Source organism: Podarcis gaigeae (genome assembly GCF_964106915.1).
Source record: "Podarcis gaigeae genome assembly, chromosome: 9".
In the NCBI taxonomy this organism is placed as follows: Eukaryota; Metazoa; Chordata; class Lepidosauria; order Squamata; family Lacertidae; genus Podarcis; species Podarcis gaigeae.
In genome coordinates this window covers 78,188,644-78,330,676 of record NC_139685.1, presented here as the reverse complement: position 1 = coordinate 78,330,676, position 142,033 = coordinate 78,188,644, and the positions used below count along the sequence as shown (strand labels likewise).

Below are 142,033 nucleotides of genomic sequence, written 5' to 3'. Positions count from 1 at the left end.
GCTTTGTGGGCCATGCAAAGCATTCCTTGCAGCTTCCTGCCTCAGCCCAGTCCTGGCAAAGGATGTCTGCCAGCCCAGAAAGGGGCTTCTCCCTGATCCCTAAAGACTCGGCTCTTTTTCTCTGCTTCTGGCTCCTTTCCCAGAATACCCACATCCGCCTTTCCCAACCCGGGGCTCAGCGGACGTCTTGGCCTCCGCATCTCATCAGCTTCTGCCAGCGCATCTCTTTTGAGTTATTTATTTCATAAAATCCAGGCACCGTTTGGTTGTGGAGCCTGTAACGAAACCTCAGAGCAGTTTGCAAAAGAAGAGGCAAACTTACTGACAAGAAGAATTAGCAACGCCAAGTTAAGACTTTTGGAAAGTTGAAATAACAAATTGAAACTTGCATCAGCTTTTCGAACATCCAGGTAGCCTTGCCTAAACAAACATGTTTTTAGCAGGCGTGGAAAGCGTTGCAGCGAAGGCCCCTGCCTGGGGCCAAGTGGCAGGGAGTTCCAAAGTGTAACAATTTTTTGTGGGTGCTCGGGCCCCCAGGGCCCCCTACAGTTGGCGCCCCTGCCAAGGGTCATCTAATCTCCACCACCTTCCCCCTGAAAGGGAGCATTTGTGACTGGTCAATCGGTCCAATCTAAGACCTTCCTGCATTTCCTCTTGACCCGTCTGGTCTGCCAAGCTTTCGGCTGAACTCCCCACCCCACCATCAAACAAAACCCCAATTTGTGTGCGCGCCTTTGTCCTCCCCTTTCTGCACCCATTCTCCCTTCCCCCCTCAAAATAAACCACACCACCCAGTTTCTTCCAACTGTAGGTTCCTCAGGGGCAGGGACACCCCCTGTCTGGGTTGGCAGGGTGCTGGGTATGCAGAAGGAAGGGACTGTGTCCCTTTAAGTCTGGGGGGCAGGGGAGTTCATTAGGTCGCTGTGGCTTTGGATTGATCCCAGAAGGTTCCTGTTTGGAGGCTCTGGCGCCATCTGCCACGCACGGCTGCTCTGCTCCGCAGGCGTGCTCCACACGAGGCCGGCTGGTGCGCTCCCTCCCTGGCGCATTCTGCCTTCGCTGAGCATCAATGGTGCCACAGAAGGCAGAGAGCAAGCGACACTAATGGAGAGAGCGCATGGCACTGTCTTCCCTTGAGCAGGGTGTGTGTGTGTGTGTGTCTTTCAGGGCACACAAAGTCCCGCCAGCAGCCGGTGCATCCCAAAGACCTGGCGCATGCAGGAGGACCCCCTCCTTTGCCACAGGCTAGGGGCACAAGCCCAATGGCCGGTGAACAATGGCGTTAGTGCCATGCGGTTAGCTAAGTAAGCAGACAGGCCTGGCATCTAGGGCTGCGGCGCCTCTTCCCCCGCAGCCCCACAGCTGATTCCTTCTTCCGCCAGAGCGCATGGCGCCACTTCTCTGTTGGTTATTTTTTAAGAAAAATACTGCTCCTTTTCCCCTTAGGGGTACCCAAGAGCCCATATAGAGTCCTTATGTAGGTTCTCTATGAGTCTGCTCATTTTGGTCTTTATCCGTTTATCTCCCCACCCACAGTCATCATCATATCCCCCCCCCCCACTGGGTTGCCCCAGCCACTCTGGGCCGCTTCCAACAAATTATAAAACCACAGTAAAGCATCAATTATGTTGGCTAATCCTATGCTCTCAGTAAGTCAAACCTGTCTTTTCCAACTTCCATCTTTGAAATAATAAATAAACAAACAAATTAGTGTACCTAATGGACACATCTTGCGAGCGATCTCCTCTAGCAGAATGCATTTTTGTACTGTCATTTTCACAAATGCACACCCGTTTCATTGGTTTATACATCCTCCTCCCCACTACATGCATGTTTGGCTGGAGAGCTGCATTGCAACATTTGGGGCAGCGGAAGAGCATAGGAAAAGCTGTCTGGATTGAGCCAATGGCCCATCAAGGTCGGTATCTGTTCTCACAGTTTCCACCCAGATGCCCTAAAGGTGCAGTAGTTTTAATCCGTTTTAGTATTTTAACTTTTGCGTGTTTTAAAGTAGGGCTGTAAATCTTTCTTGATTTTATTGCTCTATCTTTTTGCAAACTGCTCTCAGAGGTTTGGTTTTTTTAAAAAACCCAGTCAAGCAGTGCGTAAATCTTATGAAATAAATAAATGAAACCATGCACACTCTAGACACCACGGTCCCGGCTGACTTTCATTCTGAGGAAACCAAACCCTGGGGAAGTAGCCGGAACCCTTGCGATCTCTCACCGCTGGAGATTGCGGATGGGCGCATGTAACCATCTTCCATGCCAAGGCAGTTCAGGTTCTGCACACACAGAGAGATGGATTATGCAACGTGTATAAATAATGCATTTTTGCACATCTCATATGCTGCATTCAGAATGCAGTCTTCTCCTTCTGCTAATCATGGGATGGAGGAAAGGATAAGTTCTCCAGCCCATGAAAGGTGCCTTATAGTGAGTCAGACTCTCACTCCACCCAGCTCAGTACTGCATACTCTGACTGACAGCAGCCCTCCAAAATTGCAGAGCGGGGTATATGTGTGTGTGTGTCTCTCCCTGGCCTTCCCAGTGATCACGGTTGAGCCATGGACCTTCTGCATGCAACACAGATGTCCCACCCCTGAGCTGTAGGCCTTCCTCTGAAGTATGATTCTGTGGGAATGTTAAGGATAGTAGGAAAGGATATATTGAATAAGTATTATCCTTCCTTCATTCACACCAGTGAGTGATGTAGCAGAGCAAATTCCCCTCAATATAGCTGGAAGCTAGTTAGCAGATTTGTTTGAATCTCTTAAAGGTAAAGGGACCCCTGACCATTAGGTCCAGTCGTGGCTGACTCTGGGGTTGTGGCGCTCATCTCACTTTATTGTCCAAGGGAGCCGGTGTACAGCTTTTGGGTCATGTGGTCAGCATGACTAAGCCGCTTCTGGAGAACCAGAGCAGCGCACGGAAATGCCATTTACCTTCCCGCCCGAGTGGTACCTATTTATCTACTTGCACTTTGACGTGCTTTTGAACTGCTAGGTTGGCAGGAGCTGGGACCGAGCAACGGGAGCTCACCCCGTCATTGCGGGGATTCGAACCGCCAACCTTCTGATCAGCAAGTCCTAGGCTCTGTGCTTTAACCCACAGTGCCACCCGTGTCCCTACTTATTTCCTGGTGCCCCCTTTAATCCCTCATAAAAGAATAAAGACACCAGAGCCTTTCTGAGTAAAGTAACAAAAGGTTTACTCACATTTCAGTTCACGGTATGATCCCTGAAAGGCAGGCTTTACTTGGTGGTGACATAAACAAAAGTCTGAGTTTGTCTCATTTGGAGACTTAACTCACATGCTGCTGGCTGAGAGCCAGCAGACAGCAAAATTATATTAAGATAACAAAAGGGCTGCAGGAGAGCAGCATGGCAACAAAAGATAGAACAAGGGAGCAAGCAAGAATAGATGGAACTGGACTGAGAAAATGGCTGCGTGACTCGGCTCTTTGATGGAGTCAGCCAGAGCCATGCCCATCTCCCAGGTCACATGCAGGTGGAAGGATGCTCCAGACCAGTGGAACAGGAAGTTACACTGACTGGATGTCCACCTGCCTGTGCCCACGATAGGGAAATACCGTATTTTTCGCTCTATAAGACGCACCCAACCATAAGACGCAACTAGTTTTAGAGGAGAACAAGAAAAAAAAAATTCTCTCCCACTCTGCGCAGAGCCTCTCCAGCGAAGCGAAGTCAGAACAGCAAGAGGGATCGCTGCGCAGCGACCCCTCTTGCTGTTCTGGCTTCTGGGATAGCTGTGCCAAGCCTCTTCAGGGCAGGGGAAGCGTTCCTCCCGTTGCCCTGAAGAGGCTTCGCGCGGCTATCTATCGCTGAAGCCAGGAGAGCGAGAGGGATTGGTGCGCACCGTTCCCTCTCCCTCTCCTGGCTTCAGCGATAGCTGCGCAGCCTGCATTCGCTCCATAAGAGGCACACACATTTCCCCTTACTTTTTAGGAGGGGGAAAGTGCGTCTTATAGAGCGCAAAATACGGTAAGGAATGTTGCATTTGACTGCACCAATGGGTTACACCCCCTTGATTCTAGTCCTCATGGTTGCTAAGACTGTTTTGCCCAATATGTCAGGGAATACATGGTAACCGGATTGGTGCTTCATGAGGGACTCTGGCTGTATCCTTCCGGGGCGACTCACCTGCACCTGATACCTGAGCTCCATGCCTCCCGTTTCATCACTGATGGGAATCCGTGGCATATTCCCCCACCCTCCTTTGTGCCAGCTTTGCCTGGCACAAATCCTCCTCACCGCCCTTGATCTCTGTGCCACGCAAGGCCTCTCTGTCCACAAGCATTAGGGCCAGGCGAGACAGGTGCCGAAGAGACAGACCCCTTTTGAAGATCAGAGGCATGTGCAAACGTCCCTCTGCGTTAGCCTCTCTGGTGGGGTCAGATGGAGTGCCACTCGCAAGCGCGGGGCTCCTCGCCACTGCCGCCCCCCCAGCCTCCTCCCGGCCCAAGAGTGGAGTTGGTGCATGAAAGCAAGTCTGGGTGCGAGTGCCTGGAAATGGCATCAGCAGCATCAAGGCCGGGGAGCGGAAGAGAAGGTGCTCTGGGTGCAAGGGGTGTGCAAGGTGCAAGGGGAAGGTGGGTGCAAGGGAAAGGAAGGCAAGCACAGGGCAGGATTGTACCCGGGCAAGCTGAAGTAGGGTTGCCTTGTTTCAAACAGTGAAAATCAGGACAGAAAAGTTGGCAAAATTGCAAAAAATATATATGACGTTTTCAAGCTATTTTTATGGAAAATCGACACCCTATGTCTGTATTATCATGGACATTTCCCCTGTTTCCACCTGGATACTGCTGCCGACCCAGTATTCTGGATATGTCCAGGAAATTCCAGGCATATGGCAACCCTAGTTGAAGGCAGGAAGTCAGGGCATTTGTTTATTTATTGCATTTGTGCAGGTGGCGCTGTCGGTTAAACCACAGAGCCTAGTACTTGCCGATCAGAAGGTCGGCGGTTGGAATCCCCGCGATGGGGTGAGCTCCCGTTGCTCGGTCCCTCCTCCTGCCAACCTAGCAGTTCGAAAGCACGTCAAAGTGCAAGTAGATAAATAGGTACCGCTCTGGCGGGAAGGTAAATGGCATTTCCGTACGCTGCTCTGGTGCGCCAGAAGCGGCTTAGTCCTGCTGGCCACATGACCCGGAAGCTGTACGCCGGCTCCCTCGGCCAATAAAGCGAGATGAGCGCCGCAACCCCAGCGCCCGCTCCCTTTGACTTTTGATGGGGTGTTAGGGGAAGGATGGTATTTCTGGTGCGGGACATGTCCTGCTCCTTCTGGAATAGTTTGTGCCCCTATGGTCCCTGCTCTGCACTGTTATAAGAATTCTAAGGTCTCAGATATAGAATAAATGTTCATAAATGTACAGGGCAAACACATACGTTAAGTATATAAACCATGTGTCTGAAATACTACTGCTGCTCATGCAGCGTTTTGCCCCCGAGGCACGCTCCGTTTTCTCTCGAGACAGACAGATGCCGGCAGATCCCTTTTCCTCCGAGGAGGTCAAGGCGGCGTACATGGCTCCCCCATTCCTCATTTAACGTTTACAACAACCCTGCGAGGTAGATTAGGCTGCGGGGCAGTGAGTGGCCCGGGGCAAGGGTTTAAACCTCAGTTTCCCAGGGATTAATCAGATACTCACCACTATGCCACACTGGGTCTCACTGACCCATCTAGCATAGTATTGCCTGCACTGACTGCCAGAAGCTCTCCAGGGTTTATGGGAGGAGAAAGCTCTTTCCCAGTCCTGCCGGGGGATGCTGAGGCCTTCTGAAAGCAGATGCTCTGTCTCAGAACTATGGCCCAGCAAACCCTCAAGCAGCGGACATGAGCCCAAGTTCCTTCCCTTGAATAAGCCATTCTTTCAAGTAAAGGTTCTAGCCTTCATTTCAAGATGAAGTGATTGATTGGCGTTCCATCTGGCTCCGGCTTCAGCAACCTCCGACCACTTGACCTCTTTGATCTGCAGAATTGGTGCCCCATAAGCCCCCTCCGACATTTCGTAGAATTGTAGAGTTGGAAGGGACCCCGAGGGTCATCTAGTCCAACCCCCTGCAATGCAGGAATCTCAGCTCAAGAAATCTCCTGCCTCTGTTTCAAAACCTCCAAGGAAGGAGAGTCCACCACCTTCCATCCCACTGTTGAACAGCTCTTACTGTCAGAAAGTTTTTCCTGATGTTGAGTCGGAATCTCCTTTCTTGTAACTTGAAGCCATGAGTTCGAGTCCTGCCCTCCAGAGCAGGAGAAAACAAACACGCTCCATCTTCAACGTGACGGCCCTTGAGATATTTGAAGGTGGCTCTTGTATCGCCTCTCAGTCTCCTAACTCAATCTTCTAGCGTGGCAGCACCTGCACTTTGGAACTCCCTGCCTATTGACATCAGGCAGAGGTGCCTTCGCTGTACTCTTTTTGGCACCTGCTAAAAATATTTTTGTTCAGACAGGCCCAGCCAGATGTTTAGAAAACTGCTGCAGATTTGAATCTGTTTCTAAACGATTGTTGGCTTCACTTTTCCAAAGTCTTAAATTATTGTGGTTAATTTTTCTGGTGGATAATTTTCTTCTTCCACCTTTTTGGTAAACCGCTTTGAGGTTGGTTGGTTGGTTGGTTGGTTTTTGCAATCAAGAAGTGCATATGTTTTATGAAAATAAATAAAAGGCGGCCTTCCCCAACTTGGACCACTGGCAGATGTTTTTGCCTACATCTCCAAGCAGCCCCCGCCTGCGCAGCCAGCTGTGCAAATAGCTGCTGTCGGGCTTCAGGATGAGGCCAACGTGGAGCTAAGTCTGCTGCTACTGCTCCTCTCCAGCCTTCCTGATACCAGCCGTAAACCTCGGGGAAGCAGATCCGCCTCGACGTCCGTGACATTGCAATTGCCAAACGTCTCTAATTACGTGCATTTTATGTCCTTTACCTTTTCTAAAGGACTTTTCCTGGCTTGTGCTTCCAATGTTCTCCGGCTCTTCTTTCCCGAAGGGGAAATGCTGCGATGGTCGCAGGTCGGAGCAGGGAGGGAAGGAGAAGGAACGCCTGCCTCCCAGCTTCTCACTCAGAGCCTCCGTGACATTTAAGGGGCTCTGATCTGATGCAGAAGGTCATCTCCTGGGCTCCCATGTCTGCTGGAGACCCAGAAAGGAGCCGATTGGGGTGACGGCTTACGGCTGGACCAAGAAGTACGCTAAGGATCAGCCGTTCCACATGCCAGGCAGCTAGAGAGGGTTCAGCTGAAAATATCACATAAACTGGGCTTTATCCTGCTGAGGGTCAGAAATATGGGGGGCCTGGTAGGCCCAAAGACCCTCTGGATGTTCTTACATTTCCCTACCCATGATACAAATGGAGGGCCACAAGAAGGACAGAGATACCTGCGGTGTTCAAGTGTTCAATCCGTGGCAGCTCTTTCACACGTGCAGGTCATCACCCAAAGTCTCGGAAGTCAAATGTTTCAGTTTTCGAACGTCGGAAGTAACTGCTTTGGTTTTTTGAACCAAAAATGTGGTATAAACACTGGCATCTGGGAAACACTGGCCTGCGAGCGCTCCAGTTGGAGAACAGCCTTTACCAAAAGTGTCATGGGCTTTGAAGGCACTCAAACTCAGGAGGCAAGGGTGCTAAGAGGAAGGCACGCTTGGCAAATCCACACCGTGATCAACTCCTGTCCAGAAACCATTGACGCACTGTGGAAGGACGTGTGGATCCAGAATTGGCGTCCACAGTCACTTTTAAAGCCATGTTTATGGAAAACAATCTTACTTGGCTGTGAGTGATCGCCAAAGAAGAAGAAGGTGGTGGTGGTATTGTTTTTGTTTGTTACCTTGGAATGTATTTTTGTGTTTTATATTGTAAACCATCCTGTGATTCTGGGATGAAGAGTGGTTGTTGTTGTTGTTGTTGTTGAGTTATGACCCCCTGGACCAGAGCACGCCAGGCCCTCCTGTCTTCCACTGCCTCCCGCAGTTTGGTCAAACTCATGCTGGTAGCTTCGAGAACACTGTCCCACCATCTCGTCCTCCGTCGTCCCCTTCTCCTTGCGCCCTCCATCTTTCCCAACATCAGGGTCTTTTCCAGAGAGTCTTCTCTTCTCATGAGGTGGCCAAAGTCTTGGAGCCTCAGCTTCAGGATCTGTCCTTCCAGTGAGCACTCAGGGCTGATTTCCTTCAGAATGGAGAGGTTTGATCTTCTTGCAGTCCATGGGACTCTCAAGAGTCTCCTCCAGCACCAGAATTCAAAAGCATCAATTCTTTGGAGATCAGCCTTCTTGATGGTCCAGCTCTCATTTGCATACATCAGGACTGGGAAAACCATAGCTTTAACTATATGGACCTTTGTCGGCAAGGTGATGTATCTACTTTTTAAGAAGCTGTCTAGGTTTGTCATCTCTTTTCTCCCAAGAAGCAGGTCTTTTGATTTCGTGACTATTGTCACCACCTGCAGTGATCATGGAGCCCAAGAAAGTAAATTATCTCACATGAAGAGTGGTATAGAAATGTAATTAACAACAACAACAACATTTAATTCATTGTTAGCAGCACAAAGCCAACATTACTGGTGAGCCTGGTGGTCGCTACAATTGCAGAAGAATCGCGGAAGTGGAGTTGGGAGGCGCTTCCAGGGGTCATCAAGTCCGACCCCCTGGCAACGCAGAAACCGCAACCGAGTCACTGCCCCGCCCCCGCAATATATATATAGATTGCCTGCCTATACTGTGTATGTGTATATATATCTAGGCAGGCGTCGCTCGCTTTTGCTTTGCTGGCTATGGGGAATCGGGAAGCTCCCCCTGCAGTGCGTCCTCCGAGCCGCCAGAGGCCCCCGCGGCGGTGTCTCTCGACCGCCGCTCCTCTTCGCCGCGCCTCCCTCCGTGACGCGCCGCCTCCGCCCCCTTCCTCCTGGGCCGGAAGTGGCGGGGCGGAGCCTCGGCTGCCGATCCGCCGGGTGAGGCGAGGCGACGACGGCGACGATGTGGTTCATGTACGCGCTGAGCTGGCTCGCGCTGCTCATCCAGGCCGCCTTCGTCACGCTCGGCATCGGTGAGGAGGCCCCTCGGGACCAGGCGGAGGGGGAGGCCGCCACCCCCCTCCCTCCCTCACGGCCACTCCCCCCCCGCATCCCCACAAGTGGTCTCTCCCTCCTCCGCGGCCCGGCCGACCTCTCTCCTCCCCCCCCTTTCGAGTACGGCAATGGTACGGCCCGACTCCGGCCGGCCAATAGGCGGTCGCGGCCTCCCTTCCCTCGCGAGCAAGAAAGAGGAGAGGGGGCGTGGCCGAGGAGCTGCGCCTGCGTGGAGCCTCCCCGTGCAGGGGCAGTCTACCCCGGAGAAGCAGCTGGGCGGGGGGGGGGGAAACGGGGCCCGGCCGGCTCTCAGGCCAGGGGCTCATCCAGTTCAGCCTGCTGCGCTCACTGCCAAGTGCCTATTGGGGGAAACCCGCAAGAGCCCCGTCTCTCCTCCTGCGATTTCCAACAGCCGCTGTGCAGAAGCATTTCTGCCCCCGGCCGTGTAGGAGAAACCCAGCCAGATGGGCAGGGTGTAAATAAATTATTATTATTATTATTATTATTATTACAGTGGTACCTCAGGTTACATACGCTTCAGGTTACAGACGCTTCAGCTTACAGACTCTGCTAACCCAGAAATAGTACCTCGGGTTAAGAACTTCAGGATGAGAACAGAAATTGTGCTCAGGCGGCGTGGCAGCAGCAGGAGGCCCCATTAGCTAAAGTGGTGCTTCAGGTTAAGAACAGTTTCAGGTTAAGAACGGACCTCCAGAACGAATTCAGTACGTAACTAGAGGTACCACTGTATTATTATTATTATTATTATTATTATTATTATTATTATTATTAGATAGCCCTACCTTCCCTCCATAAGGGATGCGGGTGGCGCTGTGGGTTAAACCAGAGAGCCTAGGACTTGCCGATCAGAAGGTCGGCAGTTTGAATCCCCACGACGGGGTGACCTCTCGTTGCTCAGTCCCTGCTCCTGCCAACCTAGCAGTTCGAAAGCACGTCAAAGTGCAAGTAGATAAGTAGGTACCGCTCTGGCGGGAAGGTAAATGGTGTTTCCGTGCGCTGCTCTGGTTCGCCAGAAGCGGCTTAGTCCTGCTGGCCACATGACCTGGAAGCTGTACGCCGGCTCCCTCGGCCAGGAAAGCGAGATGAGCGCCGCAACCCCAGAGTCGGTCACGACTGGACCTAATGGTCAGGGGTACCTTTACCTTTTATTTACCTTCCCTCCATGCTAATCCTCTTCGTTTCTTGGGATCTCCCTCTAAGGCCCGTTCCTCCCTTCCAGATTAATTCCTCTTTGAATGTGGCTCGGTCTGTTGCTGCAAATAGGTGGCCTAGTAGGGACTGGCCAACTGGGTTTAGATGCCTTCGAAAGGAGATTAGAGCAATTAATGGAGGATCAATCCCTGGCTCTTAGGCAAGGGAGAAGCTGATCTCTCTCTGATTATTGGTTGCTGGGGGCAACACGGGGCAAGGCCTTCATTCCTTGCTTGCCGGATTTCGTGAAGAAGCCTCTTAGTTTGCACCTCTGCAGGAGGGGCATGAATTTAGGATGAAGTGAGGATCTCACTTTCGCTCAGTGGCCGCAGTTGCTCCACCTTGGTAGTTTCACTCATTCTGTCCTGTTGTCTCCAAAGACTTTGTCCAAAGCTGACACTGAGCAACCCCTCTGGTGGGATGCTGCATTGACTGAGGATAGAAAGAGCTTGGCAAAGGAAATTTAAGCACCATAAGGAAAACTTGCAGAATAAAGCATTGTTTTGCTTGCTGTTTAACCGTTGGAAGTGATGGAATCCTTGTGCTAAGACGAGGGATCTTGTGGGAAGACATGGACTTCTTTTTAAAAAGAGTAACAATCGCATATTTATTGTGCTGCAAGCTGGTTTTCCGGAAAAGCTCAGAGATTTGAAATCTGAGGTGACAATGATTGCAAACTGAGTATCAGTGCTTAATGTGAGCTGGGCATGTGAAACCCAAAGCTCCACTTCCCATGGACCCACCAAAGCCACAAGACCTGGAGTTTCTTACTGCATTTGGAGTTCATAAATCAGAGACTATGTGGCCAGAAGTTGTAGGAATTGTTGGTCTCAATGAACAGCTGTGTTTGTGTCTCAACCTAGCTCCTTTTCTTCTCTCTTCCAGCGGCTGGCTTGTACTACTTGGCCGAGTTGATAGAAGAGTACACAGTGGCAACCAGCAGGATCATTAAGTACATGATCTGGGTAAGTCTTTGGCTGCCTTTGGAACAAGTTCCCTCCCTTATCTTATCAATGCCATCCAGTGGTGCAAGCCTCGCTGGCACAGTGTGAGACTAGGAAGGCCAAAATAAGTTCCAGGCGGAGGAGTTCCTCAGGCAGCTTATTGGGGACAGAGAGAGAGAGTTGTTTGGCAAGAAGCTTGTTCCAAACAAAAGCTGAACTTGAAAAATAGTTCTTGCGAGAAGCCTAACAGCTTCTATGATCTTGCTGTCTTTCCTGCTGGCTGCTCACAGCTGCTTTGTTCCTTTCACATTATTACCATTTATATTTATTCAATGCATTCAGCTGCAATCCTAACCCCACTTACCTGAGAGCAAGCCCCACTGAATTCAGTAGACTTTTGCATTGACGTGGTTCAGATAGCGCTCATGGTCACTTTCCCCAAGAAGTCTCAAAGCAACTTACAAAAATAAATGGCTGGTTTACTTTTGCTTGGGAGAAATGTCTTCGCCTGCTGCTGAAAAGAAGTCTGTGTCCGTGCCAGGCAAGCCTCCTTGGGGAGAGCATTCCATAGGCCACTACTGAAAAGGCCCTTCCTCTTTTTGGTACCCTCTTATGCCAGTGGTTCTCAAAGGGGGATTACCTTGGGGCTAAGAGGCAAGGGCAGGCAGAGGGCGATGGAGGTGTAAATGATTCTCAGGCTTTGAAAAACTGGTATCACTCAATCAAATTTATCCATTTTCTTGAATTAATGAAACTAAATTGTTTTGATTGGATTTTGAAGGAATGTGCAATTAATTGTTGCTATTTTGAATTTTATTGCGTTGTCACATTCCTTCATGGGTTGTGCAAACCGCTATTGTGAATACAGTAATGCTTTTTATAGGGCGGGGTGGGTTGCACTGGGGATGAGTTTATGGAAGCAAGGGGTGGTGGCCCAATAAAGTTTGGGTATGCCTGCTCTGAACTAAGATTGTATATATTTGTGTAAGTCCCCCAAAGGGGATTAGTTTTCCATGTGCATCTAAACGGATATAGAGCGAGCAGAATGGCACAGACCACAGAGAAACCAGACAGGCTGTTGGGTGAGATGGGAATCTTCCTTTTGTCTGCGGCCTGTTGGCATTTTCCCCTGCAGCAACAGCTTTCACTGACAATGGTGTCTCTTAGTTCTCCACAGCTGTGCTGGTTGGGCTGTACCTCTTTGAGCACTTCCCGGGCCTCATGGTGGGAGTGGGCCTCTTCACCAACCTGGTCTATTTTGGATTGCTGCAGACCTTCCCTTTCATCATGCTCACCTCTCCAAACTTCATCCTGTCCTGCGGTGAGTGCCTTTCAGATGCTGGGCACCAGATACGACAACCTCTAGTGTCAAAACAGCCTGTGCTGAATCTCCTCTGAGTCTGGAGGGTCTCAGCTCTTGCTTGAATCAATCTTGTGGCCAAGGAGCAAAGTGCTCTGTCCTTGTCACTGTGTTCTTGCTCTCCCCGGTGGAAGATAGTCACTGTTTTTCCCCAGTGGATGAAGTGGGAGTCTTTGAGAAGGAGGCTTGTACCTTCAGGGGGGATCCCAATATGGAAGTTGGTACAATGGATTGACCTGGAAAATTGTGCTGGCGTGTTACGCCTGTAGACAGGCAAGGCTCCATAGGCTGAGACCGGCTGCTTGAATGCTGCCTGGAAGGCTGGACAGCCCAAATAGGTGCCAGGGTATAGTGCAGCAACTGGCCACTTCCTTGGCGTTGGATCTGTTCTGGAGGTTTAGGCAGCTGCAGGAGGAGACCGGAGGAGGCTGTTGGCCTCATATAATGAGTGAATGAAGCTGGGGTTGCTTCATTTATCTTATCTGGACTGTTCTTCTGTGCTAAGGACAATGTTCGGTCCTTTTGGTCTGAGCTCCACCCTTCACTGAAGCAAAGGTTAAATGTGCACATTCTTCCTGTTACCATCCCCACCCATCAGCATTCAGAATGCAAACTTGCCTTCTTGCTTTTTTTACTCTGTAAAACACCTCGAACTCTGAAGGTGCCATAGAAATAATAACACTCATTCAGCTGCATCAACAAAACTAGGGTGTTTTCCTCCCCTCCTTTTTGCATAGTTACTCAATTCAGTTGCTTCTGTTTGAACCCAGGATTCAGAGGTTTTACAGATTTCTGGGGTTGGAGTTTTGATCACAGGAACTAGCAATGGATTAGTGGTGATGGGCAGGAGGGAGGCATGGCTGCTGGAGGTGCTGCTGCTGCTCATCTTGTAATTTGCTTTTTCCCCCCAATTGGCAGTGTTGGTTGTGCTGAACCACTACTTAGCGTTCCAGTATTTTGCAGAAGAGTATTACCCGTTCTCAGAGGTAAGAGATGCCACTGGCTGTCCCATGGAGCTTGGGCATTGGGGAGGAGGGCAGAGGTGAGCTGCCATGGTAAATAATAATTTTAATAATTATTATTATATTATTTATACGCCACTGGGTTTCCCCTGTTGGGTCTGCAGCACTTTTTCTAGTTTCTCTAGACCTAGCCAAAAGACAGCTGAAAGGTTTGAGAGTCTCATGGCAAAGCGTTTTTATGCTGGCTCTGGGTTGCTGCTGGTTTTGATGTTGATCTTAAAGGGCTCTTACTGCAATCTAAAGGGTGCCACCGTCTCAGCAGGCAGAGGCAGCTCTGTTCTGTCACTGTCAGTCCAGTATACCTGAAGGAGTGTCTCCACCCTCATCGTTCTGCCCGAACACTGAGGTCCAGCTCCGAGGTCCTTCTGGCAGTTCCCTCACTGCGAGAAGCCAAGTTACAGGGAACCAGGCAGAGGGCCTTCTCGGTAATGGCACCCGCCCTGTGGAAAACCCTCCCACCAGATGTCAAAGAGAAAACCAGACTTTTAGAAGCCATCTGAAGGGAAGCTTTTAAAGTTTAATAGGTTCTTGTATTTTAGTGTTCTGTTGGAAGCCTCCCAGAGTGGCTGGGGAAACCCAGGAAGATGGACGGGGTATTAATAATAATAATAATAATAATAATAATAATAATTACCAAAATGCTCCCATTTCGTGTTGCATGTGTAGCACCTCTGCTAAAAAGAGAAGTGGACCAGTCTCCCATCTGATCTCACACTTGCACTGCTAGCTATTGAAACTGCCTCTGATTGATAATAACCTTTAAAGCCCTATACGGCCTAGGACCCTCGTACCTACGGGACCGCCTCTCCTGGTATGCCCCACAGAGAAACTCACGGTCTTCAAATAAAAACATCTTGAAGGTCCCAGGCCACAGAGAAGTTAGGCTGGCCTCAACTAGAGCCAGGGCTTTTTCGGCTGTGGCTCCGATCTGGTGGAACACTCTGTCACAAGAGACTAGGGCCCTGCGGGACTTGACATCTTTCCGCAGGGCCTGCAAGACAGAGCTGTTCCACCAGGCCTTTGGCCAGGGCACAGCCTGACTCCCTCCCTCGGCAATCTTCGTGGAGCTCTGGCACAATGGTTGCCAGTGGCTTGATTTGAATCAATTTTATAATGAATGAATGATTTTAGAGTGTTGTTTGTGCTATACTCTTGTACTGTTTATTGTTGTTAGCCGCCCTGAGCCCGGCTTCGGCTGGGGAGGGCGGGATATAAATATAATTTATTATTATTATTATTATTATTATTATTATTGATGGAGGAGAGGGCTTTTGATGGCTGCTATGCAGGATGGCTCTGCTCTGCCTTGCAGGTAGCAGTGCATCTGGATACAAGGTGCTGGAAACCAAAGGAGGGGAGAGGAGAGAATCCTGCTTGCTGGTTTCCCACAGGCATCTGTCTGGCCACTGAGGACAGGGCCACTCTTGTTCCTGCGGACTAAGACTCTATCTCTCATGTGGCTTTCTGGGACCCTGTGGGTTTTATTTTATTTGCAGAGCAGGGTTGGTTGTGGCTCTTCTTGATGCTCTCTCCATGTTTCGCCCCCAGGTGCTTGCCTACTTCACCTTCTGCCTGTGGCTAATCCCCTTTGCCTTCTTTGTTTCCTTGTCAGCTGGGGAGAATGTGCTGCCTTCCACGGTGCAACCAGGAGGTGAGTTCCGCAGGCCTGGCCTTTACAGCCCCTGCCTTCCCCTGGCCTGGTGGCCTACAGGTGTTTGGGAATTTCTGGGGAGGGGACGTCTTCAGCTCAGCGGCAGAAGCACAGGCTTTCTGTGCTAAAGGTCCCAGGTTCAGCTCCTGGTGCCTCCAAGTGAGGCTGGGGATGCCCCCTGCCTGAAATCCCAAGCCAGTGTTTCTGGACCAAATGGTATGCCTTGGTGGACGGCAGCCGCTGGGATGATGGGAGTTGTGGTCCAAAACATATTTCAGACACCAGGTTGAGAGGCCTGCTAACCAGAATGGTGGGAACTCTGTAGCAGATTCTGCGGCTGAAATAAATGACTTGTATTATTATTTTACATTCCCTAGATGTATAGCAGAATTTGCTGGAAAGAACAGGGGATGGAGGAGGCGGCAGCTGTGCAAGTCAGGGCTGGTGGTGACTGAAGTGGTTGGGCTGGTGGCTTTAGATTTTAGGAAATTTTAAGCTTACCAATGCCACCTTAAGGACAAGAAAGTTGACTTTCTGGATATGTGGATGCACAGAATGCCAAGAGAGTGCCCTGTCTTACCTTCAGCCCAGCCAACTGATCAAATCTCCTAGGCAAAGGGGCACACTCCCAATCTGAGCTATTGAGCAATGCCTCCTAGGAACTACAAGTCTCATAGTGCTGTGCTTAAAGGCAACGGCTACAGCAGGACTCTCTCTCTCTCTCTCTCTCTCTCTCTCTCCCCCCCCCCCCCCCAATTGATGATGTGATGACTCCCTGGGTTTTCTTTCTCTCCTCAGACGATGTGGTATCGAACTACTTCACGAAAGGGAAGAGAGGGAAGCGGTCTGGCATCTTGGTCATCTTCTCGTTCATTAAGGAAGCCATCTTGCCCAGCCGCCAGAAGATGTATTGAGCCCTCCTCCCCCCAGCCGCCCCTCAGTGTCTTCTGTTCACGAGGGAACACACTCACCTCAAGTGAAGCGAGAAGTCCTTGGGCCACGGCCTTCCCCCCACCCTTTCGCCTGTCCATGGGACACGTTTGGGACGAACAGACCGTAAATTGCCGGGCAAGCAGCTGCAGGCCTGGGCGGCCCACTCTCCGGGGTGGTTGTTCTTTCTTGACAGCCTGCTTGTGAGGCGTGTGTGGCCAAGGAAGGCAGTAGCCCTGTCCAAATCTGGATCCTGCGTCTCTTAAACTGGATGGAGCCCCGCAATGAGCTGATCCCGTCTTCTTCACGTTTAAAAGCCAAAAACATTTCGCAAAAGGTGCTTTTGTCCATGGACTCACCTCTTTCCTGGTGTGAAGGTGTTCCAAGGTTTGACCGGGGATCGAATGGACTTAATGATCGACACACCCAAGCCCTTCCCACTGCCAACATTCTTCCAAAGAGTTTTATTTGTCGAAATCCATGGAGAAGCAATGGAGAGACTGGCTTTTCATAGCCACTACTTGTTCAGAACATATCGTGACTTTGTAGGGGAGAGGTGGGCAGGAGCCCAGAATCCTACATGTCTCTTTCTTGTTTTTTGGAGGCAAATCTGTGATCAGCATTTGTGCAAATGGATCTTGTCTCAGTGACTAGGAAGCGGGAACCCCCTCTTGCCCCATTTTGACTGGGGAGTCCTTTCAAGGATGCCTCGGGGGGGGGGGGCAGTATGTGTGGAGGCTGTAGACATAACTTCATTTGGCAATCTAGGGATGATCATTTGCACAGATTTCCTAGAGCTGCACTGTTCTTGCAGCACTCGAGATAATAAATTGAAAGCCCCGTTTTTTAAAAAAAGATTGCTGGCATATCTCCTCTCCCCCCCCTCCCATTCAACAGTTTTAATAACCTGGAAGAACGCCTTCTTGAGTGAAAATCAAGCTTCACAAATACCTGAGAACATTGGGAGAAGAGGACAATGAAAGTGCAAATAAGAAACCTGGAGTGCAAAGGGCTTTTTGTTTTCATCCAGGCGTGGAATCCGGTTCCTCCGGTTTCCATTTGGTTTCTTAAGCTGTGGGCAGGCACCTCCTCAAGTATTCTAGGATGGTTTCTGAGGAAAGAGGGCTGTGCTGCTGCTGCTGCTGCCCGCTGTGTTGTGGATGCTGACACTACCACGTTATTCTCTCTTAAATTAATGGACGTTTTGGTTTCTGTCTGAGCACACCGTCTGTGTTAATAAAGGTGTTAGGTGAAATTTGCCTTAAAAGCGAAGAAGGGCGAGCTGCTCTCTCCTCTCACGGGTGCCTGGCGGGAGCTGGAGTGGACAGTCCTCTGGAATGGCGAGGTGTTCCTCTCTGGGCTGTTGCTTTGGCCCAAGGACTTGGAGGCAAGGCAAGCATTTGCCTGACCTCTTGGAAGGGGCTACCTGGGGTCTGGGCAGGAGCCAAAGCTTCTGGTCTGGGCTGAAGCATCTCCAGAGTGGGCCCAACGCTTGCCGCTTTCAGGTGTGATGTGGGCCAACCCAGAGGTGCTGTTTTTGCTTTCCACCTCCTTGCCAAGGAACCCTGTGAGCTGGTTTGTTTTTTAGAAAAAGAAAATACTTTCCCTTTATCAGGTACTTCCTTCTGCATTGGCAGCAGAGGAGGGGAAGTTAAAGCCTTTGCCAGCATGTCAGCCTCTTGGCTGTAGGGGGAGGACAAGTCTAGCCTATCCGAACTCCCCTGTCTGGCAGTTTGACGTACAGTGGTACCTCGGGTTACATACGCTTCAGGTTACAGACTCCGCTAACCCAGAAATAGTACCTCAGGTTAAGAACTTTGCTTCAGGATGAGAACAGAAATCGTGCTCCGGCGGTGCAGCGGCAGCGGGAGGCCCATTAGCTAAAGTGGTGCTTCAGGTTAAGAACAGACCTCCGGAACGAATTAAGTACGTAACCAGAGGTACCGCTGTACAGGGGTTTCATTCATTCCTGGAGCTGGTTCTGTTCCTATGTAAAGTCCCAGTTGAGGTCCCTAGTGTGTTCACCTAAAGAGCCTGCAATAACTGGCTTAGGAAAGTGCTTGGGAGCCCCTTTCAAACAGAGCGGTCCATTCTGGGGTGAGGTAGACCCTTTGGCCTGACTTGGCAGAAGGCGTGGGCAGGGACACACAGAGGCACTTGTGCCCGCCTGCATGCACATATATGAGCCATCAGCCATGCTTTCTGTCACACACAATCCAGCACTCTTAACCTTAATCAGGCGATGGGGGAGAACTTATTGCAGTATTACTGTGCTCCCCCCAAGCCTATTTGCAATGCAGGGATGCTGCAGCACAGAAGTTGGGGAGGTTGGGAGCCAGCGTGGTGTAGTGGCTAAGAGTGGTAGACTTGTAATCTGGTGAACCGGGTTCGCTTCCCCGCTCCTCCACCTGCAGCTGCTGGGTGACCTTGGGCCAGTCACACTTCTCTGAAGTCTCTCAGCCTCATTCACCTCACAGAGTGTTTGTTGTGGGGGAGGAAGGGAAAGGAGAATGTTAGCCGCTTGGAGACTTTCGGGTAGTGATAAAGCAGGATTCAAATCCAAGCTCTTCTTCCCCATGTGTTGCAAGCAAGGTCCTATGCCAAAAACAGCCGCCCATGCCGCATTTAGGCTTGACAAACAGTGCTGCTGGAGCTGAGGCTGTTTTCTAATTAGGGCAAGGGGGTGGCGGTTCTGGCACGGCACATGGAGTTACTTAACGGCACATTTGGGCTTGACAAAATAGCTGTTGCAGCGCTAGCAGGGAGTAGAGGCGGCTGGCTGAAGAGATCCCTCAGCCCCAGGGGCAGCCTGCCCCGTTTCACCCAGAGGGAAACCTGGAATATGCTGCTGTACCCCTCACCCCAACCCGTCCTCCTTCTGCACTACCCCAGCCCTTTTGCTGCTACTGGAACGCCCCTCTCGCCAAGCGTCGGCAAGAGTGGAGCGTTCTGGCGGTGGCAGAAGCAGTGAGGCAGGGATGCCATCTCCGGCACCTGCTTCACCCTGCCTCATGAGTGGGCCGGCACTATTCATTCTCCATCCCTTCTGTTGGTGCTGAGATGGGACCAGCTGCCTGACTTAATACAAGACACATTCCTACATTCCTAGGTGAGACTTTGCACACATCCTGGTGCATCTGCTGAACGCCTGGCAAGCCTAGACGTTTGTGTCTGCGTGCCTGCACCCGAATCCTTTGCAGGATCTGGTCTTGCTGAGTGGCTAAGAGTTACAAGATCCCTCCATGATCATTCATCTCTTGCCAGAACCTCCCAAGCCTTGTGTGGGAGTTTCTATTTGCTGATGGGTGGGCTCTTGGGCGATTCAAGCAAGATCGGGGGTCAGCAAACTTTCTTGGGAGGGGGCCGGTTCACCGTCCCCCAGACCTTGTGGCAGGCCGGACCACGCATGCAGCGGAGGGGGCTTCTCTCTCCCCAGCCCCTCCCCTCCCCCTGCCTACCTATGCTGCTGCTGCTCTCGGCGCTGTGCTCTCCCAGCCGTGGCTCCTGTGGCTGCCCTTGTGAGAGCTGCTTTTGGGCCGCTCATCCTGCCACCACCTACAATGGCATCTGCCGCTCGCCAGCGCAGGCACTGGTACAGCGGTTGGGAGAGTGCAGCTGTCAGCGGCTGCGGAAGGACAAGCGACCCAAAAGGGCCGGCTGGCTCTGGAGAGGTGCAGTCCAGCCCAGCCCCCTTCCTCCACCATTGGCAGGGCAGGGAGAAGCCAGGAGGGAGGGAGGAGACGCCATGGTGGGTGGGGGGAATGGCGCTGAAAAAAATGGTAGCACCGAAAAAAAATAAACGGAAAAAAGCAGAATCGCCAATCCACGAAACGACCGTCTTCAGGCCGGATCCTGAGGGCAATTGGGCCGGATCTGGCCTGCGGCCCATAGTTTGCTGACCCCCGAGCTAGATTGTGTTATGCCCCATGTGGACAGCCCACTCCCAGCCTTAATGTTGGCTGTTGTGCTTAAGAGGCGGTGATGCCATGCAAGAGCGGTGGGCGGACTTTGTCCAGCCTGCGGACTCTGCTGTAGCAGTGGCTCTCCCCCCTTGGCTGTGCGGACTTTCCTATGCATGGGACAAGGGCACACTTTGCTTGTAAGTTCCTCCAAAGACATATCTGAGTGAGGTGGTGGAAGAAACTGTGGAACTCCCTTCTGCAGGAGGCAATGATGGTCCCCAAACTGGGTGGCTTTGAAAGAGGATTAGAGAAATCCATGGGGGAGAGGGCTATTGAAGGCTGCTGGCCATGACAGCCATAGGTGGGGCAGCTGTACACTAGACTGTGCCCCATAAGAGGCCAGTACTCTGAGCCAAACAGACTCTGTAGGCTTTAATCCCTATGCTATACAACCCTGACTACAGAATGTCTTCGAACTAAAAAGAACCAGCCCCACAACTCTTCCCTAGTGGAGTTTGATGCTGCGTATTTAGTTCATCGTGCCTGACCCTTGCAGTACTGAATAATTCACTTTACAGCTGCAAAATGTTTTGAAAGCCAGCTTCCTCAAGGCTTTTGTGTTCTGCACACTCCTGGCCTCTAGAGGGTGCAAGCAACACACACTACAAACTCGAACTGCTAGGTTGGCAGGAGCAGGGACCAAGCAACGGAAGTTCACCCCGTTGCGGGGATTCGAACCGCCAACCTTCTGATCGGCGAGCCCAAGAGGCTCGGTGGTTTAGCCCACAGCGCCACAAAAATGAGCATTAAATAAGCTGGTTTAATTCCCACCCACCCACCTCCCCTGTGCAAATGTTCTCATAGCAAACTGTTTCAATCCAGACCCAAATGATTATTTCCAGCCCTGCTGGGCTCTGCTACAGAACTGGGACAGGCACATATTTTTGTGCTGGGCTAGCGAACTACCCCACGGGTGAATCTTGGTGGCTCCTGCCTTTGCTCTGGGTAGAGGAGGAAGAGGAGATGTCTTTGCCGCTGGCGCTGCCCGATTCCAGCCTTGGCAAGAGCACTTGGGGGTCGCTGTAGGTGGCAAGGTGGGCCTTCAGCGTGCCCAGAAGGGCCGGGTCCACCGTCTGCCTCAAGCTCAGCGCCATCTGATCTGTCCAGCGATGCTCAGGGCCGGGGCGGCGCCTGTGCTGCAATCCGAAGATGTGCTGGGGCCTGAGATCCCCCGGGACATCCAAACGGGTCGCCCGGGTGTCGGGATAGAGGCTCTTCTTGAGGACCTCGAAGGGCAGGTCGGGCATGTCCAGGATCTTGCCGATGCCGTCGACCTGGATCTCGGGGTCGCCGTAGCCGTTCTTGTAGAGGAAGAGGTAGGAGGTGAAGTCGTGCTCCGCGGGCGGGTCAGGATGGATGCCCAGCCGCACAGTCTCCGGCCGGCTGATGCAGGTGGCCGGCAGGGAGGCTAAGTTGGTGCTGATGTTCCACGGCCGGCACCGCCGGTCAATCCGCACCTGGTAAGTGTCGTCCACTCTCAGCGGGGCTATTTCTTCGAAGGAGAGGATCGGGCTGGTCTTCTTCCGCGTTCCTCTGCGAGGGAGCACAGGCTTCCGCTTCGTGTCCAGGCAGCGCACGATTCTGGCCGGAGGTGGAGGCAAATGCTTTTTGGCCAGCCACTCATTGAAGGCCAGTTTGTTGCTGAGATTTATCTCCATCTGTAATGAAAGGACAAACAAGGCAGTGGGCGAAGTTCTGCGCGGACACTGAGGTCCAGCTCTGAGGGCCTTCTGGCAGTCCCCTCCCTGCAAGAAGCCAAGTTACAGGGAACCAGGCAGAGGGTCTTCTCGGTAGTGGCACCTGCCCTGTGGAATGCTCTCCCACCAGATGTCAAAGAGAAAAATAACTACCAAACTTTTAGAAGACATCTGAAGGCAGCCCTGTTTAGGGAAGCTTTTCATGTTTAATAGGTTATTGTATTTTAGTGTTTTGTTGGAAGCTACCCAGAGCGGCTGGGGAAACTCACCCAGATGGGCGGGGTATAAATAATAATAATAATAATAATAATAATAATAATAATAATAATAATAATAATTACATCAATGGAGAAGGGAAACGCTGTGGTGCTTCTGCAGCAGCAAAACTGGAGACACCTTCATTTGCCCCAGCTGCAACAAAACCTGTCTCTCCCCTATTGGTCTCTACAGCCAGAGACAGCGCTGTAACTCCCCTATGGTTTGCCCTCTCTTAAACAGCCCAGCCATGTGGTGTAAGGAGCACCGGTAACCGAAACGACCTTGAAGGGGGCTTGCCTGTGCCCATCCGTGCTGCTGCTTACCTGCTCTCTTTTAAGGAATTCGATTTTCTGCACCTCACATGCCTCCTTGATCTTGTTCAGTTTGGCGACCTGCTGGACAAAGTGCGCTTTGTCTGCTTTCCACATGGCGCTGGCGAGACACCTGCAGAGGCAGAGCACCACCCTGGATGTGTGCAGCAGGAGGAGGAGGAGGATCTGCCTCAGATGACAGGCAGAGAAAGACCTGCATCATCGTCCTATATCGCAAAGCTCCCCTGCTGGTATCCGTATCGTTTCCTGCACAGATGTTTCTCTAGCAGGGGTCCCCAAACTAAGGCTGACTCGTTTATCCAGCCCGTGGCGACCCCTGCTGCCCGCTGCCGCCGCCCACTCTTATCGGCACTGTGCTGTGCGGCTGCCTACTTCTGGGTCGGAGGAGCACCGGAAATAGCTTGTGTGCATGTGCAAGCGTTACTTCTGGTGCACATCCGGGTCAGAGGAGGCCCGTGCACATGCACACAAGCTATTTCCGGTGCTCCTCTGACCCAGAAGTGTGCCGTGAATAGTGTGTTTGCACGTGTATGGACACGCATTCTCCAGCCCGCTGTGCGATTGGTGCGGGAAAACCAGCCCGAGGTGCGGTAGGTTTGCTGACCCCTGTTCAAGAGCACTGAGAGCCTATAGAAAGACTTGGGACGCATAAGGTCACTTGGCTAAGCAAAGGAGGGACTCTGTTGCTGGAAAGCACAGGAAGGGAGAGCGAGCGTCTGTTGGGCGCAGGCCCTGCTTCTGGACTTCCCCTTGAACAGGACCAGAGGGACCACTGACCTGATCCAGACTCAGACTCTTCTTATTCTCCTATGATGCTCTGAGGATCATATGCAGGAGCTCCAGATTCCCAGGGGCTTCTTGCTTGTGCCAGGAATCTCATGTATACCAAAGTGGAAAATATAGACGCAGGGATGTAGCAGATGCTTTATTCTGAATCGGATCATTGCCCCATCTAATTCAGCATTGCACTGACTGGCAGCAGTGGCCGTGCAGGATTCCAGGCAGGGAGTCATTCCCAGACCTACCTGCAGGTGCCAGGGATGGAACCTGGGGGCTCCCCGGCCAAGGAATGCAGAAGGCAGAGGGTCAACCCTTCATTGTCCAAGGTAACAGTCACATCTACAGCTCTAGAGAAGCACGCACACCAACGTTCCGTCTAGGCAGCTGTTCCTGAGTCTGCGCTCTATAGAGCAGTTGCAGAATCTGGGTACCACTTCCCTTCCACCAGTTTATATAATTCCGCCCGTCGGGCTGCATGCATGTAGCCGGAGACTGAGCCAGGGTGGAAACTGCCTCTGCTCTTCTCCTTTCAGTCCCCTCCTGGTTCTGGGAGACAGTGGTGCAGGAGAAGGTGGAGAAGCACCCGGCCCTTCACTTGCCAGCCCTGCCTCTGATCCTTCCTTCCTAAATCAGGCTCCCTGCCTGGGTGCGCACTCACCAGCAAGTGCTCTGCTGAGCTCTGCTCCTTCCCCAAAGCAGAACTAGGATTCCTTCTCACAACCCGCAAGCAACATTAAAAAAAATAAAAATTCAAAGGCAATATAGCTTTTTGCAGCCTAGGACCCACATACCTACGGGACCGCCTCTCCTGGTATGCCCCTCGGAGGACCTTAAGGTCCACAAATGACAACACTTGGGAGGTCCCGAGCCTCAAGGAGGTTGGATTAGTCTCAACTAGGGCCAGGGCCTTTTCAGCACTGGCCCCAACTTGGTGGAACGCTCTGTCACAAGAGACCAGGACCCTGCGGGACTTGACATCTTTCCGCAGGGCCTGCAAGACAGAGCTGTTCCGCTTGGCCTTTGGTTCAGACTCGGTCTGACCCTTATGTTTCCCTCCCCTTATGGTCTTGATTTATCAGCTACTTTAAAATGAGGCTGCATTTTAAATTGCATTTTAACCTGTACAGTGGTACCTCAGGTTAAGTACTTAATTTGTTCTGGAGGTCCGTACTTAACCTGAAACTGTTCTTAACCTGAAGCACCACTTTAGCTATTGGGGCCTCCTGCTGCCGCCGCGCCGCCAGAGCCCGATTTCTGTTCTTATCCTGAAGCAAAGTTCTTAACCTGAAGCACTATTTCTGGCTTAGTGGAGTCTGTAACCTGAAGTGTATGTAACCTGAAGCGAATGTAACCCAAGGTACCACTGTATTTTAATTCCCCCCCTTTTCCTCCCCCCCTTTACTCCCTGTTATGTTTTTACTGTGATTTTATTGGTGTTAGCCGCCCTGAGCCTGGCTCTGGCCGGGGAGGGCGGGCTATAAATAAAAAATGTTATTATTATTATTGTTATTAATAATAATTAAGGGCAGGACTGGGTGCACTTGACTTGCAGCACACAGGTGGGTACCTGGCATATGCCCACAATGCCCCCTGGCATCGCCACCTCTGGCCCATTCCGTCTTGATGCAAAATACTCACTTGGCACAGGACCTGTGGCCCCACATCCTGCACAGGTCAATGGGCTTCTGGCCCTCATAGTCCCGGATATGGACATCGGCCCCGGCCTTGATCAGTTCCCAGATGCAGTTCTCACGCCCCTCGCTGGCCGCCTTGTGAAGCGGAGACACCCCGCTTTGGTTCTGCCTGAAAAACAAGAATGCAGGGTTTCATTGCTCTTTGCGGAGTCAGCTGCAGAATGTTTTCAGAAGTCCGAATCAGTTTGCCCAAGATGAATCGCAAAACGGTTATGAAGGGCAGAAAATAATAATAATAATAACAACAACAACAACAACAACAACAACAATAATAATAATAATAATAATAATTTATTATTTATACCCCACCCATCTGGCTGAGTTTCCCCAGCCACTCTGGGCGGCTCCCAATCAGTGTTAAAAACAGTACAGCATTACATATTAAAAACTTCCCTGAACAGGGCTGCCTTAAGATGTCTTCTGAATTTCAGGTAATTCTTTATCTCTTTGACATCTGATGGGAGGGCGTTCCACAGGGCGGGCGCCACTACCGAGAAGGCCCTCTGTCTGGTTCCCTGTAGCCTCACTTCTCGCAATGAGGGAACTGCCAGAAGGCCCTCGGCGCTGGATCTCAGTGTCCGGGCTGAACGATGGGGGTGGAGACGCTCCTTCAGGTATACAGGACCGAGGCCGTTTAGGGCTTTAAAGGTCAGCACCAACACTTTGAATCGTGCTCGGAAACGTACTGGGAGCCAGTGCAGATCTCTCAGAACCGGTGTTATGTGGTCCCGGCGGCCGCTCCCAGTCACCAGTCTAGCTGCCGCATTCTGGATTAATTGCAGTTTCCGGGTCACCTTCAAAGGTAGCCCCACGTAGAGCGTGTTGCAGTAGTCCAAGCGTGAGATAACCAGAGCATGCACCACTCTGGCGAGACAGTCCGCGGGGAGGTAGGGTCTTAGCCTGCGTACCAGGTGGAGCTGGTAGACAGCTGCCCTGGACACAGAGTTAACCTGCGCCTCCATGGACAGCTGTGAGTCCAAAATGACTCCCAGGCTGCGCACCTGGTCCTTCAGGGGCAGTTACCCCATTCAGGACCAGGGAATCCTCCACACCTGCCCGCCTCCTATCCCCCAAAAACAGTACTTCTGTCTTGTCAGGATTCAACCTCAATCTGTTAGCCGCCATCCAACCTCCAACCGCCTCCAGGCACTCACACAGGACCTTCACCGCCTTCACTGGTTCTGATTTAAAGGAGAGGTAGAGCTGGGTGTCATCTGCATACTGATGAACACCCAGTCCAAACCCCCTGATGATCTCTCCCAGCGGCTTCATATAGATATTAAAAAGCATGGGGGAGAGGACAGAACCCTGAGGCACCCCACAAGTGAGAGCCCAGGGGTCTGAACACTCACCCCCCCCCCACTTTCTGGACACGGCCCAGGAGGAAGGAGCGGAACCACTGTATGGCAGTGCCCCCAGCTCCCAGCCCCTCCAGACGGTCCAGAAGGATGTTATGGTCGATGGTGTCAAAGGCCACTGAGAGATCCAGCAGAACTAGGAAACAGCTCTCACCTTTGTCCCTAGCCCGCCGGAGATCATCAACCAGCGCGACCAAGGCAGTTTCAGTCCCATGGTGAGGCCTGAATCCCGATTGGAAGGGATCCAAATGGTCCGTTTCCTCCAGGCGTGCTTGGAGTTGTTCAGCAACCACCCGCTCAATCACCTTGCCCAAGAATGGCAGATTTGAGACTGGGCGATAGTTGGCCAAATTGGCCGGGTCTAAAGATGTTTTTTTAAGAAGCGGTTTAATGACCGCCTCTTTCAGCGGGTCTGGGAAGGCTCCCTCACAGAGGGAAGCATTCACCACCCCGCAAAGCCCATCGCCCAGCCCTTCCCGGCTCGCTTTTATCAGCCAGGATGGGCAAGGATCAAGGAGACAGGTGGTCGGTTTCACTCGTCCAAGCAGCCTGTCCACATCCTCGGAGATAACAGATTGGAATTGATCCCATATAACAGGACCAGACAGAACTCTAGCACTCTCCCGCCCTGGCCCTGCTCCCACGGTGGAGTCTACTTCTTCCCGAATCTGAGCGATTTTATCTGCAAAAAACTTTGCAAAATCATTGCAGGAGAACACGTGGCCCTTACTGGGCCCCGATGTTGCAGGTGGTTCCGCTAAATTGTGAACCACCTGAAAAAGTCTCCTGCTGCTGTTTTCTGCAGATGCAATAGAAGCGGTGAAGAAATTCTTCTTCGCCGTCGCTATCGCCACTTGGTAGGCTCGACGTTGAGCTCTAACCTGTGTCCGGTCAGATTCGGAATTTAGTTATCCACCACTGGCACTCTAGCTGTCTCAACGATTGTTTCATTGACCTCAGATCTGTGGAAAACCATGGGGCTGTCCGGGCTCCATGCAATCGGAGAGGGCGCTTCGGAGCCAAACAATCAATAGCCCTGGTTAACTCCACATTCCAGCGAGCCACCAGGGAATTAGCTGAAAGGCCATCAACTTGGGATAAAGCATCCCCTACCACTCCCTGGAAACCATTTGGATCCATTAAGTGGCAGGGGCGGACCATCAGAATCGGTCCCACCTCCCTGCAGAGGGGATGGGTCGCAGAGAAGTCCAGTTGCACCAGGAAGTGATCTGACCATGGCACTTCTTTTGTTTCGCTTTTAGTTAATGTCAGATCACCAACATCCGTAGAGGTAAACACCAAGTCTAAGGCATGTCCGTGGCTATGAGTTGGGCCAGACTTATTCAGGGACAGCCCCATGGAGGCCATGCTTTCCACGAAGTCCCGAGCGGCCCCTTGTAAGGTCGTGTCGGCATGGATGTTAAAATCCCCCAGGACAACCAAGCTAGGTGTCTCCAGGAGCATATCCACCACGACCTGAAGCAGCTCGGACAGGGAATCCTTGGTGCAGCGGGGAGGTCGGTACACCAAAAGGAATCCTGTACTGCCCCTATTGCCCAACTTCCAGAACATGCACTCAGAGAACTGGATCTTCCCAGTAGCACGCCTGGTGCAAGCTAGTGACTTCCTAAAAATCACTGCAACCCCCCCTCCCCGCCCACATGACCTGGGTTGCTGTGCGTACGAGAAACCTGGTGGGCAAGCAGCGGCAAGGACAGGCCCACCTGCTTCATCCAACCAGGTCTCTGTCACACATGCCAGGTCAAATCCTCCATCCACAATCAGGTCGTGGATGGCAGTGGTTTTATTCATCATTGACCTGGCATTGCACAGCAACACTTTCAGGTCATGTGGGTTTCCCTTGCTGATTACTGTATCCTTCCGGTCAGGACCAGACCTGGAGGCAGGGATAGTCCTCAAACAACGACTAAACCTGCCTCCTCGGTAATGACATGGTCTGGTCTTAGCATAACTCCTCCTCCTGCCCGTGATCACTGAGATCGGGTGTCCCAATACATCTCCCCCGGTGGAACCTGCCCCACCCAATCTATTGGCTGAGGCCCACTCCCAGGAAGCCATGACCCTTCCCCTTAAAAGGCAAAATACAAACTATATAATAATTTAACAGAATAATAATAATAATAAAACAGAACAGAACAAAACAAAACAAAGCAAGGAACAATAGTGCTGACTCAGTGCTTATCCCACCCCAAGCAAAAATAAAATAATGAAATAATATAATATTATAAAAAACAACAACCAACAAACACAATCCAGAGCAAAAAGGCCATTGTCCCAGAGGACTAAGGGCTCTCTGCTCCTCCAGTTTTAAACGCCTTAGAACCGTGAGTGCTCATCATGATATAAAGCAAATGAAACAAAATCAAAACTTTTGACAAGTTCATGGAGGAGGAATCATAGAATCATAGAGTTGGAAGAGACCACAAGGGCCATCGAGTCCAACCCCCTGCCAAGCAGGAAACACCATTAGAGCACTCCTGACATCTTATGATAATTTTCTCCCCTAAAAGTCTTATTCAACAAGGCTGTTCTTATAGTTCGAGAGTGGCTGAGCCGTGGATGCTGCCAGCCAGAGTAGGATTCTGATGACAGCGGCTTGCCAGCTGATAAGGTGAAATATGGTGGTTTCAACTGGACTGGGTCGTCTGCTTCTCTTCCTTGTATGACGGTGCAGCAAAGGATGGCGAGGCAGATGGTGGGGAAGGCACTTCCGCAATTGAAGGGACTCGCCATGGCTGCACGCATCGAGCTGGAACCCACAAAGGCTTGTCCTCTAGGTGGTGCATGCGGAACGGTTTCAATGCTTCACCCACAAAATGTTGACAAAGTGTAGGGGAGTTCCACATGCCTTGTGGCAGAACAACCCACTGATATCGCAGGGTGGGCTGCGAATTGTTATATACTGGCAATGTAAAAGCAAACTTTTCCCTGTCTGCTGGATCCAGTGGGATAGAGAAGAAACAGTCCTTTAAATCAATCACTGCCAACTGATATTCTCGTGGGAGCATATTTGGATTTGCCATGCCAGGTTGTAAAGTTCCCATTTGCTGTATTTGTTCCTTGACTTTTACTGACTGCTGCAGCTCTTTCAAGATTTTAAAATCAAAAGGTTGGTGCTCGGCTTGAGTTCCTGCTGGGGGACCAGCAGGGGGCACAATAACAGGGAATGCCATGGTATCCTGAGATAAGGAGCAGGCAAGGACTGCACGTTGAAAAGGGGTAGCTGATTCTGCTGCTGAAAGAGCAGGGTCATTTCCAGCCAGACCACTGTATTTTTGCAGGATTGGGTCCTCTGGTGAGGAACTGTAGTCTGGAGGTTTGGGGTCTGGGGCTGCTGGCAAAGCAAGTGCTGGAACACATGGCAGAACAGCATGCTGAATTAAAGAATTATCTCCAGCCATGGAGATATTTTTTGGTGATAAAGAGCCCATAGCATAACGAATCTTACACCAAGCATTTAAAATTCGAACACTGAAATTGGGATGTCCATGAAAATGAGTTCCAATCTTATCCCATTGTTTTAGTTCCCAAGTCCCTTTTGCAGCAAGCCAGGGGTAATGCTCATCGATGGCCTGAATGAGCTGTATCAAATCGCCATCAGGGACTTCCAATTTGTTGGAGGAGAGGAGAAATTTTAAGTCCTTTAAAAATTTCTGTTGCGGAAATGACAGGGAACTGCCCATATTTCTAAAATCAATATATAAGGGATCGACTCACCGGGATCTTTTTTTAAAGATGTATAAGCGCTTTGAAATCCTTTCCAGACGTGGTGAGCCGATGATATCCACTGCTTGGATCGAAGTCCTCTCACAGTGTCTTTTAAAATCCTCTTAGTCTGCCTCAGACTGTTTCCTTTAAGTTGCTTCTCACGGTTCTCTTTGAAGTCTGTCTCACACTGCTTTCTTTTAAGTTTTCCTCTTCTTTTAATTGAGCCTCAGAGAGGGCACCACTTGTTGGAGCCTGCCATTACAAGTGGCACTTCTTTAGGGTAAAATAAAGACGCAGAAAGCCAGTAATATTTCCATGATATGAGAGAGCAGCCCCTCTGTCTGCCCTTCTCCGATTTATTCTCCTTTGTTCTGACCAGCCGCATGGCCGTTTGCCAATCTCATCTTACCTACATCCGGCCAAGCTTTTATTGCACCCCATCGCCATATAGGGTCATTACATTCCAATACATTGTAAAGCTCAGAGTGCTGGTCACGAGGTCCAGAGGTACCCTGCAGCATTTACAAACCTCTGCCTCTGGCTTTATGACTCCCACAGTTGTCAAGCCTCTGCTTAAAGACCTCCAAAGAAGGAGACTCCACCACACTCCTTGGCAGTAAATTCCACTGTCGAACAGCTCTTACTGTCAGGAAGTTCTTCCTAATGTTTAGGTGGAATCTTCTTTCTTGTAGTTTGGATCCATTGCTCCGTGTCCGCTTCTCTGGAGCAGCAGAAAACAACCTTTCTCCCTCCTCTATGTGACATCCTTTTATATATTTGAACATGGCTATCATATCACCCCTTAACCTCCTCTTCTCCAGGCTAAACATGCCCAGCTCCCTTAGCTGTTCCTCATAAGGCATCGTTTCCAGGCCTTTGACCATTTTGGGTGCCCTCCTCTGGACACGTTCCAGTTTGTCAGTGTCCTTCTTGAACTGTGGTGCCCAGAACTGGACACAGTACTCCAGGTGAGGTCTGACCAGAGCAGAATACAGTGGCACTATTACTTCCCTTGATCTAGATGCTATACTCCTATTGATGCAGCCCATAATTGCATCAATAGGAGTATAGCAATAGGAGAGGGCAAGGTTGACTGGTCTGCCTCCACAATTGAAGGCAGCAATGCTTCTGTGGTCCCAGTTGCTGGACACCACAAAAGGGGATATTTGCTCTTGTGCTCAGATCCTGCTCGCAGGTTTCCTAGAGGCAACCGTCATTATTATTTATTAAATTTTTATACTGCCCTATGCCTGTAGATCTCAGGGCGGTTCATGGCATAAATGAGTGGCAACCCAGTCAGATGGGTGGGGTACAAAAAAATTATTCCTATTATTAAAATTATTAAATTACAATATAAAAAGCACAAAATACATAATAAAAATAAGAAGAAAATCAAACCAATAATCCCCCTCCTGCAACACATTTAAAAGGGCATGGGATGTCAATCAGCCAAAGGCCTGGTCAAAGAGGAAAGTTTTCGCCTGGCACCTAAAGGTGTACAATGAAGGTGTCAGGCAAGCCTCCCTGGGAAGAGCATCCCACAAAAGGGGAGCCACCATGGAAAAGGCCCCGTTCTCGTGCTGCCCCTCTCTGGACCTCTCAAGGGCCTCAGAGGATGATCTCAGGGTCTGGGTAGGTTCCTACAGCAAGAGGCAGTCCTTGAGGTATGTGGTCCTGAATCATTTACAGATTTATAGGTCAAAACCAGCACTTTGAATTGGGCACAGAAACTAATTGGCAGGCAATGCAGTCACTTTCCAGCCCCCGCAAGAACAGGATGCTGGACTGGGTGGGCTACTGGCCTAATCCTGTTCAAAGCAGAGATGAAATGCTCCCCATCATCAGTAGGGCTGGCTGTGAACGAGGGAGATTGGGGCTTGTCCATCACTTAGCCCAGGCTTCCTCAGCCTCGCCCCTCCAGATGTTTTGAGACTACAATTCCCATCATCCCTGACCACTGGTTCTGCTAGCGAGGGATCATGGGAGTTGTAGGCAAAAACATCTGCAGGGCTCTGCTTTCCCTGCACTTGCCCCTCCTGCGCATAGCCAGGTGTGCACACCGGAACGACAGGAAGAGGAGGGGAGGGCCGCCCAGCTCACACGTTGACGTCGGCCTGTTTCTTGATGAGGTACTGCAGGCACTCCAGCGCCGCATTCCGGCTCTCCTTGCTAAGCACCAGGTGGATGGGCCTCCAGCCCGTCAGGCTGGCCAGGTTCACGTCGACCTTGAATTTCTCCACCAGCATCTGAATGCAGTCCAGGCGCCCATACAAAGCTGCCGTGTGCAGCGCAGAGAAGCCCTGGCAGGAAGAGAAGACCTTTTAAGGTGACCCGGAAACTGCAACTAATCTAGAACGCGGCAGCTAGACTGGTGACTGGGAGCGGCCGCCGAGACCATATAATACCGGTCTTGAAAGACCTACATTGGCTCCCAGTACGTTTCTGGGCACAATTCAAAGTGTTGTGCTGATATTTAAAGCCCTAAACGGCCTCGGTCCAGTATCCCTGAAGGAGCATCTCCAACCCCATCGTTCTGCCCAGAAACTGAGATCCAGCACCGAGGGCCTTCTGGAGGTTCCCTTGCTGTGAGAAGCCAAGTTACAGGGAACCAGGCAGAGGGCCTTCTCGGTGGTGGCACCCACCCTGTGGAACGCCCTCCCACCAGATGTCAAAGAGAAAAACAACTACCATACTTTTAGAAGACATCTGTCAGGGCTGTGATTCCCCCATTGCAGGGGGTTGGACTAGATTACTTTTGGGGGTACCTTCCGACTCTACAATCCCAGATTCTAAGCCAAGCCCTCCCGCCCTGTGGAACCCCCTCCCATCAGATGTCAAAGAGATAAACAACTACCTGACATTCAGAAGACATCTGAAGGCAGCCCTGTTCATGGAAGTTTTTAATGTATGACATTTTAATGTATTTTTAATATTTGTTGGAAGCCGCCCAGAGTGGCTGGGGAGACCCAGCCAGATGGGCGGGGAACAAATAAATTATTATTATAGGTTTAGCAAAATCCTCTGAGTATAACCCTCAGTTTTCCACTCTGCTTTCCGGAAAGGATTTCTTCCATTCATGGGGGACCCCCTGGGGTGGGACAGAGAGCAAGTCCTTACAGTATTCACATGTTCAAGCGCAGTGAAGTCGTTGTTTGTAGGGCCGTTTCACAAATCTCCCCTTGCCCAGCTGTTCACAACAGATCAAAACCCAACACTGGAAACACAGTGAGTGTTAACCTAGCCTTACTCTCTGGCAACACTGACAGAAAAGTCTGAGTTCGGATCTGCCCCTTTATCTATTCTTGCCTGGTCCCTATGCCATCCTTTGGCAAGTTGGTGAATGCTGATCTGCTCTCTCCCACTGGAATTGCAACCAGAATGGCTTATAAAGCAACCTCAAATTTACACACTTAACACCCATATATGCACTGAGGATCTTGAGGAGGCAATATATTTATTTTCATAAATTTTATACACTGCTTGATTGGGGTGTGTGTGCACCAAACCTCAAAGGGGTTTACAAAAGGACATACCAATGAAATCAAGGAAGTTTTAGAACAATAGTATAAAACACTTTTAAAAAGTTAAAACACTAAAACAGGTTAAAATGCACACCGCTTTCTGAGCGTCTGGCTAGCCTTGCCTAAGCAAGAATGTTTTTAGCAGGCGCCGAAAATAATACCGCGAAGGCACCTCCTGGAACAGGCAGGGAGTTCCGAAGTGTGGATCAGACTGTATGTGCCCCCAATCGCACCCCAAATCCGTGCAAACAAAGGTGATATTTACATTAATGTCGGCCTGAGTCGGGCTTTCGGCTTTTTGGATACAGATCTTGAGCCAGTGAACTTGTCCGCTGCTGGCTGCGTACTGTGAGTCTTTCGACAGGACCCTTGGTGGAGCCTGCTTAGAGAACTTGCTAGGGAGAAGACTGAAGAAGAAGATGGAAAAGGCATGGCTATGTCAATCACCCCTTTTGGACACATTTGCAAAATCCAAGGACCTGGGAGACAGAGCTCACTCCATCATTGGTTCTGCTGCATCAGGAATCCTCTCCCCTCGGCTGTCCTCTGTGGGAATTGGGCCGATACAGGGGCATCTGAATACTCCAATTACTTTCCCTTGGTGTAACAGGGCCCATGTTTTGTAGCCTTGTCGTACTTAACCTTTATGTCTGTGCCTTAAAATAGCTCAAGTAGCCACCTCCCACAAATTCACTTCCTTGCGGTTTATTTTATGTCTGTATATGGACCATCAGATCCTGTTTGATGACACTACATTTTGCAGAATCTCTTGCACAGTGGTACCTTGGTTCTCAAATGGCTTGATACTCAAACAGCTTGGAACCCAAACACTGCAAAACCAGAAGTAAGTGTTCCGGTTTAGGAACTATTTTCAGAAGCCGAACATGCTCTGTTTTGAGCGCGACACTTCCATTTTGAGTGTTACGCTGAAGTCTGTTCTGTCTGATTTTGCTATTTATTTTGCGTTTCTGTTTTTGTGGCTGGGTGGAACCCAGTTCAGCTACTGATTGATTGATTGATTGATTGATGGATTGATTGTGTGACTGCAGTACATTGTTTATTGCTTTCATTTTATGGCTCAAGGGTCTCGTTAGATAGTAAAATTCATGTTAAATTGCTGCTGTATGGGTTGTTTTTAAAAGTCTGGGACGGATGAATCCATTTTGCATTCCTTTCTATGGGAATCCCAAAGGACAGCCTCTGTGGGAGGGAGATGGGCACCAACGGCCTCTAAAATGGGCCAGCTGGCCAGTATAGCTAGAGATTGGTGCTGAAGCTTTGATCTTCCTCTTCCCTCCCTGTACCTTTGCCCTCTTGTGCTGTGTCTTTCCTTGAGGTTAGAATTGCAGAAGTTGACCGTGCGCAAGCCTTTAAGGCTGGAGAGCAGGAGGCAAACAAACAAAACAAAACAAACAAACAAATAAAGGCAAGTGTGGCTAAAACGATGATTGGCAGAATTCCCCTACCTTGATGCAGCCCATGCAAGAAGGAGGCACTACGAGGGTGTTTCTTTGTTTACAATTGTTTACACCTCTACACAATTGTAAATATGAGAAGAGGTAAAATGTTTTCTAATTTACTCTCGGTTACATGTATTTTCTTCCTTTTGTATATTTGTACTTTTTTAAAAAAATTTCTAATTTGTACTCAATAAAATTATTTTTCTTTTTAAAGGGGGTGTTTCTTTGGAGGGGGTGGAGGTCCCCTATGTTTGCCCCAAAGGATCTATTTTGGGGGTGGGAGGGAGATAAAGCAGAGACACCCTGCCCAATTTCCCAGCGAGGACACAACATGCTCAGCGACTGCTGCCCCCCCTTGCGGCGCGAAATGGTACAGCCCCGCTCCGCCTGCACCCGCTCAGGACCGCACCACCTGCTCTGGCCGAGGGGGGTGGCTGGAGAGAGAGAGAGAGAGAGAGAGAGAGAGGGGGAGACGCGTGTCAGGGGAGGCCGAGACGCGTGTCCCGCCAGAGCGGCGTTCGCCACGCCCCCTCCCGCCTGGCCCCGCCCCCACCCCTCCTGCCCCGCCCCCACCGGCCTTGGGGAAGCGCCGAGGCGGCCGTGCGCTTCCGAGCCGCTCTTGGGCGTCGCCATCCCGCCGGCGGCGGCGCCGTTGCCAGGGCAACCCGCGCAGGCCGGAAGAGGCGCGCTGACGTCGGCGGGGAGGGGCGGGCACAGTTCGGAAGCGCCGCCCCCTGGCGCCCCCGGGAGACGCGGGTTCGAGGCCCCGCCGCGGAAGGAGAGAGACCAGGCGGCCCCTCAAAAATACCCCCAAACTTATTTCCTTTTCTTTATTTGAGATTTTGCAAAAAAAAAACCTTTGCCCCCACCTCCCAAAATTAGTTAATTAATTAAAATTAATTTATAATTAATGAATTGTGGCAACCCAAAATGATAAGAATGGATATCACCCGCCTCCTGAGAATCATGGGGATGGAAGAATGTAATTTGCTACCCTGGTTTGCTGTTTTTCATTCAGCAACTCTTGCATTGCTCTCTCTCTCTGTCTACATGTTATTGTATAAATACATCTATTGTATGTGTGTATTATTATTATTATTATTATTTTTCATATACTGCCCTATGCCCTCAGGTCTCAGGGTGGTTCACAGGATAAAATGAAAATATAAAACCACAAAGTACAGAATCAAAATAAAAACCAACCACCACCCAATAATACACCCCCTTCCCCACATGTAATAAATATATGTGTGTGTGTGTGTGTGTGTGTGTGCTCCACGGCAATCCGGAAGTAACAGAGCGCCGGGTTTCGTTGCTTGCGCATGCGCAGACGCTCAAAATGACGTCACACGCATGCGCAGAAGCGGCAAAAAGCGATGTGCGCGTGCGCAGACGTGCCATTGCTGGTTACGTTTGCTTCTAGATGCGAATGGGGCTCTGGAACGGATCCAGTTCGCACCTAGAGGTACCACTGTACACACACACACACACACAAACACACATTGGACGCTCGGGTTGCGAACATGATCTGTGCAGGAGGCACGTCCGCAACCCGCAGCGCCATGTCTGCGCATGTGCAGGTTGCAATTCGGCACTTCTGCGCATGTGCAAAGCATGACCCATTCCAGTACTTCCGGGTTTTGGCGCATCTGTAACCCGAAAACGCGCGACCTGAAGTGTCTGTAACCCAGGTATGACTGTATATACATGCACATGCATGAATTCATTTGGTTATTTTGCATGCATGGCCTGAGCACCCGCTTATGGGTCCAGGGGGGACATCTCTTTATCCACAGGACCGGAGAGTTGGAAGGGAGACTCCTTTGAGTCTCAGTGTTGCGGGTTCAAGCCCAACATTGGGCCTAAGATTCCTGCCTTGCAAGATGATTGGACTAGAATATACTTTAAAAAATACTTGATAAAAGAATTGTGCAGATATGATGCACACCCAGAGAAACATAAAAGCGTTTAGCGACTGAGACATTTTGCACCACAAACAAGGATAACAAATATCAAAGGTATTTTTTTATATAAAAAATGAATTAGAATGAGCAGACTAACTCCATATACACAATTCATAACTGATAGTAACTTTAAAGGAAGGCATTTATAATTGATGAGTAATCTCAGAATATCCTCAGCCCCTAGGTTCATTCGTAGTTCGTGCCAACTACCAGACAAAAGAGGGGTTAGAACGACAAGAGAAAAGTTAAAAGGCTAGTTTTATAGCATCCTTCCACCCCATTGTGGCCTTTGAAACAATCTATGTACATTTTTCTAAAAAAAATCCAAAAAAAAATCAGGCTTTTTAAAAATTCAAGATTTGCCGATGCTGCAAATACTTTGGAAATAATTTCACCCCTTAGCTACTCGAAAGTCAATCGTTACTGAGAGTCAGTCATTAGACATCAGCAGCATGATGCTGTTCAAATACTCTTCCAAATACGCTTTCAGGGATTTAGTGCAGTTAAAAATAAGAGCCTACTTACTAGTCCGAAAGGAGATCTAGGATTACGTGTCACTGACACGTTTACTTTAGTGGCATTGACCTAGTGCTTCAATCCCAGGATCATAGTAAGACTTGTACAACAGCCTTTGAGAAAATCTTGTCTCTGTGTGGCCCCCCCCCCCCTTTCCTGGCTGGAGGCTCAAATTTGCCCCAGTCTTGAAATCCTGAAGATAAGCAAGGTTGAAATAAATAAATAAAATCAAATTGTCTAGTAGCACCTTAGAGACCAACTAAGTTTGTTCTGGGTATAAGCTTTCGTGTGCATGCACACTTCTTCAGATAACAGAGTGACTAAGGTCTGGGTATAACCTTAAGGCATGCACACAGAAGCTTATACGTAGAGCAAACTTGGTATCTAAAGTGCTACTGGACAATTTTTATTTTTTATTTCTTTATTTTGACTGCGTCAGACCAACACGGCTACCTACCTGAATCTACAAGCAAGGTTATCAGCAACCTTTGCACTATGTGAGGCTGCTATGAGCCGAAAGCTCCACCTGTTGAACTTCTTACAGACCCGTGTCCCAGTTCAGAGCAGCTCCACATGATGCAAAGATCTGAGCACCCCAAAATCAGGCGAGGGAGGAAGACTCCTGGACAAATGAATTCAGGCTCTGCTGCAACGGAACAATTTGCTTTGCGTTTATCTTGTGGTTGTCTTCATCACTTTGCCATTGGCAAGAGGCTGGGGAAATGGCTCCCGGAGATGGGGCGACTTGCAGGCTGTTTCGGGGGGGGGGACCCCGACTCCCTGAGGTGAGCGTGATCATCTTGCTCATCTGAAGGGGTGCTACTCTGAGCAACATATTGTACCTCTATATTGTCCTCTATAATTTCTCTTTGAAAACTAGATAGAGTGTAATTAAATCCTTTCTTATTATCTTCTTTAAATACTTCATTCAATTGAAGGTACAGTGAAACCTTGGGTTGCGAACGTGATCCGTGCGGGAGGCATGTTCGCAACCTGCAGCTTTCGCAACTTGCAGTGCCGCGTCTGCACATGTGCTAGTTGCAATTTAGTGCTTCTGCGCATGCGCGAGCGCCAAACCCCGGAAGTAACCTATTTCAGGCACAACCTGAAAACGCATAACCTGAAGAGTCTGTAACCCGAGGTACCACTGTACTGCAACCAATCATTAACGTTTTCACGAATCTCTTCAAAATCTTTCAGTTTTAATGTCCCTTCCTTTTCTATTAAAATATCTCTATATGTAAACCATTTTCTTTTATTATTATTATTTTTTATTGATATTGCTTCTATTGGCGACAACCACTACAGAGTTTTCTGTTCTCGTTAATCTTTATATCTTTCCCAGACTGTTAGAAATGATCTCCTAATTATATGGTTATCCTTTGTGCACTTTCCCTTTGTCATACCACAAGTACGCATGCCATCCCAATCTATTATCATGTCCTTCAAGGTTTAGCAAATCTGCATTTTCTAATTTAATCCAGTCCCGAATCAAAGCAATACAGGCAGCCTCATAATATAGTTTCAGGCTGCTTCTGCTCATCTGTGGGGCGCTACTCTGAGCTGCGACTGAGTGAGGGCAGGCTCTTCCTCTGAACATGGTGGGATTGTAGCTTCCAGGTTGCCAGGGTCACCTTAGAGAACAAAGAGATGTTGGTCATTGTGAGAGATTAAAAAACCCAGGATCCTTTAAATAAAATGATCTGGACAAAATTGGTGAAATAGTAAAATTTTATTGATACACACTTGCAAAGAGCAAGCAGAGTTTACAGCTTATCTCATGGGTAGGCAAACTAAGGCCTGGGGGCGGGGGCGGATCCGGCCCAATCGCCTTCTCAATCCTGCCTGTGGACTGTCCAGGAATCAGTGTGTTTTTACATGAGTAGAATGTGTCCTTTTATTTAAAATGCATCTCTGGGTTATTTGTGGAGCATAGGGATTTGTTCACCCCCCCCCCAGATATAGTCCTGCCCCCCACAAGGTCTGAGGGACAGCGGACTGGCCCCCTGCCGAAAAAGTTTGCTGACCCCTAGCATATCGCATTTACCTTAATAACATATTATCATTCCACTTCCTATGTTACTCATTGTGCAAATATGGCCAAAAGCTGCCCCCCATATAAATTTATTGATGTATAAGCACTATATTTTTATTGCAAGATTGTCCTAATTACATCCATGTTGACCGCAGGCTGTCTTACTTATCACATGTTAACCATTTGTTCCTAATGTGCTGGATTGAACCCTGTGGAGGCCCCTAGGCAGTCAAAATCTCAGTTGCCCCTTTGCAAATTATCTCCTAATACGTTTCTGTAATTTTCTTGCAAGCTCAAATCCATATCATTTTAATCTGTTGCCGCGTGCCTATAGACCAATACCTATTTGGTAATCTGGCACTGCCAAGTCCCTCAGGCGACTCACAGCATCTTGACACTTTTCACCAACAACTGGCAAAAGTAAGGAGGAGCCAGGGACAGCAATTTTGCCGGGGACCGGGCTCCTTGTTCCTTCCTGGCTGACGAGGGCAGCTGGGGCTCAGCTCTACAGCTGCAAATAAAACATTTTAAATGTGTTGTTAAGTGCATTATACAAATGCAACACTAGAGGGCGATGCTGAGTCATGGGAAATTCGATATATTTTTCAAAACGTTTTTTAAAAAAGTATTTTCACGTTTTTTAAATATGTGTCTAGATTCCACCCCGGTTTCAGCAAGAAACTTGCCCACCTGTTGGACTTTTGCCAAGATCCCCAGAGCTCTTTGTGGAAGGATGTGGGTCTGTAGCAGAGAGCACACCTGCCCTGGCCTCCCAAACTCCAACGGACGTGATGTGTTTTGTGGTCACGACAGGTTGCAGTTGTGGGACTTGGCTCTGCGCTGGGCAGTCAACCATCCGGCGACGTCTCTGCAGGATGGACTCCAGCTGGTTGTCTGTGAGCTTCCTCTGGCTGCCTTGACGTCGGCTTGATCTCCGCACCGGTCTCCTGGTGCCGCTCTGAGCCTGAGAAGGTCGGAATTAATTAAGAAAATGGGCGCAGGATCAAGGAACAACATCAACTCCTGATAGCTGGAACATGGGAAGTTATCCAAAAATGTTTAATTTGGAACTGTTTAATTGGCTCTTTTGATTGTATTGTGATTTGGCATTGTATTAGTGTGACCTCCATTGGATTGCTATTAATGAAAAATTAGGTAAAGGTAAAGGGACCCCTGACCATTAGGTCCAGTTGCGGACGACTCTGGGGTTGTGGCGCTCATCTTGCTTTATTGGCCGAGGGAGCCAGTGTACAGCTTCCGGGTCATGTGGCCAGCAGGACTAAGCCGCTTCTTGCGAACCAGAGCAGCGCACAGAAACGCCGTTTACCTTCCCGCTGGAGCGGTACCTATTTATCTACTTGCACTTTGATGTGCTTTCAAACTGCTAGGTTGGCAGGAGCAGGGACAGAGCAATGTTAGCTCACCCCGTCACGGGGATTCAAATCACTGACCTAGGCTCTGTGGTTTAACCCACAGCGCCACCCGCGTCCCTTATTTAAGAATATATATAGCCCTTATTCTCAACAATAATGGAACTTACAGGAGCAATTACTTCTATTATTTTTTTTATATCCTTATGATTAGGGAATCCTTGAATTAGTAAATACTTGATGAACTGCCTTCTGAGTAGTTGTGCCCACCCTGTGGAACGCCTTCCTGTCAGATGTCAAGGAAATTAACCACTATTTGTATGGTGAAGTTTTTAATGTGTGATGTTTTATAATTTGTTGGAAGCTGCCCAGAGTGACTGGGGGTACAATTATTATTATTATTATTATTATTATTATTATTTGTCCTTCCAGCCTTTGATGCTTTATGGTTTGAATTCTTTGTCTCTGTCTCTCTCCCTTTTCTATGTTTGCTCTTTGTTGTTGTTAATAAATAGCAAATCAATGGCCAAATGTATTTGGTTAATTATTAAATGACCCAAGGCACGCCTCCCGCCAGCATTGCTGTTGTGGTGCTGGACCCCACCCATTATTATTATTATTATTATTATTATTATTATTATTATTATTCACACACAGAGGCAATTCTTACCAGGAGACCCTGCAGCTCCATCGTGGTGCTTCGGCGCTTGCTCACGGCGGCTGCCTGCAGGTGGAGAAGACATGGATGAGGAGCCCGTTAGGAAATAACTTGCTCCCATCTCCTCCTCCAAGGAGAGAGGCAGTGTGGAGTAGCAGTTAGAGCGTCCCTTGAGGACAGGGGAGACCAGGGTTCAGATCTTCACTCCACAAGGAAGCTGATGGAGTGGACTTGGGCCAGCCACTGTCTCCTCTCATACTTAGGTGAGAAACCATATGATTATATGCTGCCTCAGAGTATTTAATTTGATTCAACACATGTAATCATTATTAATATTCATTATTTTCAGTTGTTATCTCTGAGAAATGTAGAAAATAACAGGATATATTTATACGAATTCTTCAAACTTACACGACCCCTTAAGAATTAGGTAAGGAAACAAATGTTGTATAATACTGTCTTATGATTTATGACTGTTTTATAATTTATGATAATTCGGAATTTAAATGTATTTTCATGTAATATTTTATACTTCCAGCTGATGAAGGTGAATACATCGAAACAGGGCCTTGTCCTGGTTTCTGATCCATAATTGACTTCTGACTTCTGCTCAAGGATTGAAACTCAGATCTTCACGTAGATTCTGACTATGGACTAATATGAACTTATCTCTACTCATAAACTCTTATCTTTAATTCTGTAACAAATTATTGTGTTATACATATCCTTATGAGTTTGAGTTTGTAATCTCTGTTTGTGTTTGTAATCCTTGTCAGAGTACATACTTTTGATTGGATTAGTTTTTGTTGTAGTTTTTGTTTTGACTATTGATTTGCAAGTAGGGACCACTCCCACTACTGAAACTTATATTGGTCTCAGTGCTTGGTGTGCTTTTTTTTGGTATATTAATAACAAGAACTCCGACTTATTTAACGCTGTCTCCTCTCAGCCTAGCCTACCTGGCAGGGCTGTTGTGAGGCGAAAGAGGAGAAGAACCACGGGCTGTGGGATGTGATCCATGAGAGGTGGTCAAGTACAACATTCCTTGTAATGTTAGAGAAGACATGCGAGGGAATGTTTGGTCCAGCCATTCGAAACTTCCTGTTCCTCCTGGCTGGAGCATCCTTCCTTTTGCATGTGATAGAAGGTGGGCTTGACCTTACCTGTCCAGGTAACAAAAAGGACGAGTCATGCAGCACACCTCTCTCTTTTTGACCTCCTTTGTTTGACTAGCTTTTAGCTATGAATGCTCTGCTAGCTCTCAACTTGCAGAAGCACTGGGATTATTCCCCCATATGGGGTAGATCCACATGTACATATTTGTAACTAAGTCTGCCTTCAGGAATCCAACTGTGAACTGATGTAAGTAAACTTCTTTTATTGGCTTTGAATAAGATTGTGGAGTCTTTATTCTTTTAAGAGGGATTCAAGGGAACTTACAAGGAACATACAATTCAATCTGAAGACAGATTGAATTGTATAATAGTCAGAGGCTCACACGAAAAACCTGGGATTGCTGCTGCCAATATGGGTAGACAGCATTGAGTTAGATGCGCCAATGACTCTGATTAAGGCAGATTTTTATGTTCTGCGCTCCCACTCTGCTTCTTTACCTTGGAGAAGTCCCCAGTGTCCTTTCTGGCTGGCCTCAGGACCACACCGCTTTTGATCCTGGCCATCATTTCTTCCACCGCTTTCGATTTCACATCATCGGTGCAGGAATTTGCTACTGCCCAGAGGGAAAAGGCATATTTGTAGGGATATTTATTTTTCATGGGGTGAAAGGTAAAAACCCAGCAATTAAGTCTTTTCCCCATCCCAGGGAGCCTGGATGCATCCGAAAGGGCCTCCTTCAAAGGGCCTCCTTCCCCATCACCAGTTTGAGACTTGTACCGCAAGCAGGGGGTGGTGCTGTGGGTTAAACGACAGAGCCTAGGACTTGCCAATTAGAAGGTCAGCGGTTCGAATCCCCGCGATGGGGTGAGCTCCCGTTGCTCGGTCCCTGCTCCTGCCAACCTAGCAGTTCAAAAGCAGGTCAAAGTGCAAGTAGATAAATAGGTACCACTCTGGCGGGAAGGTAAATGGTGTTTCTGTGTGCGGCTCTGGTTTGCCAGAAGCGACTTAGCCATGCTGGCCACATGACCCGGAATCTGTACGCTGGCTCCCTCGGCCAGTAAAGCGAGATGAGCGAAGCAACCCCAGAGTCGGTCACGACTGGACCTAATGGTCAGGGGTCCCTTTACCTTTACCTCAAGCAGGAGGGCTTGGCTTAGAATTTGGGATTGTAGAGTCGGAAGGGACCCTCAAAAGTAATCTAGTCCAACCCCCTGCAATGGGGGAATCACAGCCGTGACAGATGTCTTCTAAAAGTCTGGTAGTTGTTTTTCACTTTGACATCTGGTGGGAGGGCGTTCTACAGGGTGGGCGCCACCACCGAGAAGGCCCTCTGCCTGGTTCCCTGTAACTTGACTTCTCGCAGTGAGGGAACCTCCAGAAGGCCCTCGGCGCTGGATCTCAGTTTCCGGGCAGAACTATGGGGGTGGAGATGCTCCTTCAGGGATACTGGACTGAGGCCGTTTAGGGCTTTAAATATCAGCACAACACTTTGAATTGTGCTCGGAAATGTACTGGGAGCCAGTGTAGGTCTTTCAAGAGCGGTGTCATGTGGTCTTGGCGGCCACTCCTGGTCACCAGTCTAGCTGCCGCATTCTGGATTAGTTGTAGTTTCCGGGTCACCTTCAAAGGTAGCCCCATGTAGAGCGCATTGCAGTAGTCCAAGCGGGAGATAACCAGAGCATGCACCACTCTGGCGAGGCAGTCCGCATGCAGATAGGGTCTCAGCCTGCATACCAGATGGAGCTAGGAGACAGCTGCCCTGGACAAAGAATTGACCTGTGCCTCCATGGACAGCTGTGAGTCCAAAATGACTCCCAGGCTGCGCACCTGGTCTTTCAGGGGTACAGTGACCCCATTCAGGACCAGGGAGTTCTCCACACCCGCCCGCCCCCTGTCCCCCTAAAACAGTACTTCTGTCTTGTCAGGATTCAACCTCAGTCCGTTTCCTTGGTCGCATCCAGACACCTTCTGGCTACGGGGTCACTGCCCTGCAGCTGAGCTCAGCACAGGTAAGTGCTTGAGGGGGACGCATCCCAAAACCTCCCTCCCTCCCTGATCCGCTTACTGCGTTTTGCTTGCTGCCTTCCCTTCCTCTGCCTGAGGGCCATCAGGGGGCTGAAGAGATGGAAGAACGGAAGAAGAAAAGTTAAGACCGGTCCAGGTACATCAGAAGAGCCCTGCAGGATCAGGCCCATAGTCCGTGTCGCCCAGCATCCTGGTCTTACCGTGGCCAATGTGATAGGAATTTTGAGGTCTTAGATATATGTTAAATGTTCATAAGTGTACCAACCAAGCACATACATAGATCAGCACAGGAAGACCGACCTGAAACCATTTTTGATTCCCAAACTGGCCTCAATTAACCTCCCCATTGTCTCTTTCCTCACAAATCTTGTCTTAAGGGCACATTTAAGATATGAATAGGGTGTGAGCCTGACCTGGCCCAGGAACTAAGTATTAATCATTACAAAAGCCTGGCCAGGCTTCCCAGGCAATCCAATCAAGTGACCATTAAACAGGTAACCTGGCAGACAGGAGGTGAACAAGGCACTCAGATTTCTGCTGTAGACCGCCCTTTCTGTGATGTAGGTATGATGTGTCTGGGGGGTGGTCTTGATCTACAGGATGGCAATTTCAAAAGTCTATATAAGGGCTTGCACACCTTGGTTCTGGGTTCCTCCTGCGTGTGAGGGGAGCTCCCTGTTGCAACAGATCAATAAAGATCAGGCTTACTAGCTGCTTTGCTTCTCAGTATTCTCTGGTTGGCCTCTGTTATTTTCTCCTACCAATGGGGAACCCATGTAAGGACTCTATATGGGCTCTTGGATACCCCATAAGGGAAAAGGGCAGACTTTGTTTACAACACCAACCAGGTGCCCACCATGGGAAACCAGAACATGAGCACGTAGTTTCCAGCAACTGGGATTCAGAAGAATCGCTGCTTCCAACTGTGGAATCATAGAATTGCATGATTGGAGAGTTGAAAGGGACACCCAGGGGCCATCTAGTCCAACCCCCATAACAGGTAGAACAATGATGCTGTTGGTCTCTCCACTCCGCCATCTGCTGGCCACCTGCCATGGAGAAGGTTGCCATATTCCCCAAAGTGAAAATCCAGACACAAAGTTGTTGAACTTTTCTTTTGGGGAGTTTTATTTTTGGGGAATATCTCCACCCCCCAAAAAAAAATTCATTTGGGGATTTTCTTTGATTTTTAAAATGATTTTTTAAAGACATCCATGTTTTCCAGGACATTTTGCCAATTCACCAAAAATCCTCCTTTTCTGAGCGATTCCCGGACATGTCCAGGAAAACCCAGACATATGGCAGCCCTAGTCATGGATGCTTAAGCTGAGATTCCTGCCTTGCAGGGGGTTGGACTAGATGACCCTCGGGTCGCCTCATTGTTGAGATGAGCCTGTCCAGACATGCAGAATTTTATCTGTGCTTTAATTGTTTTCAATTAAAGCACAGATCGAAATTCTGCATGTCTGGACAGGCTCATCTCATCAGCCAGGATTGGAATGGAGCCACAGGAAGCTGCGCTGGCAAAAAGACAGTTGAGAAAAGATATATATACAAATAAAGCTGTACTCGATGGATGCGAGGATATATGATGTCCGACATGATTGAGAACCGGAGAACATGACTGAAACGACACGGAGAGGTAGGATTGAGATTTGGAGCTACGCTTCAAGGTCCAGACTATGGGAATCCCCCCAAAATTAATGATTATAATTTGGATGATAATTTGGTCTTTGTTATTTTAGTTTTTTATTTTAATTGGATTAAGATTTGATATATTAATTGGATGTTTTTTATTGGAAAATTACCGGTAATAAAAACAATTTAAGAAAAAAACATTGTTTTCAAGTGTTTAGAACAGTTGCTTTTATCTGTGTTTATTGATAAGCTTATGGTTTCGCTCTCCATTTCAACCGCTTTGATGGTTTTTATTATATTCAAGTAGCATATAAAGTTTATTATTATTATTATTATTAATAATAATAATGATAATAATATTTTTATTTATTTATATCCTGCCCTCCTCAGCCGAAGCCGGGCTCAGAGTGGCTAACAACAGTAAAATGATACAACATTCTAAAATCATTTCAATAATAATAATAATAATAATAATAATAATAATATATGGCAAATGATACTTACTCCACTGGGACATGACATGCTGGAGGGAGAGGAGGAGGAGGGGGAGGGGGAGGAGGAGGAGGAAGAGGAAGGGGAGCCTCAGGACATGTTTTGGGAGACGGGGTCCCAGTCGCCTTCGCCTCTTCTTCCAGGGATTTCACTGCAAGGAGAAAGGCAGGGTCTCAGGCCCCCACAAAGAAGGTGGCCTTTGTTTTGTTTTTCTGCAGGGTGGCAGCCCTTGAAAAGGCTGTGTGTGGCTGTGCATGGCACTGATTGGCCAATCCTTGTGATGTCACCCACCCACCGCAATCCTCGTAACGGTTTTGCACTTTTGCAGCAGTTTGAAGAACTGGAAAGGGAAAATAAAATGGGGTCAACTCCCTCCAGAAAGACACACTGAGAGAGGCTGGCTGCACGGCAGAATGACTCAGTACAGCAATGCAGGGAAAGTGGCTTTGGAAGTTCTTTAAGCAAAATGACATCTTCATCACTTTATTGTACATTGCATTGGTATTCTTTAGGAGCTGATGCTTTATAAATACTCCTTTTAAAAAATGGATGTGACTGTACCTGTTATTTCCTGATACTGAGGTGAGAGTAAAGATTAATGTTATTTTTTTTCTTTATTATTGGAATGGCTTAAACACTTTGTCTATTTTATTTTGTGGAAAATGAGTTTTAAGTAATATGTTGATCTTTTTTGGATCGCGAGGTTCTGAAGTCGTAGAATCACAGAATGACAGAAGAGTAAATTTGGAGGGCACCTCCGAAGGTCATCCAGCCTGACCCCTGCCATGCCATCATTGCAGCGAAAGAATCTCTGACAGGCTGTATCTATACCATAGCCTATCCTGTGTTTCTAATCCATGCAACCGAAAATGCCGTACCTCTCTCTTCCAGAGCCGTGTTCCTCTCCTCTGCTCGGCGAAGCCTCTCCTCCAGGCGGACCTTCTCTTCCTCTGCTGCCGCCAGGGCAGCCAGGTGCCTGTGGAGTTCTTCCGCCTGCGGCCGTCCCAGCAGCTGGGCCTCCAGGTCCTTCACCTGGAGAGCAAGGAGCAACGTGAGCAGACTGGGAGCCCAAAGCCAAGCCCCTTTCCCCAGGACATCAGAGGGATGTGGGCCAGGAAAGAGGCTTTCCTCCTGGCGACACTTGAACTCAGGACTCACTCCCCACCCCCTTTAGGCAAGGTGAGGTAAGCTGAGATGCTGAGAGGGGCAACAGGGATAGAGACCCTCTAAGGATGTTGCCCCATCACCACTTCTGAAAAAGCATTCCTTGCCTTACAGGGGGTTGGACTAGATGACTTTGGGGTTCCCTTCCAACTCTACAATTCTATGATTGTTGGGTTGGGTTTTGCCCAGGCAGCGAAATGTCCTGGGCCAGCTGTGGTTCACCAGATACCTCTGCAGATGGGCAGGAGATTCAGGAAAGACAAGACACAGTCCTTCCTTCAGATGCTGCAGAGTTGGCCTCTGGAACTCCCTGCCACATTCCAGTCTAAACCGATAAGGCTGAGGAAGGGAGTCTGCCTCTCTCAATATTCACATTAAGCTGTAATTTTAAAACATTTCCTGTTCAGTCATTTGATGGCTGAAAGATTCTGTTCCCGGCAACCTTCATATGATTATCTGTGAGGCTGTGTGTCTGTTTTTAAACAGTTTTAGGCAGTGATTCCCCCCCCCCTAAAAACCCCCACACCATTTAGGGGTACTCTCCTTTTGACTCAAGCAAATCACCATTTTGTAGTTCAAATCAGGAAAAATAAATACAGTAAATGGAGCAAAGTACAAAGATTCACAAAATGTTTAGGGGTATGCGTACCCCTGCGTACCACCCCAGAAAAAAGCACTGGTTTTAAGGGTTCTTAAGGGTTTTACACGTTTTAGATTTTCTTAATTGTTTTAAAGAATGTTTTAATTTTAATTATATTTGTGTGGGGTTTTTTTAAAAGTGTAATGGTTTTTAATTGTTTTAATATGTGCAACTATTTTAACGGTTTTTACATATACAACTGATCTATGCACTTTTAAAGATGCATTATGAGATTGCTTTGAGATGTGTTATATTCATATGATTATGATTTCTTAAATTTCTACACCACCCTTCATCCGAGGATCACAGGGTGGTTTGCAATATAAAAACACAAAAATGTACACCATGGTAACCAACGAAAACATTGCCCGCCCCCCAGTTTAAAATGCCATAGATTGCTTAACTAGCCCAAAGCCTGGGAGAAGTGGAATGTTTTTCCTGGAGCCTAAAGATATATGTGCTGGAGGAGACTCTTGAGAGTCCCATGGACTGCAAGAAGATCCAACCTCTCCATTCTGAAGGAAATCAGCCCTGAGTGCTCACTGGAAGGACGGATCCTGAAGCTGAGGCTCCAAGACTTTGGCCACCTCATGAGAAGAGAAGACTCCCTGGAAAAGACCCTGATGTTGGGAAAGATGGAGGGCACAAGGAGAAGGGGACGACAGAGGACGAGATGGTGGGACAGTGTTCTCGAAGCTACCAGCATGAGTTTGACCAAACTGCGGGAGGCAGTGGAAGACAGGAGGGCCTGGCGTGCTCTGGTCCAGGGGGTCACCAAGAGTCGGGCACGACTAAACGACTAAACAACAACAACAACAACAAAGATATATAATGAAGAAGTCAGACGAGCCTTCCTGGGCATTCTTCAAGCCATTACAGGAAGCGATCCATAAATGAGATCAATTAATTCATTAATATTTTTTAATTGCAATGTTTTTGCAGCTCTGGTGTTTGATGTCCTGGGCTTCTTTGCGAAACAGGCAGGCTGGACAGAAAATGAATGGATGCTGGAAATGTAAGGAAAAAGAAGGCACCTTTTATCATATGTGGTGGAAATGTAAGGTAGTAAAAGAATTTTGGGAAATGATATATAATGAGTTGAAAAAAAATGTTTAAAACAACCTTTGTTAAAAAGCCTGAAGCCTTCCTTTTAGGAATTCTAGGTGCCGAAATCCAAAAGGAACAGAAAAGACTATTTATGTATGCAACCACGGCTGCATGGATGTTACTGGCCCAGAGATGGAAAGAAGATCAGGTCCCTACCAGAGAAGAATGGAAGATCAAGTTGATGGACTATGCTGAAATGGCTAAAATGACTGGAAGAATCAGAAATCAGGAAGACCAGAATTTTAATAAGGAATGGGGGAAATTTATAACTTATCTTAAAGAACATTGCAAACAGTTAAAATCGTTAGTAGGATTGGAATAGCACTTGTAGTTTAAGGTTGAATTCTGGACATAATGGAAGAGGTGAAGGATTTGGAGTATCATAAAAGATGCGGAAGGAAAGGATTAATTAATTAATTAATATGACCCACAAAGGGGAGGATGGAAATCCAGGAGATTCCTTGGAATCTCATTTTTATGATTTATGTTTGGTATATCTCTGTAAAAATTTAAACTGGAAAACCAAATGAATAAATTTGTAAACAAAGAAAGTGGATGGATGGATGGATTGAAAGGGCAGGAACCAGTCTCTGCTGAGGTCCTTGGGCAGGTGGAGGCCCAAACCCACCTTAGCCTGGTGCTCTTGCTGGGCTTCTTCCAGTTCCCGGGTCATCTTGGCCACCTCCTCCATGGCTTGGAGAAGCTGGGTCTCTGGCCCAATATTCTGCATCAAGATCATGCTCTGCCGGTTGGCTTCCTTCTGCTTCACCAGCATCTGTGACATGAGAAAAGGGGGTGGGAGTTAAGTGGTTAGAGCAGGAGCTGCAATTTAGAACCAGTCACTTCTAGAGTTGAGCCCTTATCTCAAATAAGCCATGAGGAACATTGAGTGACTGCCGGTCAGCTTCCTGGGGTCCAGAGTAGCAAATCGTAGAATAGGAGTGATGGAAGGGACCCACAAGGGACATCTAGTCCAACCCCCTGTAATGCAAGAATCTCAGCTAAAGTACCCATGGCAGATGGCCACCCAACCTCTGCTTCCAAACCTCCAAGGAAGGAGAGTCTATCACCTTCTGAGGGAGTCCATTCCACTGTTGAACATCTTCCTGATGTTTCACTGGAATCTCCTTCCTTGTAACTTGAAGCCATGGGTTCGAGTCCTACCCTCCAGAGCAGGAGAAAACAAACATGCTCCATCTTCAACGTGACAGCCCTTCAGATATTTGAAGATGGCTCTCCTATCTCCTCTCAGTCTCTTCTTTTCCAGGCTAAACGTACCCAGCTCCTTCAACCATTCCTCAACAGGCTTGGTTTCCAGACCCTTGATCATCTTGGTCTCCCTCCTCTGAACACCTTCCAGCTTGTCAACATCCTTCTTAAATTGTGGTGTCCAGAACTGGACACAGTATTCCAGGTGTGGTTTGACCAAGGCAGAATAGAGTGGTACTATGACTTCCCTTGATCAGGACACTAGCCTTCTATTGATGCAGCCTGGAATAGCACCAGCTTTTTTTGCTGCTGTATCACGTGGTTGGCTCTGTAAGGAGCTCAGCCTACACTCGAGTAGGACCTTGGCAGAGACACATGCCCGACTGGCATGTTCTCTCCTTCCTGGTCAATCGTTCGGGAGCTTCAAAAACTTTCTTCAGCCCGAACATCACAGCGACCAATACCAACCGACACCGGCACACTTAGGGATCCACAGAGTTTGTGCAACTTGCGTGTGACAGACCTCAGCAACTCAGCATTTTGGCTAATCTACTTTATTTACACATAAACACACATGGAACACTGCAACATGCCTTCCTCTCTCTCTAGCATCAGACAGCAAAGAGAAAAAGAACAAAGGACAATAGTCCCACTTCACGGAACACAGCAACACAAACATCCTGTCTCCATCACATCCCACTCTGTGGAGTCAAAACATACACCATCATGTGAAAGACAATAATCCCATGACTGCAATCACGGAGCAGGAATTCTAACAGGCTCATGGTTGCCAGAGGAAAATGAAGCATGGTATTGTGGAGAAATGCTTGCCCCTTGAATTCCTACCTGGCGGGCAAAGGTCTCTGCTTGCTGCCTCAGTTCCTCCTCCAGATCCAGCTGTTGGGACACCTTGCCATACTCCTCAGTGAGTAGCCGGGACACTGGGAGAGTGAGGGCAGAAGAAACATCAATCACCTGCGAATCAAATGAAGGTTGGGGAGGGAAAGGCGTGTGTGTCCCTGGAACGAGCAGAGGCTGAGATGCCCTCTGTGTCGACTCTGCTGCTCCTTCCTAGCTCCCACTTTACTTCGGCTTGAGTGACATTTGCTTGGGTGCAACTTCCTCTATCCTCCCCACAAACAAATGGGAATGAATGCAAGTTCAAAGAGCCAACGTCGTTTAATCTCCCTGCGAAGAGATCAGGATGGAAATGCGTAGCTCATCTGGAAGCTCTGACTCCACAGTTGGGGGCAGTTCTGAATACCAGGAAACCACAGGAGGGGAGAGTAGCTTTCGCACTTGGATCCTGCTCACGGGTTTCCCATAATGGGCATCTGGCTGGCTGCTGCGAGAAGAGGGTGCTGGACCAGGTGGGGAAAAGGAAGTAAATGCCAGCTCAGGAAGGGAGGCAGCTCTGGGTGCAAGAATAGGCTCTTCCTGTGACCTTTCCCCACAACTCACCTCGTTTGACCCTCTTCAAAGCCCTCTGGCGTTCCACCACCAGAGCCTGCAGAGATTGCTTCTCAAACTGCTCTTCTTCCACCTTTGCACAAAGGAGATATTGCTTCTGTTTCATTTCTGTTTCATTTTTATTTATGATTTTCAGTTATATACATTTCAATAGTTCTACAACCATTCTAACATTTCGAAACTTGACTTCGAGTTGACTGGGGGGTCAAAAGAAAGCAACTTAAAACAGCTGCTCTTGAGGCATTTCGTTCCGGATCTGCTAGACAGAGTCAGACAGAGGACGCTGACAGGTGGTTGTCTTGTCCCTGCTAACATAAATCCTGGCTGTGCCCATGGAGTAACCCACAATACCTGTTCCTGGAGCTGCTGGACCCGACCCTGGAGCCCCATCACTTGCACGGCCAGTTCCTTCTTTTCATCCAGCAGCAGGGAAACCTTCGCTTGAAGGTCTGGATAAAAAAGAAGGAGAAAGGGAAAGGTGAATTTGAGGGAAGCTGGCTCCTTAGAGGAGAGACTGTCGCCAATGAAATATACTCGGAGTCGAGAGCGGATTTCATGCTCTTTATTCAGCTCATAGTGGTGAGGAGGAATGGAAGTTCCCCCAGAATGTCTGCTTTATATACATTATTTACACAATGGGCTGCACGTGATTGGCTAATTCCGGGATTCTCCTGTAGGCCAATCTGGTTGCAGATTCATTTCCACCTGGAGTTGGATTGGGTGGCTCCTGTGGACCAATCAGACTGCTGCATTCTGGACCCTATTGTTCTAGGACCAATCAGACTGCTGCCTTTTGGATCCTATTCAACTCAGTACATAACAGCCAACTTAGCAGCCAGACCACAGGACAGACTCTTGGGACTCAGCCATACAGCTGAAAATAAAACATTTTAAGTGCATTATACAAATGTGACACTAGATGGTGATGGTGAGCTTATGGCAAATTCAATATATTTTTCAAAAAGCGTTTTTATATGTGTCTAGAGTCCACCTCGACTTCACCTCCTGGCAGCTGAAAGTTGGAAAAGTCGGGACAGGTAAAAGAAAGTTCTTCTTCACACATTGCATGGTTAAACAGGGGAACTCCCTGACATAGGAGGCAGCAAGGGCCACCAACGTGGATGGCTTTGAAAGTCCAACCCCCTGCAGTGCAGGAATAAACACACACACACAGTTGCATGTGCAGAACAGAAGGCAAGAGGTAGGGGGCACCAAATTTGCTGAAATTTGAAAGACCTGAGTTCTGCCCTGTAGGTGTCAGGAGTTCAGCCTACACTTGAGTAGGACCCTGGCAGAGACACATGCATGACTAACATTTTCTCTCCCTCCTGGTCAATCGTTTGGGAGCTTCAAAAGCTTTCTTCAGCCCGAACACCACAGCAACTGATGCCAACAGATATCGGCACACTTAGGGATCCACAGAGTCTTCGCAGTTCACGTGACAGACCTCAGCATTTTGGCTAATCTACTTTTATTTACATATAAACACACACGGAGCACTGCAATATGGCTCCCTCTCTCTGTAGCATCAGACAGCAAAGAGAAAAAGAACAAAGGACAACAGAACCACTTCACGGAACACAGGAACACAAACATCCTGTCTCCGTCAATTCCCACTCTGTGGAGTCAAAACATACATGGTCATGTGAAAGACAACAGTCCCATGACTGCAATCATGGAGCAGGAATTCTAACAGTAGATCCCCTCCCATCCGGCAATGCTAGAGCAAGTGGGAGGGGAGTGGCAGCAACTATCAGAACCTCGGACAGCACTGCAGGGCTGTTGTGTTGCAGCTGGGCACCGAAGGGGTTGTGAGATCTAGTACAGTGGTACCTCAGGTTACATACGCTTCATGTTACATACGCTTCAGGTTACACACTCTGCTAACCCAGAAATAGTGCTTCAGGTTAAGAACTTTGCTTCAGGATAAGAACAGAAATTGGGCTCCGGCGGCGCGGCAGCAGCAGGAGGCCCCATTAGCTAAAGTGGTGCTTCAGGTTAAGAACAGTTTCAGGTTAAGTACGGACCTCCAGAACAAATTAAGCACTTAACCTGAGGTACCACTGTATACCTGAAGGTCCTGTAAACCTAAAGGAGCGTCTCCACCCCCATCATTCTACCCGGACACTGAGGTCCAGCACCGAGGGCCTTCTGGCGGTTCCCTCACTGCAAGAAGTCAAGTTACAGGGAACCAGGCAGAGAGCCTTCTCGATGGTGGCGCCCGCCCTGTGGAACACCTTCCCACCAGATGTCAAAGAGAACACAACTACCAGACTTTTAGAAGACATCTGAAGGCAGCCCTGTTTAGAAAAGCTTTTAATGTTTAATAGACTATTGCATTCTAATATTCTGTTGGAAGCCTCCCAGAGTGGCTGGGGAAGCCCAGCCAGATGGGCTTGGTAAAAATAATAAATTATTATTATAAATTATTATGAGAGGCATCTCTTGAACGCCGCCTCTCCATCCTTAAGGAAGCTGCCTCTCTCCCTCCAAGGTTGGTCTTCTCCACTGCTGCAGGATCAGTGCATTTTGTACAGTCCCTGCCCAGATCTCTCCCCGCAGCAGCAGCTCCCCTTGGTTGCCTTTGAGCCAGAGGGGAAGTGACAACCCGACTCACCTTTGATTTGTTGCAGGTATTGGCTCACTGGATCCAGGACTTGCTCAGTGGGGATCTCCTCCTCGTTGCCCGGGTCGATGAGGTCCGCCGGGAGGTGGGTGAGCATGGGCAGCAAAGCCGCGCTGATGCGCTTCAGCTTCTTGTTCTCTCTGCTCACCTGCAGGAGTCGAGATGCAATGGCAAAGGTAAGCCCAGGATGATCTTGGAAGCCGTGGTGGAAGGGTGGCTCAGAGACTGGGCTGCAAACCGAGGTGTCTTGCGGGACAGATAAAAGGAAGAGTTCAACTATGGAACTCAATCCTGCAGGAGACACAGGGCCAGATTTAGGTTTGATGAGGCCCTCAGCTACTGAAGGTAATGGGACCCTTTCTATGTCCAGCTGTGCTTTGTCAACAACAAATTGTCTCTGCTTTTTGTGTTGAATATATGCTATATGGGCTGGATGAATCCCAAGCTAGAATTACCATAAGATTGCCGGAAGAAATATTAACAACCTCAGATATGCAGATGACACAACCTTGATGGCAGAAAGTGAGGAGGAATTAAAGAACCTTTTAATGAGGGTGAAAGAGGAGAGCGCAAAATATGGTCTGAAGTTCAACATCAAAAAAACGAAGATCATGGCCACTGGTCCCATCACCTCCTGGCAAATAGAAGGGGAAGAAATGGAGGCAGTGAGAGATTTTACTTTCTTGGGCTCCATGATCACTGCAGATGGTGACGGCAGTCATGAAATTAAAAGACGCCTGCTCCTTGGGAGAAAAGCGATGGCAAACCTAGACAGCATCTTAAAAAGCAGAGACATCACCTTGCCAACAAAGGTCTGTATAGTTAAAACTATGGTTTTCCCAATAGTGATGTATGGAAGTGAGAGCTGGACCATAAAGAAGGTTGATCGCCAAAGAATTGATGCTTTTGAATTCTGGTGCTGGAGGAGACTCTGGAGAGTCCCATGGACTGCAAGAAGATCAAACCTCTCCATTCTGAAGGAAATCAGCCCTGAGTGCTCACTGGAAGGACAGATCCTGAAGCTGAGGCTCCAAGACTGTGGCTTCCTCATGAGAAGACTCCCTGGAAAAGACCCTGATATTGGGAAAGATGGAGGGCGCAAAGAGAAGAGGATGACAGAGGACGAGATGGTTGGATAGTGTTTTCGAGGTTACCAGCATGAGTTTGACCAAACTGCGGGAGGCAGTGGAAGACAGGAGTGCCTGTCGTGCTCTGGTCCAGGGGGTCACGAAGAGGAGGACACGACTAAACGACTAAACAACAACAACAACAACAACAACAACAAAATAGGTATCTAAAGCCATTTGCTGTATGTGAGATTGGAGCAGGGATTCTTTGCATGCAAAACAAGGGCTAGACTCCTGAGTTACAGCTGTTCCCCAGGTTAGATGCCTTGCCATGTCCACCAGCTCGCCTGTCTCACCTGGGCTGCGTAGGCTTCTGCCTGCTCTCGGCACGACTTCTCGATTTCATACTCTGCTTCCAGGGTGGACAGCTCAGCGAGCAAAGCCTGTGAAGCTGGGAATGAAAGGAGGGGAAAGGCTGAAGATCATCTCTAGAGCTGTTTCCCCAGACTTTCCCCACTTGGTGACATAAATTGATCCTCAATGCCCCTGAGCCTACCCTGGAAAAAGCATCCTTCAGAATGGCAGTTTGTACGACCCACTAAGGAAGATAACTGAAGTGTAGGTGGGTTCCCACCAGGCAAGAACCATTATTGAACTACATAACTGGGAAGCGGGCAAAGCAACTGCTTATATACATTCCTGAAAGCCTGGGCCGCTCCCACTCCCAACGTGATTGGCTGTCTAAACTTCCAAGCTGCGAATCACGACTCAGAGTTCAAGGGCCAATGGCAGAGGCCCAAATCCGGAAATGTTCTGTGATTGGACATCATGTATTGATAATCAGAACACAGGAGCTCAGAATCCTTAGTGGAGACTCAAGCTCAGGCCAACACAGGCCATTGAATACATAACAATAATAATACACAATCAAATTCAAAACAGAAACCATTAATTGCACATTTATTTAAACTATTCAGGTGTTGTGAACCACCCTGAGATCTGCGGATGAAAGGCGGTATACAAATTCAATTAACAACAACAACAACCAAGCAAACAAATAAACCATATTAATTTACACATTAAAACTATTCTGTTTAATCCATTGGATAAAACTGGTGAACTTGATCCAATGATACCAGCTTTCCAAAGTTTGATAGTCTTGCCTCTTATTGCCCCACTAATAATAATAAAAATAAAAATAAAATAATTTTATTTATACCCCACTCTCCCCGGCCAGAGCTGGGCTCAGGGCGGCTAACACCAGTAAAATTACAGTAAAAGCATACCAGTAACGGGGGGGGGGGGGGCAATTTAAAACACCGGTTAAAATGCAATTTAAAATGCAGCCTCATTTTAAAAGTAGCCCATAGATCAAAACCATAAGGGGAGGGAAACATAAGGGTCAGACGGAGTCCAAACCAAAGGCCAGGCGGAACAGCTCTGTCTTGCAGGCCCTGCGGGACTTGACATCTTTCCGCAGGGAAAGACGTCAAGTCCCACAGGGCCCTAGTCTCTTGTGACCGAGCGTTCCACCAAATCGGGGCCAGTACTGAAAAGGCCCTGGTCCTAGTTGAGAGCAATTTAACCACCTTGCGACCTGGGACCTCCAAAATGTTGTCATGAGTCATGTTGTTGTGAGTCCCAGGCTGCATAGGGAATCCTATGCCCACTGTCCACTGCCAACAACGGAAGTGTCCTGAGCACATCCACAAATCCCATATGCCTGGGACTTGGTTCTGCACCCGGTTCCCAAAACGCCCGATCAGAGTCCTGTGAGATGCCCACAAGCCGGACACGGGTGCAATCGCCCCCTCTCATCCCCGAGGTTCACCACTGTGAATAGTTGGGAGCGGGAAATGCAGGACACAGCTAGGCGCCCCCCCCAATCTCCGAGCAGCGAGAGGCTCCAGGCCAGGGGTCAGCAAACTTACCGCACCTTGGGCTGGTGTCTCCAGTGCTGATCACGCGGCGGGCCGGAGGGCCTGGGAGCGCGTGCCCATACGCGTGCACACACGCTATTTCCGGCATGCTTTTGGGTCGGAGGAGCACCGGAAATAGCTTGTGTGCATGTGCACGGGCCTCCTCTGACCCGGATGTGCACCAGAAATAACACTTGCGAATGCGCAAATAATGCTTGTGCATGTGCACAAGTTATTTCCGGTGCTCCTCCGACTCAGAAGTAGGCAGCTGCACTGTGCAGCGCCGGTAAGAGCGGGCGGCAGGGGTTGCCGCGGGCAGGATAAACAAGTCCCTCGGGCCTTATCCTGCCCACGGGCCTTAGTTTGGGGTCCCCTGCTCCGAGCGTTCAGCAGGTTTTGTTTCCTTGGAATGAGAATCAGCAGAGACTGTGGCATCTTCGGGATTTAGAGTTTGATTTCTACATCTATGCAATCTGAGCATAAGGGGCTCGGAGCATTAACACCCCAACAGATCATGCTTACCATACTCAAATTCGGCTAGCTTTTTCTTGGCTTCATCCCTTTCCTGACAAGCAGCCGCTTCCTGGAAGATGGAAGGGAACAAATGTTTCTGGGTCACTGATGTTTCCGATTCCAATCCTGCCAGCAGAGTTGCTTTTGCTAAGCAATCATTCCCACCACCTCCATCCTCAGCACATCTGCTCATGCAGACTTCAAAATTGTTGTCCCCCCCCCTGAATTTAGAATAATAGAATTCTGCAAGGGACCCCTAAAGGTCATCCAGTCCAACCCCCTGCAATGAAGGAATCACAACTAAAGCAACCCTGACAGAGGGTCGCCCAACCTCGGCTTAAAAACCTCCAAGGAAGGAGGTGGTCTATTCCATTGTTGGACAGCTCTTACTGTCAAAAAGTTCTCCTTTCTAATCATCTGAATGCACGGGTTCAAGTGCTGCCCTCTGAAGCAAAACAGTGGGAGTGATTAGAAAGCCACAGTGAATGGTTGTGAGAACAGGACTTTCTTTGAGTCACGATTTGCTGGGGCTTCACTCCAGAACCAGACCCTGACACCTATTTCCCATTCTTTCCCCATGAGGACCAGAAGCTTATTTTTTTATTTTCAAAAAAAACCTTTTGTGTGCTTTTTATTGTATGGTTTTAAGTTTTCATGCTTGAAACTGTATCAAATATACAAATATTTTAAAAATGAATTTTAAAAAAATGAAAGGACCCACATACCTCGGCGTCTTCATCTTTCTCCGAATCGGAGTCACTGTCAGATTCCAAAATGGCTGCAAAAGAAGAGAAAGAGAACGTCGCCACGAAATGCCCAGGGGCAGCACTGAGGCTCTGCTAGACTCCCCCAACCTGGCACCCTCCAGATGTTCTGGACTACAACTCCCATCAGCCCATCAATCCATCTGTCCTTGATCGTCATATCGCTAGTTAGAAATCTCCTTCTGAAACATTCAGTTCTTGCAGCTCTCTCCCTCTCCACGTTGTCCTCACAACAACCCTGTGAGGGAGGTCACCGGCCCAAAGTCATACAGTGGATTTCCTTCAGTTGCGATGCTTAAGACCACATAAACACTTGGGGCCAAGTGGCGTCCGATGAAGGGACCCTTCAAAGTGGAGTCCGCAGGTGGATAAATTGCTCGGGCTCCTACAGAGGCATTCCCCCACCTTAGCTTTGCACATGTGTGGAAATTAAGTCTTGCAACAAGCAGAATTGTAACCAGGCCTTCCTTATTGCACAAAGCAAAAGGCAACATCCCAGACAGGGAGTGAGCGAGACCAAGGCCACGGGTTCATTTATTGGTGCCTGCAAATTCCTTCACACATCTTCACGGCCATCTCGACTTTATACCTTTACAACCTCCTTTCGGCAACATTATTTTCATTCTTTCCTTCACTGCCTTAGCATCTTAGGTTATCCATCAAGGCACAAATCATAACTTGCCCACTGCAGTTAGGGCTACCATACACCTGGAATTTCCCAGACACAGATGGGATTCGACCCTTGTAAACATTGCCCAGGCGGAAATAGCTTAGATGCCTGGGAAAATAGCTCAAAACTTCTTCTCTTTTTTTGAGATTTTGCAGAATAAACTCAACAACTCTGCCAACGGCCTCTGCCCAGTAGACCTGATGGAGCGTCTCCACCCCCATTGTTCTGCCCGGACACTGAGGTCCAGCACCGAGGGCCTTCTGGAGGTTCCCTCACTGTGAGAAGCCAAGTTACAGGGAACCAGGCAGAGGGCCTTCTCGGTGGTGGCACCTGCCCTGTGGAAAGCCCTCCCATCAGATGTCAAGGAAATAGACAACTGTCTGACTAGAAGACATCTGAAGGCAGCCCTGTATAGGGAAGCTTTTAAGGTTTAATGTTTTACTATGTTTTTATATATGCTGGAAGCTGCCCAGAGTGGCTGGGGAAACGCAGTCAGATGGGTGGGGTATAACAACAACAACAACAACGATGATTATTTTATTTTATGTGTCTGGATTGTCACATGAAATATGGCAACCCTAAGAACTTTGAGGCCGCGGGAGGATTTGAATCCGTGTCTGCCAGGACCCAGCCTGACACTCTAACCCAGGGGTCAGCAACCTTTTTCAGCTGTGGGCCAGTCCACTGTCCCTCAGACCTTGTGGGGGGGCTGGACTATATTTTGAAAAAAAAATATGAACGAATTCCTATGCCCCCAAATAACCCAGAGATGCATTTAAAATAAAAGGACACATTCTACTCATGTAAAAACACGCTGATTCCCAGACCATCCGCAGGCAGGATTGAGAAGGCAATTGGGCTGCATCTGGCCCACAGGCCTTAGGTTGCCTACCCCTGCTCTAACCACTATGCCACAGCATTTTCCGTGCTTCCCCTCTCAACCTGCTTTTGGGGCAGGCAGATTTCCCATCCTTACCTGCCAGCTGGCTGAGATCCTCCACCACAGGCTCCATTCAGGTCCGGACTGTCTGTGCTCAGCCAAGATCTGCCCAGCCTGCTCTGCCGCTTCTCTCCACAGTTGCATGAAAGGGATGAGGCTTCCCCAGAGAATTGAGAAGTGAAACCTCTCCTCCTCCTCCTCCTCCAGCATGAGACGAGTCACAAGAAGCCACAGGGCTTTTTATTTTTATTTTAAATCTGCTAGGTTTTTCTTTTTACTGACCTGGTAATTGCATTTGCAACAGCAGCCGGGAGCTCTCTTTTGCAGAAGCTAGCAAGAGGCCAACAGATTTCAGCGCTCATCAAAACTCTGGTGAGAAGATATACGATTTACCGCCTCATATGCAATCAAATTAAAAGGTGCCTGCTTCTTGGGAGAAAAGCAATGACAAACCTAGACAGCATCTTAAAAAGCAGAGACATCACCTTGCCAACAAAGGTCCGTATAGTTAAAGCTCTGGTTTTCCCAGTAGTGATGTATGGAAGTGAGAGCTGGACCATCAAGAAGGCTGATCGCAGAAGAATGGATGCTTTTGAACTCTGGTGCTGGAGGAGACTCTTGAGAGTCCCATAGACTGCAAGAAGATCAAACCTCTCAAACCTATCCATTCTGAAGAAAATCAGCCCTGAGTGGAAGGACAGATCCTGAAGCTGAGGCTCCAAGACTTTGGCCACCTCATGAGAAGAGAAGACTCCCTGGAAAAGACCCTGATGCTGGGAAACATGGAGGGCACAAGGAGAAGGGGACGACAGAGGACGAGATGGTGGGACAGTGTTCTCGAAGCTACCAGCATGAGTTTGACCAAACTGCGGGGGGCAGTGGAAGACAGGAGGGCCTAGTGTGCTCTGGTCCAGGGGGTCACGAATATTAGGAGGCTATTGTGGATATTAGGAGTACCCAATATTAGGAGTCTGGCACTGCTATCCAGCAGCGTCTGCCAATGGCTTCTGCCTCAGAGTTGCAACTTCGGTCTTTCAGGAAAACCAGGAACTGGGTGCTTTTCTTTATGACTTCTGTCATGGGCACACCCGCCCCCCAACGCCTCCCCGTTATCTCCCTGCAAAGTCTCATTTCCTCCAAGGAGACTCCATTTCCTCTTTAGACTTCCCCTAAGAGGTCAGCCTTAAGGATTTCTGAGATTTAGCCCTCTCTCCCACTCTCTCATTTTATTACATTTATCGCCCACCATTCTCCCAAGAAGCTGAAGGTGGAAATGCTTTTCTTTCCTGTCCTGTCCTCACAACAACCCTGTGAGGTAGGTTGGGCTGAGAGGGAGTGGTTGGCCCCAGGTCACTCCCAGCCGGGTCTTGGCTGAGTGTGGATTCGAACCCTCCTCTCTCCCAGGTCCTAGTCTGACGCTCTAACCACTACACCACACTGCAGTTTTGATTTTGAGGAAGCATCCTGAGAAAGGCTTCTAAAAATAATAATTTCAAGATTTGGGTAGACACTTTTATTTTGAATCAGGACAGCAATGACAACTGATTATTTCATGGCAATAAAAGGGTGTGAGTACACCCAGGCTCATATTCCATTTTCTGGAGGTGATGTGTGAATGTCCCCAAAGCCTTGGACCAGCCACCCCGCCCGCTGCCAAGTCAGTTAAGTGGGTTGCCTCTGAGGCTCAGAGGGCCGTGTTGGAGGAGCCATCGGCCCCTCTGGCCTCCCGGGGGTAGTACTCTGCCAGGATATTCTCCGGGATCCGTTTCAGCAGCTCTTTGGGGAAGATCCGCAGCAGCTGCCAGCCGATGTCGAGCGACTCAAATACGGTCCTGTTTTCGTAGGCGCCTGGGAGAAAACCAGCATCGCCGGTGGGTTAAGGACAGGAGCCAGCCAGCAGTAAATCGCCAGCAAGCAAGCTGGAATTAACTCTTGATGAGCACAGGAGAGTCAGGCCTAATGAGCACAGCAACTCATCTCCCACAGGTTTTGCCTCCATGAGACTAAAGGTCCCTGACTTCCTACAGTCATCTAAGTCTCCTCCTTTCCAGGGTTTCCCCCAGGCAATCAGAGACTGTGCCTGCCTGCAGCTAACCTCTCCTCCACCCTTTTCATGCCTCTTCTGGTCCTGGGAGACCAGCAGGGATGGGAGCTGGTCTCAGCAGGAGGGGGAGACACCTGTGAGTCTTCCTCAGCCAGACTCCTCTCTGCCTCTCGGTCTCCCTCCTCTCCTGCTTCAGCTTCTGCCTCTGAGTCTGGACTGTTCTCTGCCATCGACTGTCCCTGCTCACAGAGCGCTGTTACCTCTCCAGCTTTTGACACCTCCTCTTCCCAATCTTCTACCTCTTCTCCCTCTGACCACTCACTGTTGTCCCACCACCAATCCCCGGACTCTGAGCCTTCTTCCCTTGGTCAGGGGCAAAACTAGGCTTTATTTCACCTGGGTCAAAGACCCAGTTTGGCACGCAAACCCATGTGCATTTGCATCCACACACAAAGGATGGGGGCCTCAATGGACCCCTTGGGGGGCTTCATCCAGGGTTCCTCAGCTGGGGCCTCCTACGTTCTTCTGCATCCAGCCAGTCCAAGACAGTTAATATTGCACATTCAAAACAAGGAAAAGAAAAAGGTGATGGTTTAGAGGCAACCCAAACATTTAAGACCTTGCCGTTGCCTCCGAATGAGGCAGAGAAGGGCTCCAGGTCCATTTACTGTACAGGATGTACGTGACCTGGTTATGCCCTGTCCTCTTGATCATCCCATAAGGTCCAGATAAGCCACATTTCCTTCTGAGTAGCCTCCCGGGGCTGCATGCCAGTGGTGGTCGGGACCAGAGGAAAAAGTGGGAGGAGCAACAGATGTTTAGGGAAGTTTTTAATGTTTAAGTTCTATTCTGTTTTTAATGTTCTGTTCAAAGCCGCCCAGAGTGGCTGGGGAATCAATCAATCAATCAATCAATCAATCAATCAATCAATCATGCTACTTTTTGCACAGTAAGGTAGCTTAAACACCTGGGACTCAGCTATACAGCTGCAAATATAACGTTTTAAGTGTGTTTTAAGCATGTTATACAAATGTGACAGGGACGCGGGTGGCGCTGTGGGTTAAACCACTGAGCCTAGGACTTGCCGATCAGAAGGTCAGCAGTTCAAATCACTGCGACGGGGTGAGCTCCCATTGCTCTGTTCCAGCTCCTCTCAACCTAGCAGTTCGAAAGCACGTCAAAGTGCAAGTTGATAAATAGGTACCATTCCGGCGGGAAGGTAAACGGTGTTTCCATGCGCTGCTCTAGTTTGCCAGAAGCGGCTTAGTCATGCTGACCTCATGACCTGGAAAAAACTGTCTGCGGACAAACGCCGGCTCCCTTGGCCTATAGAGCGAGATGTGTGTGCAACCCCAGAGTCATTTGCGACTGGACCTAACGGCCAGGGGTACCTTTCCCTTTACAAATGTGACACTAGATGGCGATGGTGAGCTTATGACAAATTCAATATATTTTTCAAAACGCTTTTTAAGAAAAGCAGTTTCACAACATTTTTTATATGTGTCTAGATTCCAACACACACACACACACACACACACACACACGAGAGAGAGAGAGAGAGAGAGAGAGAGAGAGAGAGAGAGAGAGAACCTTCTTTCTCCACCCAGACAAGCAAGAGGCATTAACCAAGTCCAGAGGCACATTCCAGCCCTGCAGAAACCCTCAAGAGGATGCAAAGCAGGGGCAGCACAAGCTTCATCCTGGGGGAAGGGATGTGGCCTGGGGCCGGCTGGAGATCCCTGGAGGGCCGCATTTGTCCTGAGTTCCCCTCTCCCTGCTCCAAGGCCACGCTTCTCCTTCCTGCCTCCCTGCCGAGCGAGGAGGGCAAACGTCTCTCCCAGGTCAGCGTTTCCCGGCCGCCTTCGTCCCCCGCCTACCTTGTGCAATGAACTGCTTCTCGAACTTCTGCAGAAACTCCAAGAAGAGGAGGTCGTCAGCTGACAGGGCTTCCTCCCCGACCACGGCCTTCATGGCTTGCACGTCCTTCCCAATGGCGTAGCAGGCGTACTGAGCGGGAAACCACAGGGAGGGCATGAGTCAGGGTCCTGCCCGAGACAAGCGCCCTGACCCCGAGGCAGCCAGGAAAACCCCAGAACCACCCTCAAAAAGAAGCTCTGAAGTGTTAGCTATAAAGGTGTCTGGTTTTTTAAAACATGGGCATCGTAAATGCACAAAATCTACCCTCTGCATCAAGGCATCTTGTGAATTTAGTCACAGGGTTCTTATTTGTGGGGTTTGCTACAAGTTTGTGGGGTGCCTGGACTGCCCTTCTAATGCCTGGGTGCCAAACACTGGATTTAGCATGTTAAAATCAACCAAGTCTGGATTTCTGTGTTCAGGAGATCACCTGGGGTGGACTATTAAGGAGAACGACCAGCCATTAGGAATCTCACCAGGGAGATGGACCTTTCCTTCAGCTCAGAGTTAGATTAGGTCAGAGTTTCAGATATAGTTTAGGACTGGATTTCTGCAGAAAGGTTCCCGTCTGTAAAAGTCAGCAAGTTGGAGAAAAGCTCGGAGGTTTTGTAGCCTGTTTTGAATCCTGGGCTGTGGCGATGGGAAAAGCAAGACTCTTTGGGGGTGTCAATGATGTGAACCCCTCCATCAGGTTGTATATATACATAAATATGGATATGGATATGTGTATATCATAAAGACATTTTATACATAAATGTTACCAGCATGAGTTTGACCAAACTGCGGGAGGCAGTGGAGGACAGAGGTGCCTGGCGTTCTCTGGTCCAGGGGGTCACGAATAGTTGGACAGGACTAAACGACTAACAACAACATATCATAAAGACTCCACAGTCTCTGCTGTGCCTTGTGATAAGACTTTTAAGGTCTTAAATATATAATAAATGTTCATAAATGTACCAAGCAAACACGTACATAAATATATAACCCACATCTCTGAATCAGCACAGGAAAACAGCCATGAAGCCATTTTTGCTCCCAAACTGACCAAATGTTTTCTCGGCAAAGTCAAAGGAAAATGGAAAAGCCTCCCCATTGTCTTTTCCTTCACAAATCCTGTCTTAAGGGTATGTCTGTGTATGAATAGGGTGAGCCTGTGACCTGGCTCAGGAACTGGGTATTTGTCATGACAAAAGACTGGCCAGGTTCCCCAGGGTATCCAATCAAGTAAGCATTAATAGGTAACCTGCCAGACAGGAGGTAAACAACGCACTCAGATTTCTGTTGTAGACCACCCCTTTCTGTGATGTATGTATGATGTATGGAGGGGTGGTCTTGAGCTTCAGAGCAGGGAATTTAAAATGTCTATATAAGGGGAGGCACACCTTGGTTTGGGGTCCTCCTCCTTTCCTGCGTGTGAGGGGAGCACCCTGTTGCGACAGATCAATAAAGATCAGGCTTCCTAGCTGCTTTGCTGCTCAATATTCTCTGGTTGGCCTCTGTTATTTTCTCCTACCAATAGGGAACCCACTTAAGGACTCTATATGGGCTCTTGGATACCCCATAAGGGGAAAAGGGTAGATTTTTGTTTACAACAGCCTCATTTCTGAAAGAAAACACGGACTCCAGGTAAGAGCCTGGAACCTCGGGTGGCAACAATATTTGTCGCTCTCGGTGGCTATGCGCTACCACACTCTGCCGTTTGAGGCAGGAATGCTTCTGAATCCCAGTTGCTGGAAATCACAGGAGGGGAGAGGTGGTTCTGTGTTCGAATCCTGCTTGTATCTTTCCAGCAGGCATAGAATCATAGAAGTTTAGCGCTGGGATCCCACGGGTCACCTAACCCCAAACCCTGGCAGTTCAGGGGTCCAAAAGACTCCTGAAATGGAAGACCCTTTTCCGCGGAGGCTCAAACACTCACCAGCTGATTGGAGACGTCTCCGTGGTCCTTCCTGGTCATGCCTTCCCCGATGGCCGACTTCATCAGACGGGAGAGGGACGGGAGGACATTGATGGGAGGGTAGATCTGTGGCAAGAGAAAGCAGGCGGGCATCTCTGGTTTTTGGAAATACACTTGTGTGTGTGTGTGTGTGTGTGTTTAGCCTAAGGTCCCATCCATTTCTTGGCTTACGGTAGATCCCAGGACCCCCTGTGCCTCCTTGAATTCCTCCTTGCCTGTGCGGCATACTTCTCCAGCTCTTCTGCCCCACACATTCTCCTCCTTAAATCTGGAAATTCTCTATTTATTTGCATTTATGCCCCACCTTTGCTGCAAGGGGTTCAAATTGGTGTACGTGGTCGTCCTCCTGATTAATCCCCACCAGGGCCGTCTTACCCATAGGTGCTAGGGGTGCAGGGCACCCGGGCACCAGGCTCTCAGGGGCGCCAGGCTGAGAGTCTAGGGCCCGAGAGTTGAGTCCGGGGAAGAGCCCGTCTGTCGGTCAGAGTGACACAGCGGGGTCTTCTGCTGCAGGCGGCTCTGCGCCGCGAGTTTGGGGGACGACTGAGCCAGCAAGATGCTGAGGTGGCTGGCCGGCTCTGCCCTCCTGCATGCCTGGGAGTGGGCAACCTGGGGGGGGGCACCAGGCGGATCTTTGCACCCCAGCGCCGCATGTGCTTAAGACAGCCCTGATCTCCATCACAACCCTGTGAGATAAGCCAACTTTGCTGCCACGTACACCTGGACAACACCATTACTGGCCCCAACAACATCAAACATACCATCTCAGGACTATTTAATTGCTTATCTTCTAACATTGTGTATGCCATCAAATGCCAACAATGCCCTTCAGCTCTCTATATTGGACAAACAGGCCAAACCATATGCCAAAGGATAGGTAAAGGTAAAGGGAACCCTGACCATTAGGTCCAGTCGTGACCGACTCTGGGGTTGTGGCGCTCATCTTGCTTTATTGTCCGAGGGAGCCAGCCTACAGCTTCCGGGTCATGTGGCCAGCAGGACTAAGCCGCTTCTGGCGAACCAGAGCAGTGCACGGAAACACCATTTACCTTCCCGCCAGAGCGGTACCTATTTATCTACTTGCACTTTGACGTGCTTTCGAACTGCTAGGCAAGTCCCCGGCTCTGTGGTTTAACCCACAGTGCCACCCACATCAGCAAGAAGTAGTCCAGACCAAAGTTTGAAAAGCTCAAGCCCTCACAGCAGCCCAGTTACAGTCTCACCCCTAGACTAGTCAAGAGCACAGAGAACCTTCTCCTTCTCCTTACTTGAATGGACTCTATATCTCAGAAGGATTAGGAGCATATTCTGGGTCTGCACCTTCAAGCCATCTCCCACAAGCCTTTCCCTACCACAAATTTTTGTTGCCACCATATGGCATGAGCATCAACAATGTCAACCTCTTTCCAAGGATGTGTCCTTTCTACAGCAGCCGACTCAGTGGAGGATTCATCCCCAATATGCCCACTTCCTTTTCCTTTGCAAGGATGGAACCACGGGCAGAGGTGAGGATCAAAGGGGAGAGGGAAGCCCCAGGTAAACCTACCTGTCTATTGTGGAGCTGCCTGTCCACATAAATCTGCCCTTCGGTGATGAATCCGGTCAAGTCAGGAATGGGGTGAGTGATATCTGTAAGGGGGGGAAGCAGGTAGATTAGCCGCTGGCCCTGCTAACATTGCAAGTGACATCTCCATTCCCCGTGCTAATCTGGTTTCTCACTAGGGGTCCCTTCAGGCATGTGTGATGCTGTTTTTTTGCAAGTGCAACTGATGCAACATATAACATGCAACGTGGAACTGGTGCAACAGCAGCGCATAGGCATTGGGTTTTGCACCGAACCATCCACACACCCTTCTGCTTTGTCAGTTCTGCAAGGCTCCCCCAGGGATCGCTGCATGATTGCCATCTGGAAGGGGCACTCAGAATCACAGAATAGCAGAGTTTGAAGGGAACCTCGAGGGTCATCTAATCCAACCCGCTGCTGTGCAGGAATCTCAGCTAAAGCATACAGGAGAGATGGCCGTCCAACCTCTGCTTAGAAACCTCCAAGGAAGGAGAGACCTTATGAGTGTGGGATGCGTAACACAAGAGCTGTCAAGTACAACATTCCTAGAGCGAACATGTTTACACATGGGGAGGAATGTTTGTCCAGCCAGCAGGTCAACTTCCTGTTTCCTTCTGAGCTGGGACAGACTTCCTCTGCATGTGACTAGAGGTGGGCGTGGCCTCACCTGTGCAGGTAACAAAAGCATAGGACTGGCCGCCATCTCGCTCTTTTTTTTGACTACATGAGTCGAATAAGCAACATCTGCTTAGCTGAAGATGCTCTCTTGGCCTCCAGCCAAGAGAAGACAAAGGGACTGTCTCCTTATGAGATAGTTTCCAGGTGTATGTTACTTTTCTAAGCTAAGTCTGCCTTCTGGGATCCGATTGTGAACAGAATGTGAGTAAACTCTTTTTATACTTTTATAGAAGACTGTGTCGTGTCTTATCTTTTATGAGGGAATAAGGGGAAAATACCAGAACAGTTATTATAGAGGCTTTAGCGAGCCTGAGCAAATGCGTCTGCTGTGAGCTTAAAAGGGGGAATGTTACTCTGTTAAATTGTGAACTTGTTAACACAAGTTGGAAAGGCTATAATCGAACAATATATCCTCTCCTCCATCCCTGAACATTCCCACAATGAGGTCATCTGTTCCAGTTTCAAACGGCTCTGACTGTTTTACTTGTGCGTTCTGGCACAACCAAAGTGGAACAAAAAACGTGGCATTTGTGGTAGAAAAAGGTATGGGATCTTCGTATCGGATTCCTGCATTGCAGGGGGTTGGACTAGATGACCCCTGGGGAACCCCTCCAAATTCTATGATTTTATGAAACCACCATGAATGCACAATTAAAAAAAGACACCTGGAGGGTCTCTATGCCATTTTCCCCTTCCCAGTGCCCCCAAAATAAATCCCCATCTTGCATATCCACCTGAATTAGGAAACCTCCCCACCACTGACAGGTCCAAGGATAACTCTGTATTCCTCAAGGATACCTGAGCCTTAACTAACCTCTGTTTGCAAATACTTACCTCATATCTTAAGACTCTTAACATCATCCCCAGCATTCAGAAACACCTCCCCCCCGCTATATTTTACAAGGGTGTGTGTGACTTTTAGAAACACTCATCTCTATCTTATCCTCCCACATCTTCCCCATTATTTCAAATGCCCCTCCCTGTCTTGCTTCTTCCCCTGCAGAAATAAATACCTACAGATTTCATCCTAAGGTATGTTTCAACCCCGATAATGACTGATTTCACCAAAGGAACCGAGAGAACATGTGGAAGACCGTATGAGGAACTAAAATTTGCTTTTTATCGCTTGCTTCTCTTTGATCCCTGCTCAAATTGAAACAGTTCCCTTTCCTTTAAAAAGCTAAGGCAGCTGCTGAGCTGCGGCCAGGAAGGTGGTCTAAACTTGAATGGGCTGAGACAGTTGAAGTGTTTGGCGAGTCTGTGGTTTCTCAGCCAGCAGTACCTTGAACTGGGAAGTTTGTCTGCAGGAGGCTTTCAAGCAACGCTTCACAATCCAACCGACCCTACTGGACCACTTGAAAAATGCTGAGGGTCTCAGCAAACCACCAAATGATTTTCACCCTGCAGTGGCAACTGTAATCAACTGTAATCCTGTTTCTGCTGCTTCTTGTGTCCCATACATCACATTTCATCCCACTGCAATTTGCATCCCAGAGACTTCAGGTTGCAATGCAATAAAATTCCATGCAAGGAATACAGGAAGCAATGAGGAAGGCCTTTGAGAATCAGCGTTGACTTTTGATGCAGAGATGTCATGGGCCACCTCCTGAGCGAAGCTCACAGGAAACTTTCTAAAAGTTTAAACAACAATAGGCTAAAAACGGATTTAAACTTGTACCAGCTTTCTAAACATCTAAAGCCCCCAAAAAGCTTTTTATTGTTGTTGTTGTTTAGTTGTTTAGTGGTGTCCGCCTCTTCATGACCCCCTGGACCAGAGCACGCCAGGCACTTCTGTCTTCTACTGCCTCCCGCAGTTTGGTCAGACTCATGCTGGTAGCTTCGAGAACACTGTCCCACCATCTTGTCCTCTGTCGTCCCCTTCTCCTTGCGCCCTCCATCTTTCCCAACATCAGGGTCTTTTCCAGGGAGTCTTCTCTTCTCCTGAGGTGGCCAAAGTATTGGAGCCTCAGCTTCAGGATCTGTCCTTCCAGTGAGCACTCAGGGCTGATTTCCTTAAGAATGGAGAGGTTGGATCTTCTTGCAGTCCATGGGACTCTCAAGAGCCTCCTCCAGCACCAGAATTCTAAAGCATCAAAAAAGCTTTTAGCGAGCGCCAAAAAAAGTACATGATGTCTGATGTCAATCGGCAGGGAGTTCCAAAGTGCAGATGCTGCCAAACTAAAAGGTTGGTTTCTTACCAATGCGGAACAGGTGTTATGTGGCACCTTTAACATTTCCAGTTCTGCCAATCGAAGCAGACCAGTGGGCATATATGGGATTGGGCAATCTTGCAGATCAACCGATCTCAAGTTGGAGTGTATGTGGGATGTGAAACACAGAGCAGTCAAATACAACATTCCTAGAGTGGACATAAAAAGGGGGTGTCTGAACCAGCCAGTCAGAACTTCCTGTTTCTTCCTGGGCTGGGACAGACTTCCTCTGCATGTGACCAGAGGTGGGCGTTACCTTACCTGTGCAGGTAACAAAATACCTTAGGGAAGGCAGCCATTTATCTCTCTGACTCCATCTTCTTATATTTTGTAACTTAAGTCTGCCTTCTGGGATCCATTTGTGAACAGAATGTGAGTAAACTATTTCATATACTTTTATACAAGACTGTGTCGTGTCTATCTTTTTATGAGTGAATAAAGGGGTATTTCCATGGAAACTTATTTTAGAGGCTTATGAAAGCCTGGCAAAGACACTATTCACTGTACAAGTTTAAAAGGGGAATGTTACTCTGCTAAATTGTAGAACTTGTTAACACAAGTTGGGAAGGATATAATTAAGCAATATATCCTCTCCTACTTCCCTGAACATTCCCACAGTGTGTGTGTGCTTTTTTTGGGGGGGGGCATAGACTCCCAGTAAAATTTGCCTTCCTCCCTTCCCCCTTGTCAGCCACCCCTCACTCCCAGTTGCTGTTGCTGCCGGACATTTCCCCCAAATCACTTTCCCCATAGAAGACAGCGGCCCTGGCCTTCCCTGAGCCTTTTCCCAACGCCCCCTCCCCGCTCACCGTCATTGGGCATGGTCAGGATGGGAATCTGAGTGATGGAGCCGTTCCTGCCCTCCACGCGCCCGGCTCTCTCGTAGATGGTCGCCAGGTCAGTATACATGTATCCTGGGAAGCCTCTGCGCCCGGGGACTTCCTCCCTGGCGGCCGAGACCTGGTGGGGAAAGAGGGGTGAGTTATGGGGCACAGAGAGGGGGTCCATTCCCTGCCATGTTAGGTGCCCTGGCCCACACCCTCTCTGAGCTGCGGGGTGCCTCTCTGACCTCACGCAGTGCCTCAGCATAGGAGCTCATGTCTGTCAAGATCACGAGGACGTGCTTCTCGCACTGGTAGGCGAGGAACTCGGCGGTGGTCAGGGCCAGGCGTGGGGTGATGATGCGCTCAATCCTGTGGGAAGGAGGGAGGTGTCAGCACGGGGTCTGGAGTGCTGAGCCTTGCAAGCCGAGCATCCAGTCTTGCCCAAGTCTTCTCCTTACTACATACCCTCCGACAGTTCTCTGATGAAAATAGGGCATCCCAACATTTCTCCAATGAAAATGAGGATGTCCTATTCCATACCCTCCTACATTTATCCGATGAAGGAATACATGAAAAAATATGGCTCCAGAACTGGAATATCAATAGATAATGTGTAAAACGTGCAGGGGTAAGCAAGGAAATAATAAAAGAATCAATTGAAGTAATGGAAGAAGTAAAAAATAATAATTGAGATCACACATGAGTGAAGGGGAGTGGGGGGAATTTATAAAAATTTCTAATATAATATTTCTAATTGCGTTGCATTTATATATAGCAAAGGGAAGTCTATGGCAATTAGGTATATTTTAATCTAGTCAACTATGTTACAAAATGACTTATGTTACAAAATGGCTTATGTTACAAAATGAATATGGATTTTGAATTTGATGTTTGTAATTCTTTTTCGGTTTTGGAATAAAGTTTTTTTTTAAAAAAAAGGGAATAAAAGAAAAAGAAAATATGGCCATCCCAACATTTCTCCAATGAAAATAAAGAGGTTCTATTCCATACCATCCTACATTTATCCAATGAAAATAGGGCCACCCTAAAGGAAAGCGGGACGTTATGGGATCAGATCAGAAACCAGGACAGCTTCTGTAAATCTGACTGTTCCTGGAAAATAGGGACACTAGAAGGGTCTTCATTGCAGGGCTCTGTAGCCATTATCTGCACACACCACCACAATAAGGTGCGGGTTTTTGCATGCAAAAATTACTCCTTACCAGACATGTCCTGTGCCACAAAAGCCCACGAGGCCCCTGTGCGCTGCTGCATGGATGGGCGGAGAAGTGGTATCAGCTGATGCACAGGTGCCGCTTGCAGGTGGGAGAAGCACACCTGAGCTCTGGGAAGAGGCGCCTTCATTCCCACAAGCTGCTGGTCAGATCGTCTTCCATTGAACTCACAGAAACCCCCAGGCTGGACCGTGATTTGATCAGGGGTGAAGCCAGGCTGTTCCGATTCGTGTATTTATTTCATTAAGTTTATACAAGGCTTGATTGTAAGAAAACCCCAAAGCAGTTTACAACAAACTCACGTGGGGTCATTGGCAAGGTTCAGAAAGAGGCAGACGTTCTCCATGGAGCCGTTCTCTTCAAAGTCCGACTTGAAGAAGCGGGCAGTCTCCATGTTTACCTGCCAGCAACGGAACAGAGACTGAGTTGTAGTTTGCAGCACAAACCAGATTGGTGAAGAAACAAAATAATAAAATAAAATAAAATCCTTCCAGTAGCACCTTAGAGACCAACTAAGTTTGTTATTGGTATGAGCTTTTGTGTGCATGCCCACTTCTTCAGATACATGCACACGAAAGCTCATACCAATAACAAACTTAGTTGGTCTCTAAGGTGCTACTGGAAGGAATTTTTATTTTTATTTTATTTTGTTTCGACTATGGCAGACCAACCCGGCTACCTACCTGTAACCAGAGTGGTGAAGTTTTTAGTCAAAGACAGCTAGAGCCAGTTCAGGCATTTAAAGACCCATTTCAAAAACCTACAAACCAACAAATTTCTAAGGATTTCCGACTGCCCAACCAGCCAACATTCCGGAACAGCACTGCAAATATAAATTGACATCCAAGATCAGTCAGAATAGCAGAGGACTGTGACCAAGACATTATCTGTCTTTGGATGGCAACAGCCCTTATATATATAATTTTGTTTCCAGGTCTTAGCAAAATTACAAACCCTTTTAGCCAGTCAGCAAATGTACGCTGGGTTGGCACAAATAAGTACGGTACTTCTGTGTTTAGCCAGAAAATAGGCTAGCTTTGTTTTCTTCCTTTAATATTGTCAAACAGCATTTTCAAATGGAAAGTTAAATGGAGAGTTGCTCTGGTCAGTCATTGTGAGAACAGGGTGCTGGACTAGATGGGCCAGGGGCCTGATTCAGCAGGCAAATCTGAGGTCCTTAACAGCTGTATATAGCTTTCTCCAGGTGTGAAGTGTTCTTCTTGTGGGAAGTGAAACACAAAAGCAGTCAAGTACAACATTTCTAGAGTCAACATGTTTACACATGGGGAGGAATGTTTGTCCAGCCAGCAGGTCAACTTCCTGTTTCCTTCTGAGCTGGGACAGACTTCCTCTGCATGTGACTAGAGGTAGGCGTGGCCTCACCTGTGCAGGTAATGACAAAAGCACAGGGCAGGGCAGCCATCTCTCTCTCTTTGACTACATGCATCAAAGAAGCAACATCTGCTTAGCCAAAGATGCTCTCTTGGCCTCCAGCCAAAAGAGGACAAAGGGACTGTCTCCTTATGAGATAGTTTCCAGGTGTATGTTATTTTTCTCAGCTAAGTCTGCCTTCTGGGATCCGATTGTGAGCAGAATGCGAGTAAACCTTTTTATACTTTTATAGAAAACTGTGTCGTGTTATCTTTTATGAGGGAATAAGGGGGAAATACCAGAACAGCCAGCCTGAGCAAATGTATCCGCTGTGAGTTTAAAAGGGGGAATGTTACTCTGCTAAATTGGGGAACTTGTTAACACAAGTTGGAAAGGCTATAATCAGACAATATATCCTCTCCTGCATCCCTGAACATTCCCACACTTCTGAGTCTTATAAAATCACATCCACAAGAGCAGTTGAGGAAAACCTCCCTCCATCAAGATGCGGCTAAATATCAATATCAATAATAATAATAATAATAATTCTGTTTTGCCGCAGGTGGAGGGCAGAGCGTAGTCATCACAATTAGCAGCCATCAATAGTCCTCTCTTCCTCCATGAATTTGCCTTGTCCTCTTTCAAAGCCATCCAAGTTGCTGGCCATCCCTGCCTCCGGTGGCAGTGAGTTCCATAGTTTAAACTATGCGCTGTGGGAGGAAGGACTTTCTTTTATCCCACCTGCTGATAAAGATGACCTGGGGACCAGCATCAAAGGTGGGCTGCCAAAAGGAAGCCCTTGCAAGGACGTGGCTGTCCACTAGGGGGAGCAAGATGCTGCCAATTAGCTCACCTGGCTGCCTGAGAGATGCTCAAAGCCTGAGGATGTGGCAGGGAAGAATGTCTTTTCCCAGAGGGAGGCCTCTTGCGCCACCAGCCCTGCCGCCTCCGCTGAGCATCCCTCCAGGAAGGTTCCTACATCACTGGCTAGAGCATGATATTTGACATTGTCTCCGCTTATGGCTTTGATCTATAGGCTACCACTAAAACGAGACTGCATTTTAAGCTGCATTTTAAACTGTATTCTAACTTATATTTTAACCAACTGTTCGTTTTGTTTTTAATGTTTTTACTGTATTTATATTGGGTGTTAGCCGCCGGCCGAGGAGGGCGGGGTATAAATATATTATTATTATTATTATTATTATTATTATTATTATTATTATTATTATTATTATACCAATAATGACAAGGTTGCAGGTTTGATCCCCAGACGGGACAACTTCTTTTTCCTGCATTGCAGAGGGTTGGACTAGATGATCCTTAGGGTCTCTTCCAACGCTGTGATTCTATGATTCTATGAGATCCCAATGGCTCCTCATGTGTAAATGCAAGGAGCACGGCCTACTCTGGTGCAACGTGAATGGAGAGAAAGCCGACCACCAGCTAAACGATGCTCAAATGGGAACAAAACTCACCCCCATGGCAGCAAAGACGATGGCAAAGTTGTCCTCGTGGTAATCCATGACATCTTTGGATTTCTTCACCAGCCCTGCTTGCCTGCAGATCTGGGCCGCGATCTGAGGGGGGAGGCAAAAGGAAGACAAGGCAACTGTTTCAAGGACAGAACAGAGGAGATGGCGCACCCTCCAACATTCCTCAGATGAAAATAAGGATGTCTCTCACACACACCCCTGACCTTCCTCGACTCCTTTCCCATTTCTTGCACACACCCCTCAATCAGCTGGTGAGTTTTTAACCCTCTGTCCCAGTTTCTGGGGTGTTTTGGACAAAACTTTATGACCACTGCTCCATAGATAATTATTTCATACTGAATTGTCATTATTGTTCATGCGTATATGTAAAGGTAAAGGGACCCCTGACCATTAGGTCCAGTCGTGACCGACTCTGGGGTTGCGTGCTCATCTCACTTTATTGGCCGAGGGAGCCGGTGTACAGCTTCCGGGTCATGTGGCCAGCATGACTAAGCCGCTTCTGGTGAACCAGAGCTGCGCACAGAAATGCCCTTTACCTTCCCGCCAGAGTGGTACCTATTTATCTACTTGCACTTCATGCTTTTGAACTGCTAGGTTGGCAGGAGCAGGGACCGAGCAATGGGAGCTCACCCTGTCGTGGAGATTCGAACCGCCGACCTTCTGATTGGCAAGTCCTAGGCTCGGTGGTTTAACCCACGGTGCCACCTGTGTCCCAGTTCATGCATATAGTTTGTAATAATTTGAGTTATTGTAAGTTACCATGTATATGCAGGTCATTGTTTCAATAATTCATTTGCAATTTATGAAGTGTTTATGTATCCTTCTGCTGAGCTATATTCGGAATCACTGTTCACTACGTTTGTTTGTGGACCACTTCGGCAGCGTTGGACGTCATAAAACAAAGCTTTGCAGCTTGTTTTCGTCAGATAATAATCTGACAAATTGCTTCTTTCAGAGACTTGCATAGTCTACAAAGACTTTCAGAGACTTATAAGACTTATGTTTATTTGGTTCTATGTTTTCAAGAGAATCCGTCAAGAGTGGGCACATTTTGTGACTTTCAGAGATTTATAAGATCTCTGTTTATTTGGTTTTTCATATTGTTCAATGTTCCGCATAGATTATATAAAGAGTTCATATTGATATTGCATTGTTGGACTTGGTCAATGTGTTGCCTTGGATATTGCTGTGTTTTGGACAAAGACATATGCATTCCTGCCGCAGGAGAATGAGGAGAGAGAGAACATATTTTTTTGTGCCATCTTGAGGTCCTTGGAGGAAAAAAGTAGGCTGTGTGCCAAAAACTGTGATTCTTACATTGCAGCGGGGGGGGGGGGGTTTGGACCCTTTGCACAACTCTGCAAATCTCCTTCCCACAACTCTGCAACTCTACGAAATCAATAAATGAAGGGCCTTTGCTGGCCTCTCAATCCACCTCCCTCCGTTACTCTCCTGTCAGGCGGCGGAGCGTCCAACACTCCAGGTCTTGAGTTTATCATATTCACTCTCGCCTGTCACTCCCGATTAGCCAGAGCTGAGTTTCCACCTGACTTCCTCCCTGGGTGTGTATCTGTGGCAAGGAAACTGGTCTGCTTATTCGTTTATCTATTGGATATATACCCCGCCTTTTCCTCCATGGGGCTGAAGATGGCATCATGGTTCCCCCTCTTACTCATTCAGTCCTCACAACAATCCTGTGAGGTAGGCTGGGCTGAGAGATACAGAGACCCAGTGAGCTGTGTGGCCAAGGATTCGAACCCTGGTCTCTCTCACGGGCTGCACATTCTGCCCCCAGGTGCATTCACACGGAGATGAGCCTCAATGTTTCAACTAGGGCCAGGGCCTTTTCAGTACTGGCCCCGACTTGGTGGAACGCTCTGTCCCAAGAGACTAGGGCCCTGAGGGACTTGACTTGCAGGGCCTGCAAGACAGAGCTGTTCCACTGGCCTTTGGCTTGGACTCAGTCTGACCCTTTACGTTTCCCTCCCCTTATGGTTTTGACCTATGGGCTACTTTTAAAATGAGTCTGCATTTTAAATTGCATTTTAACCTGTATTTTAAATTGGTTCCCCCCCCCCTTATGTTTTTACTGTAATTTTATTGGTGTTAGCTGCCCTGAGCCTGGCTCCGGCCGGGGAGGGCGGGGTATAAATAAAATTTATTATTATTATTATTATTATTATTAAGTCCGTCAAAGGGCACCGTGGGGCAAGGCAGGCTGGCAGGTCAGCAGAGGTCCAGATTTCCAGCCCGGAAAGGGACAGGAGTGTCTGTGTGAACCAGGTCCAAGGTCCTTAAATTGATTTACAAAAAGCCCAGAGCAACATCTGTTAAGGATGCCTCAGGGTCCGTCTGAGCCCTTGTTTCCCAGATGAGATCACCTGCGGGCTGGTTGCCAAACAAGGAGAAGCTGAACCTTGAGTGTCATGGGCCCAGTCCTGTGGAACTCTCTGCCACTGGAAATTCAGCAGGCAACTTCCATGCCAACTTTTAATTGCCTGCTGAGATATTGGTCCCAGAGAGCGTTAATTCTCTAGCGTGTGGCTCTTCGGTTTTAAAAACGAACGCGATAATCCAGACAGAACAAATTCCGGATGGAGCAAAACGGGGTGTGTGTGTGTGTGTTAGGATCCGGACCTCAGATGCATATGCTTACCTCATTGTGGGGGAGACCTGCGGCAGAGAAGATGGGGATCTTCTGACCCCTGGCAATGCTGTTCATGACATCGATGGGGGAGATCCCAGTCTGGATCATCTCTTCTGGGTAGATGCGCCCGTGCGGGTTGATGGGCTGGCCTGGGGAAAACGAGGCAGGAGGAGGGAGGGGGTCATAGAATCGTAGAGTTGAAAGGGACCCCTGAGGGTCATCTAGTCCAACCCCCGCTATGTAGGAATCACAGCTGGCCAGTCAGGGATGGGCAAGTCACTAAGCAGAGAGCAATGGTCATATCGAAGCAGAGACTATAAGGATTTGCTGCCTCGCTGATGTTGGTAGAACAGCGGTTGCCAACCTGGTGCCCTCCAGATGTTTTGAACTACGTGTCGGGATGGGGCTGATGGGAGTCTCACCAGTTCAAAGCTTGGTGAAAGATGTAGCAGGACCCACAAAACAGTCACCATTCCTGTCTTGTTAAAAGCAGCAAACACAGATTTAAAGCTCTGTGTCTGAGAACCCCAATCTTTTTTCTGTCCTGGAGCTTTCTTTGTGAAAACCTGCTCTTTATCACTCAATCAGAGCAAATGGAAGAATGGGTGTTTGTTCTGATTAAATGCTAAAGAGCGGGTTTTCGTGGGGAAAGATTCAGGCCCCCCCAAAACCCCACAACAAAACCAAAAAAGCTCAGACACGGAGCTTTTAAGTGCAGACTTCGCTGGAAAGACCAATGCCGAAGGTAAATGTGGGGAAGCTCTTAGTCTCAGCCTAATCTACGTCACGGGGTGTTGCGGGGATTAAATAAGGGGTGGGAGACAACCATGTAGACCATCTTGAGAAGAAGAAGAAGAAGAGTTTGGATTTGATATCCCGCCTTTCACTCCCTTTAAGGAGTCTCAAAGCAGCTAACATTCTCCTTTCCCTTCCTCCCCCACAACAAGCACTCTGTGAGGTGAGTGGGGCTGAGAGACTTCAGAGAAGTGTGACTGGCCCAAGGTCACCCAGCAGCTGCATGTGGAGGAGCGGAGATGCGAACCCGGTTCCCCAGATTACGTGACTACCGCTCTTAACCACTACACCACACTGGCATAAATGCAAAAAATAAATAAAGGCTCCCTATACCAGGGACCTTGCCAACAAAGGTCCGTATAGTGAAAGCTATGGTTTTCCCAGTAGTGATGTATGGAAGTGAGAGCTCGACCATAAAGAAGGCTGATTGCCGAAGAATTGATGCTTTTGAATTATGGTGCTGGAGGAGACTCTTGAGAGTCCCATGGACTGCAAGAAGATCAAACGCATCCATTCTTAAGGAAATCAGACCTGAGTGGTCACTGGAAGGACAGATCGTGAAGCTAAGGCTCCAATACTTTGGCCACCTCATGAGAAGAGAAGACTCCCTGGAAAAGACCCTGATGCTGGGAAAGATGGAGGGCACAAGGAGAAGGGGATGACAGAGGACGAGATGGTTGGATGGTGTTCTCGAAGCCACAGACATGAGTCTGACCAAACTGCGGGAGGCAGTGGAAGACAGGAGTGCCTGGCATGCTCTGGTCCATGGGGTCACGAAGAGTCGGACACGACTAAACGACTAAACAACAACATACCAGGGATGTGGGCAGCACTGTGGTCTAAATCACAGAGCCTAGGGCTTGCCGATCAGAAGGTCGGCGGTTTGCATCCCTGCGACGGGGTGAGCTCCCATTGCTCGGTCCCTGCTCCTGCCAACCTAGCAGTTCAAAAGCACATCGAAGTGCAAGTAGATAAATAGGTACCGCTCCGGTGGGAAGGTAAATGGCGTTTCTGTGTGCTGCTCTGGTTCGCCAGAAGCGGCTTAGTCATGCTGGCCACATGACCTGGAAGCTGTATGCTGGCTCCCTCGGCCAATAAAGCGAGATGAGCACCACAACCCCAGAGTCAACCACGACTGGACCTAATGCTCAGGGGTCCCTTTAGCTTTTACCTATACCAGGGGTACTGAAACCCGCTTTCATTGCCTGAACTGGGTCCCTCCCTAAGATCCTACTGATTTCGGCAGTGTTGGCAAAAAAGGAGAGGGGGGGAGACCCCAGCAGCCTGATATAAAGGAAGTACTGGTAGATAAATAAATGTGGGGGAACAGAGAAAAAACCATGGGGTTTTCTCTGCCTGGAAAAATTGAGTTCCTTACTTATGACCGTGACACTATGGGAGACCTGTTTAAGAGCAGAGGGAGGTCAGGGCTTTCACCGGTTCCCTTTGACAGTGTCTTTTTCGGAAGGGATGGGTCCAGCTGAATCCCTCCCCACCTGCACAGATCAGACTCAGGTCTCACCGTTAATGTCCAGGAAATCTTCTGCCATAACGGTTGGTCCTTTGTCGATGGGTTTGGCAGAACCGTTGAAGACTCGGCCTATGGAGAGACACAGGTGTGAGAAGGAGGGCCTGGTGTGAGACACAACCACAGGTATGCACGGGAATCATCTTTGGACATCAATCACCCTAAGAGCACGTGGAGAGGCTGCTGGATCCAGCCAATGGCCCATCTAGTCCAGCCTCCTGTTCTCACAGGGGCCAACCGGGTACCTGCGATAAGACTGTAAGCACAAGAGCATATTTTTCCTTCTGTGGTTTCCAGTAACCAGCATTCAGAAGCAATTACTGCCTCCAGCCATAGCTGTCAATGTTTCCCTTTTTTAAAGGGAAATTCTCTTATTCCGAATAGGATTCCTCGCAAGAAAAGGGAAAAGTTGACAGCTATGCCTCCAGCTGTGGGCAGCAGAGCAGAGCCATTCCATAGCCCCAACGGGCTTTGGGGAATTGCCTCTTTTTGAGGTTGCAGAGTTTGGAGAAACTAAAGGGGAAAGTGCGAGATTGGTTACACTATGCTCAGATTAAAGAAGTTTTTAAGTCAGATAAAAAGTTAGGATTCCAGGTGGAAAAATCAAAGTTAGAAACAGAACTGTTAGAACCCAGCTCTAAGATACTTTCAAGAATGTATAACTTGCTGCTAAAATGGAATACACAGGATGAAACGGTCAAATCAGCTATGATAAAATGGGCACAGGACATAGGGTATAACATTATGTTTGCTGACTGGGAAAAGTTATGGACCACAGGTCTGAGATTTACGGCATGTAATGCCTTGAAAGAAAACATTATGAAAATGATATATAGGTGGTACATGACTCCAGTCAAGCTTGCAAAGATATACCATGTGTCTGACAATAAATGTTGGAAGTGGAAAGAAGCAGAAGGAACATTATTTCACCTCTGGTGGACTTGCCCTAGAGTGAAGGCTTTCTGGGAAATGATATATAATGAGTTGAAAAAGGTATTTAAGTATACCCTCCCTAAGAAACCAGAGGCCTTTCTTTTAGGCATTGTCGGCCAGAGTGTGCAAAAGAAGGATTGAACTTTTTTTATGTATGCTACAACAGCAGCAAGGATACTCATCGCTAAATGCTGGAAAACTCAAGATTTGCCCACACTGGAAGAATGGCAGATGCAACTGATGGACTATATGGAACTGGCGGAGATGACTGGTAGAATCCGAGACCTGGGAGAAGAACTGGTGGAGGAGGATTGGAAGAAATTTAAGGACTATCTACAAAAACATTGTAAATTGTATGAATGTTAAGAAAGATGTAAGATTGGTAATAAGATGGCTCCAACAAATTAGTTATAAGGAATATAAGTATAAATGCAACGGAAAGATAAGACAAATTTTGGATAAATAATATTCTAGAATTAAGATTTAAAGAATAAGAGTGATTTAAATTCTAAAATTTGAGACCTAATATTGGACAATTACATAATATAAATCGAAATAAGTAAATAATTTGCTAGAAAAATTTATGTGTTCAGAGTGCAGGAACAAGAGTTGTGAGGAAGTCCAAAGATGAGAATGAAATGTGGTTATTGAAAAAGAATATGTATTTATGTACGTTGTTTATTGTTTAAAAATTTAATAAAAATTATTTTTTTAAAAAAAGGAATTGCCTCTTTTTAAGGGAAGGGCTGGTGATGTGATGTTTTTGCTGCAATGATCGTCAGCTGTTGGTTAGAGGGTGGTGCTGACAAGGTTGCAGGTTTGATCCATATTCCTGCATTGCAGTGGGAATTGGGGTTGCTCGTGTGTAAGTTGCTGCTACCCTTGGCAAACTGCCTGGTTAAACCTTTCCCTGGCTGCACAGCCCTTACTCCGCGGCTGTGTCAGTCACTGGCAGAATCCGTCAGTGGGCGTTTCTTGAACTTCTTCCAGCAAAGAAGTTCTTTGACGCCCAGTCTCCGCCTACTCTCCCTGCGCAGAAGTCTTCTGCGCAGGGTGGGTGTGGCCAGCGGAGGACCTGTGCTCTCCCTGCTGGTCTCTGTGGAAGAGTCCTGGAGCCATCTCTCCGAAGCCCTCCCCTGCTCCCCTTTCTTCCTGGTGTCGCGCTGATCTCCTTCCCCAGTGGATGAGTTCCCCTCTCCCTGCTGGGCCCTTCTCCGGCATCGCTGGAGGGCCTTACCTCCACTCCTGGCTCCGATGGCAGTTCCCTGACATCATCCTTCCAACTCTACGATTCTATGCTTTAATAGATATTTCATACGATCTTTCAATAGATCTTTCATATATGAGAACAGTCAACATGATTTTCTCACTGCACCAGGAGAAATGTCGAAAGCAGAGACATCCCTTGTGCATCGCCTTCATATATATATATGAAGAATGGTCTATGCTACAATTCAACCCTAAACTGAAGACCCATATTGTTAGATCTGCACTTCTGAAGCCAAGCCCATATAGCTCTGTTAACCAATCTTTTAATTTTTCTTATAAACTTTTACGCACCCATTATCTATGCTTAATTAAATATTTTATGTACAGTGGTACCTCAGGTTACATACGCTTTAGGTTACATACCCTTCAGGTTACAGACTCCGCTACCAGAAATAGTGCTTCAGGTTAAGAACTTTGCTTCAGGATGAGAACAGAAATCGTGCTCCAGCGGCGCAGCGGCAGCAGGAGGCCCCATTAGCTAAAGTGGTGCTTCAGGTTAAGAACAGTTTCAGGTTAAGAACAGACCTCCAGAACGAATTAAGTACTTAACCCGAGGTACCACTGTATATGTTTAAATCTATGTTTGGTTCTTGCTCCTATTTATTTAATAATTATTCATTTAGATTCATTCTGTTATGCTACTTAATTAGGTGCTTGTGTATGCTGGTCTATGACCATAATAAAGTACTTGACTATCTGTCTGTCTATCTGTCTCTCTATCTATCTATCATCTATCTATCTATCTATCTATCTATCTATCTATCTATCTATCATCTATCTATCTATATCTCTATCTATCTATATCTCTATCTATCTATATCTCTATCTATATCTATCTATCTATCTATATCTATCTATATATATCTATCTATCATCTATCTATCTATCTATCTATCTATCTATCTATCTATCTATCATCTATCTATCTATCTATCTATCTATCTATCTATCTATCTATCTATCTATATCTCTATCTATCTATATCTCTATCTATATCTATCTATCTATATATATCTATCTATATCTATCTATCTATCTATCATCTATCTATCTATCTATCTATCTATCTATCTATCTATCTATCTATCATCTATCTATCTATCTATCTATCTATCTATCTATCTATCTATCTATATCTATCTATCATCTATCTATCTATCTATCTATCTATCTATCTATCTATCTATCTATCTATCATCTATCTATTTATCTATCTATCATCTATCTATCTATCTATCTATCTATCTATCTATCTATCTATCTATATCTCTATCTATCTATATCTCTATCTATCTATATCTCTATCTATCTATATCTATCTATCTATCTATCTATCTATCTATCTATCATCTATCTATCTATCTATCTATCTATCTATCTATCTATCATCTATCTATCTATCTATCTATCTATCTATCTATCTATCTATCTATCATCTATCATCATCTATCATCTATCTATCTATCATCATCTATCCATCTATCTTTAATTCTATTAATCTTAAATTGTTTTTAATGTGCTTTTTCTCCTATGTTTTTGGTTGTTTCTATTTTATCTGCAGGATGCCTTCAGTAAAGGGGAAAAGGGGGGGACATAAATAAATAAATATAAACAGCTAAAAGAGGCTCCTGGGAGGCCAGAGGGACCTCGCTGGAACAACTCTTGGGTTGGGGCAACTGGCTAAAATGTTTTACAATGTATTAAAAGGTTCTAATTTTGATTCCTCTCTTTTGTATTTGTCAGATTGGGGTTGGTTAAATGTTTAGCTGGGGTTGGCGGTTATTATAATTTGGGTATAACTGTAAATGGTTTATTATTGTTGTTTTTGTTGTTATTGTTATTACTGGTTTCTATTGATTGATTGATTGGTTGGTTGGTTTGTTGCCTGTATAGGATATTCTGTTTTTTAATGTTTGATGTTTTGTTGTGTTTTTATATATGTTGTAAGCCACCCAGAGTGGCTGGGGCAACACAGCCTGATGAACAGGATCAATAATAATCAATCAATCAATCAATCAATCAATCAGTGTGTGAGCTGATAGTCCTGTACAGGATTGTGCAGAAAGCAGCCAAGTTCTACCCCACCAGCAGAGGGTGCTGACTGCGTTTCAGAAGTGCCATGCTGGGGGTGGCACATCCTGGTCAGGATTGGCGGTGTGTGTGTGTGTGTGTGTGTGTGTGTGTGGCTTGTGCTTTTGCTCTCACCTAATCCTCAGGTGCTGGAGGAGACTCTTGAGAGTCCCATGGACTTTAAGAAGATCCAACTTCTCCATTTTGAAGTAAATCAGCCCTGAATGCTCACTGGAAGGACAGATCCTGAAGCTGAGGCTCCAAGACTTTGGCCACCTCCTGAGAATAGAAGACTCCCTGATGTTGGGAAAGATGGAGGGCACAAGGAGAAGGGGACGATAGAGGATGAGATGCTTGGACAGTGTTCTCGAAGCTACCAGCATGAGTTTGACCAAACTGCAGGAGGCAGTGGAAGACTGGAGTGCCTGGCGTGCTCTGGTCCATGGAGTCATGAAGAGTCGGACACGACTAAATGACTCAACAACAACAAACCTCAGGAGCAGAGCGTTCAAAGGAGACTGGGAGGTATATGTGTGGAAGGAGTGTCAACTTGGCCCCACAACTGTGGGTGCCCGGGACCATGGTGCCATGCAGCGTGCATGGCCCTGGCACCAAAATTTGTGGCCGGCCCCTCCATGGGGAATTTTGCGGATGCTGGGGCACCCAGGGCCCCAAGGATTTGGCACCTATGGTGTGTGTCACTCTGAGCGGCTAAGCTGCAGATCTTGCAAGCGCAACACACCAGCCTTGTTTTCCATCTGCAGGTGCTTCGATTGAGCAAAGGTTTCCCTCTGCTCTTTCTCTCCTCCCTTATGCCCCCCCTCTCCTTTTCTTTTTTGTGCTTCAGTGATGTGTGTCTAAGACAAATAGAATGCGTCGTGGTGAATACCAAACTTACTGGCCTTTCATGGTCCTCTGATCTCCTTCCTCCCGTTTCCATCTTGGCATTGATCTTCATTTGCTGTGACAAGGACAGTGCTTTTCTACCGTCCCTCTTAAAGGACCGGAAGAAAGTTGTTGCGTGTTGGGGGGGGGGACTCGCTGGTGAGGGGGAGGCAGGGAGGGAGAATGCAGCTGTATTGATTCCTCCCCTGCGGTGGCCGATAGCCAATCTATAAAGAGGAGGTGGTCTGGCGGATGTTCAAGACAGATCTTTGGGCAAAAAGGTTAATTTGGCCACCTAAGGAAATGAGTCGGTGGGGGGCAGAGGAAGATGATGGATGGTGACTAACAGATTGAGGTTGAATCCTGACAAGACAGAAGTACTGTTTTTGGGGGGACAGGGGGCGGGCGGGTGTGTGGGACTCCCTGGTCCTGAATGGGGTAACTGTGCCCCTGAAGGACCAGGTGTGAAGCCTGGGAGTCATTTTGGGGTCACAGCTGTCCATGGAGACACATGTCAATTCTGTGTCCAGGGCGGCTGTCTACCAACCCTATCTGGTATGCAGGATGAGGCCATACCTGCCCGCTGACTGTCTCACCAGAGTGGTGCATGATCTGGTTATCTCCTGCTTGGACTACTGCCATGTGCTCTCCATGGGGCTACCTTTGAAGGTGACCCGGAAACTGTAACTAATCCGGAATGCGGCAGCTAGAGTGGTGACTGGGAGTGGTCGCCAAGACCATATGACACTGGTCCTGAAATACCGGCATTGGCTCCCAGTATGTTTCTGAGCAGAAGAAGAAGAAGAAGAGTTTGGATTTGATATCCCGCCTTTCACTCCCTTTAAGGAGTCTCAAAGCGGCTAACATTCTCCTTTCCCTTCCTCCCCCACAATAAACACTCTGTGAGGCGAGTGAGGCTGAGAGACCTCAAAGAAGTGTGACTGGCCCAAGGTCACCCAGCAGCTGCAGGTGGAGGAGCGGAGACGCGAACCCGGATTCCCCAGATTACGAGACTACCGCTCTTAACCACTACACCACACTGGCTCCATTCAAAGTGTTGGTGCTGACCTTGAAAGCCCAGAATGGCTTTGGCCCAGTATACCTGAAGGAGCATCTCCGCCCCCATCATTCAGCTCAGACACTGAGGTTCAGCAGCGAGGGCCTTCTGGCGGTTCCCTCCCTGCGAGAAGTGAGGTTACAGGGAACAAGGCAGAGGGCCTTCTCGGTGGTGGCGCCCGTCCTGTGGAACACCTTCCCATCAGATGTCAAGGAAATAAACAACTATCTGACTTTTAGAAGAGATCTGAAGGCAGCCCAGTTGTTACTGTTTGAGGTCCTATTGTGCTTTTAATTCTGTTGTGAGCTGCCCAGAGTGGCTGGAGAGGCCCAGCCAGATGGGCAGGGTATAACTAATGAATTATTATCATTATTATTATTATAGGTGCAGGAGATGCGGCCGTGTGCTGAAGCTCACCTTGACTCGGGTGCTCAGACCAGCCCCTGCTCTGCCCACCTGGACCAGGCGGCCTTTGCAGAAGACCCACCTGGTCCAGGTGGGCTTGACCACCCAAGATCCTGCCCCCTCCTACCAAAAGGTATGTCCGGACAACCGTTGTTGGAGGGAGGTGGCAGCTTGGGAGTGGGACAGCCATGGCCCATTTTTGGCCCAGTAGCCTCTGGTCTCCTCCTGTTTTTAGCCATAAGGGCGGATAATACCCACTGGGTGACCCTCCTCCATGGTACAATGCTAAGAGCATTGGCTTTGCATGCAGAAGGTGTCAGGTTCGAATGCTGGCGTCTCCATGCTGGGTTGGGGACAGCTGCCCCACACCCTGGAGACCTTCGCTGCAGAAAACACGCTGGCGATGTAGAACCCCGCAGCCAGCTGCAGTGAACCCTGGTGAGCCGTGGGTTCAATCCTGCTGGGTGCTTTTTCTCAGGCTCTTCTTCCGCTCCTCATTTATTTATTTAGAGCTTTTGAACCCAGCTCTTGAGCCAAAAAGGCTCTCAGAGCATCCATACAATCTGAACACAGCAGTCCTTACCCTGCAGGCTTACAATCTGTTTTTAAAAATAGAATGGCACGCCATGCCACGACACACAAGGAAAGGGGCACTGGGATGGCAGAGGAAAACCAAAAGTCAGGCTCCAGTTGTTCCGATAATTGGCAGCTGGCACAGTCCAGAGGCAAGGAGGTGCTCGATGCAGCTGGGCCTCCAGCAAAGGTGATGAAATTAGAAGAGAAACTGATGGGATGGCTGTGCCTGAGGCCTGATGGAGCTAGCCTTTTCACAGTTCATTCCTTCATTATATTTCTATGCCAATTTTCACTGACATAAGTCAGAATACAATATGGCTTACATACAATAAATTGCATTATTATTATTAATTTTAATTTTAATAATAATAATAATAATAATAATAATAATAATAATATTTATACCCCACCCTCCCCAACCAGAGCCAGGCTCAGGGCGGCTAACACCAATAAAATCACAGTTAAAACATAATTAGGGGGGAGACGGGGGGGGGGGGAGAGAAAAAAACAAGCAAACGCCAATTTAAAATACAGGTTAAAATGCAATTTAAAATGCAGCCTCATTTTAAAGTAGCTGATAAATCAAGACCATAAGGGGAGGGAAACATAAGGGTCAGACCGAGTCCAAACCAAAGGCCAGATATAACAGAACATCACAACTGCAACATGAACCGTGTAAAACAATTACGAACCATCAGTAAAACTAACGCCTTCTATAAAACACTTTGCAAAATGGCTTAAAAAATAGGCTGAACCGCACAACCGCAAGAAAAGTCCTATTACCAACTTCACAAACCGTTACAGCACTCATAATCCACAAAGCAGCATTGACAACGTTAGCAAGACCCACAGGAACCCAGCCCTGCTGAATTCACCCTCCCTCTCTCTCCCTGCCGCCATGCCTCATAATCTTCCACTCGGTGCATCAAAAGACAGATCCATAGCACAGCAGAGCTTAGGATGGAGGGACTCAGCTTCCCAGTTCTCCCACTACTTGAATCCTCAGCACCACCCCAAGGGAGGAGACAGACCAGCCTAATCCCAGGGTCAGTGCCTAGGCCAGCATTTGCCAACCTGGTGCCCTCTTCATGTTTGGGACGACAACTCTAGGGTTGCCATACGTCCGAAATTTCCCAGACATTACCGGGATTCGGCTGTTGGAAACAGTGTCTGGGTGGAAATCGCTGAAATGTTCAGAAAAATCTGGGTGTAGGCCAACCCATGTCGGAAGTGTAGATTTTGGCGAATTTACTTAAAAATAGATCCAAAAGTTCTTTTTATTTTTTTTAGATTTTGCAAAAGTTCTGGGCAAAACTTTAAAAAGCTCCACAGCTTTGGCAACCCCAAACAACTTTTGGGTCTGGATTTTCACTTTTTGAAATATGGCAATCCTAGACAACTCCCAAGCCATCAATGCTTATCTGAAATTCCTGCATTGCAGGGGGTTGGACTAGATGACCGCCAGGGTCCCTTGCAGTTCTACAGTTATATGATTCTAACTCCCTTCAGCACCCCCCAACAAGCATTGCTGGAGTGAACCCCCAGATGACTCCTGGGGGGGCAGGGAGGGGCAGCTGTCTCCCAAATTAATAAAAATCAATAAAAACACATTGCAGGCTTGATTATTGTAACTCGCTCTATGCGGGGCTGCCCTTGAAGCTGACCCAGAAACTCCAGCGGGTGCAGAATGCCGCGGCGAGACTCCTTACGGGGTCCTCGCCACGGGATCACATTCATCCAGTGCTTTACCAACTGCACTGGCTCCCGGTGGAGTACAGGGTCAGGTTCAAGGTGCTGGTTTTGCCCTTTAAAGCCCTATATGGCCTAGGACCCAGGTACCTACGGGACCGTCTCTCCTGGTATGCCCCGCGGAGGACTTTAAGGTCCACAAATAACAAAACTTTGGAGGTCCCAAGTTGCAAGGTGCTTAGCTTGGTCTTCGCTAGGGCCAGGGCTTTTTCAGTATTGGCCCCAACACTCTGTCACAAGAGACCAGGGCCCTGCAGGACTTGACATCTTTCCGCAGGGCCTGCAAGACAGAGCTGTTCCCCCTGGCCTTTGGTTTGGACTCAGTCTGACCCTTCTGTTTCCCTCCCCTTATGGTCTTGATCTATGGGCTACTTTTAAAATGCGGCTGCATTTTAAATTGCATGTTAACCTGTACAGTGGTACCTCGGGTTAAGTACTTAATTCGTTCCGGACGTCCGTTCTTAATCTGAAACTGTTCTTAACCTGAAGCACCACTTTAGCTAATGGGACCTCCTGCTGCCGCTGCGCCACCGGAGCCCGATTTCTGCTCTTATCCTGAAGCAAAGTTCTTAACCTGAAGCACTATTTCTGGGTTAGCGGAGTGTGTAACCTGAAGCGTCTGTAACCTGAAGCATATGTAACCTGAAGTGTATGTAACCCGAGGTACCACTGTATTTTAAATTGGTTTCTCCCACCCTATTATGTTTTTACTGTAATTTTACTGGTGTTAGCCACCCTGAGCCCGGCTCTGGGCGGGGTATAAATAAAATTTATTATTATTATTATTATTATTATTATTATTATTATTATTATTAAACTGAGGTTCTGCCCCCCCCCCAACAAAAATTCTGGCTATGCCCATGGCTCCTGTGGCTCAGAGCCAGTTCCTGTCTCCCACTCCAGCACCTGAAAGCCTCTCCCTGCTTCAACTCCTTCGATGGCAGCCAGGGCCATCTCCCGCTGCCCTTTGGCCTTTCCCTTCTCTTTCCTTTGTTCCTGCAGCCTCTGGCGGCCTTTTCGCTCCCCCGACGGGATTAGCTCACACTTCACTTTGCAGCTGTAACAACGCATTACCCGAGACGGATTCCTCCTCCTCCCCGATTCCCCCGTTTTTTACGTACCAAGCATGTCCTCGGAAACAGGTGTGCGGAGAATGTCCCCCGTGAACTCGCAGGACGTCTTCCTCGCATCGATCCCAGATGTTCCTTCGAACACCTGCAAGGCAAGGGCCCCAGAGGGCAAGGACCCAATTACGGGCAATTAGGGAGGATTAACGGCAAATGAGGCCAGGCAGGTCCAGATGGGAAGGGAGCAGGGAGAGGGGGCTGCGGTTTGCGCTGGGCGATCTGCGTTTGGAGGAATTTTCGCCAGCAAGATTAAAAGGAAGCATCTCTCTTATTGCCTCTTTGGCTCCTCCCCAGAGACTTTGGCTCTCTGGGTCTCAGTCTCCCATTTAAGCCAAAGAACATAAAAACAGCCAGTGGCTTTGTCAAGTCCAGCAGCCCGTTTTCACAGTGCCCAAACTCTAGGGTTGCTATATTTTGAAGAGCAAAAGAGGACACATTTGCTGACTTTTACTTATAACTATGGGAGGCTGGTGGCGCTGTGGGTTAAACCACAGAGCCTAGGACTGGCCGATCAGAAGGTCAGCGGTTCGAATCCCCCCAACGGGGTGAGCTCCCGTTGCTCAGGCCCTGCTCCTGTCCACCTAGCAGTTTGAAAGCATGTCAAAGTGCAAGTAGATAAATAGGTACCTCTCCGGCGGGAAGCTAAAGGGCATTTCCGTGCGCTGCTCTGGTTCGCCAGAAGCGGGTTAGTCATGCTGGCCACATGACCTGGAAGCTATACGCCGGCTCCCTCGGCCAGTAAAGCGAGATGAGCGCCACAACCCCGGAGTTGGAAATGACTGGACCTAATGGTCACGGGTCCCTTTACCTTTACTTATAACTATGGACTCTCCATACGAAAAGGAGGGTGTGTCCTGGAAAAGGAGGACATATGGCAACCCTACCAAACTCCCCATAGAACCTAGGAATCTCATTATTGGCACAAAAATGGAAGCAAGAAGAATTACCGACAAAAGAAGAATGGTGGATGAAATTGATGGACTATGCAGAACTAGGTAAATTAACAGGAAGGGATTGAAACCTGCGGGATCAAAGATTCTTAGAAGATGAGTAAATATACGAACTATTTGAAAAGTAATTATAATGAATAGATTACGCTAGTAGGACTGTAAGAAGTTTTGTAAGGAGGATTATTTGAAATATTGCAAGAAAGATTATGAGGAGAATTATTAGTTAATGATAATTAAGAGTAATAGAGAAATTAAGAAACGCAGAATAAGTGATAAGAGCGAAAAATCATCAGAGGTATTGATGGAAGTCTAAAACATTGTATAAGAAAATAAGGTACGTTATACAGTGGTACCTCAGGTTAAGTACTTAATTCGTTCCGGAGGTCTGTACTTAACCTGAAACTGTTCTTAACCTGAAGCACCACTTTAGCTAATAGGGCCTCCTGCTGCTGCCGCGCCTCCGGAGCACAATTTCTGTTCTCATTCTGAAGAAAGTTCTTAACCTGAAGCACTATTTCTGAGTTAGCGGAGTCTGTAATCTGAAGCGTATGTAACCTGAAGGTACCACTGTATGATTGTTGGAAATGATATGTAAAAAAACACACAATAAAAATGTGTGTGTGTGTGTATATTCTCACTGTGGTCAACTCCACTCCTTGATGTCTTGAAAGACAATGGAGTTTGCCTCCAGGGGTGAAGTGAAATCGCTGTGCTAGCAGCACCAAAATGGCTTCATGAACACAAGGGTAAATAATATCAGGGCTGCAGCAATGTCTAAGTATTTTACCTCCAAGACTGGACAAAGGACCCCGGTCCTGAATGGGGTAACTGTGCCCCTGAAGGACCAGGTGTGCAGCCTGGGAGTTATTCTGGACTCACAGCTGTCCATGGACGTGCTGGTCAATTCTGTGTCCAGGGCAGCTGTCACCCAGCTCCATCTGGTATGCAGGATGAGACCCTACCTACCCGCAGACTGTCTTGCCAGAGTGGTGCATGCTCTACTTATCTCCTGCTTGGACTACTGCCATGAGGTCTACCTTTGAAGGTGACCTGGAAACTGCAACTAATCCGGAATGTGCCCAGCTAGACTGGTGACTGGAAGTGACCACAGAGACCACATAACACCGGTCCTGAAAGACCTACATTGGCTCCCAGTACGTTTCCGAGCACAATTCAAAGTATTGGTGTTGACCTTTAAAGCCCTAAATGGCCTCGGTCCAGTATACTTGAAGGACCGTCTCCAGCCCCATTGTTCTACCTGCATTACTGTATTTTAATATTTTGTTGAAAGCCACCCAGAGTGGCTGGGGAAACCCAGCCAGATGGGCAGGGTACAAATATATTATTATTATTATTATTATTATTATTATTATTATTATTATTATTATTATTTCCTCTCAAGTCTCCTCTTTCCCAGGCTAAACACGCCCAGCTCCTTCAACCATTCCTCATCAGGCTTGGTTTCCAGACCCTTAATCATCCTGGTTTCCCCCCACCCTTTTTGCCTCCACAGCCCCCACCCAGTTGGTTGCGTAAAGAGGGAAACTGAGGTGTGCAGACCCCATTGGGTGGCCCAAGGCGCCCTCCTCTCTCTCCCCCACATGATGCGCTATGTTTGGAGCAACTGGCCTCAGTTGCTTGGTGCCGCCTGGATCCTTCCCGGCATCCTTGGCGGAGGGGGGGGGACCCGCGTCACCAGCATCCCTTCTGACTTGGCATTTTTGGAAAACCACTGCAAGGGAAGGAGGTCCCCAGCGCTGTTGTCATGGCCATTGCAGGCCTCGGTTAGCCGGAGGGAAAAGCACCTTCTTCTAATTCATAGCTGCCCACTTTTCCCTTTTCTTGCGAGGAATCCTATTCAGAATAAGGGTTTTTGTTGTTTAGTCATTTAGTTGTGTCCGACTCTTCATGACCCCATGGACCAGAGCATGCCAGGCCCTCCTGTCTTCCACTGCCTCACATAGTTTGGTCAAACTCATGCTGGGCTCTTCGAGAACACTGTCCAGCCATCTCGTCCTCTGTCGTCCCCTTCTCCTTATGCCCTCCATCTTTCCCAGCATCAGGGTCTTTTCCAGGGAGTCTTCTCTTCTCATGAGGTGGAGCCTCAGCTTCATGATCTGTCCTTCCACTCAGGGCTGATTTCCTTCCGAATGGAGAGGTTGGATCTTCTTGCAGTCCATGGGACTCTCCAGAGTCTCCTCCAGCACCAGAATCCAAAAGCATCAATTCTTCAGCGACCAGCCTTCTTTATGGTCCAGTTCTCACTTCCATACACCACTACTGGGAAAACCATAGCTTTTACTATACGGACCTTTGTCGGCAAGGTGATGTCTCTGCTTTTTCAGATGCTGTCTAGGTTTGTCATCTCTTTTCTCCCAAGAAGCAGGCGTCTTTTAAGGGAATTTCCTTAAAAAAGGGAAAACGTTGACAGCTATGTTCTAATTGGGTCCAGCATGCCTTCCCCTCCCCTATCCATTCTGAAGGGACCCCCGAAAGGCTCCCTTTGATCGGAATAATATTTGACATCGTTTGAAGGCAGTGACCTCCGGACCACTGCTTTAATTAGATCTGTGTGGCCCCTTGTGAAAGAATGTTCACACGTCGGCCAGCTGTTGCGGCAGGGCGGGCTGGGGGGCTGGGAAGGGTGGAATAAGCCCCCCACCCCAGCTCCGTGTATATCAGGCTTTCCCTAAGCGGCTTCTGCCAAAGGCTGGGCAGGGGGTGCCGGCGAGGCTGACTCCCTAATAGGATTAGAAGGGCCCTGCAGAGGTCTCCGTGGCATTAGAGGGCTGAAGTCTGGCCGCTCGCCAGCAGAGGTCCCCCGCAGGTCAACCCCATGGGTCCCTCGCCTCCACAGGGCTACTGGGCTCAAGGCGTTGGTCATCAGAGCAGGACAGGCGGCAAAGGGCATTCTGCGCAATCCCAGAGGGCGAGAAAAGGTCAGGGGGTTTAGAGAGGCGAGCATCCCCGGGGAGGCACCTGCTTCTCCGCACGGAGGGGCAAACTGGGCAGCCCCCTCCCAGCAGAGAGAAGAAGACCCTCTGCCTTGCTGGGCCTAAGTCCTGTGCTTAGAGAGGGTCCCCTCCTTTCATGATCTGGTCCTCTGGATAGAGCTGCTGTGAGGTCACGGAATGCGGACAAACATTCTGGGTGCTGGTGAGGGAAAGGTCCGTCCTTGTACATTGACACTGTGGAAGGACAATTTGGCTGGAAGAAAACCTGCAGGGTTGAGATTGCCAACTTCTTTCTTTCTTTCTTTCTTTCTTTCTTTCTTTCTTTCTTTCTTTCTTTCTTTCTTCCTTCCTTCCTTCCTTCCTTCCTTCCTTCCTTCCTTCCTTCCTTCCTTCCTTTCTTTCACGGGCGCCACTGCCTTTAACAACAGCCAGATGGTGGAGGGAATTTAGCAAGGAGAGCTGTTGTCTCCAAGTGAGGTCTAGCTAGCTTCATCAGCCAAGTCTCCACAGGTCGGGCTTCTGTTAGAGGCATGGCAGCACTGCTGGCGAAATAGTTGGCAACCCTCTCAGGAATAGGAGGGGATGTGCTTGTGAGGGACGGGCACAGGCTGGAAGATTGGGGTAAGAAAGGGAAAGACGGGTGGAGCTGAGGCAGCCGAATGAGAGGTACAAATGACTAGGAGAAAAGCAACCTATAATAATAATAATAATAATAATAATAATAATAATAATAATAATAATAATTTATACCCCGCCCATCTAACTGAGTTTCCCCAGCCACTCTGGGCAGGTCCCAATCGAGTGTTAAAAACAATACAGCAATAAATATTAAAAACTTCCCTAAAGAGGGCTGCCTTCAGATGTCTTCTAAAAGTCAGATAATTGTTTATTTGCTTGACATCTGATGGGAGGGTGTTCCACAGGGCAGGTGCCACCACCGAGAAGGCCCTCTGCCTGGTTCCCTGTAACCTCACTTCTCACAATGAGGGAACCGGCAGAAGACGAGAAACTACTTTTTTTTAAAAAAAAAAAATGGTTGCTGTTTTTTGAAATCTCCCCAGTGCCCCAGTTCAAAAGTCGCCCCACACACCCTGGGCCATGTCCCGCTGTCCTGTGTGTGCGCCTCTGTGGAGAAACTTGGCTTCCCTTACAAAGGGCCTGCCCACTGTTCCCTCTGGCCCCACACACAATGGCTATGTGGCCCCCGGAAGGCTACCCTGAAAGGGATGTGGCCCGAAATCTTCCCCACCCACCAACATCCTTTCTGGCTTCCTGGTTTCTCTATCTGCGCTAGAGCTTTCGATTTGACTCCCGGAAATCTCAGCCTTTGATTTGCTTCTCTGAGTCTCAAGTCAGTTTCCCTCTAGCGCATTATGTATTTATGGCCCTTGTACTTCCAGGTCTTCCTCACCTGCCCAGGTGTCTCAGCCTTGACTTTTGGCTTGCACTTCAAGAACAACATGAAGCATCAGCTTCTCTTTCCTGCAGAGACGTCTTAAGCAGAGAACGAACCGCATCCTGAAAAGGCAAAGGGCCAAGGCTGCTGCCCTGTCTGCTTTTACTAGGGAGTAAGGAAGGGGAAGAATTCTGTCCCAAAGGAAAACAGAAAACTGCCGCCATTTGGATGGATAGCATTCAAAACTCCGGCAAATTGCGCTTTTTGAGAAGGTATCCCACAGACTAAAAAGTATATGTTATTTCTTATACGAATATTGCGTGTGGCTCATTTAAATCTTATTGTCAATAATGGAGCTCATGGGGGAAATACTTTTATTTTCATTCATCTTTTATTATTTGTAAAGGGGATCTTTGTATGAACTGATACTTCTACTATCTCTTTGGAGCTGTGCTGGATCTTTGTATTTTTGTCCTCCCCCCAAAATGGTTTAAATCTGCCACAATCTGCATCCTCCTAAAAGAAGCTTTCGCTGCCATGATTTTCTTTGGAGCCTTCAAACGTTCTGTAAATAATTACGTTATTTTCTGCATTGTTGTTGACGTATCCCTGCCACTCAAATGTGTTGAAATGACATAATTAATTATGTTGGCTCGGCCGTAGCAGATAGGGAGAAAACAGCATTGGTTTTGGCAGAAGGAAAGTTGTAAATAAAAATATAAGAGCATTGGTCAATCAGGCCAAAGGGACCCATCAGGTCCAGACTCCTGTCCTCACAGTGGCCAAGCAGATTCCTGTGCTTTGTAACCATGTTTTTGCACCATTGCAGCCCCACGCAACAGTAGATGCATGATTTTTTTGGTGCAGGCTGTAGCCATGGACATGCTATGTGATCTGATGGTGAATTTGGGGTGACCCAATGCAAAAATCCTGAGGATCCATGGGCTTTTACGTCCCCCACCCAGACAGCCTCCTTTATCACTAGAGTCCCTTATCTCCCTCCCAATCGCTTGCCGATCAGCTGTTTCCTTTCAACACCCCCTTCCCTCTTGTTTGCCTTAGTGTCTTTTCATTAGCTGGAGCAATTTTTCGCTCCTCCTTTTCTTCTAATTTCTCTCCTCATTCCTTTAGTCTTCCTCTCTCCTCTCCTTGCAAGTTTGCTGTCTTTACCTCCCCCCTCCCAGGCAGCCTCCTTTATCTCTAGCATCCCTTATCTCCCTCCTGATCGGCAAACGATCAGCGGCTTTGTTTCAACACCCCCTTCCTTCTTTCTAAAAAAAAAAAAAAAAAAAGCATGATCTGCTTTTCTCCCCTGGGTAATTTGGCTCCAGGGACCACACATTCACTCCATAAGATGCACAGACATTTCCCCTTACTTTTTAGGAAGAAAAAAGTGCGTCTTATGGAGTGAAAAAATACAGTAAATGAGGATGTGGGAGAATTCAACTCTCCTTCCTTGGATATTTTTAAGCAGAGGTTGGGTGGCCCTCTATCATGGATGCTGTAGCTGAGATTCCTGCATTGCAGGGGGTTGGACTAGATGTCCCTCAGGGTCCCTTCCAACTCTCCAGTTCTATGGTCCTCTGATTCTGTGTACAGCACCTTGCGCTTCTTAAAGGTGGGGTACAAATGCAAAGCAATGGCTGTGCTCTGTCGAAATGTCCCAAAGGTGAGCAATGAAAGCAGGGGACAGGCTTATACCCTCCAACCTTTCTCTGATGAAAACAGGGAAGCCCTATTCCGCCATGATCATTTTCCTATTTATACCCCACACAGCTGACTGGGTCGCCCCAGCCACTCTGGGTAGCTTCCGACATATATAGGTAAAGGTAAAGGGACCTCTGACCATTCGGTAGAGTCGTGGCCGACTCTGGGGTTGCAGCGCTCATCTCGCTTTATTGGCCGAGGGAGCCAGCGTACAGCTTCCGGGTCATGTGGCCAGCATGACTAAGCCGCTTCTGGTGAACCAGAGCAGCACACGGAAACGCCGTTTACCTTCCCGCTGGAGCGGTACCTATTTATCTACTTGCACTTTGACATGCTTTCGAACTGCTAGGTTGGCAGGAGCAGGGACCGAGCAACGGGAGCTCACCCTGTTGTGGGGATCCGAACCGCTGAGCTTCCGATCGGCAAGTCCTAGGCTCTGTGGTTTAACCCACAGTGCCACCCGCGTCCCTCAGACATATATAGAAACACAATAAAACATTAAACATTTAAAAAACCTTCCCTCTACAGGATTGCCTTCAGATGGCTCGGGGGGTTGGATAACTCCATCCCCTGCAATGAAAATAAGGGCGTCCTAAGGAAAAGTGGGACATTCCGGGATCAAATCAGAAACTGGGACGGCTTCTCTAAATCAGGGACATCCCTGGCAAATAGGGACACTTGGAGGCTCTGGTTCAAATCGAGTCCCACTGAGACACGGGGTCAACAGAGTCGGTCTCACCCACCTGGATAATGGCTTTGGAGCCGGACACTTCCAGCACTTGGCCGCTTCGCTGCGTGCCGTTCGGGAGGGTGAAGTTGACAATCTCTGCATACTGGGCAAACTGCAAGGAGAGAGAAGGAAGGCAAAGGTTAGAGCAGGGGTCTGGTGGGATTGTAATGTAATCAAAAAAATTTGGGAAATGATATATAATGAATTGAAGAAAATGTTCCACTTAACATTTGTTAAAAGACCTGAAGCATTTTTGTTAGGGATTGTAGGGAAAGACCTGCCAAAAAAGCTGGAAAACATCTTCATGTATGCGACAACGGCCGCGAGAGTCCTAACAGCACAAGGATGGAAGACGGAAGAAATTCCAATCAAAGAATCATGGCAAGAGAAACTGATGGACTATGCAGAGCTGGCAAAATTGACACATAAGCTACGGGACAAGGATAACTGTGACTTCAAAGATGAATGGGAACCCTTTACAAAGTATTTGAAGACGCAACAAAGTGAATTGGACTCCTTGGCAGGTTTTGAAAAAACACTCACAAACTCTTCATTGACAATAATCAGTTAGATTACTTTTTATACAATTTTGTAACATGCAGAGAACAGCATTTACAGAGAAACCAAAGATTGGAACTGAGGGAAGTTGGGGGGTGGGGTTTGTATGGGAGGGTGGGGGGAGGGAGGAAAATGGGGGACACACACCAAAGATGACATGTTTTTGGAACAGTTACAGATAGGTAGCCGTGTTGGTCTGTCAACATGGCAGAAGTGTGCATGCACACGAAAGCTCATACCAAGAACTGACTTAGTTGGTCTTTAAGGTGCTACTGGAAGGAATTTTTTATGTTTTTGGAAAATACCTTTTGTTTAAATTGTTAATAAAACAATATTTTTTTTGAAAAAACAGGTTAGCGCAGGGGTGAGCAAACTTATTGCGCCTTGGGCCAGTGTCTCCAGCGCCGATCGCGTGGCAGGCCGGAGGGCGGGGGAACGCATGCCCATACGCGTGCGCACACGCTATTTCCGGCGCACTTCCGGGTCAGAAGAGCACCGGAAATCGCTTGTGCGCATGTGCACGGGAAGTAACCCAGATGTGCACCAGAAATAACGCTTGTGCATGCGCAAATAATGCTTGCACATGCACACAAGCTGTTTCCAGTACTCCTCTGACCCGCATGTGGTCAGCCGTGCAGCGCAGCCCCAGTAAGAGTGGGCGGTGGCAGCGGGCGGTGGGGGTTGCCGCAGGCTGGATAAACAAGTCCCGTGGGCCTTATCTGGCCTCTGGGCCTTAGTTTGGGGACCCCTGGGTTAGAGGAACGGCAGGAGCAACGAGGCTGCCAGAAAGAGCCAAAGATGGTAGCAGGAGGGTCATACTAGTGCAGGCATAGGCAAACTCGGCCCTCCAGGTGGGCCTGATCCTGCAGGCTCCTCCTATGGAAGCGTCATTTCGCTAGGACAGGCATAGGCAAACTAGGCCCTCCAGATGTTTCGGGACTACAACTCCCATCATCCCTAGCTAACAGGACCAGTGGTCAGGGATGATGGGACTTGTAGTCCCAAAACATCTGGAGGGCCTAGTTTGCCTATGCCTGTCCTAGCGAAATGACGCTTCCATAGGAGGAGCCTGCAGGATCAGGCCCACCTAGTCCAGCCTCCTGTTCTCACAGTGGCCAGACAGATGCCTGTAGGAAACCTGCAAGCAGGATTCAAATGCAAGAGCAGGACTCTCCCCTCCTGCGGTTTCCAGCTACTGGGATTCAGAAGCATTGCTTCTTCCAACCGTGGAAGCAGAGCAGAGCCATCCTGACTCTTAGCCCATCGATAGCCCTCTCCTCTTCCTTGAATTTGTCTGGTCCTCTTTTAAAGCCACCCAAGTTACTGGTCATCACTGCCTCATGTGGGAGGAGGTTCCGTAGGTTAACTATGCATAGACTGACTGCCGAGGCAGGATGAAGGAAATAAGGACGAAGATGTGAAGCAGCGGCTCCTCTAGTGATTTTAAGGCACAAACAAGCTCAGGAGCTCTTTTTCATAGACTTGGAAGGGACCAAGAGGATCATCTAGTCCAACCCCGTGCAAAGCAGTGATCTTTTGCCAAACGTGAGACTCGAACCCACGACCTTGATATTACGAGTCCCATGCTCTCCCAACTGAGCTGTCCCATGCTCCAGATCAATGTTTTAACGGAGACTGACTTTAATCACGTTACGGATTTTGTTGTTGTTGTTGCAAGCCTTTCGGAATGATAGGAGGGCTGCATACTTTGAACAAAAACGTTGCAATATTTTAAAGAAATGCACTGACGCCCTCAAGGAGTAGTCAGGGCTCCTCACCCCATGGCTCTCACAAGCCAGCCATGAAGGTGGAAACCATCCCGTTGGCCCAGGCTATCTGAAGGACCACATTCGCGTCATCCGCCTCAACCTGCCTGGGCTCTAAGCTCTTCAGGGGAGGCCTTGCTCTCGGTCCCGCCCCCCTCACAGGCACACCTGGTGAGGAAGCCGGACAGGGCCTTATTGGTGGTGGCTCCCAGACATTGGACTTCCTTCCCTAGAGAAGCCAGCCAGACTCCTACTTTGCTGTCCTTCCTCCGGCAGGTGAAGACCATTTTATTCCAACAGGCCTTGGGGAACTGACAATTTCCTTGTTTGTATTTAAAAAAGAAAAGGGCTTTTTAATAGTGCTGTGCTGTTTTTTAACAGATAATTTTTTATACTGTTTTCATTCTACATAGTTTAATTACTCTTTCACTATTATCTTTCGTAAGTTTTTCGATACCATGCTGTTTCAGTTTGCGTAAGGTGCCTTGAGTCCCTGTCATGAGAAAAGGCAAGGTATAAATAAATAAACTAGACAGCATCTTAAAAAGCAGAGACATCACCTGGCTGACAAAGGTCCATATAACAAAAGCCATGGTTTTCCCAGTAGTGATGTATGGAAGTGAGAGCTGGACCGTAAAGAAGGCTGACCGTTGAAGAATCAATGCTTTTGAATTCTGGTGCTGGAGGAGACTCTTGAGAGTCCCATGGACTGCAAGAAGATCCAACCTCTCCATTCTTAAGGAAATCAGCCCTGAGTGCTCACTGGAAGGACAGATCCTGAAGCTGAGGCTCCAAGACTTTGGCCACCTCATGATAAGAGAAGACTCCCTGGAAAAGACCCTGATGTTGGGAAAGATGGAGGGCACAAGGAGAAGGGGACGACAGAGGACGAGATGGTGGGACAGTGTTCTCGAAGCTACCAGCATGAATTTGACCAAACTGCGGGAGGCAGTGGAAGACAGGAGGGCCCCCCAGGGGGTCACGAAGAGTCGGACACGACTAAACAACAGCAGCAAAATAAATATAATATTGATGATAGTTAGTGACACTTTGCCCCTAAAACCAGTTACTCAGTGGTATAGTGCACTGGGGTTTGGAGGCTTTTTTGGGCTTTAGCCACCCACAGACTGCGCCTTAACTCTTGGCATCTACTCACACCCCCAAGTTTAGCCTCGTTCTGCCCTCCTCCATCCTCCCAAACATGCCCCTTTTCTGCTGAGCCTGTACTTTGGACTTTAAGCCTTGCCAACCACTACAACGGAGGGGGAAAACCTCTGTGATCCGGCTCTTTAATTGATCTTATTAATCCCCCTTCCTGCACCTATCAGGACGACAGGGCCGCATAGAAACGGTGTATTGTGCTGGGCACGGCCCCACAAAGCTTCAATTCATCCCAGAGCACATTCCCTGCTTGAATTTGGAATGTGGGTTTTTTAATTGGCCATATCATAGCTCACTTGGAGACCTGTCAACTGGGCAGGGAGTGCCAGAAATTAGGTCCTTTCTACATTCCTACTGTTCCTCACTCGGGGACTAACCAGATTTGTTGGGATGTAAGCCCCTTTGATTTTAATGGAACTTGTTTCCAAGTAAGCCTGCTCACCTGCCACCCACTACGACCCTTGGCGGCTGCCAGTGGATAATAATAATAATAATAATAATAATAATAATAATAATAATAATAATAATTTATTTATACCCCGCTCATCTAGTTGAGTTTCCCCAGCCACTCTGGGCGGCTCCCAATCAAGTGTTAAAAACAATACAGTATTAAATATTAAAAACCTCCCTAAACAGGGCTGCCTTCAGGTGTCTTTTAAAGATAGGATAGCTGCTTATTTCCTTGACATCTGATGGGAGGGTGTTCCACAGGGCAGGCGCCACTATCGAGAAGGCCCTCTGTCTGGTTCCCTGTAACCTCACTTCTCACAATAAGGGAACCGCCAGAAGCCCTCAGCGCTGGATCTCAGTGTCCAGGCTGAACGGATAGAAGTTATGATGGCTCAGTGGAACCTCCATAGCCAGGGGAAATCTATCTTTGCACCCCAGGCACTGCGGACAAAGGAAAGGAGCAATTCATGCCCGGCTTTGCAGAAGCAGCTGGCTTGCTGTGGAAGGGAAATGCTTGACCATTTGGAACCCTCTGGCTGGGCTCTTTTGACCAAAGAGATTTTTAGCCGATAATGTAACTACGGTTGACAATAATTGTTCTGCCTGGCTTTTGGCTTGGAATCGATCCCCTTCCCCTCTTTCCTTTCTCCTTCTGTGATGGAACTCCTATTTGGGGACTTCTCTGGCTTTTTTCTGGCTCATGTAGGACCAGTCTGGATAGTTAGCCTTGGTGAAGATTTGACGTTTTCATCCCCAAAAAGTTTTTGATTTGAGTTTCCATTGAAATGAGGCTGCATTTTAATGTTGTATTTTAATCTTGTTTTTAAGTTGTATTTTAATCAATTGTTTTTATACTTGGTGTTGGCTGCCCTGAGCCCAGTCTTGGCTGGGGAGGGTGGGGTATAAATAAAACAACTTCTTCTTTCTCCTCCTCCTCCTCCTCCTCCTCCTCCTCCTTCTTCTTCATGACCACCTGGACATGAATGCCCCTTTCTTGGGTCAAGGTGGTGGAGAGAGTGGTGGGCAGAGCAGTGGTAGGAGTTTCTGGAGGATAGGGGCCATCTGGATACATTTCGAAGTGGGTTCAGGCAGGGTTTGTATGTAACCCGAGGTACCACTGTAGTGATGTATGGAAGTGAGAGCTGGACCATAAAGAAGGCTGATCGCCGAAGAATCAATGCTTTTGAATTCTGGTGCTGGAGGAGACTCTTGAGAGTCCCATGGACTGCAAGAAGATCAAACCTCTCCATTCGGAAGGAAATCAGCCCTGAGTGCTCACTGGAAGGACGGATCCTGAAGCTGAGGCTCCAAGACTTTGGCCACCTCGTGAGAAGAGAAGACTCCCTGGAAAAGACCCTGATGTTGGAAAGATGGAGGGCACAAGGAGAAGGGGACGACAGAGGACAAGATGGTGGGACAGTGTTCTCGAAGCTACCAACATGAGTTTGACCAAACTGTGGGAGGCAGTGGAAGATAGGAGTGCCTGGCGTGCTCTGGTCCAGGGGGTCACGAAGAGGCGGACACGACTAAACGACTAAACAACAACAACAGTTAAGCCTGGGTTGGAGGGGAGGGGAGCTATGTCTGAATTAGAAAACAAAAAGATTGAAATGAAAGCGAGGTCAGCATTGGACAGAGAAATCCCAAATTTGAATTAAAGTCAGAAAAATAGGCAACTGGGAGGACTTCTGTTATTTTTATCAGACTGCTGTGATTGCTATTCTTGTTAGGTGTGATTTTTTGCAGTTGAATTTTTTTGTACTTGTAAGCTTTTAGAATTGTTTTCAATGTTGTATTTTCAATTGCTCGGGTGAAGAGTGGGTTATTAATAAAATAAAAACTAAAAACAATGCACTGCTTATTATGGAATGTATTTATAGAACGGTTTCAATTCTCCTGTGTTTTATGGGTGTCATTTTATGGGTGTTTTATGGGTGTCTATTTATTAATGTATTTCTGGTCCACACTTCATTCCAAATGATCCCAGGGCGAGGCACAGCAACTCAGCTTAAAATTAGTTTAATGCACCTGCTTTAAGTTAAATTGAATACACCTGCTTGCATGGTGTTTCTCTTATTATGTCACTATGTAGTAAACTGCCCTGTGGCATTTCAGTGAAGGGACGTGAATTAATTATTTAAGTAATTATGAAGAAATAAATCAGGACTCTGCATGTGCTCATTTACTTGTTTACACAGCTCATTGTTAAACTATGGAAATGGCTCCCATGATAGATAAAGGTGGTTTAATTATATTGATTTTGATTTATCTCAGTTTCTTCCCCATTTCTACGTTCGGCTCTTCGCATAGCTCACTCGGTAGAGCAGAAGTCTCTTAATAAGTCTCAGGGTTGGGAGTTTGAGCCCCACTTTGGGCCAAAGATTCCTGCATTGCAGGGGGTTGGGCTAGCTGGCCCTTGGGGTCCCTTCTAACTCTACTATTCTCTGATTCTATGGTTTCCACATTCGTCCGCGAATTTTTGTTTAAACAAATCCTCGTGAAAATTCAGCAGCATTTTGGTGCAAATTTCTCGTAACATACACATCTTTGCATAAAATCACCCCAATACGCACATTTCTGCAGCGCAATTGACCCTAAAATAATGCACCTCTGCATGTTATTTCTGGAAATATGTGTGTGTTGATATGCACACTTTACCACTGCAGAGACATTATGGTACATGTTGCTTAGCTGAAGAAACGCACTGCAAAAAACTGGAGAGGTGAGAATTCTGAAGGATGGCTCTGCTTCGATTCAAACATTGCTTAAATAGCTTTAAACAGCAGGCTAATGAAAACATCCTGTATGAATAACTATAAAATAACATTAAGCAGTCTATGGATAAATCATAATAAGGCTTAAGAATAAGATGACAAAAATAAAGGCAAAAATAGTGCATCTCCCAAACTAAGTCTGGATTCCAGCAACCACCCCATATAATTGAAGGTTTCCATTTGCCTGCTGTTTATGACAAATTATTTAATTATTAGCCATTTGATGACATTTATGTGCTGCTTGATTGTAGAAAACCTCAAAGCGGTTTGCAAAAAAATTAAAATTTCTTATGTCTTGTAACCGTTTGCGAATTATATGCAAGTTTTTCAAACCGCTTTGAGCGTGGAAAAGCAATATACAAATTGATGGTGATGATGATCAATATGCAACATTCCCCCATTTTTTACTCCCCCCCCCAAATAATTAAGCTTTATCGAATAGCCAGTTGGTCCATTAAAATGCAACTTTTCCTTCCCTTGATGAGGCATGGCTGTCTTTGGTCACTAGAGGTCAGTCTTTCAAACCAATGTGGGGTTTTTTGCCTTCTTAAAATACAGGTAAAGCCCAGATTGTGTCCAACAGACCTGGCTGAGATCACTACAGAAACCAGGCTTCCTTTTTTGGTGGGGAGGGGGACAAGAGTGCTAGATTCCCACTTTATCCCAGTGGAAAATTATTCTGCTCTGAGGGAAGCCCCTGCAGCTATACACCCAGAGCTTAGCACCAGTAGGGTTTTAAACAATGAGGGGTTGGTGGTGTTGACCTTTAAAGCCCTAAACGGCCTCGGTCCAGTATACCTGAAGGAGCATCTCCACCTCCATCGTTCTGCCCGGACGCTGAGGTCCAGTGCCGAGGGCCTTCTGGCTGTTCCCTCATTGCGAGAAGCAAAGCTACAGGGAACCAGGCAGAGGGCCTTCTCGGTAGTGGCGCCTGCCCTGTGGAACGCACTCCCACCAGATGTCAAAGAGATAAACAACTACCTGACATTCAGAAGACATCTTAAGGCAGCCCTGTTCAGGGAAGTTTTTAATCTGTGATATTTTAGTGTATTTTTGGTTTTTATGGAAGCCGCCCAGAGTGGCTGGGGAAACCCAGCCAGATGGGCGGGGTACAAATAATATATTATTATTATTATTATTATTATTATTATTATTATTATTATTATCATCATTATCATCATTATTATTATTATTTGTGTGTGTGGGGGGGGGTTATACTGCACTGTCCACACACAATTCCGCTTTGTTAGTTGTGTTGCGAGGCTTTCTCGGTGTTATGACATTATTGCCCTCTGGAGGGGAAACCTGTGATCCATAGCTGGACAAAGATTAAATCTGAACACTTGCGGTTTAAAAGGATGCCGGATTTCAGTAGTAACTTAGGGGCCACGCAGGGCTGGATTTAGGTTTGATGAGGATGGGGCCCTTTCTATGTCCAGCTGTCCTTTGTCAATAACAAATTGTCGCTGGTATTTGTTGTTGAATATATGCCGATCAGAAGGTCAGTGGTTCGAATCCCCACGACGGGGTGAGCTCCCGTTGCTTGGTCCCTGCTCCTGCCAACCTAGCAGTTTGAAAGCACGTCAAAGTGCAAGTAGATAAATAGGTACCTCTCCAGCGGGAAGGTAAACGGCGTTTCTGTGCACTGCTCTGGTTTGCCTAGCAGTTCAACCTTTCGAACTGCTAGGTTGGCAGGAGCAGGGACCGAGCAATGGGAGCTCACCCCGTCGTGGGGATTTGAACCACCAACCTTCTGATCGGCAAGTCCTAGGCTCTGTGGTTTAACCCACAGCGCCACCCGCGTTCCAATCCATCATTAGGAATGTGCAATAAAGAGGATGTCTGGATACAAACAAGTATTTTTAAAACGACAAGAAAAATAAATAAAAAATGAATATACATAAAATTATTATGATGAAAACTCAGACAGAAATCAATAGAATTTTTTAAAGGAATATAAGTAACTCAATGTGACTGGGCAGGCTTGCTGAAGTAATAATTTAAAAGTTATCAGCAGGTGTCTAAAACGATATAGAGAGGACAACAGCATTGCAGGGGTTAGACTAGACGAATCTTGAGATCCCTTTAACTCTACAATTCTATGGTTTGTAAGTATTTGCAACCCTCTTGAGGGTGAGCTCTGTAGGACTTTCCTTTTGTTGGTATAGGTGCATGTGTGTGTGTTGTTGCTGCTGCAAGTTCCCCCCATGCATTAATCAATAAGTTTTTATTGATGGTGCTTATCGTAATTGGTTTTAGCAATGGCAAGTTGCACTGAGTCATTGTGTAAAGCGGTTAATAAATATGAATCACACACCCCCCTCTCTCATCATATCCATAAAGGTAAAAGGTAAAGGACCCCTGGACGGTTACATCCAGTCAAAGGCGACTATGGGGTTGCGGCACTCATTTCGCTTTTTGGGCCAGGGGAGCCGGCGTTTGTCCACAGACAGCTTTCTGGGTCATGTGGCCAACATGACTAAACTGCTTCTGGTGCTACGGGATACCGTGACAAGTGCCAGAGCGCACGGAAACGCTGTTTAGCTTCTCGCAACGGCGGTACCTAATTATCTACTTGCACTGGTGTGCTTTTGAACTGCTAGGTTGGCAGGAGCTGGGACAGAGCAACCGGAGCTCACCCTGTTTCGGGGATTCGAACCGCCGACCTTCAGATCGGCAAGCCCAAGAGGCTCAGTGGTTTAGACGACAGCGCCACCTGTGTCCCTACCATATCCATTTATTTATCTCAAATGGCATTTGAAAGGCAAGGGTCTCGTACCTTAACATTGTCCAGGACAACCAGCGGTCCATTCACGCCACTCACGGTCCAGTAGGCTGTGGAGAGAATGTGGAGGAAGAGAGAATTATGGGGACGTCCGGAGAGGAAGGAAAACATGCACAGATTGGGGGGGGGGGGAGTAGCTGTGTCAGGCAGCGGCAGAGCAAGCCAATTGGGCACCTGGGGCGGGGCACCTGCTCTGAGCCAGCTGTGGGTGGGGCCAGTGTGGGGATGTTCAGGGATGCAGGAGAGGATATATTGTCTGATTATAGCCTTTCCAACTTGTGTTAACAAGTTCACAATTTAGCAGAGTAACATTCCCCTTTTTAAACTTGCAGCGGATGCGTTTGCTCAGGCTCGCTAAAGCCTCTATAATAACCGTTCTGGTATTTTCCCCTCATAAAAGATAAGACAAGACACAGTTTTCTATAAAAGTATAAAAAGGTTTACTCACACATCATTCTGTTCACAATCGGATCCCAGAAGGCAGACTTAGCTTAGAAAAGTAACATACACCTGGAAACTATCTCATAAGGAGACAGTCCCTTTGTCCTCTCTTGGCTGGAAGAGAGCATCTTTGGCTAAGCAGATGTTGCTTCTTTGATGCATGTAGTCACAGAGAGAGAGATGGCTGCCCTGCCCTGTGCTTTTGTCGTTACCTGCACAGGTGAGGCCACGCCCACCTCTAGTCACATGCAGAGGAAGTCTGTGCCAGCCCAGAAGGAAACAGGAAGTTTACCTGCTGGCTGGACAAACATTCCTCCCCACGTGTAAACATGTTCACTCTAGAAATGTTGTACTTGACTGCTCTTGTGTTTCACATCCCACAGCCAGCTGCGGCAGAACGCACCGTGGGGCCTCTGAGGAATCTGCCTGCCTCCTCCCACTCGGCCACCCTACAACTTGTGGGGAGGTGGTGGGTGAATCTTTTGGGGCATTGCGGAGCCTACGGGTGCCCAAGCCACCGCATCACTCCCAGGAGAGATGCGTAACTCGGGTGCACTGCAGGCCCCGCGGTGAGTGCCGTCCAGCATTTTGTCACCCCCCTCAGTGGTGACACCTGTGGCGGCTCGCCCCCACCGCACCCCCCTTCCTCCGCCCCTGGTGTCAGGCACCATAGATGTGATTTCAGGAGGACTAGAATAAGGAAAATAAGGAGGCATTATATGAGAAGAAAAAGAAGTAAGCATTAGGGAGCACTACAGAGGTCCAGCTCCAAGGGCCTTCTGGTGGTTCCCTCCCTGCGAGCAGTGAGGTTACAGGGAACCAGGCAGAGGGCCTTCTCTGTGGTGGCACCCGCCCTGTGGAACGCCCTCCCACCAGATGTCAAAGAGAAAAATAACTACCAGTCTTTTAGAAGACATATTTTAATGTTATTATAGCCCTGTTTAGGGAAGCTTTTAATGTTTGAAGGTTTATTCTGTTTAATATTCTGTTGGGAGCTGCGCGGATGGGTGGGGTATTATTATTATTATTATTATTATTATTATTATTATTATTATTATAGCAGAACTGAATAGGTAAGTTCAGAGGACAGAGGAGCTTTGCATTTTGCATGAATGTACATGGCACTTTCTGGGAAATGAGTTGAAGAAAAATGATTAAGATGACTTTTACGAAAAGAAGCAGAAGCTTTTCTTTTAGGTATAATCCTTGGAGAAGTACTCAGCGAGTAGAAAAAAATTCTTTAAGTCTGCTACCACTGCTGCTCAAAGGATTTACGCCCAAAGATGGAAGGAAGGAACAAAGGAAGATTGGCAACTAAAATCCATGGAGTACGAAGAAATGGCGAGACTCACCGGAAGAATAAGAAATCAAGCAGAGAAGCTTTTAAAAATTGAATGGGGGAAATGTATTGATTATTTGAAGATACATTGTAAACAAATCCAAACATTAGTGGGATTGATATAAACACATGCAGTAAGAGATACGTAAGGGGAAGATAAGGGGAAATTGGCTAATAGGTTTGAATTGGATACGCTGGAATAAAAAGATATTAAATGAATAACTACAGAAAGGAGGGGAGGGAAGACGAGGGGAAGGTATATATATTGTTCCATCATTGCATCCATCAAAACTTATTTACGCTGCAGAATTGATCTTAATGCTGCCAGCGTTTTCAAGCGTACTCAATTCCCCCCCCCCATATATTCAATAAACGTTTCCGTTCTTCTCTAAACACACGTTCTTCTTCTTCTCTTGTTCTATATGTTAAGTCTGCAAGCTGCGCATATGTGCAGCTGTATGATATATGATTTATTCCCCCCCACACACATCCTGAGGGGTTCACAGCATTGACACCCCAAGAGGGTTTTGCTTCTCCCGCCACCATGGCCTTGGATGTGAGCAGAAATCAGGCATGTCTCTCCCTCACAGCCTCCAGCCTGCTTCTTCCTCCAGCCTGTGGCCCACGGAGGCTGTTTAACCGGCCCCCAAGCCGCCCCCGAACAGAGCTGCCCACTTGGCGAGTCCCCAGCGCAGCACGGGGACTCTCTTCCGTGGCTCCGGAAATCACGTCTGCGCATGCCCAGATGCCGGAAATCGCTTCTGCGCATGCCCAGATGCCAGAAATTGCTTCTGCGCATGCCCAGATGCCGGAAATCGCTTCTGCACATGCCCAGACACCAGAACTCACTTCTGCGCATGCCCAGACACCAGAAATCGCTTCTGCGCATGCCCAGACATCAGAAATCACTTCTGCGCATGCCCAGACACCAGAAATCACTTCTGCACATGCCCAGACACCAGAAATCGCTTCTGCGCATGCCCAGACGCCAGAAATCACAACTGCACATGCCTAGACACCAAAAATCACTTCTGCACATGCCCAGATGCCGGAAATCATTTCTGTGCATGTCCAGACACCGGAAATTGCTTCTGCACATGCCCAGACGCCGGAAATCACTGCTGTGCATGCGTGATTTTCGGCATCTGGGCATGTGCAGAAGCTATTTCCGGCGTCGCACTGCGCTGGCCCGGCCCACGTTGGATCTCCGTGGGAGTGATCCGGCCCATGCCTGGCAAGTCTTGCTGACCCCTGCCCTAGATGACACACAGGCACAGCTGCTGCCAGCAAACCCGTTTTGATCGAGCTTTGCCTGCCTTCCAGTTCCCGGAAGGAAACCCCCACAAAAGAAGACAAGCTCCCTTGCTTATTTATTGATGCCGTTTGCTTCCTATCCAGTGACTTTCCAAGCTCAACAGCGATGGGGCTCTTGCGACCGAAGGCCGCTACTCTCGATTTGCCGCAGCAGAAGGCGCACGGTGACATTTTGAAGCGTGCGCAGCTAATCTCTCACCCAGTCACTCCACTGTCACTGCAAATGATGTCACCAGAATCCTCAGCGCAGAGAGGAATTTGTGTGTGTTGGGAGGGGGGGGACGTTGAGGAGTGCTAATCCCACGTTAATTACACATTAGGCAATTTGGCCAATGGCGGGGGTTGTGGGGGGCATCTGTGGTGGTGGAATGTGGGCGCAGGATGGGGCACATGGTGCTGTGGCCCTTTAAGGAGAGGGCCGGTGCTGAGGCTGTTTATTTACAGTCATACCTCGGGTTGAAGTAGCTTCGGGATAAGTATTTTCGGGTTGTGTGCTGCGGCGACCCGGCAGTAAGTAACGGAGCACGTTACCTCCGGGTTTCACCGCTTGTGCATGTGCAGACGGTCAAAATGACATCATGTGCATATGCAGAAGCAGCAAATCGCGATCCGTGCATGCGCAGACGCGGGTTGTGTTCGCTTCTGGATGCAAACAGAGCTCCAGAATGAATCCCGTTCGCATCCAGAGGTACCACTGTATTACCCTATTAAATTTGTTAGTTGCTTTGGTTCGATGTTTCACTGTGTTTTTAATTTGTCAGGGCAACCCATATAAATAATAACTTACTATTAATATTATTATTACCCAAGGCATCCCAATGTGACTTACAAACAAGCAAGCCAAGCCAGCCAACCAAAACAAAACAAACTGGTTATAGATTGATAGCAAGATAGATAGATAGATAGATAGATAGATAGATAGATAGATAGATAGATAGATTCTATTAATGCTTAATTGGTTTTTAATGTTGACTTCCCTGCTGCCTCTCTGCTTTTAGTTGTTTCTGTTTTAGCAGTAAGCCCTCCCTACCATGAGGGGATGGGGGAAATGGGATATATATATATCCCATTATATACCATGTTTTTTGCTCTATAAGACTCACTTTTTCCCTCCTAAAAAGTATGGGGAAATGTGTGTGCGTCTTATGGAGTGAATGCAGGCTGCGCAGCTATCCCAGAAGCCAGAACAGCAAGAGGGATTGCTGCTTTCACTGCGCAGCGATCCCTCTTGCTGTTCCAGCTTCTGAGATTCAGAATATTTTTTTCTTGTTTTCCTCCTCCAAAAACTAGGTGCGTCTTGTGGTCTGGTGCGTCTTATAGAGCGAAAAATACTGTATATCGTGCTCCAGCGGAGCGACAGCAGTGGGAGGCCCCCTTAGCTAAAGTGGTACTTCAGGTTAAGAACAGTTTCAGGTTAAGAACGGACCTCCGGAACAAATTACGTTCTTAACCAGAGGTACCACAGTACATAAAATCGAAACAAAAACAAGACCCCAATAACCCCCCCCCCCCAAAAAAGAGCCAGCATTTTAAAAAGGGTATAGGATGTAGATAAAGTCAGGCAAGGTAAAGGTAAAGGCCTGGTTAAAAAGGAATTTTTTTGCCTGGTGCCTAAAGGTGTATAGTGAAGGCACCCAGCAAACTTTCCTGGGGAGAACATTCCGCAAACGGAAATAATAGAAATAGAAATAGAAATAGAAATAGAAATAGAAATAGAAATAGAAATAGAAATAGAAATAGAAATAATAGAAATAATAGAAATAATAGAAATAATAGAAATAACAGAAATAGAAGAAATAATAGAAAAAATAGAAAAAATAGAAAAAATAGAAATAGAAATAGAAATATGGATAATAATCCAGAGAGGCCACACTCTCCGTTTATTTATGGGAGGGAGAGAAGCAAAGCCCTTCCTCCAGAAGCGCCAGGGAAAATGTGTCACCCCAAAAGTGCATGTGGGATCCTCCCGGGCCCTCCGTCCTCCTGGCCTCTGGCCTCCTCTCCGCGGGGCAGTCTAGGCTCCAGCGCGCAGATGTGTGAGCTCAAGGAACCTGGCCTTGCTGAGCCCCACTGAGCAGGTTACGACCTTTACAGAAATGGTGGCTGTACGTGTCAGGCCTAATGGGGCTGAGGCTGCGAGACGCGGGCGGACGGAAGGGGGGGAAGCTGCCCAAGAAAACACGCCTCCCCGGAAAGTCCCCAGAGGCCAGAGGAATTTCTGGGACACAGGGCTATTATCGTTATCGTTATCATTATCATCATTAACCCCTGAGATGAAAGAGGGGATGGATCCACCCAACTCTTTTTTTCCATTTCTATCTGGCACCAGAACAGCTCTCCATTTGGAGAGCTCCTCTTGGAGACCTTTGTAATCTCTTTGGATTTTAGCAGCCCTGAGCAATCTGGGAGCATCTGCAAAATTTGCCACTTCCCTGCTCACACCCAACTCAGTGGAACGGTCTCCCTTGGGGGGTGGGGGGTGGACTCTCCTTCCTTGAAGGTTTTTAAGCAGAGGTTGGATGGCCATCTGATGCCTGAGTTGAGATTCCTGCATTCTTCTTCTTCTTCGGCGATCCCTTGTAGCTGAGTAAGATTGTCTTCCATAAACACGGTTTTAACAATGAGTCTGTAAGTGACTGTGGAGGCCAATTCTGGATCCACACGTCCTTCCACAGTGGGGACATTGGTTTCCGGGCAGGAGTTGATCACGGTGTGGATTTGCCAAGCGTGCCTTCCTCTTAGCACGTTTCTCCCTTGCGTCCTGAGTTTGAGCATCTTCAAAGACCTTCTTGGTGGTGGCACCGGCCCTGTGGAATACTCTCCCATCAGATGTCAAGGAGATGGGGTTGCCATATGTCCGGGAAAACCCAGACATGTCCTCTTTTGGGAGGGCCAACATACCCATTTTTACATTTTAAAGGAAATGTCAAGGTTTTTTGGAGGGCGGGGGGTTGGGCTTGGGCTGCTCTGCACATTGCAGCCACTGCCAGCCTAAGCTGGGGGGGAAAGGCACACCTCTGTCCCTGTCTCAGGCAGGCAGCAGCCCAGACTGCCCTCTTTTTTGCTCTTCAAGGTAGGGCAACCCTAAAAATAACTATAAAACTTTTAGAAGACATGTGAGGGCAGGCCTGTATAGTTTTTAATATAATGATGATTTATTGTGTTCTTGTATCTTCTTGAAGCCATCCAGAATGGCTGGGGAAACCCAGGCAGATGGGTGGGGTACAAACAATAAAATTGTTGTTGTTGTTGTTGTGCTGTTTTAGACACCGGCTGAAAGTTTTCCTGTTCCAGAAATCCTATCCAGACAGGATGATTTAATTAAAGCTTCTTTTAAATGATTTACTGATATTTTTAACAATGCAAATTTTGTTTTTTGTTTTTTAAAAAATTGGTTTGTGCGTTTCAGTCATGTTTTATATATAATTGAATATTTGTATATAATTGAATCTCCTTGTTGTCTTTCCACCAGCAGGAGAAGACAATTTCCTTTGGGAACTGATAACGATTTAAAGGAAAAGGTTGATCTACAGATGAAGGGCCGTATACAAATTCAATTAATTACATTAATGCTATTCATATTAATAATAATAATAATAGTGCTGTGCTGTTTTTATTATCTGTATTTTAATAGATTTGGTTTTTTAAAATCTTGTTTTAACTATTCAAATTTAATTACTTTTTAATTACTACCTTCAATAAGTTTTTAAACTTCTTGCATTTTATTTTATTTAGCTGTTTTTAACTTGCGTGAGCCGCCTTGAGTCTGGGGAAAAGGCAGGCTATAAATAAATATAATCATGATATGAATGACAGGCAGCTTGGAGGATATTATTTTCCCTCCCTCTCTTTGGAGCAAGCGGTTTATAAGTGTTGACCAAATAAACCCAAAGCAGATAAGCCGTAGCAACGGGACTTCACGGCCCAATTCAAATCCCCGCCCAGCAAATGTTCAGAGGGAGAACCGCTCTTCTCCACGGAAATGCCCACCGGGCTGGATTTTGCAGAAGGAAGATTTTCCATTTTAAAGCAGGAAAATGAGGCGGGGAGAAGCCCCCCCCCCCCACAGCCCCACCGGAAAGCACCAATTCAGATCATTAAGGGCTTGAGCCGCTGCGAAAAAGAAAAAGAGGATTTGAGGCTTCCTGGGGGATGCAGAGTGGGTGGGCCGTGGGCTTCCTTGGCAGAGGTGAAGGGAGTCAGGGGGAGAGGGGAAAAGGTGTATCCAAAGCTGTTGGGCCCAATTGTGGATGCCATAAAAAAAAATTAAAAAAGGAAAATGTGTGTGTGTGCGTGGGGTGTTTTTTCTCCCCCCCCCCCGAGGCTGCCCTCTGCCCGCCCTCCTCCTCCCTGAAATTCACAGCTCCCATCCTTGACAATCTGAATTAACCCTGACCATTGTGTCCGATTAACTCCCATGGGGCGGGAGGGAGAGGCGAGGGGGGCAGAGCAGGGAGCAAAGGAAATTGACCGTGCTGACAAAGGGGGCAACCAGCCCAATGACACCAAGTCGCTAATTGCTTCCACTCCGCCAGCCCCCCCTCTCCTTCCCCGGCATCTGTTGGGTCGGTCCCCCCTTCTCAAACAAGCCTAAGGGGTCCTCTGCAAAGTTCAGGCTTCCCACTAGGCCAGAGAACATCTCCTTGTGCTTTCAGCAGTGGCACCCGGACTCTTCGTCTCCTTTTTTTTCCTGGAGAAGGCCACATAATTCAGGCCACTTGGCGATTTTAACCTGCTGTTACTTGATTCGTTGCCTGGTTTTTGAACCAGCTGTATATTGTCTCCCTGCTTATTTAACTTATATGCAGAATTCATCATGCGAAAGGCTGGGCTGGATGAATCCCAAGCCGGAATTAAGATTGCTGGAAGAAATATCAATAACCTCAGGTATGCAGATGACACAACCTTGATGGCAGAAAGTGAGGAGGAATTAAAGATCCTTTTAATGAGGGTGAAAGAGGAGAGCGCAAAATACGGTCTAAAGCTCAACATCAAAAAAATGAAGATCATGGCCTGTGGTCCTATCGCCTCCTGGCAAATAGAAAGGGAAGAAATGGAGGCAGTGAGAGATTTTACTTTCTTGGGCTCCATGATCACTGCAGATGGTGACAGCAGTCACGAAATTAAAAGACGCCTGCTTCTTGGGAGAAAAGCAATGACAAACCTAGACAGCATCTTCAAAAGCAGAGATCACCTTGCCAACAAAGGTCCATATAGTTAAAGCTATGGTTTTCCCAGTAGTGATGTATGGAAGTGAGAGCTGGACCATAAAGAAGACTTATCGCTGAAGAATGGATGCTTTTGAATTCTGGTGCTGGAGGAGACTCTGGAGAGTCCCATGGACTGCAAGAAGATCAAACCTATCCATTCTGAAGGAAATTAGCCCTGAGTGCTCACTGGAAGGACAGATCCTGAAGCTGAGGCTCCAAGACTTTGGCCACCTCATGAGAAGAGAAGACTCCCTGGAAAAGACCCTGATGTTGGGAAAGATGGAGGGCGCAAGGAGAAGGGGGCGACAGAGGACGAGATGGTGGGACAGTGTTCTCGAAGCTACCAGCATGAGTTTGACCAAACTACGGGAGGCAGTGGAAGATAGGAGTGCCTGCTGTGCTCTGGTCCAGGGGGTCATGAAGAGTCGGACACGACTAAACGACTAAACAACAACAACAGTCAACTTTAAATAATTCTGCATATCCCCGAAATTTCCGTGCAGGTGATCTTTGGGTGCTCTCGAACCTATCACTCCTCGTCAAACAAAAAGTTTCCATTATCAGGAGAGCTAAAATGGCTTCAGTTAATCAACTGAAATTTTGAGTTGATTAAGGGGCTGGGAATAAAGGTTGACTTTGGTGGCCTGGTTTGCAAACCAGGTCACAAAACCGTAATGAATTTCTGAATTCTGGATCTCTCGCCTTCTTTTTTTTGGCAGTGAAGTATTTACAGGCAGTAAAAGCACAAGACATTTTGTGGTAGATCAATGCACTTTCTGAATCAGTGGAGGAGAAGTTCAGTTCTTAAAAGAGAATCGAACAAATTTGCTCTTCCAGAAACGATAACCTGAAACGCAGCCATCCTGTAAAATTCGCACTTTCTTGAATTTTGCAATGCAATTCCCCCTCTGACTAATGCATCGTATTAAAAAATGCAGGTATCAGTGTGCATATAACTGCTTATATTGGTAAAGGAGGGGAAACAGCATTGCAAATATGTTTACATTGTGCAAGACTGTGTACAAAAATGTTTGTGTGTGAGATAAAATTCACAGTGTTGATCTGCATCAGGGATGATTGAATTCATAAACTAATGCGAAAGGGTGGAGAGCTGAATTGATGATTGTGAAAAAATTAAGGCAACCAGAATGGACAGGTTTGTCCTTCCGTACTCCGGGCATCCCACAAAAATGGCTGCTCTGCGCTCCTTTCCCGACTGCTCTCCTTTAGTTGCTACCATATTGGAACACCCTTGTCTATCGAGAGCAAAACAAGCACCGTCGTCTCTCCTGCCCAAAGTTGGAGGGGATGTTTTCTGTCAACGCTGCTTCTTGAGAATGATACAAATGCACTTAAGCACCATGGATTTCAAGGGGGCTGAAGGACACTTCATCTGCCTGGAACCCGAGATGCTCATGCTGAACGGCCTTGCAGTCTTCGCCATGAATTAGCTGGTATTCAGCCTGCGGAGGTTTCATTTACTCAGAGGCAGGAGGACAGGAGGGTCTCTAGGAGGGTCTTGGCCGCCACCTGTTTCCATGGTTCTTATTTAGGCTTGCCATGTGTCCGGAATTTCCCAGACCTTGCAGGGATTTGGCCGTTGGAAACAGTGTCCAGAAATCACTTAAATGTTTGGGGAAATCCAGGCGTATGGAAACCCACGTCGGAAATGTCGGTTTTGGTGAATTTCCTTAAAATTTGCTCAAAAACATTATCTTTCTCTTTTTGGGGGGGATGGGGAGATTTTGCAAGCAAAACTCAACAACTTTGGCCCCAAAAGAAAAGTTCAACATCTTTTGTGTCTGGACTTTCACTTTTTGAAATATGGCAACCCTATGACTTCTTTCCTGGAGCAAGGCTGTTCAGGGGCCTCTCTGTTTCGAAGAGGCAAGATGCTATAAATTCGTGAAATTACACATGGCATAGAAGGAGAATGGTGAGAGAAAATTGTTTTTGTTCCTGTCCTAATGCTGGAACTTGTGGACATTCAATGAAGCTGAAGGTTGGAAGATTTAGGACAGAAAGGATTTATTATTCACACAGAGAAGAGTTCAACTATGGAACTCCCTGCCACTGAGTGCAGTGACCTAGATGGCTTGAAAAGAGGATTAGACAAATTTATAGCATCAGGTTGGCCATTGCAAGAACAGGATTCTGGGCTAGGTATGGGCTACTGAATGGATCCAGCCGTCTCTCCTGGTGTTCTTAAAGGGCCATGCAGCCCACGGACAGTTTTACTATCTGATCCTGGCACTATTCTGTCCTGACAAGACTTAGAAACTTAAGGGCCTGTATTCAGTTATGGCTGCAATAATACTGATAGCCAGACTTGGAAATGTGAAACAACACCCACAATAATAGATTGGCAATCACTCAGGCTAGAGTTCTTTCAATTAGCAAAGCTGACCGGAAAAGTCAGAGGACCCCAAATCAAAAAATATTCAGAGAATGGAGACTATTCAAAGAATATATAAGATTATATTGTAAAAATGACATTATCCTAGCAGAAGTGAATGATACTTGTATATAATAAACAAATGGAATAAATATACTAGATAAATATACAGGAAAAGCTATAAAACAAACTGTGTGATAAAATTAAGACAATAGAAAAAGTACAACGAGAATGATTGGAAGTTTCTTTCAGAAGACTTTATTAGAAAAGACAGGATGTTATAACCAATATTCATTTCTTATTGTTAACTCTTCTTTGCATTTTATTTTTATTTGCTTTATCTTTTTTCTATTATATTTTTGAGCTTAATTTTGATCTAACTATTTGTAATATATATGTAAGATGATATTTTAAATCAATAGAGATGAATTATAAAAAGAAAAAGAAACTTAAGGGTCTGTTGAGGCAACCCAACCAGATGGATGGGGTGTTATTATTATTATTATTATTATTATTATTATTAGCCCATGCATTTAAGCTTAGTTGTAACTGTCAGATGGAAGAAGTTACTTATTGATTATTGTGCGTTCTCTCTCTCTCTTTGTGTGTGTGTGTGTGTACATACACACAATTACTTTGGGAAAGCATTATAAAACTGTGTTGAACAAATAAATATACGAGTTGCATCAAGAGCTACTCTCCACCCACCCCAGAATTGAGGCCTGCGTGAGGATCCACAGGAGTTTAACTCTTCTTCCAGCTGTATCCCTGAATACACCCTGGGGTTTTCTCCTATATGTAGGAATTGCATCTCTTCCAATGGGCTGGGGGCAGAATCCTGCCCCCTCTGGCACTGGGGTGCATGTTGCTGCCTTCAATGAGAAGACCTATTGGGGAGAAACCCAAAGGACTCCTTGCTGCCTGGTCCCCATTTGATCACCTGCATGGTATTTTCTTTTATATCCCTGTTGTCTTTGTCCATGGAGTTTTCTTGGCAGGGATACTGGAGTGGCTTGCCGGTTCTTGCTCCAGGTGGATCACGTTTGGTCAAAACTCTCCACTATGACCTGTTCATCTTGGGTGGCCCTGCACGGCATAGCTCATAGCTTCTCTGAGTTATTCAAGCCCCTTCGCCACGGCAAGGCAGTGATCCATGAAGGGGGCAGATCCTGAAGCTGAGGCTCCCAATACTTTGGCCACCTCATGAAAAGAAAAGACTCTGTGGGAAAGATCCTGGTGTTGGGAAAGATGGAGGGCACAAGGAGAAGGGGACGGCAGAGGATGAGATGGTTGGATAGTGTTTTCGAGGTTACCAGCATGAGTTTGACCAAACTGCAGAAGGCAGTGGAGGACAGAGGTGCCTGGCGTTCTCTGGTCCATGGGGTCACGAAGAGTCGGACACGACTAAACGACTAAACAACAACAACAACATGGTATTTTCACATTGTTTCTGTATCCTCATCCTTGAGGTCTGATGCTTTGGGGATTTCCTGTTGCTTTGAGTGATGGTCAGAAAAATTGTCTCCATTGCAAGCCAACAATTAAATCAAGCCTCTTGTGTTAATTTCTTAAGGACCCTCCTTCCTCCCCCAGGCTCCCCAACTTCTGATGTTAGGTAGGTGGTGAGTGGCCTTTTCTATTGCCAGTGACATAATAAGTCATAGAATCATAGAACTGTAGAGTTGGAAGGGACCCCCAAAGGACATCTAGTCCAACCACCTTCATTGCAGGAATCTCAGCTGAAGCATCCATGATAGTCAGCAATCCAACCTGCATCCTCCTCGTTCTTTCCATGCTTTCCATGCATCTAAAGCCCTTAGTGGCTTTCATTACTCATTTAATTACTCAGGTTAAGACCCGCCCTGCCCCCTGACTGTCTGGCCAGAGTGGTGCATGCTCTGGTTATCTCTCGCTTGGACCAGTGGCGTAGCGTGGGGGGTGCAGGGGGGCGGGCCGCACCAGGCGCAACATCTGGGGGGGCGCGCTCGCACTCGCAGCTCTCTGCCCCTACCTGGCTCACTCACTCTCTCTCACTGCGGTGCTGGGTGTGCGAATCTGATCCGAGCCGCCGGGTCGCTGCCCACTGTGGAGGGGGTGGGTGCCAGGCGTGCGGTGTGGAGAGAGAGCGAGGGACTATCTGGGGGAGGGACAGTGTAGCGGCCGCCCAGCGCAGTGCTGAGCGCGGGAGAGAACCACACCAGACCAGACCAGGCAGCAGCAAGAAGAAGCTGGCAGAGGCGGCAGGTTAGGGGTTAGGGGGTGCAAATTACTTGCCTTGCCCCGGGTTAGGGGGCGCAAATTACTTGCCTTGCCCCGGGTGCTGACAACCCACGCTACGCCACTGGCTTGGTCTACTGCAATGCGCTCTACGTGGGGCTACCTTTGAAGGTGACCCAGAAACTACAACTAATCCAGAATGCAGCAGCTAGACTGGTGACTGGGAGTGGCCGCCGTGATCACATAACACTGGTCTTGAAGGACCTACGTTGGCTCCCAGTACATTTCTGAGCACAATTCAAAGTATTGGTTCTGACCTTTAAAGCCCTAAACAGCCTTGGTCCAGTATATCTGAAGAAGCGTCTCCATCCCCATCGTTCTGCCCGGACACTGAGACACTTTGCTCAAACTCATGCTGGTAGCTTCGAGAACACTGTCCAACCATCTCGTCCTCCATCGTCCCCTTCTCCTTGTGCTCTCCATCTTTCCCAACATCAGGATCTTTCCCACAGTCTTCTCTTTTCATGAGGTGGCCAAAGTATTGGCAGCCTCAGCTTCAGGATCTGCCCTTCCAGTGAGCACTCAGGGCTGACTTCCTTAAGAATGGAGAGGTTTGATCTTCTTGCAGTCCATGGGACTCTCAAGAGTCTCCTCCAGCACCAGAATTCAAAAGCATCCATTCTTCGGCGATCAGCCTTCTTTATGGTCCAGCTCTCACTTCCATACATCACTACAGTGGTACCTTGGGTTACATACGCTTCAGGTTACATACGCTTCAGGTTACAGAATCCACTAACCCAGAAATAGTACCTTGGGTTAAGAACTTTGCTTCAGGATGAGAAAAGAAATCGTGCAGCGGCAGCAGGAGGCCCCATTAGCTAAAGTGGTGCTTTAGGTTAAGAACAGTTTTAGGTTAGGAACAGACCTCCAGAACGAATTAAGTTCTTAACCCAAGGTACCACTGTACTGGGAAAACCATAAAAGGTAAAGGTAAAGGGACCCCTGACCATTAGGACCAGTTGTGGCCGACTCTGGGGTTGCCGGCGCTCATCTTGCTTTACTGGCCGAGGGAGCCGGTGTACAGCTTCCGGGTCATGTGGCGAGCATGACTAAGCCGCTTCTGGCGAACCAGAGCAGCGCACGGTAACGCCGTTTACCTTCCCGCCAGAGCGGTACCTATTTATCTACTTGCACTTTGACGTGCTTTCGAACTGCCAGGTTGGCAGGAGCAGGAACCAAGCAATGGGAGCTCACCCGGTTGCGGGGATTCGAACTACCGATCTTCTGATCAGCACATCCTAGGCTCTGTGGTTTAACCCACAGTGCCACCCACGTCCTGGGAAAACCATAGCTTTAACTATAAAATATTATTATTAAATAAAATATTATTATTATTATTAAATAAAATATTATTATTATTAAATAAAATATTATTATTATTAAATAAAATATTATTATTATTAAATAAAATATTATTATTATTAAAAGAGTTGGTCCATATGCAGCTCAGTACCGCCTACTCTGACTGGCAGCTCTCTGAGTTGCCACCGCGGGGGATTGAACCCAGGAACCTCTGCGCTTGCAAAGCGGGTGCTCCATCACCGCCAGCGACATCTCCGTCCTTCCCGGCTCGCCGTCCCAAACTTTCCCGATGGTCCCTAGTGGCTCCGCTTTTCCTCCGCCTCCCTCCCCGGCGCAACCTGCTCATTGTGCGATGTGTCACTTCGCGCAGCGCTGTCAAACACATCGGCCGGTCCCAGCCGAGCGGAGCTTGTGAAAGGCCCAGCGGGGGGGCTGCACATTATGCCACTAATTAGGACCCCGCAGCAGAGGGTTCCCATACACACCTGCACGGTCATGTGACTCTACGGGGTATTTCCCCCCCCTTTTTGGAGAGGGGGGTGTGGGGAGGTTGCAAAGAATGACCGCTCTACCCGAGCGTGAACCGAAATGTGCTGGACTGCCAAAAAAAAAAAAAAAAAAAAAGGAGAGAGGAAGATCCCAGCTTTTCCAAACAAAAAATTTAATGCAATAAAGAATTTGTTGCGCTCACGGCGGCGTTTCCAGGGATGCAAAACTTTCCTCCGGACATTGAGCTGCGGGAGGTGGGTGCGTGTAACGGATTGGGGCCCTTCCCCCGGCACTTGGCTCCGAGGAAAGGACAGAGTCTGGACAGGTAAAAGAAAGGAATTCTTCATGCAAACGCCTAGTTCTGTGCACCGCCCCGAGACCTCCGGAAATAGGGCGGCGTATAAATTCAATAAATAAATAATAGTTCATCTGTGGAACTCGCTGCTGTAGCCTGTTTCTCCTTTGTTACTGTTATCGCTTTCCTTTAAACCATTTCCACGAACCACGAACTTGTACACTGACCGCTAATAAGGAACTGTTACGTGGTAGATATCACTGCAAATTTATCGTGCTATTTTTGTGATGTACAAATGACATGGAAGAAATGGTCTGTTTATTTGTCTCATTTAAATAACTCCTAGGATCCCTGTTTATAAAACGCACTAAAAAGCTTTTTTTAAAAAAACAAACGAACATATTTTCAGTGCCAGGTAAAAACGTATATCTTACCCCAGGCATTGGACAGGTTGGGATAATTTTTAATGGCATATTTTTTGCTGCTTTTTTTTTTGGTTCTGTTCTATAGGCAATTCCATGGTGCTCTCTAGATATAATAGCTCAACAACTTTGCCAAAAAAAAGCTAAACAACTTTTGCATCTGGATTTTCACCTTTTGAAATACTACAACCCTAGGTTATGACCCGTAACAGTGGTTCCCAATTAGTTAATTACTGAGGAAGCCCCTCTTTTTCAAAAGCCAAGCCACAGACCCCCTACTTTTGAAAAGTTTGATAACTCTATGGTAGTTATCTCTGCAAAGCAATTTTTGGAAGAAAATGTGGGGTAGCCCCTAATACGCAAATGGTTTTAGGTATACTAAAAAAACAGAACAGACCACATTTTTATATATATATTACTGTGCAAAAATGCTGAAAATCAGTTGGTGGGGAAGGCAAGGAATGGGGCCGCAGACCCCCTGGGTGCGTTCCTGGGACCCCTAATTGAGAACCACTGAATCATAATTTCCTATATGGCTTAAAGGTAAAGGGGCCCCTGACTCTTAGGTCCAGTTGTGGCCGACTCTGGGGTTGCGGCACTCATCTCGCTTTACTGGCCGAGGGAGCCAGCGTACAGCTTCCGGGTCATGTGGCCAGCATGACTAAGCCACATCTGGCGAACCAGAGCAGCGCACCGAAATGCCGTTTACCTTCCCACCAGAGCGGTACCTATTTATCTACTCGCACTGGTGTGCTTTCGAACTGCTAGGTGGGCAGGAGCAACGGGAGCTCACCCCGTCGCTGGGATTCAAACCACCGACCTTCTGATCGGCAAGTCCTAGGCTCTGTGGTTTAACCCACAGCGCCACCCGCATCCATCCAGGCTATTTGAAATACAGTATTCCTCGTATGAAGCTGCCTAGGTTTTGAGATCTTTAAGAGTGGCCCTTTCCCCAAGGGGCGATGCAGAAGGGGGTCCTATCAGTAGTGGCTCCTCCCAGGCAATTTTGGCACTCTCTCCCGAAAGAACTTTGACTGGCTCCTTCCTTGCTGTTCATTTGCCAGACTTTCTATTTCCGACAGGCTTTGGGCGGCTGTCTGGTTTCAAGTAAAGGACTTTTAATAATGCTTCACTGTTTTTACTATCTGTATTGTAAGAGATTATTTTGTGGGGAGTTGCATTGTTTTAATTCCATTATTGTTTAATTACTATGAAACTATTATCTTTTATATGACTTTAGCTTTCTGTGTTGTATGCCTCAAACCCCAGTTCTGGGGAAAAGGTGGAATATTAATATTATTATTTTTATAATGATAATCTGCACACAGAATTTAAAAAAAAGTCTCTTTTTTGAGCAAGTCATTTCTACATAATAATAGTACCATCGTAATCATAATTTTTACTGTTATGTGTAAAATCTCATGGAGAACATACAGCGAATGCTGTATGCTAGTTTTTTTTAATGTTTTGTTTTTCTGATTTTAAGTTCTGCTTTTTGCTCTTACACTTCTCTTAAATTGCTTGTTCTATCTATTTATTTCGTAAAACTTATCCACCACCTGATTGCAAAACGAAAAACCTCAAGGCAGCTTATAAAAAGAAAACAAGAGAAAAACGATCAGTAAAACCAGCTGAAAGCAACAATTTAAAATATTCAAAAAGGAAAAACTCGCACCATCTCTCTAAACTTGTGGGTGGGTGTGTCTGAATGAAAATGATTTTAGCAGGTGCCGAAAAGGCTGCCAAGAAGATCCCTGCTTGATGTGGATAGGCGGGGAGTTCCAAAGTGCAGGTGCTCCCACATTAGAAGTTGATGTTCTTAAAAATGTGGAACAGGTATTATGTGGCCCTGGATCAGTTCTGCTGATCAATGCAGTCAAGTGGGCATCTGTGGGGGAGAAGTTGTGAAACCAGCTCTCTAAACTTGGCTGGAATTCTGAATACCATCCCTCTCATCCTCCACTAGGAGTGTGTGACTGGGGGGTGCCTGGGTTGTGCATGTGCATAGCGCTAGTGCCAAAATGTGTGGGTGACCAGCCCCTTCATGGGGAATTTTGTGAGTGCTTGGACACCCAGGGAGCTAGCACCTACGTCCTCCACGCACATCGAGGGTGCCAATGTTGCCCTCCGTTTTTGGTGGTTCTGGGGATCCGGGACAACTAAACACGAAGGGTTTTTTTTTTGGCAAGGTCTGGCTGTGTCTCTTCTGCCAGCCCAGATTTGACCTCCTGGGCCTTTGAGCTCTCCCGGGTGCCCCTTGCCGCTCTTCCTCCTCCTCCTCCTCCTCCTCCTCCTCCTCCTCCTCCTCCTCCTCCTTTACGCTAGTGTGAATGCCTGCCCTTGAAGGGGAGGGGGTTTCAATTGGAAAGACACATTCTGACACAGTCGTAACCCCCTGACCCTGCCGTGGCTGCACCCATTAAAAACAGTGTGTGCCTTCACGGCTGGCAGAAGACAGGTCTCCGGGGTTAGGGGGAATGGAAAGGGAGGGGGGAATGTTCTTCCGCTCACCCATGCACGATCCTTGCCTGCGCTCAGGGAGAAGAAGCCTATGCACACTTCCTTCCCTACACACCTATAAACTCTGCCTTTTTGCCGGGGACACAACTCCCAGCGTTCCTGGTTCATCCCACCCCCTCTTTGTGGGTTAGCCTTTCCTTCTGCTAGAGTTGTTGCCCATCTGCTATGCATGCTTCAGATCATAGAAATTAAGGGTGCTTAGATTAGGGCAGGGGTCAGCAACCTAAGGCCCATGGGCCGGAAGCGGCCTGTGGAGGTCGTTTGACCGGCCCACAAGCCACCCCTGAACCGAGCTGCCTGCTCGTGCATGGCGCTAAACCAGCGCAGCATGGGGACTCGCTTCCATGGCACCGAAAATTGCGTTGGCACAGATGCAGATACTGAAAATCACAGGTGCGCAAACCCAGACGCCGAAAATAACAGGCGCACACACGATCCGGCCCACAGAGGGATCTCTGCAGGACCAATCCAGCCCAGGCAAGGTAAACCTTGCTGACCCCTGGATTAGGCTTTCCATATTTCAAAAAGAAAAAATCCAGACACAAAGGTTGTTGAGTCTGACATGGGTTGCCATACAGTCGTACTTTGGAAGTCAAATGGAATCTGCTCAGAAGTCCATTCAACTTCCAAAGCAATCAGAAACCAAAACATAGCTTCTGATTGGCTGCAGGAAGCTCCTACAGCTAATTGGAAGGCCGTGGAAGTCCCGCCAGACATTCGGCTTCCAAAAAAACATTGAAAATCGGAACAGTCACTCCCAGGTTTCGGTCACTCAGGAGCCAAAACGTACAATTACCAAGGCATTCGACAACCAAGGTATGATTGTACTTCAAGATGTTCCCGGACATCAGTGATTTCTGCCTGGACACTGTTTCCGACTACCGCAATCCAGCTATGTTCAGGAAATTCTGGATGTATGACAGTCTTAGTAGATGTTAAATCTCAGAACACAGACTGGGCACAGCTGAGGGGTACACAACCCAAATGCAAGGCCCAACTTGAAACATCACTCATTGCAGCTGCCCTGGTCTGCTTGTTTGTTTATTATTCATTTCATAAATTTTATACGCTGCTTTATGGTTAAAAAAACAAACCCCAACACAGAATTGCTATGTATAGCACCCGGCACACGTGTGGAAATCAAACAGTGCCTGAAAGAACAGCAGCAGCAATATTCTGTTTCTCCCTCTCCCTCTCACGCCCCAGCCAGCTTGCCTTCAAGACCTGGGGGGAAATACCAGCCCTCCTTGTGCCCGGAGACTCCGCCTGTTTGCTGTGGTTAATAATAAAACCCTCTGAGCCAGCTAGAGCCCATCCGACCAAGTTGGGCTGGGGCAGCTCAGAGCTGTTTCTGACCTGCTGCGTGAGATGCAGACCGGCTGGAACCGCAACCGGGAGATTTCAGGCCAAAGCTGTCACCTCGGCCAAGGTCATTGGGGAATTGCCTTACCATGTGTTTGTGTGAGCTTGGAGACCATAGGTCTTCAATTTTGCTCCTTGACTTTGTGGGAGCCCAACCCCACAAATATATTAGAAGTCCAGTGTTGCAGACTTAGGTCCCTGTTCTCACATGTACGGAGCTGGTTTCTTCAAACAGGAGAGAGCGGCTGAGGCTGAGGCAGCCCAGCCAGATGGGTGGATGATGATGATGATGATGATGATGATGATGATGATTATTATTATTACATGTTTCGTATTCACACAAGGAGGCATGAGCAGGCAGGTGAATTGAGAAAAAATACTCCTAAGCTACCCAGCCAGGGACACTTGATCCACAAAGAATAAAGCTCAGAACAATATCTGTGTTCCAACTGGATGAGGCACATGGGAGCCAGTGTGGCCTAGTGGTTAGAGTGTTGGACTTGGACCAAGGAGACCAGGGTTCGAATCCCCTCTTGGCTATGAAGCTCATAGGGTGACCTTGGGCCAGTCACTCCCTCTCAGTCTAACCTACCTCACGGGGCTGTTGGGATTAAACGGGGAGGGGAAGAACCACCTATGCCAACTTGCACTTCTTGGAGGAAAAGTGGGATATACAGTAAATATATATAAATATAAATGTAAAATAAAAATTAGAGTAATCAGTGTTTTTTTCAGGGGGGGGCCGCACAGGGGTACGCATACCCCTAAACATTTTGTGAATTTTTTACTTTTGTCAATTTACCGTATTTCTTTTCCCCAATTTAAACTATAAAATGGTGGTTTTCTTGAGTCAAAATGAGAGTACCCCTAAACATTTTTTTTATATGTAGTAAAAAAGCACTGAGAGTAATGATACAATAACCACTGCCTTTCATGGGCATAGCTAGGATTTATGTGCAGAGCCATATTTCAAGAAGTGAAAATCCAGGCACAAAGGTTATTGAGCTTTTTTTGGCCACAGTTGTGGAGCTTTTTCTTTTTTGCAAACGTATGGCACCCCTACCTTGGTTAGTTATGCAATTTTATTTATTTCCTTGATGGGGGGGAAGGGAATCTGGGGCTAGACCCATGCCACCCTCATCACCAACACCTATTACTGGCTGGAGTTTTACCCAGAAGCGCAACACAAACACACACCAGTGTGTTGCACTCTGCAGCATGCCTGTGCAACTGGGGATCAGGCCCTCGGAGGCAGACTCTGAATGAGCTGTTCTGCTTTAAGGTATTGCCCAGGCAGAAGTTCGCCAAGGCTGCTCTGCAGACCCCAGTCCCAAATCCTCCCTCTCTCGTCACGGTGCAAAACCTTTCCTGGGGTTTGGAATTGGGGGCGTCATTTCTTGTTCTCCTCATTCTCCAGGCAACATATGAACACATGGGATACTAGGTCCTCAGGCACCCAGGCTACCTGAAGGAGCGTCTCCACCCCCATTGTTCTGCCCGGATGCTGAGGTCCAGCGCTGAGGGCCTTCTGGTGGTTCCCTCCCTGCGAGAAGTGAGGTTACAGGGAACCAGGCAGAGGGCCTTCTTGGTGGTGGTGCCCGCCCTGTGGAGAACCCACCCATCAGATGTCAAATAGATAAACAACTACCTGACATTTAGAAGACATCTGAAGGCAGCCCTGTTCAGGGAAGTTTTTAATGTGTGACATTTTAATGTATTTTAAATCTTTGTTGGAAGCCGCCCAGAGTGGCTGGGGAAACCCAGCCAGATGGGCAGGGTACAAATAAATAATAATAATAATAATAATAATAATAATAATAATAATAATAATAATTAGGTGCTGCCCAGGAGGCAAAGGCTGAACAGCACAGAGAGAGAGAGAGAGAGAGAGAGAGAGAGAGAGAGAGAGAGAGATCTCCTGCGCTAGTTTCTCACACTCTTCCTCTTCAGTTTAATAATATGTTTTCCATTATCCTCAGCATCCCGGTCTTCTCCCCTCCCAGGCACTCTCCCCCAGGAGAAGGAGGAAGCCACGGAAAGTGGGATAAAGTGGGCATTTTTGGAGACGGCAAGGAGGAGAACTGGATCCTGCGAATGAGAGGTTTCTGGATCTCCTCCGCTTGAGATCTTAAGCAGACCTACAGCCCACCTTTCAAGCGCATTTAAGGCATATCCCTCCCTGCAGAGAATTCTGGGAACTGTAGTTTTTTTAAGGGTGCTGGGAGATTCGCCTGGCATGGCTTTTTTTTTGGAGAAGTCTTAGCAATCGCAACATCCTTTTCGAAGTGCGCACGGGCAAGAGATTTCTCAAGCTCCCTGTCTTTTTCTGACTTCTCCCGAAAATACTCACTCAGTCTCGGGTGGGTGATGTAGTTCCTGGTCACTGCTTGGACGTGCTCTCGTGCCCCGGCCAGGACTCCTCCGGGGTGCCCGTTGACCCTCACTTCCACCTTGGTGGCCATGTCCTTGGGGAGTCGACGCGAGCCGAAAAGCAAGAGCTGGTCTCTGAAGTTTTTGTACCTGATCTGTCTGACAGAGGCCAGCTGCGGTGATCTGCCTCCTCCTCCGTGTTGTCCCTGAACACAGAGTTATTTGTTGCCTGTAAACTGTCCGGCAGCTGCAGGTTTGAGATGCATGTTGCAAAGGTCTCGCTGAAAAATCTGGGGCGTGTAAGGCTTCACCCCCCCCCCCCAGCAGCGATATTCTCACTGCCATGGCTTTATTCAGGAAGGGGATTGTGAAGGTTCAGAAAAGGGCAAGCGAAATGATCGAAGGGATCTCCTAGGGAAAAGTTGCAGCCCTTTTTAAATGAGTAAGAGGCGACAGGATAGGAATTTACCTCTCTTTTAAATCGGAACCAGTGAAGGCAGTGAAGGTCCTGTGTGAGTGTCTGGAGGTGGTTGGAGGACGAATGGTGGCTAACAGATTGAGGTTGAATCCTGACAAGATAGAAGGACTGTTCTTGGGGGACAGGAGGCGGGCGGGTGTGGAGGACTCCCTGGTCCTGAAAGGGGTAACTGTGACCCTGAAGGACCAGGTGCGCAGCCTGGGAGTCATTTTGGACTCACAGCTGTAGAAAAAAAGTAGAAAAGGTTTAATAATGGGACCCACAGAGGAAGAGGAGGGAATTTCAGAGATTCATGGGAATCTTGTACCTGTGGAAGGTGTTGTGGTATGATTGTAACCTTTAGTGTGTAAAATCAAATAAATAAATTTGTAAAAGAAAGAAAGAAAGAGGTTTATTTTTTCTTTTGTCACACGGCTGGTACTGGGCAATCAGGTCTGGCAGGTTCAACCAGGTTGAGCAGGAGTGACCTAGCCAGCGTCTGGATGCGACACCCGCCAGAAGCCCCCACCTATGACCACCTTGAGCTCTGTGATGGGACAAAAGGTGGGAGATAATTTGATGGGGACTTGGGGTGTGTGTGAATCCTTCCAGCAAAGGTCAGTTGCTTCAAGCGATGTTGCTCCTTCCAGAGGGAAACACTAATCTTTCCTTGACAATGTACTAAGCTTGGGCTGTTGGAAGTATAAACAGCACATGTTGTGAACGCAAAATATTGTTGTTGGTGGCAATGGGTGCCAGAGGGGAAAGGAGCAGCACAGAGGAAACAGAGAGGAAAGAAGTGTCCATATTTTCCAGAGACATCCCTGATTTGGAGAATCTGTCCCAGTTTCTGATCTGAACCCAGAATGCCCCGCTTTTCCTTAGGATGTCCTTATTTTCACTGAAGAAATGTTGGAGGGTATGGAGCCATCTGAAGGCAATCCTATACAGTGGTACCTCAGGTTACAGATGCTTCAGGTTACATACGCTTCAGGTTACAGACTCTGTTAACCCAGAAATAGTACCTCGGGTTAAGAACTTTGCTTCAGGATGATAACAGAAATCACGCGGCGGCGGCACAGCAGCAGCAGGGGGCCCCATTAGCTAAAGTGGTGCTTCAGGTTAAGAACAGTTTCAGGTTAAGAACGGACCTCCAGAACAAATTAAGTTCTTAACCCGAGGTACCACTGTATAGGGAAGTTAATGTTTTACACTATTATGTTTTTATATATGTTGAAAACTGCCCAGAGTGCCTGGGGCAACCCAGTAAGTTATGTGGGATATAAACAGGAAAATTATCATTATGGAATGGGATGTCCCTATTTTCATCAGAGAAATGTTGGAGGGTGTGTGTTTGCAGACATCTTTTTAACACAGAGTTGGTCTGCCAATGGGCCTGGTGCCTGAAGTCTGCTCCCCACAGAGCCCCTCCTTGGGGATCCTGCCATCATATATATTTGTTGTTGTTGTTGAGTCGTTTAGTCGTGTCCGACTCTTCGTGACCCCATGGACCAGAGCACGCCAGGCACTTCTGTCTTCCACTGCCTCCCGCAGTTTGGTCAGACTCATGTTTGTAGCTTCGAAGACACTATCCAACCATCTCGTCCTTTGTCGTCCCCTTCTCCTTGTGCCCTCCATCTTTCCCAACATCAGGGTCTTTTCCAGGGAGTCTTCTCTTCTCATGAGGTGGCCAAAGTCTTGGAGCCTCAGCTTCACGACCTTCCTTCCAGTGAGCACTCAGGGCTGATTTCCTTCAGAATGGATAGATTTGATCTTCTTGCAGTCCATGGGACTCTCAAGAGTCTCCTCCAGCATCATAATTCAAAAGCATCAATTCTTCGGCAATCAGCCTTCTTTATGGTCCAGCTCTCACTTTCATACATCACTACTGGGAAAACCATAGCTTTTACTATACGGACCTTTGTTGGCAAGGTGATGTCTCTACTTCTCAAGATGCTGTCTAGGCCTGTCATCGCCTTTCTCCCAAGAAGGAGGCGTCTTTTAATTTCATGGCTGCTGTCACCATCTGCAGTGATCATGGAGCCCAAGAAAGTAAAATCTCTCACTACCTCCATTTCTTCTCCTTCTATTTGCCAGGAGGTATATAGTTTCTTTGAATCTTTTAGAATAAAGCACAGCATCAGAGCTGCAGGAGGCATTAGCACTGCTGTAGTCCTCCTTGCAGAGGGGCTGATCCTCTCCTCCCCTGCTACGGAGGAGATCTTAATGTATCTTAAGGGTTGCACTAGGCCGGCAGAAGGAAGGCGTCTTTGCCCAGGAATATTATCTCGTACAGGGCTTTGCTTTTAGCACTTTTTCCAGCAAGGCGCCCCATTCTGCTATAGACAACGCCAGAGGAGGAACGGGCTGCCCACTCAGCCATGAGGTAACTTCAACCTCCAGCCGGACCACCAAACCGTTGTGCTAAGTGGCTTGGCAGTACCCGTGTTCCCTCTCTAACTCGATCCCAGGAGGGGAAACGCTACAAACTCTCTCTGCTTTCTGCTTTCTGTTAAACCACCAGCTGATTGCAAATGCATCCTTTCTTCTGTTTGCAAAAGAAAACACCAAACAGGGATATTTTGGCAGCATACCTTGAAAGACTTGGGGGCTTTGTACATCCGCTGCTGTTGGTTAAAAATTCATGGAATTCCCAGGCAAGGAATGACAACATCCCTCTCTTTCTCTGCTCCTGAAAAGGCCAGGGAATTTCCTTAAATTATTACTATGACAAAAGTTATATTTCTTTCACTGAGACAGAGACTGGCAGCCTGGTCTTGCAAAACAGAGGAGCCAAAGGCAGGATTGTATCTGGGCTTTGAACACTGCAAGCTTTCGAATTGCCCAGAATTCTTCATCTTCACATCAAGCAAGAAAACCTCTCATTCGGATCTGTTTCGCATGGTGTATAATTCCTATAAGGACAGCTCCTCTGTGGAAGCAAGTTGTGTGATGGTTGCCATGCATGATTGTGACAGATGCAGAGTTTCAACGGCCTGCACATGGTTCGTTGCTCATGCTTTGCGGGTCCTGCTGACGGCTGTTTGTCTCTGCACAGAGATGGGAGAGGCTGGGAAACCTCATTGCATGCTCCCTTTTTGGTGGTCCAGCTGACCATGAGGGTCTTCAGAGAAATGCGGGTAGCAGAGAAACATGCCCGCCAACATTTCTCCAATGAAAATGTTGTTGTTGTTTAGTCATTTAGTCGTGTCCAACTCTTTGTGACCCCCTGGACCAGAGCACGCCAGGCACTCCTGTCTTCCACTGCCTCCCGCAGTTTGGTCAAACACATGCTGGTAGCTTTGAGAACACTGCCCAACCATCTTGTCCTCTGTTGTCCCCTTCTCCTTGTGCCCTCCATATTTCCCAATATCAGGATCTTTCCCACAGAGTCTTCTCTTTTCATGAGGTGGCCAAAGTATTGGAAGCCTCAGCTTCAGGATCTGTCCTTCCAGTGAGTACTCAGGGCTGATTTCCTTAAGAATGGAGAGGTTTGATCTTCTTGCAGTCCATGGGACTCTCAAGAGTCTCCTCCAGCACCATAATTCAAAAGCATCAATTCTTCGGCGATCAGCCTTCTTTATGGTCCAGCTCTCACTTCCATACATACTGGGAAAACCATAGCTTTAACTATACGGACCTTTGTTGGCAAAGTAATGTCTCTACTTTTTAAGATGCTATCTAGGTTTGTCGTTGCTTTTCTCCCAAGAAGCAGGCGTCTTTTAATTTCGTGACTGCAGTCACCATCTACAGTGACCGTGGAGCCGAAGAAAGTAAAATCTCTCACCAATGAAAATAGGGACATCCTATTCCATCATCATCATCATCATCATCATCATCATCATTGTATTGTTTATACGCCACCCATTAAACATTTAAAAACCCCTTCCGTATACAGGGCTGCCTTCAGATGTCTTCCAAAGGTTGTACAGTTACATATCATAGCTCCTTGGCTTGAGGGTCACATAACTCCATCCCCTCTGACATTTCTCCGATGAAAATAGAGACGTCCTAAGGAAAAGCAGGACATTCTGGGATCAAATCAGAAACTGGGGTGGTTTCTGTAAATCCAGGACTGTCCCTCTTCTTTGTTCATTTGCTCTGTTGCTGCTGTTCAGAACAATGGTGAGAGGCTTATGTTGTGGGTGAACAGTTCATGCCCCTCTGGGTGAGAGTCTGGGTGGGTTGGAGGGTGGAGAGTCAGGGTGGGGGCAGTGAAAGGTGTTAAGCTGTTCATAAGCTGCCAAGAGCCTGTTGACCCATTGGGACCCTCATTGGGAGAGAGACAGGCAGGAAGTGCCTCATGTGAGAGATGCAGGGGAGGGGACTATTGCTAAAGCCATTTTGGTTGTTTGAGTCAGATAAATGTCCTGTCTTCTCTACAACCAGGAAACTGGAAAAACTGGAGATTCCTCTCCTCCTCCTCCTCCTCCTCTTCCTCCTCCTTCTTTATTCAATTTGTATACCGCTCTATACCTGCACATCCTAGGGCAGTTCACAACACAAAACCACAATATAAAATACAAAATACATAACAAAAATGAAGACAACCCAATAATCTTCCCTTTCACTGCATGTTTTAAAAGGGCATTAGATGTTTTAAAAATGGTCCCCAGCTGGTTTTTTGTTTGTTTGTTTGTTTGGTTTTTAATAATGTCGTATTGAGAAGAATCACAAACTCCTTAATGGCAAGAGTCAAATTTTATAAGGTGAATGTTAAAGAGTCTACTGGAGAAGGCTGGCTGTTTCAGCTATCTTTTATTTTATTTGTGTGCGTCCTGTTAATTATATTTAAGGTACTGCTCATAAAGAACTGAAATGGGAACCTGGTATAATGAAATTTAAAATTTAGGAATGTGACCGGTTAAGCTGAACTTAGTAGTCATTTATCTGGTTAGCAGTCATTTAACTAGTTGGGTCGACATTCAGGGCTTTATTGAGTTGTGCTGATTTATTTATCTCATTGGATAAAGTCCATTTTCCCTGTTTTATATGGTGATGGCCTATAGCTATAAGTGACACATGTGAACTGAAGTGAAACACAACTTGCACTGATATGTAAGATGACACAACTTGCGTTGATATGTTAAGACATCTTAAGGCAGCCCTGTTCAGGGAAGTTTTTAATCTGTGATATTTTAGTGTATTTTTGGTTTCTATGGAAGCCGCCCAGGGTGGCTGGGGAAGCCCAGCCAGATGGGCAGGGTACAAATAATAAATGATGATGATGATGATGATGATGATGATGGCAGGAGAGGCATCTTCCAATATCTGAAGGGCTTTTGCAGGGAAGATGGAGCAAGCTTGTTTTCTGCTGCTCCAGAGCGAAGGACCTGAACCGATGGATTCAAATGGCAAAAAAGTAAGGAGATTCCAGCTGAACCTTATGAGGTTTTATTATTGTCATGGATTTGTTAGCTGCATTGCATGGGGTTGGACTAGATGACATTTGGGGATCCCTTCTGTGGGATATATTGCAGGAGCAGTCAAGTACAACATTTCCCTGTTTCCCTGTTAGCATTCACTCCTCCGTTGCTGCAGATGAGATTGTTGTAAATCACATGCCTGTCTGGGAATACTCTGGGAAAGGAAGACAGTCTTATCTCTTCCGCTGCGGGTACTATTCCACTGTACTTTCGCTTTTATTTCTTCCTGTTTGTTCTCTCGGAGCTGGAGAGAACGGATGCCATGATGCTTTTGTCTGTACATAGTGTGTAAATAAATAGTAGATTAGCGCTACGATGTCTCACTCTTCTTGCTGTGTTATGCCAGAAGATTAGTGTGCATATACCAGCTGGTGTCAGGAGTTCAGCGTACACTTTAGTAGGACCCTGGCAGAGACACATGCCCGACTGGCAGGTTCCCTCCCTCCTGGTCAATCATTCGGGAGCTTCAAAAGCTTTCTTTAGCCCGAACATCACAGCGACTGATGCCAACCGACACCAGCACACTTAGGGATCCGCAGAGCTTGCGCAACTTGGCATGACAGACCTCAGCAACTCAGCATTTTGGCTAATCTACTTTATTTACATATAAACCCACACGGAGCACTGCAACATGGCTCCCTCTCTCTCTAGAGAAAAAGAACAAAGGACAATAGTCCCACTTCACGGAACACAGGAATACAAACATCCTGTCTCCGCCATTTCCCACTCTGTGGAGTCAAAACATATACCATCATGTGAAAGACAACAATCCCATGACTGCATTCACGGAGCAGGAATTCTAACAGCTTGTATATGTCACTAGGAAGTGCACTGGAAGAGAAGGGAGATGCCTTTTCCAGAGCTGCGCATACCAGAGGATGCTCAGGGATTCGGGGGCCTGCAGGCACCCCCAGGGTGTGGCGTTTTCCCAACAATTGGTGGCAGAGGATGTTTCCGGGCCATCGCCCTCTGGGACAGCGACACCTGGGGGATCCCTTCTGCCCAGACACTGAGGTCCAGCTCTGAGGGCTTTCTGGTGGTACCCTCACTGTGAGAAGCCAAATTACAGGGAACCAGGCAGAGGGCCTTCTCGGTAGTGGCGCCCACCCTGTGGAACGCCCTCCCACCAGATGTCAAAGAGAACAACTACCAGACTTTTAGAAGACATCTGAAGGCAGCCCTCTTTAGGGAAGCTTTTAATGTTTAACAGGTTCTTGTATTTTGGTGTTCTGTTGGAAGCCACTCAGAGTGGCTGGGGAAACCCGGCTGGATGGGCGGGGTATAAATAATAAATTATTATTATTATTATTATTATTATTATTATTATTATTATTATTATTATTATTACCCCTCCTACCTTCCTAAACATTCCCACACCTTCCAACTCTGTGATTTTATGGTATTCACTTTACCCTGATTATGAGATAAACTTTCATCTCCTGACAGCCCTGCAATTGCTCTCCACTGAGATGGTCATTCCTAGAGAGTTGTGTATCATGGTAAGTTCTCATGTGGCAGGCAACCACCGTACTTTTCACTGCCCACTGGAGAACCTCATGTGGATTGCATGGACTTTTTTCTTTTTCATGCATTCCATTTTTCTTAATGGTTCTGAGTCAAATCTCTCGTTCCACACTTACTTGCTGATGCTCGACTAGCCACCGCCCAGGAATGGAGGACTAACTGAAGATCGTCATCTTCAAACATCTGTAGAGTTGTCACTAGGAAGGTGGAGCAAGCTTGGTTTCCTCCTTCTCCAGAGGGGAGGACCTCCAGAGATTCTGACTAAACTTCAGGAAGAACTTTCTGACAACTGAGGCTGGGACATTGCGCTCTGTTCTTCCCCTTCAGATTGTCTATCCTGGGATGTGGAGCAGGACATTGATTTCAAACCAACTCAAACAGGTTATCTCACCCTGCCCCAAATAGGTACCAACTAAGTAAAGACTAGGGACGCAGGTGGCGCTGTGGTTTAAACCACAGAGCCTAGGACTTGCTGATCAGAAGGTCAGCGGTTTGAATCCCTGTGATGGAGTGAGCTCCCATTGCTCGGTCCCTGCTCCTGCCAACCTAGCAGTTTGAAAGCACATCAAAGTGCAAGTAGATAAATAGGTACCACTCTGGCGGGATGGTAAACGGTGTTTCCATGCACTGCTCTGGTTCGCCAAAAGCGGCTTAGTCATGCTGGCCACATGACCCAGAAGCTGTACACCGGCTCCCTCAGCCAGTAAAGTGAGATGAGCGCCACAACCCCAGAGTAGGTCACGACTGGACCTAATGGTCAGGGGTCCCTTTACCTTTTAAGTAAAGACTGATCAGCTCAGCCTGTGCCAACCTGGTGCCCTCCAGCAATTGTTAAACTACGACTCCCATCAGCCCCTGGGCATCACCCAGGAAGGTTCTGTGTGTGCTCTACACCTTTTGCTGTGTTACTTCCCTGCTGGTTCCTGATGTTTTGTTGTATTTCAAACTGTTTTTCTCCTCTTTTTTTATTTTAAGTCACAGTAAGCTTCCTCGCATCGACTTTTCTTAGACAGGCAAGGCAGCAATCCTAGTATAAATAAAAGATTGGATGAATGTATAATGAAACTGCAGCTTGCTTGTCAGGGGCAAGGATTTGGAAAATGGATACGTCGTGATGGGCAGAGATTGCAGCACGAATGGAAAGGAAAGGCAGAGCCTGATAGTGGTATCCTGCAATTGATGCCAGGATTAGGGCCCCAGTAGGCATGGACGCAGGTGGCGCTGTGGGTTAAAGCCTCAGCGCCTAGGACTTGCCGATCGAAAGGTCGGCGGTTCGAATCCCTGCGGCGGGGTGCGCTCCCGCTGCTCGGTCCCAGTGCCTGCCAACCTAGCAGTTCAAAAGCACCTCCGGGTGCAAGTAGATAAATAGGGACCGCTTACCAGCGGGAAGGTAAACGGCGTTTCCGTGTGCAGCTCTGGCTCGCCAGAGCAGCGATGTCACACTGGCCACGTGACCCGGAAGTGTCTTCGGACAGCGCTGGCCCCTGGCCTCTTGAGTGAGATGGGCGCACAACCCCAGAGTCTGGCAAGACTGGCCCGTACGGGCAGGGGTACCTTTACCTTTACCTTTAGGTAAGTTGTTACAGAGTTTGCCCCAGGATGCGCGTTTGCTACTGGGGAGAGTCTGCTGGAACCATCAAGGGCAAGTTTCCCCACTTGCCTTGCCCCACACCCTGCTGTGTGGGGTATTGTTTTTGCTGCTGTGTGTATGTGTCATACTTTATTGATAGGGCTAGGCATTGTTTCATAAGAACATAAGAAAAGCCTGCTGGATCAGGCCTGTGGCTCATTTATCCTTGCATCCTGTTCTGGAGACGCTTCCTTGGAAAAACCATAAGCAGAAAAGCACAAGAGCAACTCTCCCATCCTGAGCTTAACAGCAACAGGGGTTCAGGAGCAATGCTGCCACTGACTGCGGAGGGCAGGACACAGGCCTCTTGGCTAGGAGCCATTGTGGGATGTGAAACACAGAGCAGTCAAGTACAGTGGTACCTTGGGTTAAGAACCTAATTTGTTCCGGAGGTCCGTTCTTAACCTGAAACTGTCCTTCACCTGAAGCACCACTTTAGCTAATGGGGCCTCCCGCTGTCGCCGGAGCACCATTTCTGTTCTCATCCTGAAGCAAAGTTCTTAACCCGAGGTACCATTTCTGGGATAGCGGAGTCTGTAACCTGAAGCGTCTGTAACCCGAGGTACCACTGTACAACATCCCTAGAGTGGACATAAAAAGGGGGTGTCTGGACCAGCCAGTCGGAACTTCCTGTTTCCTCCTAGGCTGGGACAGACTTCCTCTACATGTGACCAGATGTGGGCATGGCCTCACCTGTGCAGGTAACAAAAGCATAGGACTGGCCGCCATCTCTCTCTCTGACTACATTTGTCGAAGAAGCAACATCTGCTTCCAGCCAAGAGAGGACAAAGGGACTATCGCCTTATGAGATAGATTCCAGGTATATTACTTTTGTAACTTAAGTCTGCCTTCTGGGATCCATCTGTGAACAGAATGAGTGAGTGAGTGAACTCTTTTTATACTTTTATAGAAGACTGTGTCTTGTCTATTTCTTTTATGAGGGACCAAAGGGGAAATTTGGATGCGGGTGGCGTTGTGGGTTAAACCACAGAGCCTAGGGCTTGCTGGTCAGAAGGTTGCCGTTTCAAATACCTGTGACGGGGTGAACTCCCATTGCTCGGTCCCTGCTCCTGCCAACCTAGCAGTTCGAAAGCACGTCAAAGTGCAAGTAGATAAATAGGTACTGCTCCGGCGGGAAGGTAAATGGCATTTCCGTGCGCTGCTCTGGTTCGCCAGAAGCGGCTTAGTCATGCTGGCCACATGACCCGGAAGCTCCCTCAGCCAATAAAGCAAGATGAGCGCCGCAACCCCAGAGTTGGTCACGACTGGACCTAATGGTCAGGGATCCCTTTACCTTTACCTTTACAGGGGAAATTACCAGGCAACTTATTTTAGAGGCTTTAGCGAGCCTGAGCAAACGCATCCGCTGTGCAAATTTAAAAAGGAGAATGCTAAATTGTAGAATTTGTTAACACATGTTGGAAAGGATATAATCAAACAATATATCCTATCCTGCATCCCTGAACATTCCCACAGCCACCGACAGCCCTCTCCTCCAAGAATTTGTCTAATTCTCTTTTAGAGCCATCCAAATTGGTGGCCACCAGTATTTCAGCATTTATTAACATGAGATATTTGTTTGCCCTGTTGACATTAGCGTGTTTTTCTGTTCTGTTTTGTAACTGTTAATGCACTATCTTGAATTGTTGCTATATTTTTTTTGTGTTGCTGGGTGCCGCTTTGAGTACGGCTCTGCTATGCAAAAACAAGATATAGATATGTTTGAAAAATGCATAACTTGGCAGGGGGAGGGCATTAAACATTTTTGGCCCCTTTCCTCCCATTGCAAGTAGCTGGTAAGGGGGGGGGGAGAGATTCAAATCAGGATGGCAGCAAGAGCAAAGGGTTAAAGCCCCCTTTCCACACAACACAGTCTTGAACCAGGTGTCGGAAGCCGAAGGGGTAACAGGGTTTAGTGAGCGGGGAGAGTCTGTTGCAGAGAGAAGTACAGAATCCGAGGCAGAAGATGAAGCTAAAGCTGGAAAGCAGGGAGGCCAGGAGGCAGAGAGAAGTCTAGATGAGGAAGAGTCAGGCTGGTGTCTCCCCCTCCTGCTGAGACCAGCTCCCATCTCCCAGGACCAGAAGAGGCATGAAAAGGGCGGAGGAGAGGTTGGCTGCAGGCAGGCACAGTCTCTGATTGCTTGGGGGGAAACCTGGAGAGAAGGGGACTTAGATGACTGTGTGGCGTCAGGGACCTTTTGTCTCAGCAACTGATCCATGGAGCAAGACCAACTGGGGATAAGCTGCTGTGTTCATTGGCCCGACACTCAGCCAAATCTGTGCACATTGTGTTTTTGATAATAGTTAACTCCAACTTGCTCGGTGTGATTTAGTGCTGGCTTGCTCCTGACACCTGTTGGGACTGATAGGGCAGAAGGCAGGGTGACCGACAGCAAGGGGAGCCGACAGCAAGGAAACTCGGGTGGTGTTTTTTGGGTATATGTGCCATCTCCAGAACAGAACCCCCGGGCATGATGCAATCATACTGTATAGGAACACAGGAACCTGTCTTGAATCAGACCATTGGTGCATTTCGCTCAGTGTTGTCTTACACTGGCTGGCAGCAGCTCTCCAGAATTTCTGGCAAGAATATCTCCCACCAGTATCTGGAAGTAGCAGGGATTGAACCCGGGACCTTCTGCAGGCAGGGCACGTGCTCTACCAATGAGCTAGGTCCCTATGGGAACCTGCTTGCACCAGGTTAGGCTACATAGAACTATCGAATGGTAGAGCTGGAAGGGACCCTGAGGGTCATCTAGTCCAACCCCCTGCAATGCAGGAGTCTCAATGCACGGTCC

General features: G+C 47.8%; 4 protein-coding genes across 12 annotated transcripts; 1 reads left to right on the top strand and 3 right to left on the bottom strand.

The window, feature by feature from the left end:
• The first annotated feature begins 8,904 nt into the window (after positions 1-8,904).
• On the top strand, positions 8,905-17,455 carry TEX261 (testis expressed 261). 2 transcript variants are annotated; one of them, XM_083757192.1, is made up of 6 exons: positions 8,905-9,059; positions 11,179-11,258; positions 12,405-12,558; positions 13,516-13,583; positions 15,232-15,270; positions 16,069-17,455. In XM_083757192.1, the coding sequence occupies exons 1-6, from the start codon at positions 8,990-8,992 to the stop codon at positions 16,405-16,407; spliced, it is 750 nt and encodes a 249-aa protein (XP_083613318.1). In that variant the 5' UTR covers positions 8,905-8,989; the 3' UTR covers positions 16,408-17,455. The 2 variants fall into 2 exon arrangements, with proteins under 2 accessions (XP_083613318.1, XP_083613319.1); XM_083757193.1 differs by having other exon boundaries at positions 15,168-15,270.
• A 3,053-nt stretch (positions 17,456-20,508) lies between these two features.
• ANKRD53 (ankyrin repeat domain 53) lies at positions 20,509-34,455 on the bottom strand. Of its 2 annotated transcripts, none has more exons than XM_083757153.1 (5): positions 33,797-34,455; positions 32,111-32,310; positions 24,868-25,032; positions 22,441-22,582; positions 20,509-21,820 (listed from the first exon to the last, which is right to left on the bottom strand). In XM_083757153.1, the coding sequence occupies exons 2-5, from the start codon at positions 32,254-32,256 to the stop codon at positions 21,065-21,067; spliced, it is 1,209 nt and encodes a 402-aa protein (XP_083613279.1). In that variant the 5' UTR covers positions 32,257-32,310; positions 33,797-34,455; the 3' UTR covers positions 20,509-21,064. The 2 variants fall into 2 exon arrangements, with proteins under 2 accessions (XP_083613279.1, XP_083613280.1); XM_083757154.1 differs by having other exon boundaries at positions 22,441-22,561; positions 33,797-34,450.
• A 4,264-nt stretch (positions 34,456-38,719) lies between these two features.
• On the bottom strand, positions 38,720-61,064 carry LOC310853001 (shootin-1-like). 7 transcript variants are annotated; one of them, XM_083757133.1, is made up of 16 exons: positions 60,931-61,064; positions 59,246-59,298; positions 58,530-58,590; positions 56,445-56,539; positions 55,013-55,169; positions 52,747-52,844; positions 52,387-52,468; positions 51,772-51,866; positions 50,345-50,491; positions 47,684-47,837; positions 46,818-46,956; positions 44,716-44,765; positions 43,148-43,263; positions 41,547-41,600; positions 40,197-40,470; positions 38,720-39,105 (listed from the first exon to the last, which is right to left on the bottom strand). In XM_083757133.1, exons 1-16 carry the CDS (start codon positions 60,965-60,967, stop codon positions 39,011-39,013), a joined length of 1,707 nt encoding a protein of 568 aa, XP_083613259.1. In that variant the 5' UTR covers positions 60,968-61,064; the 3' UTR covers positions 38,720-39,010. The 7 variants fall into 7 exon arrangements, with proteins under 7 accessions (XP_083613259.1, XP_083613260.1, XP_083613262.1 ...); XM_083757134.1 differs by having other exon boundaries at positions 43,148-43,260; XM_083757136.1 differs by lacking the exon at positions 41,547-41,600.
• A 1,513-nt stretch (positions 61,065-62,577) lies between these two features.
• On the bottom strand, positions 62,578-130,451 carry ATP6V1B1 (ATPase H+ transporting V1 subunit B1). The gene is made up of 14 exons (XM_083757148.1): positions 130,179-130,451; positions 108,457-108,512; positions 98,982-99,080; positions 91,226-91,319; positions 81,155-81,232; positions 78,847-78,986; positions 76,173-76,274; positions 73,626-73,723; positions 72,334-72,457; positions 72,074-72,224; positions 68,359-68,441; positions 66,774-66,878; positions 64,816-64,945; positions 62,578-62,742 (listed from the first exon to the last, which is right to left on the bottom strand). The coding sequence occupies exons 1-14, from the start codon at positions 130,288-130,290 to the stop codon at positions 62,579-62,581; spliced, it is 1,536 nt and encodes a 511-aa protein (XP_083613274.1). The 5' UTR covers positions 130,291-130,451; the 3' UTR covers position 62,578.
• Positions 130,452-142,033: the final 11,582 nt, after the last annotated feature.

Bases quoted from the DNA above. Each gene is read 5' to 3' on its own strand.
- TEX261 (XM_083757192.1), top strand. From the start codon at position 8,990: ATGTGGTTCATGTACGCGCTGAGCTGGCTCGCGCTGCTCATCCAGGCC. The intron at 13,584-15,231 runs GTAAGAGATGCC...TTTCCTTGTCAG, and splicing joins AGTATTACCCGTTCTCAGAG to CTGGGGAGAATGTGCTGCCT. The intron at 15,271-16,068 runs GTGAGTTCCGCA...TTCTCTCCTCAG, and splicing joins TTCCACGGTGCAACCAGGAG to ACGATGTGGTATCGAACTAC.
- ANKRD53 (XM_083757153.1), bottom strand. From the start codon at position 32,256: ATGCTGGTGGAGAAATTCAAGGTCGACGTGAACCTGGCCAGCCTGACG. The intron at 22,583-24,867 runs GTGAGTATTTTG...GCACACATCCAG, and splicing joins GGCCACAGGTCCTGTGCCAA to GGTGGTGCTCTGCCTCTGCA. The intron at 21,821-22,440 runs GTAAGCAGCAGC...CTTTCATTACAG, and splicing joins AATTCCTTAAAAGAGAGCAG to ATGGAGATAAATCTCAGCAA.
- LOC310853001 (XM_083757133.1), bottom strand. From the start codon at position 60,967: ATGGAGCCTGTGGTGGAGGATCTCAGCCAGCTGGCAG. The intron at 55,170-56,444 runs GTGAGACAGGCG...CGACTCCTGCAG, and splicing joins CAGAAGCCTACGCAGCCCAG to GTGAGCAGAGAGAACAAGAA. The intron at 44,766-46,817 runs GTAAGTATCATT...CCATCTCTTCAG, and splicing joins GCATGTCATGTCCCAGTGGA to CCCCCTGATGGCCCTCAGGC.
- ATP6V1B1 (XM_083757148.1), bottom strand. From the start codon at position 130,290: ATGGCCACCAAGGTGGAAGTGAGGGTCAACGGGCACCCCGGAGGAGTC. The intron at 76,275-78,846 runs GTAAGCATATGC...CTCCCCCCTCAG, and splicing joins CAGGTCTCCCCCACAATGAG to ATCGCGGCCCAGATCTGCAG. The intron at 68,442-72,073 runs GTGAGCGGGGAG...CCCCCCTTACAG, and splicing joins CCTGACCATGCCCAATGACG to ATATCACTCACCCCATTCCT.